The 104969-nt window shown below is 35.5% G+C and overlaps 1 protein-coding gene across 8 annotated transcripts; it reads right to left on the reverse strand.

The window, feature by feature from the left end:
* Nucleotides 1–620: 620 nt before the first annotated feature.
* On the reverse strand, nucleotides 621–55698 carry LOC311210771 (sodium channel protein type 2 subunit alpha; the record flags this gene model as incomplete). 8 transcript variants are annotated; one of them, XM_084288944.1, is made up of 26 exons in its annotated part: nucleotides 621–1816; nucleotides 3075–3345; nucleotides 4381–4505; nucleotides 5591–5732; nucleotides 7511–7564; nucleotides 9150–9431; nucleotides 14004–14126; nucleotides 16230–16403; nucleotides 17457–17611; nucleotides 17928–18048; nucleotides 28080–28559; nucleotides 29757–30113; nucleotides 31593–31766; nucleotides 32680–32918; nucleotides 33838–33970; nucleotides 34953–35333; nucleotides 38512–38799; nucleotides 40155–40361; nucleotides 41173–41314; nucleotides 41889–41952; nucleotides 45871–46143; nucleotides 47228–47319; nucleotides 47807–47935; nucleotides 49703–49783; nucleotides 52064–52212; nucleotides 55424–55690. In XM_084288944.1, 26 exons carry the CDS (start codon nucleotides 55688–55690, stop codon nucleotides 621–623), a joined length of 6099 nt encoding a protein of 2032 aa, XP_084145070.1. The 8 variants fall into 8 exon arrangements, with proteins under 8 accessions (XP_084145070.1, XP_084145074.1, XP_084145073.1 ...); XM_084288948.1 differs by having other exon boundaries at nucleotides 35133–35333; nucleotides 38512–38802; XM_084288947.1 differs by having other exon boundaries at nucleotides 35037–35333; nucleotides 38512–38802.
* Between the last annotated feature and the right edge of the window lie 49271 nt (nucleotides 55699–104969).

The raw sequence follows: 104969 nt of genomic DNA on the forward strand, positions 1-104969 counted from the left end.
TGCTGCTTTGTGCGACGTCATGTTTTTCCATGCATGAACTACAAGTGCAGCATGCCTTCATGCAAATCACTTCTGTCTGTACATTATAGAGAATCCGAGAGTAGAACACCTGGTTCTCATAACCCCTTCCCCAACATAAAACCCATTTACAAAAATAGTCACATATAATAGTAAACAACCTGTGAATTAAAAAATGATAAGTTCACCAACACTGATTTTTGTAAAAATATGGCAAATGTGGCTGTTGAAATGCAAACAGTGGATACAATTTTTATACCGAGTGTTTCATGTTAAACACAGAGATTCATAGGTTCGCACCTTTTTTTTTTTTTAACCGATCCCTACAGTCTGATTGGCCATTTTATCTTCTCTTCAGCAGTGTCAGCTGGTAATAAAAACAACAACCTCCTGTCAAGATGTTACCCTGTTTTACAGAGTTGCAGTTTGATGACGAGGGGTCACTGTCTTGTTATAGGCACTGACCTTTTATATATATATATAATTATATATATATTTATATATGTAAAAACTGACAGTTTGGCATGTACCTCCTACAGGAGTCCTGTTGACACAAATACATACTTTCTCAGGCTGTAAACAGTTTATCACATAATTCTGTGTTACTTTTTACTTTCCCTGCTGTCTTTACCTTTATCTTCTTTTTCTGATTTGTCTTTTTCATATTTATCCTTGTCTGGCTTTGTTACACTGTCATAGGATGGTGGGGAGGTTGTGGATGGGGTCATATCTGTTTTCTCTGGAGTGGAGTTCTCATTTAGTTTATCCATAATCATATCTTCTTTTGTGGGCAGATCATCCTCATCTTTACCTTTATCCTGATTAAATATACATGAAACTTTTTTGACTTTTTGCCTTAAAAGGTGACGCCTAAAAGCACGTTGAATAACGACAGCAGATACCTCCTCCTGTTTCCGCTTTAATGTGGTTGTGATTGGTTCATAGGAGACTTTAGAAGGATTGGCTGCCATAAAACGATCTTCCATCTGGATTCTGAGGGCATCCATCTCCCCACTTTCCCCCAGGACACGCTTTGTGAAAGCAAACAAGATGTCAAGGCAGTGAATTCTGTCACCGCTTACCATGGGCAGATCCATTGCAATAAGCTGGACTTTGTTTGGTTTTGCTATGAGAAGAGGAGGATCTAATGAAGCTGCAAAATCTGATAGTTTACTGAACTCTATGAATTGTGTTGCATCTGGATCAAACTTCTCCCAGACTTCATAGAACATCTCAAAGTCATCCTCACTCAGAGGCTCAGCACTTTCCTCAGTAGCAACACTGAAATTCTCCAGAATCACAGCAATGTACATGTTCACCACTACCAGAAAGGATATGATGATGTAGCTGACAAAGAAGAAAATCCCAACGGAAGGGTTGCCGCAGTCTCCTTTAACAGAGCTCCCCGGATGATCTTTGTGAGGGTCACAGTCCGGCTCCCCACTGTTCAGAATTGGGGCTAACAAACCATCCCAGCCAGCAGATGTGGTGATTTGAAATAGGCAGATCATGCTGTTGCCAAATGTTTCAAAGTTGAACATGTCATCAATCCCAACTTCCCTCTTAACATAGGCAAAGTTGGACATGCCAAATATCGCATAGATAAACATGACCAGGAACAGCAGCAGGCCAATGTTGAACAAAGCAGGAAGAGACATCATCAAAGCAAAGAGCAGAGTGCGGATTCCCTTAGCGCCTTTAATGAGACGCAGGATTCGACCTATTCTGGCAAGTCGGATGACTCGGAACAAAGTGGGGGACACAAAATATTTCTCAATCATCTCAGCTAAGAACATACCTGTTGAAAAACAAGTTAAATTAGTAAATAATATTATTACATTTAAAAGCTGCTGCTAAAGATTTATCCTACAAACACTGTAGAATGTTAAGAATAGGAAAATTGTAGAGTCTTCAGAAATTCAGCTTCTAGCCACTCAGTTGGTTTTGCAAAACCTTTAGCATCTATTATGCTACTGAAATCCATAAATCCCAACAGAAAGTCTGAAGTAATTTGCAGAATAAGGAAAAACTGTGTCAATGACATTTCTAAGCATTAACTGTATAAATGCATATGCAAACAGACACAAAATGGCAATCTTTTTTAGTACAAACTGGTAACTGCTGCATGTAGAGTTGCAAATAGTGAGATCAGAACAGCTTTCTGTTTAACAAAAATAATGCCAGTTAATATGAAAGATCATATTTATAGCAGTATTCAAATGATGTAATCAAGTTATGGAATTCAAATAAAATAAGTTCAAAGAGAACTGTAACTTCCTAGTCACATATGAAATAACGTGATCACAAGTCTAGCATTAATGACACAGCAATTCAAAACATAAATAAGCTGATAATATAACGGCTTCCTAGAACCCATTGAAGAGCATTATATCATGGGCCTCAGTGAAGCAGAAAAATACTAAATAAATCCTGTTTCCATACAAAATGACAAAATGATAAATTAAAGTTCTGACAATTAAAATGGAACAACTTTTGCTGAAGTTCTTTCAGGTTTTCTGCTCTAGATAAAAGATCAGTAGAACCATATATTTATTACAATGTCTGCTTCAGTTCTGCTTCTTCTTTGCTCACATTAGCTCTGGTGTAAAACCTCTTAGGATCAAACAAAACTCTGAAAAAGCTTAGGATTTTACATTGCTGTCTGAGTTGCTTGCATGCTAGCCTACCCAGAGTCCCACACAGATTTTACTTTTGGATTGAAGGACTCTGTTTTCTCCTGCAACTGCCACTGTCATTTTGTATCAGAATTGCCTTTGATTTATTGATTTCTTTCCATGCTGAGGAATTTCTACTGAATTCAGTATAAGGGTCTAATTTAAACCAATGTAAAAATAAGAGTGTACGAAGCACACTGATAAAAATTTCTTACCATAATGTTCAGTTATTTTTGGGGTAATAAGATATCAGAAGACAGAAAAACAGGAGTCAGAGTTTCTAATCACAATGATGAACCCAAATGCAAACAGACTTTACATTCCAAAATTAATTTTCAGTTTCCCCAGAATAGCCATTTCATGAAAATGAATTGTTCTTACCTACTATGGAGAGAATGACAACCACGAAATCAAAAATATTCCAGCCTATAGTAAAGTAGTAATGGCGAAGTGAAATCAATTTCAGTACACATTCTCCAGTGAACAGTACAATAAACACCAGGTTAATCCAATATAAAATGTTTTCCATGTCTTCACTTTGATCATCTGTTTCTACCATCATTGTGACCATGTTAAGGCAGATAAGTATCATGATACTGATATCAAATGCTTGTTTTGTTACAAAATCAAATACCATGCCTTGGAATTTGTTCTGGAGGAAAAAAATAAGATTCATTATAGTAAGCATTGGGCAAAATTTCTTTTTTTCAATTGCTACAGATTAACTAAATCTAGTATGAAGGGGATTTTTTGTCTTCTATGAAGTCTTTCACTTGTATGAATTTTTCCATTTGTACATGTAAACACAAATCAAATAGAAATGCAATTACTATGTTCATAAGCATTAAAGGGGAGATTTCAAAATACGCATGGTGCATTTTTTAAAATTGCAAAGGTGACTTTGCCACCTCAAACCAGCTCACTGTAAGCTTCGGTCACAAAGACTACTGATTGAATGCTTAACTTGACAAAATTTGAAAAAAACAAAGGCAAGGTGGTATGGTAAAGAGTCTAAGAGTTAATAGTGCTTCAATTGTCAGAAAACTTTGGGAAACTTACAAAGTTTTCAAGCACAGAGTTCAGTGTTCTTCATGCCACCAAGGTGACCTTTAAAACAATGTGTTGCATTTCTCAGCTACAGAGAACTTACTGATAGCTGAGTGGGCCATTCAGTAGGTTCCACAATCCAAAGTGGAACTGCAGAGCTGGAATCACTGCCCCAGCCAAACCCTGCTCTGTAGCACCAGGGGAGAGCAGGAGGACAAACCATTGTATGGATTGTGCAACAGGAATGTGAGAGGCAAAAGGACTTTTTTTTCAGGCAATGATATGGTAACTTGCCCCCAGTTTCAGAGTCTTACTTGGTGACTGAAAAAGCCTGTGCCCTGAGGCTATCACGTAGCTTGACAAATACACTGTCACAGTTCATTGTTTTAGTCAAACCAGTGTTTTGAAAAAATGCCACATAAAATGTCATTGCCACCAGCAGATAGAAAATGAGGGGGGAAAATGGAAAGAGAAGAGAGAATCCTTCATGTTTAGAATGCAAAGGACAAATAATTTGGATTTCAGATGACTAAGCCTTTTCTTATATCACTTGTATTTTTAGCTTACAACTTCATTTAGCCTAAGGCATAACTGAAACACTTCTTAAATAGATGTAAAAAGACAAAATTTTTATTCTTACTGCTGGTCGTGGTATAGGCTTTTGTGGTTTCTTTGAACCCAACTTTTTCATTGCATTGTAGTATTTCTTCTGTTCTTCTGTCATAAAAATATCTTGACCTCCAAAGTAAAGCAAAGAGAGAAAAACTGGTTACAATCACATATTCCCATTGGTTACTTATAAACAGGAATATAGAATAGTAATAATCACTCTTGTTCACATTCTCATCTGTGTGAAAAATTAAGACAGACATGGAAATCCTGTTCTATAAGTTTATATCAATTATAAGTATATGGGTAACAAAATAAATGCTTTACATATTCCACTTTTGATATTTAGGATATTTTTTGAAAGGATCTTGAACTTCAAATGTTTGTGGTAGATCTCTGGTTTCCATTGGGGAGGTAGAGAGGATGGGAGTCTTCAGGAAGGAGAGGTGCTTTTTCTTTGAATTCCTAAATTTCATCGGACACAAGCTAATAAAACATTCCAATCCCCTTCTCTTGTTTTTCCTCTCAAGCACATTTTGGCAAAATTTCAGAGTTGCCATCTATGATACCAAAGGAGAATTAGCAGTTGGTCATATAACCATATTTCACAACCTCTTCCTCTCCCTACACTGAGGCAGGACTTGAAGCAGGAGATCCTACAACCGCTACATGGACTTAGCAGGAAAAAAAAAAAGCTCTCCATCTCAATCAATTTCATTACTTGTCCAACAGCACTTCAACCAGTCAATAACATTTTGTCTTCCAGTTACTTAAGTTCTGCTGCTGAAACACTGATACCTTTTGAGGCAGTGTTGATAAAATATGAAGTGTTGATAAAATATGAAGACTAAAGAGCATACAAAGAAAGATACTACAATATTAGGGTTGAGCTCTGAGATATGACAATAATGTAGCTAAGAGTTTTTATAGCTATGTTTAGCTATTTCAATGTTTAGCCTTCTTATGATCTTGTTAGACTCCAGACCCATATCTACACCTTTACAAAGATGACATTGAGTATTTCACTAACTGTGGACAGACTTGTGCTGTCAGTTGTCTGTCAAAACACTCATCAAGTGAAATTGTACTCCTGTAATAATTGAATGTATTTAATATGCAAAGCATGTTAATTTATCATAAAATAGAAAAAAAAATAAAATAAAATAAAAAGGAGAAAGTCATTGTGTGTGGACCAAAAAGATGCATTTTTTGGCTTTTGTTTCTGAATAATGATGAAGTACTTATCTTCTTTTTCTGCTGGTTGAAATTGTCTATGATGACACCAATGAAAAGGTTCAAGGTAAAGAATGATCCAAAGATGATAAAGATGACAAAGTAAAGATACATGTACAGGTTATCTTCATATTTAGGCTGATCCAAAACCTGCAAAAAGGCATAGACACTAAGCCTTAGTTTAACTGTGGACACAGAACCAAATAGCTGCTTAAAAGAATTTAGGGCTCTGCCACTCTGATCTTTACTTCTTATGGTCAAGTTCCCTTGATCCTATTGATCTGCAATTTATGAAATAACATTCTTGACAAAGGACTTTGGTATTGAACTTGCTATTTATTTTTTTAAAAAAATGCTATATGACTTTAGAATAAATATTGAAGGCACAATTGGTTTATATTAGTATAGCGCATCTGCCTCAGTCTACAGATAACCAGAAACACCAGCTTTTAAAGCTATGAACATTTCACTTTATCATGTTGGAAACTCCCAGCTTGTGGAGCTTTCAGTGCTACAGACACTAAGTAAGTTGCCCTGGATTTCAGTATTTGGAGCATGAACTGTCATTTTTGAAAAACTTCTTCATTTATTGTTTTATTATTCACTGCTTTGTCTGACTTTCCCTGCAGCGTATCCTTGTTTTTACCTGAGTTTTAACTCAAAGGATACATTGGTCAGGTTACAGCACTTTGTAGCTTAATGGGCCTAAGTAGGCTAAAGAGAGTCATCCAAGCAATATTTAGAGTAAGCGTATTTTCTTGCTAGAGCTATGCATATTTATTATACTACACCAGAACTGCTGCTGTGACTGTAGCTTACAAAAAAGTTGGGGCTTTAGCAGTATAGTTTATTCAGTTATCTACTTAGAGCTATAGCACAACTAGCACCAAGAGTGCAAGGGAAAGACAAAAGGATACAAAAATGCACCCGTCAAATTAAGAATAGGAACAAATGAGGAAAGAACCCAGGCTGTCTGCTGAGCATAGTGAATGTCTCAACTTCAGAAAAATTAAATATAATAAAATTAAAAAACAGAGGTACAAACCATCATCTCTAAACTTAAAAATCTTACCAAAAAAATCTTAAACTAAAGTTAAAAATCTTACCAAAGGGACTTAAAAAAAAATCAAAAAAATCACCCTTACCACATGCACCATAAAGCAGAGCAGGGCAGGGCACCTTGTGGCTGACACTCCCCTTCAGCCCACATATACAAGAAAGCCAGTTATCTTTCAACCTTCATCACCCTTCTCTGTGGAAGACAGCACAGCTGCTGCATACAGCCAGGAATGGCAGCCACAACGTCAAACAAGGGTTTCCTACATAGCTACCCAGACTGGTGCAAACTCTTCCCTGCTTCAGTCTCAGAAGACTCCCCACAGTTCAACTCCTGGAGCAATGATTGGGAAAGCTGCAGCATTTGGTTTAAGTACAGCAGGAAGAGAGCTCAAAAAGAGGTGTTCTTTGAGGTTAATATAGGAAACCGATTTCAGGGGAGAGTGTTTTAGAAAGAAGTTAATCACAGCTCCTGTCCTTCTCACTGGAGTTATAGCCCACTCAGTCTTACGTTTTCTTCTTTAGCTCCTAAAATCTCCAAGAAATGCCTGTCTCCAAATTTAAGTAATGCCTCCATACACATATAATGAGAGGAGGAAAAAAGCATTTCATGACAATAATTCAGTCTGCTGTACAACTTGAGGAATTTTGGTCCAACTGTACCATAGAGAACAAGGAATCATTTAGGACTGCTCCTCTGCTTTCTTCATGTCTTGTATTTTTCTGATGGTTTCCATTTTCACTAACAATAAAACTGTAATAACTCTTTGTTCTCTCATTTTTACTGTTATTTCTGAAAGATGTTAAGATTATGGTCTTAACACTTGGAGCTCCCACAGTCAGAACAGATGAAATCATGGGAGTATACTCACATTGCGAGAATCCACAGCTGCATACATGATATCCATCCATCCTTTAAATGTAGCCTATAAACAGAACACTGGTGTTTATCACATGCTTTTCCAGGAAAATGAGTTGTCAGAAACATTTAAGAGCTGAGGACTAAGCATCTTGAACATCATATCTAAGTATCATAAACATCAGCACATTGTAAAATTAATAGGCAAATTTTGCCTTATATTTTATGTTTATCCATATATGAGGATCACAAGCAACTTCTAATATCTGACCTAGACACAAAACACCTATTAAATTAAGAATTTTTACCTCTTATGAGTAATGCCTAAAATAAAAGTTAGTTTCTGTCTATGAGAAAAGAAGGTGTACTTGATATAGATTCAACACAGATAGTGTGAGTTAGATTTGAATTGCTTACATTTTTTATGAGTCAGTATAGCCTCTACATTTTGTATTGTTTCAGTGGAGTTGTAGAATTATCTACACTAATACCAGCTTTTGGGTCTAATGGATAACACTTTTCAACAGTCACAGTGATGCTCCACAGTTTTTGAGCAAGAGTGCAAGTTTATTTACCTTTGTAAATCACAGGAATTAACTGCACTCTGGTCCAGGAATTACTAATTTCTCCATGCCCATGACAACAGATTTGTCACAATTAACTAACACTAATTAGAAATGATACATACATGAAGAATGAGCTTATCACTTATGAATACCTCCCTAAAATACAGTCTTGCGGATGTTAGCACAGGTGATCCCAAATCAAAAGGACATATCATAGCCCTAAAAGTTAGAAAGGTAAGGGAAATATCTCCAGTTTGAATTCTCAGGACTCTTAGAATCACTGGCAAAGAAAAAGTATCTTGCATGTGGGAAGCATGTTTGCATATAGCGGTTTTAAGTTGGAATCTTGTAAAATATATTAAGGAATTGACTAATACACAAGTTAAATTTTATAAAATTTTTGTAAACTGGAATATAAATATCAACAAAAGTATGGAAACTCACAAAGTAAAAGATTTGATCTCATCTGAAAGCACCAAACCTCCCCAGGTGCCCCAGACAGTTCAGCTCTTTTGAACTAAACTCTTAAATTGAGCTCCTTCCAGCTTCAGAGGAATCCCATAGTGTTGATATTCATCTGCTCGATTTATTTCTAGAGTTCATTTTTGCTTTTTATTTGACTTATTGGTATATTATTTTGACTACTTATTTTTTCACAATTTTCCTGCTTATCAAACTTGCCTTCCAACAAGTAGATGCATAAAATATACAGTATAATCAGCTGAACTGAGATGCAAGACTGATGTATATTTGAAGAAAGGTTAAAAAATACACCTTATATATTTTAAACATCCATTTCTGCATACATGTCCCTTAGATACATATACATGTGTATATATATATATATATGTATATATATGTATGTTTGGGTATATATATATATATATATATTTTTTTTTAAACACATACTCCCACATACTCCACAGTTTATTTAAGGCTTTTTATAAGTATACCAAACAAACTAGTGAAGAACAAGATCTCTAAATGAAAGAAACAGAAATAACTTTGACTGTTACAATTAAAAACAGATATATTATAAAAAAAAGAAATAGAAATAAAAAGAGAAATTAAGGAGCGGTGTCTTACCACTTGAAGCAGAGAAAGATAACCAAGGCCTACATTATCAAAGTTAACCTTCACATTTTTCCATCTGGCAGTTTCATTGTTTTTTATGAGTTCTTCACATTGGCTGTAATTGTTGATTTGGCTGATATCAAATCTCTCATCAGTTGTAGTGTTAACACAGTAATAAAATTTTCCAGCAAATAGATTTACTCCCATGATACTGAATATCAGCCAGAATATAAGGCAAACAAGAAGCACATTCATAATGGATGGAATGGCTCCTAAGAGGGCATTCACAACCACCTAGTGTACAAATAAAACGAGAGACATTATAAGAACACAAGCACCACTATCTTCATCAGACTTCCTTAAATGTAACACCTTGTTATAATCCTGTATTAAACTGCATTATATTTTTTGGATTGTAACAAATAATAAGAAAGATAAAATGTCAACACAGAGGAAAAAACACAGCAGTACTAGGAAATGTTGTAGCAAATGGTAGCTTGAAATAATGGAAAGAAAAATAGATAAAATGAAACTCTAAAAAATAAGAGCATTAATTATTTTAAAAATATTTACTTTATATCTGCAAAACAGTAGAAGTAATATTTCTGATGACTGCATCAAGCACAAAAATCTTTTTTGCTATTAAGTATTTACTGGATAAACATTCCAAATCAATATTATTGAGCATTTTTTAATTGAAAGTAATGTAGAGACTTCTTTTAAATAAAAGACAACTAAGGGACGTCTCTCCATAATCATTTAGATGACTATATATAAAAGCAGAAGACCGGATATTTTCAAAGCAGGAGAATAGCTGACTATCACAGAAAAGCTGGTAGCGTTCAAGTAAGCAGCAATTAAGACTTGAACAAGGGGGAGACTTAATTTAATTTCCTAATGAATTTTGGGAAAAATAAGGCTTCAGGAAAGAAAAGTATGAAAAAGAGTTAATGTATGATGATGAATGACAATTAAAAGCATGACAAAATCAAAAACTAAAAAAAAGTTAGGCAGAAAGTAGGTCCATTATGAATGAGAATGATTTATTTAATGATGAAATTGATTAACTCCTAAATTAGTTAATTCCTATTTTGAATCTATTTATAAGTAAGTAAGTAATAATATAAATTACATAAATTCAATAACTATGGAACACCTCTGCTCATTTTTCCAAAACAACTGAATAATCTCCATAGAACCTAACAAAGATTTTCTTTTAAAAAATTCACTTATATGATATAGGTACTCCAACAGATCTAACATACTACACTGTTTCTGTTTGTAAAATATTTTGGCGTTATGTTTATATTTACATTTCATGGGTTCCATAGAATCAATTACTTGAAAAACTAAGTAGATCACTTTAGTAGATCACATCTAAGTAGATCACTTTTCATTCATTGTTATTTTACTTGACAGAAAATAAAACCTTTGAAGGCTACAGTAGGTATACACGATCATGTATACCATATAGTAAACAAGCTGAAGTAAAGGAGAAATACTTGCACTTTCAGGTTTTAATTCCTCTCAAAATAATATATCTTTGTAGTGATACATAATTTGAAAAACATTATAGATCCCATACAACTTCAATGTATTTTTTTATTTTATTAAATTTAGAAGCTGGAACAAATTAGGTTCTATATAAATTATTCTATAACTGTATAGAATGGTAGATGAACTCTCCCATGCTTCAAGCTGACCTGTTTTTGTTTGTTTGTTTTTGTTTTTTTTTTTGTTTTTGCCACATACCTTAATCACATACCATAATAAACATTATTTCTAAAAGAAAAATCTATTAGTTTAGAAAATATTCTTATTTAAAGGTATCTCAATTCTTCTAATAAAAAATAGAACTAGATTCCTTAGCTGTAATAATATTATTCAATCATTGAGATATGAAGTTATTGAAGATATTTGTCCTCTAGTTTTCAGTCTTATTACACCTGAGAATTCTGTTCCTCTTTCTACTACAGCTGCAGGTCCAGTTATGTTATTCTTTCTACAACTGTTGAATTTCTACATCTGATTTACTTTCCCTGGTTTTAGTGTGCATCCTGAAGCTATAGCAGGATCAGCTTGAAATATGAATCATTTGAAAATACCAAAAATGTAATGTTGAGCATCACGGAAAACACCAATTGGTCACCTCCTGGCTTCCACTGGAAGTAGGGGTAGTACAAAAAAACAATGCATGTGAAAGAACGGAAAGCATTCCAGAGAGATTAAACAGTGTCCTTTACTTGCTAGAAGGAAAAAGTTAGTACGTGCCTATCACAACAGGGCAGTGAGTAATAGCATTTGGAGCACAGCATAGCCATGTCTTAGCATAAGCATGCATGTCTTGTCAGCATGGTATGTCTTAGATCATGTCTTAGCATAATTCTTAATTATATATACACAAGCTAGTTTTATGAAGTCTCACATGCAAATTAAAGTTTACTTCCTTTAGCAATAGTCATGATAGAAAGATACAGGAGAAACACCATATGTTTTCCACTGGGGGAATGCTTTCTATTAATTATTAGTTTGGGTAGGTACAACAAACCCTGATCCTAGGGTATCCAACAGTATGGAGGATTAAAAATTTTAGATGTGTAAAATGGAATTTCTTGCATGTATGTAAAAAATACAAGGGTCACTGGAAGTAATTCTAAGTACCCATGCAAATATGTACACCATACTATATCGTCATCGTTTCACTTCATGGATAATAAATACCAAAGAAACAACTTTTTTATGATGAAACATCATCAATTTCCATGTATCAGACCTTAAAATCTTGTTGTAACTATTTTTTTCACCAACTTGAGCTACTGTATCTTTAGACATTGTCTGAAATTTCTTTAAATAAACAAAAGGTGTCTATATCCATAGAAATGTTATTCCAATGTTAATTGCCTAACTGACAAAGATATCTCATTTTTAGTCTGAAGTTAACTAATTTCATATACTACTTCTTATGTCTTTTGCTAAGGTCATAAATCTCCTCATTATCTGTATGATTTACAGAAAGATACAGTTAGCAGATCTGGATTAAAACAGTAGGCAAAGTTTATATCAACATGGAAATTACAGTATTAAAAAGTACCCTTAAACCTTCATGAGAAAAAGTGTTTTTTTGTTTTTGTTTTTGTTTTTTCTACCTTACTTCATTAAATTGCCACTTCAGAAATTTACTGCACAAAGTTTTTTTCTTTTTTTTTTTTTTTTTCCTCTAATTATTCTAATTAAAAAGTAACAAGTAATGTGCTTTTAGCAAGATATTACTAATGTTTTAGACAGGCCTTATATTTGATATAAGTATTCCAAATTTTGACATTTTTCTCAGCATAGTTCAGAAGGATTTTTTTTTTCTCTTTTAACTGAAAAGAGGTGTCCTTTTTAGCCAATTTAAACACAGGTGACAATGAATTACAAAAGCTTTGCTCTCTCTGCAACTGTGAACTCTTCTCTTTTCTCTGTTGTGAACTCTTTTCTCTTCTCTCAGAAGAGAAAAAAGTAAATGTAGTCACTTAGAACCCAGACATTCTAACTTATTCAAAAAATGCTGTAGGAAAAATATGTTATGTTGAGGAAACTATGAGAATTCATATTCTCATGAAGGGCTCTCTTTCCACACATACATAGCATCATATGTTCTTTGGAATCTCACCAAATCACGGTTGACTTATAAATTTACTAATAAGCTTGTAAACTGGGGTGTCAAAGATCAGTGGTTGCAGTAGGGAGCTCACACAAGGATCTCTTTTAATTACAGCTATAGTTTATTTTTTCAGCTCATGTGCATTTGCTAATTAGACTAATAGCAATATGCCCCAAGGAGACAGATGGGCCCTGAAGGTACAAGCCACAAACACCTTCTGGCAGGAGCCAGAAATGTCTTCTATAGTAGTTGTTGACCACTGACCATAGGAGAAACATTTCTAGAGTTTTCATGTCATAGCAGAATATGTAAGGTTTTCGTTCATTTCAGTGCACTAAAGACGTGATTTAAACTAATCAATCTGACTTTGCACTGAAATAGAGAGCCTAGCTGGGCAAATCAGGGTCTCAGCTGTGGTAACTGATAAGGTGATAACAGCTGTGGACAGTAACTTCTCAAATATATCCAACTGTATCAGCAACAGAAAGTCTCCTCATATGTTTTCAGGCTTCTTAGTGCTCTGTAGATTATAATCAACATTTTAAAATCAACATAGAAAGCAATAAGCAACCACTTTAAGCCAGAAATCATAAAAACAGAACACTAGCACCTTCTTTGAAATACACAAGAAATGTCTCAAATGAACGCAAGCTTAATTTGAATGAGAGAAGACATTTATAACGGCCAATTTTCTTAATATATTGATTCATTAAAAATAAATAGATTTGTAACAGAAATTGCCAATCAATATTTATATAAGAGTATGCTAAAAGATTTTTGACGGACAATGGATGATATTCTATACTTGTATGAAATACACATATGCATATATGTGTGTGTATGTGCACACACTTTTATTACACACTTTTTTTTAGTTTCGTTTTTTAAAACTGTTTTGACTATAACAGGATTTAATCATATGGGATAAACTCAGTCTTGTAGTAAAATCCCATAGATCCATGCAGTTGATAAATCTTTGGTACCTTCAGGAAAATATGAAATTGGCTGAAAGGCCAGTGGATCTAAATAAAATTAACAATGTGTGCAATAACACATGAATTCATATAAGCAGATGAAGCCTTTTGCTTATATGTTAGTGATAAATGTAAAATATATAAGATGATAGTGTAGCATCTCTGCATGGATTTATCATTGATTATTCTGCATGCATTGTTTCTGTGTATGCATGCATTATTTTGAATTCTTTCATTTTTTCTTACCCTCATCCCTTCAAATCGCGACAAGGCTCTTAGAGGTCTCAAAGCTCTTAGTGTCCTAAGGGATTTAATCGCACCAAGTTCTGAGTAGCCCAAGGCATTAGCTGTTAAGCTAACCAAAGAGACCTACACAAAAACAGAAAGGCAATAGTGCTCATTCATCTTGTATATCCTTTGATACATATGGTGGGGATGATGTGTGCCTTGAACTTCCCAAGAAGATTCAAGGGTGAACCTCTTTCTCCAGGAATTCCTCTATAATGCAAAAAGATTTTTGAAGTCAGACAAAGTAGAATAAAAGTGTATTCTAGGTACCTGTTGATGAAATCATGTTGGCAGAATGGTATAAAAATGCCTTCTAAAATCACATAAACCAGTCAACATTTCGTGGTATTTAAAGAAAACTGAAGTCACATGCAAAAAGAAAACTCCCAGAAGCTGGGTGAATTGGAACGCTCAATTTAGGACAGGACTTCCCATGGTATCTTCAGAACTTGAAAATGTAATAGCTCTCAAAAAACACATTCAGACCTGGTCTTTGGTCAAATGTAACTTTTTAGTGTCCATAAAATCTTATTCAACAGCCATAGCTACCAGTGCTGTTCAGATTTAACCAGACTAATCAAAACTGATAACCAACTGTTAGACAATGGTAGGAGCTTCATTGTTAGGCATATCCACACTTCATTACATTCCCTGTGACTCCTTTAACCACTTCATCAATTCTGGCTTGTATAACGCTGGTCTGGTCTGCAGGCAGATGAGTAAATAAAATAGAAAAGCTGTAAAATAAATAATACAATTATCTTTCATCAATAATCCTTAGAAATGCATTTATAGTAGACCACTGGGAAGAGATGGCCCTAGTAAAGAAAATTAACAACTTCTATCACTCTCCATTTAATGTCCTCTTCCAGCCTTCCTGTTCTCTCATTTCTTTCATTTCCAAATTTAATCTCTTTGCTTGGTTATATCATTCCTCTGACTAAACACTTAAAAAATACTTCAGAAATTACTACTTTTTTCATGCAAACAACTGCACTAGAAAAAGGTTGAAAAAAAAAATCAGAAAGATATTTATAAAGTTCACAGAAGCAACTAAGCCACAAATTATCAAATAAGACTTAAATATTTGTTGATAAATACAACAAACATATAAAGACAGTGTAAAGTATTATTCACGAAGTCTCTGTAGAATTCTACTGATCAAGATCATTTACACAATCTGATGACTGAGTCATTAAATGTTTTACAGAGGTACAGGCTCAATCACAGAACAATAACGTGGCACATAGCCACATTTTATCATAGGATCTGCAATGCTGGTATGGATATAAAAATTAGAATTTTGTCAAGCTCTGTGTAGTAAAGACATCATGGTCTATCCATTGCAATCTTACACAGAAACATAGCTGTTTCCAAAAGATTCTGCTGCTGATCAGAATGAGTGAACACAGGACTCAAGACAAACTCTTACCATGCATTCCATGGGAATTACATATGCAGAACTGAGAGAGACCATATGTAGTCAGGCTATTGGGGATGGATGGGAAATGAATGTCTGCTGTGTGGTAAACTTCCATTTTTTGCTTCCCAGAACTATTGTTTGTCACTTAGACTTGGAATTATGACACTCCTCCTACTTCGGACAATGTGTATCTGCTTCTTGGTGGTGCAGCCTTTTTGAAAATCATTTGAGTACCCTTTCCAAGGGGGCTGATCTATAAGTGCCTCTTTAAGGTTGCACATGCAATGCAAGAATACTGAGTAGTAAAATGGAATTGAGTTCCCATCAGTTTTTTTCTTTCCTTTCACTGAGTAAGTGATAGGACATTTACAGTAATTGATTAGAGTGTTAGAAATGTTTTAAAAAATTGCTGTGAAATACTTAAATTCCCTGTATAGTAAAAACTAATGAGGATCACAGCAGCATATTTTCCACATGGAAAAAAAATACCAAAAAATCATCATTTCAATAAAGCTCTACAACTTCATAAAACTGCAGAGTATCAACAAACCATCTCTAGAGTAATACATATATCTACATAATTTTCCTTTTCTGAACATAATTATAAACTGTACCACATGAAAAACAAACAAACAAAAACAATAAAACTGTGAACAGTTTTAAAATAGAGCTTCCATTGGATAGAACAGAAAGTTTCTCTTAAACACATGGTATTCTGATTTTTAGAGCCTGTGATACATAATATGAAAAAGAATACATACATCAACAATCAGGAAGTCCAACCAGCACCATGCATTAGTGAAATAGGTTTGAAAGCCATAAGCCACCCATTTTAAAAGCATTTCCAGAATGAAGATGTAAGTAAAAACTTTGTCAGCATATTCCAGCATGGTCTTGATAGTTTTACGCTGTTCTATGTATATATCTTCAAATGCCTGTGAAAAAGATTTTTGAGGATATATTAATTCCCAATTTGCAATGCAGGATAGAGTAACCAAGAAAGTATTTGAATTGAAAAGATATCTGTGGTGCTAAGCCGCATATCCTTCCCTCAACCACAACTTTCTCTTTTACTCCATAATGTAGTCTTCATAATGGTGGGTCGAAACATAATATTTATCTCTCAGCTGAGCTGCATTATGGCCCACAAAACTTACTATAATGTAATTTTCAAAATCTTTTCTTCATTCATTTCAATGAATAGAAATGGCTTACTGACATAAGGATTTCCTTTGTGATAGTTACAACTTTATATCAAAATTATCAAAATTGTATTAGAGATTTAATAATGGTTGTGACACATAGTTTTTGAGAAACTAACAACTGAAACCAAAGTATACACACTAGCCTGCAAAGAAATTCTGAACAGAGATTTCAAAAGAGAAGGTCTATGTTGACAGTGAATCCCTTGTGCCTTGAAACCCAAGTATGACAAGTGCGCTATATTTTGCTTCTGATGTGAGGAACTAATTCTGTACTGACTCAGCATACCTGATTCAGCATCAATTTGGCCAAATAACTGACAGGATCACTTTTTCACCTTACATCTTGGTTTGTCAACTCAAGTTGTTCTTGATATCTTCCTAGCTCAGCTGTGGTTCATTACAAATGTGTATAAGTCAAAAGAAGCTACTAAATCATATTGTATCTCTGAACAGGAAAACAATCAAGGAAATCAAGGAAAACAACAACAAAAAAATGCTAACATATAAAAATAATATAGAAACATGTGAGTACCAGTTTGATATAACTAATTTCTTATTTCCATGAACACTACATTTTGATCACACCAACCAATTCCTTTCATAGCCTGTGAGAAAAGTTACATGTATAATACAATACATGCCAAATACTTGTTGAAATATGTTGGCACTAGAACATTTATTAATTGGATATTAAATTCTGATGTTACCTGTAGCTAGATAATTAACTGTAATTCTAAATGCTTGCTGCTTAAAATAGACACAATTGTTCCACATTGATATTACCAGAGCACCACTGCTGAGAAGAATCATGAAGACAATGAAGGTCTCAAACCAGTTGTGTTCAACTATCTTATAGCAGGTTTTCCTCAGATTCCACCAGATTTTCCCTTTCCCATCTTCTACACTGACTTGACAGCACTTGAATCTCCGCACACAGCCTAAGTGTGAATCACAAATGAACAGAAGTCATTTATTTTATTTCAGTAGTACTACAATAGATGGTTGTAAATAAGTATCTGAGGATTTCAGGGCTTTCGTTTCAATATTTGAAACAAAAACTTTCTAACTCCTACAATCCATATGAAGAAGAAAGAGAGCACCAGAAAAGTATGGCACTACCTCTGAGAGATACTCACAGAAAAATCAAATACAATCATAATAACATAGCAGCTTTTTTCTTTTGACTAAGAATAGAACACAGTCCAAAGCAACATAATTAGGTCTAATTCCCTTAGTATATTGTACTTCACCCACCTTCTGTGAAACAAGCCTCTGGCTCCAGAGCTTCTTCAGGTTCTACTTCTGGCTGCTCTCCTTCTGGAGGTAGTCCAATATCAACTGTGCTGCCTTCTGATGAACTAGACGCATTTAATTTCTGTGAATGAAACCCCACATATATATATATATTTCAATTTTTAATTATTTTGAATAATGTTCATGTTTGAAATGCATACCAAAATCTTTTGCATGTATTTCGTGCTCTGACATTAAAAGAAGAGTATCTTATCTACAATCTAATGCCAAATTGCTCTACTACAGGTGAGGTCACAAGATTAGAAACAGTATGTGTATTTTCTCTATGGAAAATATTTTGATATTTTCATAGAAGGAATTGCTGAAATTACTAGCCACATATAAGAATTGTGAAATTAAATTTCTGTAAATTAGGAATTAATGCCTTCTACACTTTGTACTGTTTTAGTTATTCCAATCATGTGGCTTCATTTGAGATTACACTTCATATAGCATGTGTTAATACAAATCATTTTTCCAACATCATGACCAAACCAACAGCAAGCTGCAAAGATGTATTTTCATGTCTCAAGTAAATGTTGTTCTATCAAGTCTGTAAAATCTAAAAAGCTTGAATATAAACTTTTCATTACCATTGACATGAAAACACATATTATAAGTTGTACAGGACAGTTTAAGTTTCATTATTTCTAAAAGAGCATCACATTATTTTAATAGCAGTAGCTGCTATCTTGCATTCTCAATTGCCAATGCATTTTCTGATTTTATTGTGCATTTTGAACTACTTATTACTTTGTTACAGTACACATACATGTCCAATAACTATAAAAACAAACAAACAAAAAACATAATTTTTGGAGAACTGAAGTGAAAACAAATGTTTTAAAAACAATATTGTGATAAAACAATATGGAACCAATTAGTCAAACTGATAATGTATTCCAAATCTTCTATTTCATACCATCATACTCTGTTGGCAACAGACAAATATGAGTACTATAGTAAGTAAAAGCAGTTTGATCATGGCATTCTATGACTCTTCTAATGTTATCACTATGTGGAGTATAACATCAGTAAAATGGCTGCATTGATAAGTAGCTAATTTTATAAAGGGAATGATGTAAGCAGTGTTAAAACACAGTCTTTGGGGAATTAATATTAAATAGAGGGATGATCCATGGAAACATTAAAGATATAACTTTGCTGACAATTAAAACTTAAGTTAGAGGCATTATTCCTTTAAAACATGTTCAAGAAGCTCCAACTTCTATAAGTGTTTTTTTTTAAAAGGAAATGTAAACAATATTTATATGTGAATACAGAAAGTACCATAAAACTTCAAGGTAATTTTCCACTGTTGACAAGATTCAGTAAGTTCTTCAAACAAAGATAAAATTAATTTGTTTCTTTCCCACTCTGATTTTATCAAATGACAGTGACAATATATTGTCATTTTGACATAGGCTTAATTTTGATTTCTGTGTACCATGGTACACTATAGTCCACATTTTAGAGGAAGATGAAGCAAACAGAAACATTTATTGTATGGTATATTATGCATGTAATTTCAGTGATATCCACACCCCTATATGTTTCTTTGAAAATCCCAGTTTGCATATTCATGTTTTAAATCTGTGCATGAGCTTTAGCATCTCTGAAGTTAGGTCCAATGTACACACATGGATGCATACTCTTCTGCAGATTAGTTATTTATAAATCTCCCATTACAACATATTCAAAATTGTAGATGGTGCATGGCAGTTTTGTCATTGTGGAATACTGCCTCTACAATGGTGAAGCTGGAAAGTATGGGATAAATACTGCAGTCCTAAAGTAAGGACCACAGCATATAAACATGAGTGGAAAACAATCACCAGTTTGAAAAAAGACCAGAAATACTACAAACATAAGGTACATTTCAAAGAAATTTATGTATAGTGTCAAACTTAATGTTTACCAATACTATACAGTAAATAACTTTTAAACTGAGAAGTGACTATCTGTTCGTTAACTTTTCTTAAAATGTTGCTTGCATCATTCCAATCTGGACAGCATTTCTAGCCGAATGCTGTAGTAGCAGAGCAAAAAAAAACAAAAAAAATGAACTAGTTAAAATATAAGCTTGAAAGACATACTGTCCATTCTGTTACAGAAAAAAATGAAGAATTCAGTAACTCAGATATTACACAGAGAGTTTAATCAGCACATGTTAATTTGAAGAAGGACTAATAATTCCTATTACTGAAATTGCATATGACTAACAGGTAATTCAAGATGGAAGATTAGAGATAATCACTATAAAGAGATCAAAATGATCAGGTAGAAAAGCTAGAAAATGATACAGGAGAACAGTCAATTATCAGGAACATCAGAAATTCATCTTTATTTATGTGGGCCAGTATGTATGGTGAGTTGTATCTTACAATAATCTTCTCATTGAATATCTGGTATGCTTCTTGTAAAGAGCTGTAATAATAATCACAGGAGTTAGGCTAAACAGATAAATTATAAATTTGAATCATCAGGTGATATTTGAAACGCAGCAATAAAATGCCTTATCCTACTGAGAATTCAGTTAGTCTTCTGTTATCGGTGTAACAGAGTATTTCCTTAGCATGCTGTTCTTGTATACTTGAAATTAGCTCCAAACAGGTTACTCTATAAATAATCATATTACAAACATTATTCAACAAATTAAATCTGTAATAACTAAGTATCATTTGGGGAAGAAAAAAAAAATAAGAGAAATAATTATTAGCTATCTTTTTGTTTCTCTGTTCAACACTGAATTTATTGTATGGCATTCTACATAATATTTATTATAGAAACTAGCATGCATTACAAACAGGTAGGAAGGTTCTATGATATATCTTAAGATGTCACCAAATCAATAAAGTTCAGTGTAGCAGGAATTTTTTTTCAGTAACAATCACATATTTCCACAGCAAACTTCTGTTCTAGTATAAAGCAAATGACCCAGGGATATTGTACTAATTTCTACATATTCAACACAAAATCACCTGGGATCATGTCATGGCTGATTATGTTTTATCCATATGCTTTAATACATATGAAGACTTGTTCTGTCACCGAACTGGAATTGCCTGTGTTCACACATACAGAATCCAGCTGGATGGGTAGACTATCCCCAGCTGCAGACCCTGAAATGTTGGGTATATAGCTTATGTCCCAGTTCTTCACCTGAACGTATCTTGAAATTACTTTTGCACCTGATAAATTCTTCTCTGCTCACCAGCATTACACAAACTGGATCTAGGCAATGCTGTCTACTAAACATGTATATGGCTTTTTAAAAGAATGAACCTGTAGGAACAAAATCATCACCTGTAGGAACAAAATCATCAAAACCAAACTTTATCTTTGCTATGCTAGCAAGTCCTTTTTCAACCTTTTTTGATATCATGTTTCTAGATTTCAAAAGCATTCAGTCATTCAGATTACAAGAGTTTACAGATTACATTATTAAGGTCAACTGTTAGACAATCTGCAAGAATTATGACGCTAGATAATAAAAAAGAAAGGTTTTCTGAACGGTATGCTAAGGAAATTATTCTCAGAGGAATCTACTTTAAAAAACTCAGAACATACATTGTGCTTTCATAGAAGACACTAACTTACATGGTTCAAAAGCAGCAATATACTGATTATCATAGGTATGTATCTTTTATGGCGTATTTACCAACAGCATTGCCAGTCATGCTTTAGTCAGCAATACAGTACAGTATACAGAGATACAGTTTTTAGTTTAGCTTTCAAGAAAGAAACTGAAAGCGGAAAGCAGCTTGCCTATCAGAGAAGCATTGCAAAAAGCAGCAGCCAAGTTTAGGTCAGGAAGTTTTTGAAATACACTACTTTCTGAACCTTCACAACATCTCATAGATTCAGACAATTCTGCTTCACTTACAGCCAGGCCACTTTGAGCTTCTAACATTTCTTTCTTTCTTTGTTTCTACGATGATTATCAGAGTAGCTAAACAGCTCATAATTTAATATTTTTAATGAAGCCTGACGTTTCATGATTGGTCAGGATGCAACTAAGAACTCTCAAAATCAAAATTTAAGGGACTGAAGGAGCAAAGAGCAGTAAGATAGCGCCAAGAGAAACCACCATTTTCATTTTGCTTTAATTTCCATTCCTCGCAATACCTGTGAAAACATCAAATAATGGAAAATATATTTTTCTTTTTCTCAGTGCTGTCTGGATGTCTGTATGAAAAGGAGTTTAACTCTGATTTTGGTACTGATGTTAACTCCAAACTTACACAGTCTGTTCCAGTTCAGCTATATAACCTATAAAAACAACCAAGTGGCTAAATATCATTGTAGTTCCACTAGTACAGCTAAGTGGCATGTGGATGTCACTCTTTCTAGTGCTTATACAGTCAGGCATAATAACTCTACCAGGTCAAAAAACCAGAACATTGTAAATCAAGGCAAAACTATTTTGTGTTATTGTTTGCAAAGAATGCAAAATCCCAGAGTCCTTAAATTTCAGTCCACTCTGTACTTTACTGATATTCATAATTACTTTAATCTACTTATTCATAAGCATTTGATAATTGAAAATATTTGCAAGAATGCTTGATGAAAGCAAAAGCATTGTAAGTAGCAGTGCAAATATTTGCGAAAGCACTCCCATTATAAGCCACTTTAAAAGGCTCTTTAATTCACACAAATAGCAAAAGGATATTTCTGAAACAACATGGGCCTACTGTTTGTAAAGATTAACAAAGTTATCTGCAAGGTGAAACAATGTCTCACTAGTTAATATCATACACATCTGACAATGTGGTGTGACCATTTCATAAACAAATCAAAGCCTGAATTTTTCAGAGCAGCAAAGAATTTTGAATATCTGTAGATCAAAATATGACTCATCAGAAAAATTATTCGTTACAAATAGAGGATAAAAAGCTATGTAATAAGTGTATATTAGTTCACTTATTTACCAAACCGAAAGCAGCATCATATTGCACTATGATGTTGTAAATATTATGGTAATTTTTAATAGGTGAGATGCAAATTATTCTGAATCTGGGAACCTTTTGGTCCTAAATCAATAATTTATTTACTGGATTGCTGAGTTGCATTTATTACCCATAATGTGACAATAAGTTTAAGTTTCTCAGGGCAGACAATTTTAGATGTTTAGGGAGGTAGTCAGTTTGTGAGCATAAATTAAAGAGCTATGGAAAGACTGAATTGGGTCAGATTTTGTCATCAGTTTTCTCTTTGCACCTCTACACTTAAAAGTGTGGGTGTAAGTAAGAGCAGAACTGATCTCTGAATGTTTGACCAGCCAAACACCCATTTTCTATAAGCTTTTGTAACCAAATAATTGTCACATGCTTTGACTGTAGAAATTAAATGCATTTCATGCTTAATGGTGCTTCAATTAATGCATATTAATAACCCAAATAACTAAATGCTTATATGAGTAAAGAAACACATTTCTACAGGAAATTGTAGAAAAACAAATATGGTTATCGTGAGTTTGCAATCTATCTTCATTACAACCTAAAATAGCATGGAAGTTTTCAAAAACAGCTAGCAGCCTTCCACTATCAACACAATTTATAGATGGACTTCTTAAAATTCTGATGAGAAAGATTTAGGTGTTACATATCCTGTGTTCTTACAAAAGGAAAGAAAATCTTTCAACACTAGAATCCTGAAAATTTTAACATCAAGACTGGGAAAGGTACATAGCATGCACTGCCAAATACTGTTAGAATATCATGAAAAGTATAGCATCTGAGCTGTAGAAATACTGGGGCTGCCGATCTCGCCTGACCATGCCGTGATGCAAGTCCCGTGGCTCAGCAGAGAGCAGCTGTGCATGTTTGTACTTTATTGCAATGAATGGGACGGGAGCTGAATAGCATGCATGCTAGTCAATATCCATTAAAAAGTGATTATATATAATATATATATGTACAATTCGCTTAGGTAACCTGTGACACGATGCTCTGCCTCCCTAAAAGGCACCAGAGCTGCACTCTTGTCTGATCCAGCTTGGTTCTACTCCTGTGAGAAGTAAGAATGGTAGGAAGTGAAGTTCAGGACACAGCACCTTGGCTTTTTTGCGCTCCAAATTCTTATAAAAAATATTGGCTGAGTAAAGATTTCAAACATTTACTTTTCATTAATTCAGAATAATATGAAGATATGTGAGAACACAAGACAATAAGTATCTTTCAGATTGCTGAATACCGCCTAAATTAAAATATACATTAAGATGCCTGCAGCAGTATTAGGAGATCCCACATACATTAAAAATAAAAAAATATATTGTAACTTTGTATATCTTGGTTTATACTAGCCTAGAAGTTACACTTAAAATAAAAATCTAGTTATTGCACAGATATACACACACTACAAAATTTTCTATATACACCATCCCCATAGTACTAGAGGACCTAAAAAGGAAAATATATTTTACAACTTCTGTGCTGGATAGCAGCACCACAGTTCAGGTCTTCAGACCTGCATAGACAACAGACTCAGCATAGTGGCTCCACATGCGTTAATGGCCCTACTTTCATGGTAACATTTTATTTAGGATATATTCCCTGATTTCCTTATTGCATTCAACTTCCCCAGTACCATTCTTATGGACACAACATCTCCATAATTATTTCTTTTATTTTAGGCCTCAAAGGCAATCTTCTAGAAAAGAGCTTTTCATTATGTATGCTCATATACCTACTAGCACGTATGATATTGTATGTTTTGTTTCTAGAAGGGCAGAATTGAGTTAGTATTTCCATCAGAATGCTGGAAAAGATGCATGTTATAATGAAGAATTCACCAAACATTAATATACTTAAATAAAACTTGCTAATAAATTATAATTACTATGTAAGTATTCATCTTATTGCCCTATGCCACAATGAATACATGCATCCATGTATGTAGAGAGACAAAACAACAACAAACAACAATAACAACAACAACAAAACAGACACACACTCATCAGGATCTGGCTATTTTCTGCAGTGATCTCACAGTACATTACGCTGGTGTCTAAGCTGTCTTTCATTTCAGATTCTGCTAAATAAATGTGTTTTGGTGGCAATTTCTAATTTGAGCACTTTTAATTTGCGTTTGTAAGCAATAAAGTGACTGCGGATCAATGCTCAGCAACATCAGAATTATATAAATGGAAAAATATGAGAAAGCAGAAATGTAAGCCATGGTACAGCATAAAAAGAAAAAAAAAAAAAGTCTTGAACAAAAAGCCATTTGTAGTCACTTTTCAATTTTAAAAATATCTTATTTCACTAATTTCATGACCAGACTGTTGGTCCTGTGACTAGTATGCTCTATATCAAAAACCACAGCAGATAAGAATTCTCTAGTGAAAAGTAGGAACCAGGATTAAGATAAAGAACTCTACTTTTGTGATTAAAATATATTTGAATTTTAGGCAATTAAATCCAAAAAAATACTCATAATCATCATTGCTTAACTATTTTGTCTCTCTTTAAGATGTCTGAATTTTGTAAATGTTTTCTTTCATTTTTTTACCTTAAATTTCTGCAAAAGCAAATAATTTTGGTCCTAAGTATGTTCACAAGTGGAGGAGTTCACATATTTTAGCCATCAACTATTGAATGTTAAAAAATTATAAACAGAATCTGTAGTAGGGAAAGATTTATTTTGCAAAACGGATAGCGTAATCTTTAGGCACTACCAAAATGCATGTTCCTTCTTGCTGTCACTGTTCAGTGAATCACAAATTGTTTTCTGCATAATAGTTGCAACTTCAGCATGAGAAACCGAAAATACTCCATTACATTTTCTAAAACAGATTTCAGCATCGAATTAAATAATCACTAGTGAAAATGTTTAAAGTCCTTCTTTCTGTAACATAAAACATAAAATAAATCTAATATTTGCATAGCTTCATAACCATTAAAAACAAAAAACAAACAAACAAACAAAAAACAACCAACCACAGGAAAAGTTTACAGCACATCTTAAAACATGGTTTACTACTACCAGGAATTAACCTGCAGACAGGATCTCAGAATAAGCAGTGAAGAGAGGAGAGTTTAGAGTAACGCTTTTCTGAGTGCATACTTTTGATCCTAACAGGACTTAATAGTCAACATCTCAGACTATATCTGCCAGAAAATTTTCTTTCAGTACCACTCATATAGTAATACCATCTGAAGCATCATTGCCAGTAACCTGCAGCATAAACTAACAGTATCTTCTTCACACTTTCTAATTGAAGTATTTAGAATATTTTATTAAAAATCATAGGCCTACGCTGACAGCATCTTTGAAATCGATAGGAATACTGTACTAATATTAACTTTACAGACAAATGCAGAATGACAGATTGCTACTCAACAGAGATAGCAATAAATATTTTGTGATGAAGAACTCCAAAGTATTTGGTTTCCTAGTATTGGAATGTAATTTTCCCAAATTACACTTTATTCCCAAACTTTTAGTACACCTTCTGGATATCACTAGTTGCTAAGCAAGGAAAAGACTGAAAATTATGGATGTGCTTGAAGATGACTAGCAGGACCATAAAGAAAAAACCCAGAAGGTCCAGGCCTATATCAAGAAACAACACAATTTACAGTAAGACAGAAAAATGACCTGTGACATTATTGTGATATGCAAATGTTATGGATAATCTCACTGTTAGGTGGAAATTCATCAGATTAGCAGTAGAATTTTCTGGTCATTAGTCAGCAGTAAACTTTGAAACAGTTAACAATGGAGCAATAGAACAACAGAATGATAGAACAATGCCCTGTGTGTTGTAAGGTGCCTGAAGAAGATTCCTTGTCTCATCTTAAGCACAAAGATAGAATGGAATCAATCAGCGTCCTACATTCAAGACCAATAAATTTTCATATCATCACCCTCTTCTTTACACAGAACAATTAAAGAGCTAATTAATAGAACTTCTGCTTTGTTGTAGACCCCCCCCATGGTCATGAAAAGTAAGAGAAACACTAGTAGAAACAATATCAAAACAAAACAAAACCCTACCCACAACAATGTATTTCTGAAAGAAAAGTGAAGAAATTTCTGGAGAGACAAGAAAATGTGACTAAAAGTGTGATGCAGACAGTGCAAGAAAGGATCTAGGGGTAAGAATTATTAGAATCTTATCCATATTTATATCCTCAGATTCAAGTGTGAGAAAATCATTTATGAACTTCTTTATGTTAGTTTATGTCTACACCACAGCATGCAGTACTGCTCAAAAATGCCCATGCTAATTCTGAATGAACTAGCATTGCTACTGAACATAGCACAGACTTACTGCATGAGGCAGTGTTCCTCTATCATGTACAATTGCACAGGCTTAACACAGTAAGAATAGCTTTGGCATCCACTGTTACTCACTAACTGCTAGCTTGGAGTCATCCACTTGGCACCACATTTTGCCAGACAGAGGTGCGTTTTACTATTTTTCACAGTAGGTATCATATTCAAACATCTTAAAGCTTTAAAAATGACAGTGGGTAACCATATGATCTTATACTGAGGTATAAAGCCTCATAACATTTTTTGAGACATAAAGCTTTGTAATTTTTTATTTTTTACCGCCAGATCACTACTTCACTTCTTCAGCAGTTCTACTACCATCAGATGGTTGACAGTGATTGAGATGAAATCATCTAGTGATGCTAGTCCAATATTCAAATATACTTATGACGTATACAGACGTTTTTTGACTATGTCAAAATAGTTAAAAGCATCAGAATGAACAATTTATTTGACAGGAGGCCCTTCAGAAAGCAGACAAAAGAATAGATAACTAAACTGATGAAGTAAGTATCAAGATACTTGCACAACTCACCCCCCACATTTTATAAGAGTTTTGGTATCCAAGGCTATTAAATTAGTTCATTTTCTTGTAAGTGAATTAACTAAATAAAATGGGAAAAAAAAAAAAAAAAGAATATTAATTTACTTTAAAATTGTTTTATACTATCTGATTTTTAAGGTAAGTAGAATCGTTTACTACCATCTCATTCAAAACTTGCAATCTTATGTCAATTTATCTTAAATACAAGTTTGTACACTGTGTTATACACTAGTATGTTTAGAAGAGTAAAAAGGATTGGATTATTTTTAACATAGAAATAGTCCTACCTCTTTGCTTTCTTCCAGGTCTGACTCGCTGCTAAACTCTTCTGTATTTAAGTTTTCGAAATCAGATTCGCCGACAGCAATTGGCACTGTCACAGTGAGACTTGGGTTGTTTATGAATGACATGTAATCGCTTTCATCAACAACATATTTTTCCACGCTGCTGCCTATGCCACTCGTAGTTCCATTCCCTTCTTTAAGATAGGCAAGGTTTTTACCTATTTCTACTATCGTGTGATTGGAAATACAGCTGTCTTTTTTGTTGTTTAGGTCTTCAAGAGGTTTGATTTCATCTAAAACTTTTTGCTTTCTAACAAAGGCTTTTTGGATGAATTCACGCACTTTTCTCTTCACATAGTCTATGCCCTTCTGAATCCTTGCCACAGCAATCTGTAGATTGTTCATTTCATTATCATCATCTGTAGCAGCAAGGTTGTCTGAACTAAAGGAGCTCAGCAGCAAGGCCAGAAAGAGGTTGAGTACCTAAAAGACAGTAAAGAGAAAATAACCTGGATCTCTTATTTTAAACTCATACAAGTAATTCCATTATGGGTTGTTTGATATGACATATTTTTTATATCACAGCTAGCACTTTATTTCAAACCACTTTCTTTCTGTTATTTCCAATCCACTTACTATCCCCTTTTATTATAATTTGACAAAAACTTAATTATTAAATTAGCTTCCAGAACTTGACTAATATAGGTGAAAATCTAAACTCTTCCATGATTTTTTCCTCCACACTGGAAGTCTTGCAGGTCTGCTTCTCAAAATGGAGAATGACACAGGGAAACAGGACACAACACGGTATGTAGTATGCAAGCCATGTAAGTCATTTCCTCGGTAGTGTTCATAGGCAAGGGGAATGCAGGTAGACTTCAGTTTTCTACAATTCAGAAGACCATAATTTCAGTGTGTCTAATTCAGAATATAATAAATTATATATTTGTCCAGAATACCTCAGTCTGGTTTTGTTTTGTGCTTGAAAACTAGCTAATAGAGAAAAAATCAACAGATGTGATATATTTTGGTTTTAGGAATCTGTTTCACACATTCAGTCACATTCTCAGGAGAGCAATGCTGGTACAGAAATTTGGTATGTAATTTGGGGATGTATAAATAGGAATGGTATGTGTAAGACATGGAGTATAATTATTCCAAATTATTCAACACTTGTGCCTCTACCCAGAAAATGGCATTTGGGAGGAATTCAAAGGCCCGCAATAACAGGATTAAGCAGTTTAGAAAGCATCACTTATGAGAAAAGGTTTAACATCTAGGCTTATTTTGTTTCAGAAGTAAAAGACTGAAAGTGGAATTTTTATTACTTTAGGTAATAAAAATGTTGTCATGAAGACCAATTGTTTTGCATGATTATAGATACCAGGCAGTCTAATTGGCTGCAAAGGTGATTTAAGCTAGATTTTTTCAAAGGCATCTTTATGACAATATTTTATGAAAATAATTTAGCACTGATCTTACCAAAGATGTTACTAACTCAGTGAAGACTTAAAAGAGGTAGACAAACTGATCAAGGTATATTTGAACTTTGTGTAGAGAAAGGGCAAATGAATTAAACAATTTCCTAAAGTTCTTCAGTCTCCATCTCTCTTATTTCTAAACTGTGAAAAATAGGAAAAACATTCTAAAACTTTTTAAAAACTCCCATTGATTACATACCACTAGGTTTCCAATCACCATGACCATCATAAAGACAGTAAGGCACATAGTTTGGCCTGCAACCTCCATGCAGTCCCACATTGTTTCTATCCATTCTCCACACAGCACTCGGAACACAATCAAGAAAGAGTGGAAAAAGTCATGCATGTGCCAGCGTGGAAGTTCACAATCACTGGAGATCTTGCAGACACATTCCTTGTAGCTTTTCCCAAACAGCTGCATTCCAACCACAGCGAAAATGAACACAATGATGGCCAGCACAAGGGTCAAGTTCCCCAAAGCCCCCACTGAGTTGCCAATAATCTTAATGAGCATATTTAGAGTTGGCCAAGATTTTGCCAACTTGAAAACTCGAAGCTGCAAAACAGAAGAAAGGTACACAGTTATTTATGTTATTAATTGTAATAAATAAAATGTAACTGTAAAGTCTCCAATTCAGCCTTTGCCTCCTTTGATAACTGTAGATATCTACAGACAAATTGGTCAAAACTGTCTTTTCTCCTTCAGTCAATTCTAAGAGAATACTACAAAAAATAAATCAGTGCTTGTGGAATGTGATCAGCTTAACAAGATTATTAGTGTTCAGACACTTTCAGATCCCGTTCTTGTTCATTAGCAGAGAGATGGAAGAAATGGTTTTCCTAAAAGGAGAAACAAGCTAGAGTTTTTAATGACAGGCATAGAAGTTACTTACAAGTATCTCTTACACCACCTTTTCCGTCGTGAAAAATAAGCATCATGTGTGTCTTATAAAGTTTACCATGCAACATTGAGAAAAGCGGACAAAAAAATATGGTATATTAAAGTACAAATTAAAACAGACAAAAATTGACGCAATTGGAAAAATATAGCAAGTGTTACAATCAAAGGAATTTAAATGTAAATGTTATTTAATGGAATGAGACATAATTAAAATACATGTAGATGCAAAGGAAAATACAAAACTCTATTACTGAGGGAGAAGTCAATCCAGACAGATACTAGACTTAGGGAAAAAGACAATAGAATGCTATATGGAGAACCAGCAAATAGATTAAAAAAAAAAAAAAAAACTTTTTCAGAGGGGATTTATTTAATTATTTTTGGGAGGGTTGCTTTATTTAAGGCAGGAGTTGATGACCAGGAACTCTAGTTTAATTTCTCTTATTGTTTATGTCTTTTTAAAAAGGATTTGAATATCAAATTGCATCCTTGCCCAGTCTTCAGCAAGACCAAGTCTTTTCAAGTTCCTATTCATGTCAGAGGTATCTAACAACAGACAGAGATACTCTAGTGATTTCAGAACAGAAAATATATATTTTCTATCCAAAGAAAATTCTTAACACTGCTTTCTTCTAAAACTAACCATGTAAGCAAACTGGATGCTTATGGTAAGCAAACTGGTAATGGAAGCTTATCAGCTAAATAGTTGATAAACTTTTATTAATTAATTAGTTATTTACTAAGTGGTTTACTTATCTTCTTCAGTCACAGGTTGTGATGGTCTGTGGCTCTTGCATTCTTTATTCCCTCATTTATGAAAAAAAAAAAAAAAAAAAGACTCTAAAAGATACCACTATTTAAAAGGTTAATTCCTAAAGCACACCCCTGCTGCAAACAAAATTGATCATGACAATGTTTTGAAGGAGAAATAGGTATTATCAAGATAATGTATAAAACAAACTTGACATAATAAATATTTGCCATTAAGTGGTATGGAATTCCGTATTTTGTAAGTTCTTATGCAAGGAACTTCTGACTCAGCAAAATATATAACGTACGAATGAAAAATGCATGACATAAATGCACAAATATATAAAAAAAAATATAGAAACGTATTTTATTTAGTATATTTACCAATCGGAATGATCGAAGGACAGATAATCCTTCTACATTTGCAAGGCCAAGCTCCATTAAACTAAGACTCACAATAAAACCATCAAAAATATTCCAGCCCTCTTGGAAATAATAGTAAGGATCCATGGCAATTATCTTGAGAAACATTTCTGCTGTGAAAATTCCAGTAAACACCTGCAAGGAAAATACAGTTTCTTAGTCCATTTTAATGAGAAAATACTATAATGTTTATATCTTATATATAAAATATTATATAATAAAACTGTCAGATTCAACCTTTGTTAGGTTTGCTCAGCGAGCAATCCATGATGAATCTGAATACCTTCCCCATATTGCAATAGATTTGGTTAGGAATTAAATTCAGATTTGAAGCTTACATATGCATCTCAGTGTGTGGTTGCCAAAGAAGAAAGGGGAAAAATGTTTTCATGCAGTTAATACACATGCATAAATACTGATACATAGAATCTCTTCTGATTTTAATACTCATTTTTTTCTTCTCAAATATCATCTTTGTCCTTGTGACATCTCATCTTTTTGCTTCTAGGGGTAAAGATAACTTTGTAAGAGGGACAATTATTTTATTAAGAAAAAAAGTTAATAGCACTGTCATCCTATTTCATCACCTATTTCATTCTGTGAAGTCAGAGAATATATGCTGTGCTCGCTGGGTTTTTCCCCTCTACAGACAGGACATTAGAAGGTGCTAGTGAGGAGCAGAAAAGGTGTGGGATTGGATCCAAAGATTCTTTCAATTTGTAAGTGTTCATTCCGGAGAAAACATTACATAAATTTCTGTAACTAGCTTCAATGACAGAAGATGAGGGTTCTAAAAATCAAAATGTATATTGATTCAATAAATCTTACCACCTTTTACAAAAGGAAGAGAATTAAATTCCTTAAAGCAAGAATGGATAAATCCACAAATGTCAACAAAGAGGCACTTTACAGCTTAAATTTAAATTCAATAATCCCAAGCCTATTAATACCTAGTTAACATTTTCTTTTAAACATACGTACATAGGTTACATGAGAATTATTTAAGAAAAATGTATTTGACATACATTGTACATCATGAAAGACTTACAAGGTTTCCTACTGAAAGCACACCACTGAACTGTTCTGTCATTGGATAGTGTTCCATGGCCATGAACAGGGTATTAAGAACAATGCAGATAGTAATGGCCAGATCAACAAATGGGTCCATCACAATCAAATTTACAATATGTTTGACTTTCAGCCAGGGAGTGCAACAGTCCCAAATCAAGCAAGTGTTAGCAAATTTGTACCAGCATGGTGGGCATTTCTGTCTTGATTCTTCAAGTTCTAGAGAGAAAAAGGTAAATAACATTTTAAACATATTTCTCTATTTAAACATATTACCAGTCCTGCTTATTAGACCTACGTATTTTCTTTTGAAACCAAGGCTAACGTCCAGTCAAAAATAAATAAATAAATAAATAAATAAATAAATAAAAATTAAAAATAGTCTGTTCCACTATATTTTAGATTTGATGTGAAATGAATACCAAATATTCAATATATAAAATAATCACTTACAAATAAATGCTGCATAGGATGCAAAGTAAAAATTTGCCTTAGGAATCTGGCATGTATAGAATGAATAAAATATACCAAATTTTACTCAGGAAGGATAAACTCTTAGAAAGAGTCTAAAGTGAGACAACCATTTAGACAAAATTATGGCCCAAATGTGCAAACGTGCCCATTTGCTATCTTGGGCATAGTCATATAAGCCTCAGAACAACATTTTGCCCTTTGTTGCATATAGTTTTTTAATTCCATGTTTTGGAATCATTGTATTTAGTCTTACAGAAAGAGCAATGTTATCTTTCCTTTGTGAAACAGCATGTCTGGTGAACTGGTAGAAGGGGATTGTTCTACTGCAAGAAGCATAGCCATTTCAGTAATCTAAATAGAACTTTTACCCTAAAACACAACTCCTCTAGAGAAACACTGCATTGATCAATTGCTTTCTGCTTGCATTTTTCTTGGAAGCTTGCTGCTTCCATGTCAAACCTATACTGAAAGCTTGATTTCTTTTCCAAATATATCAGTCCATATTAAAAAATAAACAAACAAACAAAATAACTACCCCTATATACAAACCTCACCTTGTCTTTACCTCTAGGTTCACATAGCTACCTTTAAACACCACTAACACTTAGTGTGTCATACATTTAATAGTAATTGTATCATAATACAAAAATTCTATTTTACATACCTTCCATTGTATTTGTAAGCATGCTGGCTATACTCATTGCTCTTTGCCTTGCACTAGGATCTGTTAGGTAGTCCATAGGAACATGGTAAGAACTAGACCGTCTCTTTCTTAAGTCAGTTTCTGTAGTAGTGCCCTGAAAATAAAACACTGATAAACTAGCCTATCAATTTTTCATTTCATAACACTGTAAATTATTATAAAAGTAAAATGTTTCAAACACTCTGGTGTCCTGCCTCATGCTCCATTTACATTGTTGTTTTGCAAGAAAATAATGTAATGCCTATCTTTGTATACAGCAAATGGTCAAATGCATCTGTAGGACTGCTCTTGTGCTCAGAGAATGTGCTTTTAACTATTTTGCTGAAACAGGGCTGAGACTTTAAAACAGATTCATGCATTTTTTACTTTTAAAAGTTCCATAATGCTTGTCAGTGAACTCTGCCATATATATCCTTCATATTAGGCAGTGAAGTATTTTTCTAAACATGAAAATGCACAGCCCACGCAGCTAGCTGTAAGAGCACAAAGTATAAGTGTATTTTATTAAGATAACTTTGAAGTTATTAACTTCCTAGCACACATTTCAAAACAAATAAGACAAAAATATTTTTTAATGTTGACATCACCAAAAAAAAATCACTAGGAAAATTATCAATTCAATAGGAACACTAACTAGCATAAGTTGTCCTATCAGATATTATATTAAAAGTTTCAGGTATGGTCAGTGGGAGGTTAAATGCTCATTTAATATATTCCATTAATATAATTCACATATACATATATAAATTTTGATATCCTGTCTGATATGCAAATACATAACCTCTTCAGTTAGTATAATGAACACATGGGTTATTAGATGACATGTGCTACATTTATTCAATGGTTTCCTATGCTATTTTGTTGATTCTAGTGAACTAACATATATTTTCACTTATCTAGTTAATGAGAGCTAGACAACTTCAGTTTCTTCTTCAGCTTATAACTGGAATATATAAAAGGAGCATTCACATCTTGGCCAAAAAGGGAATTTTTCTCAAGTGACTAAATTTCATAGAAACAGTAGTTGGTTACACAGGGAGAGGACATAATGCCTGAGCTACTGCAGACTTCCTTACATTGCTAGCAGTGGCTGCTTTATCAATCATCACCTCTGGCAGAAGCTGTCCAGTAGGTGATGTCAGAGCTGGAGGCCCACCGACTAAAGAAACTACTCCATTGCAATCCACAGTGCTGTGCATCTTCCCGTTCACTGGAAGCGGAGGTACTGTCCTGGATGACCTACTGGCCTGACTAATGTTACTGTTGCGCCGTTCACCATGTCTATGAGGAACAAAGAGAGAATCTCTTCTGCTCTCATTGTCTTCAAAAGTGCTGTGCTCATCATCAGCAAAGTCATTTTCTGATCCTACATCCTTTGCTCGACCTCTGAAGCTGAAAAGACTTGTTCTGCTATTGCGCCTTGGGGAAAACAGGGAGCCGCGAATGCTCAGCAAAGACTGTAGGCAAATAAAAACAGCGATTATCAGATGAAAATTATGTTAAATACAACACTTTCATACAGGGGAAAAAAACACAGTGTTAATATGTCTTAAAGGGTAAGGTCATCTACAAGGAAATGAACAACCCTAATATACAACCTCCCCCAGTACACTCCCTTTTGGGTAGTAAACAAAGAGCACATAAGTGACAGACAAAGACTAGTTATTTTACTACTTTGGCTATATGAAAACAACCAGTTTAATTACAGTAAAAGAAACTGCTTGACAGAATTGCTTCCTCTGCCATTCTGCCTGCTTTATTACCAACTGTTCATAAACTGAGTAAGCACATCTAGACACTATTTATCCAGGTTGGGATTAGTCTGACAGGCTGAGTAAATAATTTTTTGGCATATTTCCTGTGACTCAGTCTGTGCACAGAAGTAGCTCCCAAATACTGCCCAGTTTAATTTTTTTTTTTTTTCAGGTATTGTTCAAGTAGGCCCCAATAAGATTTTTATTTATTTTCAAAATTGTTAGTTATTCTGAATACGCAAAGATATGTATGCATATTTCTATGAACAGTCTCACTAATCCTCATCAGATTACTCATATGAGTAAATGTTCTGCTATGGGTGGATCTTTTCAGGATCAGTCAAAATAAAGCTCCAATCTTGCAATTATACATGTGCTTAACTTTAATTCATGTTAGTGATTCTCTTGACTTGAATGACCGGCATTAGTACCTGATTTCACCCAAGACCACTATGAACAGCAGAGAGGATACATAACAAAGCAGTGTCTGTTTCTCTTCTGCAACTTATTTTTATGGACCTGAGTCCCATTGTTCTAGGCATTGCAAAATGCAGAACAAAAAGGCACTCTGCAAATAAATTATCTAAGTGTAACACAACAGATGGATACAAAAAGAGAGGGAATATGAAGAGGCAAAATTGATGGGTATGATAAACAGTGGTCTTAGCTCACCTGAAGTCACTTCCCTGTTAAGCTTTCTGTAGGCAGCATGGTAAAAGAGAGTTTTAAAGAGGGATTTGAGGAAAGCAATGAAGTGTTCTGTGGAAACTCATGGAAGATTCTTCCAAGCATGGGGGGCAGCACACCAGAAAGAGCTCAAAAAAACTAGTTTGAAAATTTAACAGGAGGTTATGGATGCTGGCATGGGTCAGTCAAAGCTGTGACTTGATTTGCTTACCGTAAGTAGACAAGGTAGGTTGGGATGAGCTTTAAGCACAGTATGTTTTACAGTATTGAAAATATCTATAGGTAGGTATGTTAACTAGCAGATTAGGTAAAAGCAATGAGATAGGTTAGTGTTCTGTGTAACAACATTCTTGATGAATACAGCAGTAACTGGGACACAGAAAGAGGTCCAAGTTAAAAATTGTTCACAGCTGTGGGTCCAGAGTAGAGTTAAAAATAAAATAAATAAATAAATAAATAAATAAATAAGAGAGAGTAGGGAAATAGCAACAGGGCCTTGTGGAAATCCCTTAGAAAACTGTCAGAAGGTAAAGGAATCTTCTAAAGCACAACTAAACCAGAACCGAGAGGAGACAAAATAATGAATGTTAGGAAGAATAAGTTTTCAAGAAGAACATAATGGTCAGTTACATTGAAAGCACGTGAAATGTCAAGGAAGATGTCAAAAATGAGATATAAACCTGAGTTTTGTCTAGGAAAAGGTTATTAAAAACTGTGGTGAGTGGAATTTCTGTTAAGTGTGGTAGCTAGAACCCAGAGTGGGAAGGAACTGGGGTTGGAAAACCAGAGGAGAGGGAAGCACTAGACTATTATAGTAAACAGCTGTATATGAACTTAGAGATGAAAAGGTAAGAGAAGCAAGTTGGATGATGTATGCTTCATTTCTTAAAGTATGGATGAATTGAGCTGCAGCTGAATAAGGCTGCAGTTTGAATGAAGACATGAGTAAGAATAAGGACCTACGGGATCAGATGGGTCTTCAACATGAAGTTGAAGTCAATGGATACAGATGAGAAGATTTGTATAAGGAATAGAATAAATCATGAATTAAATTCAGAAATGAAGTCTTACAAAGTTAGACAGTTAAAACATAAAACAATATCAGACCAAGAAAAAATAATGGATGCAGCGCTATGAAAAAAAATAAAAAGTATGTTAGGGAGGAAGTGCAAGGAGTAGACTTGGTAGATATGGGAAGCTAGAAACATTACAGTCCCACCGCAGTCTGATCAAAGGAGGAAAGTCCTTAATAAGAGAGTAACAGATGAAGAGGTTTGATATTCTCTGAGAATGGGAGCTGGAGAAGGTGATATATGAAAAGAACATGGATGCACATGTTATATTTAGTGATGAAACAGGCTTTCCAGAGACAGGAATAGAAGAGGATAAAAAGGGAAGGAATTTAGAAATAGTTACTAAAAAGAAGGGGAAAGCAATTCATAAAGACCAGGGAGAATCAAGAATGTGGGGTTAAAAGGAAGAGACATATTGAGGCAAAAGTCACACAAAGGGGCAGAAAAAGAACGGAATGGATGTGAGATCTAGACCCGAACAGCTGAGGGGACAGTCTGAGGTGGGCGAATGAAGCGGAGTTTCTGATAACTGTAGAATGGATGACATAACAAAGCTATCAGATGAAATAAATGTCTCAATGGGAGATGCAGATGGCACTCTTCTTGAGTCACTGATGTATCAATGTAGGAGAACACATGCAAGGCCACTTTGCCACAGATATTTCCACCTTTAAGATAACACTATTAAGGGTTTCACATCAATTAATTTGCCAAATTTTACTTGAACATTTATGATACATTTAACATTTTTTGCACCCCAAATTTAACACTCTTCTCATCGAAAACATGAAATTCCTTCATATGTATGCACCAAATTTTAAAGCCACTGATCATTCTGAATACATCCACCTTGTCGTGCTCTTTTTCATGAAGAAACTTGCAAATACAACTCATTCTAACTAATACACATTACTTTGATTTTTCAGACATTAATTCAACAAAATCTCTCAAATTCTTACAGTTTCATCTTTGATTGCAATTATTAGCTTGGTTATATTTTGACTTAAGATACTTAGAGTCTGTGGTATCTTTTGCAAAAACAGACCAAACTGCATTACAGGGGGTTTGTTTCTACGATGACTAGACTACAAAGATGTTAAGAGGTAAAAATACTGTGGTACCTGGTGTGGGGAAGAGAATCTTTTTTCATATGTCAGTCTATTCCCCTCAATGGAAAATCGGAAGCCTTTCCTTTTGATGCTGTCCTCTGATTCGGATTTGCGAAATTCTTCCTCATCCTTTTCCTCGCCTTCAGACTGTTCTTTTTGCTTTTTTTTCTTTCTTCTATTCCTCCTCTCTTTAGCACTCTTTGAGCTCAGTTTTGATGCCTCAGAAGAACTTTCAGAGAATCCACCTATTCCACCTACTCCACTATAATCTCTTGAGTCAGCTGCTGCAGCTGCTGCTGCCGCCTATATGTACAAGCACATATGCAATTTACTACATTTATACAAATACACACCACTCAGTATTTTAAATTTATTGCTACTCTTAAAAAAATAATAAATTTGAAATAAAAGCAGCGATCCCGCTTCATTGAACCCGGTGTATCATAAGAAGTATAATTTGTGAAATACCACAGGAACCATAATTTGCCACTGCTCCATAAACCAGCAGTTAAAGCAGCCCAAGGGAGAAATGTGCTGTCAGTAGAACCAGGTTAACAAGCACCTCTTTCAGATTGGAGCAATATGTCACAGTGAGTTTTTCACCTGAAAAACTATGTAAAATTAAGGAAAAAAGACTGAAGCAACAGGAAAATCCCTGTTAATGGGAAGCAAAGTTTTCTTGCACCATTTTGCTGGATTTGCAATACTCTCTAGTCTACTAAATAGTTGGTGTGACATTATTAATTTCAGTGTTGAAAACAATCACCGGAGATTTGAGTTTAACTGCAGGCTATTAGTGATCTGTTGCTGCTTGAAGTCAAACATTTGGGAAGCATTTGATTAATATTTATTTGCAATCTGTAGTAAAAACAAACAAACAAACCCCTATTGCTGGCTTTAGTCATTTGATCACACGGAAGACATAGTTCAACTTCTGTTCTGTGTGGCCACATGCCAAGCAGACATAATCTATTATCCTATTAAAGATTTCAGAGTTTTCAAACAAAGAAAAGAAGTTTCAAATCAGTATGTAATCATGACATCTGTAGAAGAAGCATTTTCTCCATTTTCTCCACTTTTTCCAGTTTTATTTAAAACTTGAACACTACTTACGCTGTGAGAGCTGCAGAAGAGAAAAAGCCAAATGTTGCTGAAACAAAATATTGCTCCCACAGCAACGACAGTAGTTTTGTTTCTGTCACTTAAATAAGAATTCCTGTTTGTTGGTTTATTTTTCCACATCTCCACCTCAATTTCCAGAATCACAGAGTGGTTGAGGTTGGAAGGGACCTCTTGAGGTCATTTTGTCCAACTCCCCAGTGCAGACGGGATCACCAAAAGCAGAAAACAAGTTGCCCAGGACCATGTCCAGACAGCTTTTGATTATCACCAAGCATGCAGATCGCACAACATCTCTAGATAACTTGTTCAAGTGCTTGGTCACCCTCACAGTAAAAAAATATTTTCAATCTCTTGTTTGAAATTTTAGTTTGCTGGTTGTCTCTCTCTCTCTCTTTTTTTTTTTTTTTTTTTTTTTTTTTTTTTAATTTATGAGAGAGGAGGTAATATTCAGAAGTAGGGGACTGAAACTATTCTCAGGTGTGAACATTCAATCACAATCATGAATGGCAAAAGCAATTCTACTTTACAATTACCTGAGCTTCTTCCTGTTGCTTTTTCAGTTGTTCCAGCATTTGCTGAAATTCTGCTTCTTTCTGTTCTGCTTCTTCCATGGTTGCTTGATTCTGTTCTTCATAGGCCATGGCAACCACAGCCAGGATCAAGTTAATCAGGTAGAAAGAGCCCAGGAAAATGACCAAAACAAAAAAGATCATATATGTTTTCCCAGCAGCACGCAGTGTCTGGAGAAAAAGGAAATAATACACATTTTTAGCAGACTTTTACATACTATTGCATCTGTGTTATATTTTAGAAATACATTGTAAGATTGCTCTATGTTAGCACAAGATGATTTAGCTATTTTTTCCACATACAAGTAGCTAGTATTACATCCTGGCTACATGTGCAAAAACACAAGTTTTATGTCTGCTATGGTCAAGGTGAATAACATTCTGCAGCTTGAGTACTTCAGAATTTCTACTAATGATAAACATGTTACAGAAGTTGCTGCCACAATTACACCTTTGTATTATAACCTTTAAATCTAACAGTAGTGGGGCCACTAGCCAGCATCTTACCTTCTTCTCTCATCAGTCCCAAACTACAGTGCCACAAAGACAATGCAGTATACAAAATGTCATGCTGCACAACATCACTGTCCTTCAGGGTAAGGATCTGTATAGTTCAGGGACAAGATGTAACCTTCTCAAAGATAACATATTTGTACTAGACTGCAAATCAATTTAACTAGCATCTATTTACACCACGTTTGGGCAAGAAGCATTAACAAATTCATTTACTCATTTGTGAAAAGGAAACAATAATTCTTAACCACCTTCATAAAGTAACAGCTATTTCTTACTATGTATTTGAATAGCACATGGAAACCTAAATCATGGACAAGGCCCCTGTTGTTTTAGATAGCTTACATATATGAAATAGAAGATGATTTGTGTCCCAAAGGCCTTAGGGACACGTGAATGAAAATAACTATGCAAGTACTATGTAGTAATGGTATTGGTGATGGTGCTGTTTATTTTAGTAAGTCCTCACCAGCTGGTAAAGATTCTCCCAAAAGTCCTGAGTCATCAATCGAAACAGTGACAAGAATGCCCAACTGAATGTATCAAAACTTGTGTAGCCATAGTTGGGGTTTCTACCAGCTTTCACACATATATATCCTTCTGGACATTGACTACAAAAGAAGAGGAAATGCTATTTTTAACAACTACTCTAAATTACGATATTCTATAGAAAATCACAAAATTGTTCAGGAGTACCAGTTGCTAATGAAATTATGAACAAGTAAAATTTTACTCTACATACCTAGGATAAAAATATGTATCTTAATCAGTTTTTAGTTTTTAATTCCATTTCCTATTGATATTTCAGTACTTTAATAATATAACTAACAGCAATCAACCCTTCCCCACAATTTTTCTTATCAACAAATTTCCATCAAGAAAGCAAGAGAAGAATGTCAACTAGAACGGCTGACGATAAACAGTCGTCAGCCAAATGGCAGTAACATTTATGCACTTAGGATCCATGGGATTACCTTTACAAAATTAGCCTAAAATTCTGAAGAAAGTGCCTGTGTAAACTCAAATCACATAGATGGTTATATTTAGGTATGGCTTCATATCCCCAAACATTGGTAATTTGAAACTCTAAGGTACAGTTGATGCTTTAGTTAGCTACCTAAGCTATTCTAAGTAGCTAATTATTCTTTCTTGATGCACTATGAAAAATGACGACCGTTTTCTTACCCTGCATCTGAGCTATTGCCACACAGCAGAGCATCATTTTGTCCTTCCAAGAAATAGAAATGATCTGTTTAAAAAAAATAATGAATAGGATGATGAGAAAGACATAATTTATACCCTAAGGGAAATTGAACTATGACAAAAACTTTTACATTTTGAAGAAATAAGCAGAGCTAACTGTTTAACTGCAATATACAATGATCAGAGATTAAAAAAAAAAAAAAAAAAAGGAAAATACTGTTTTGATAGCAAAATTATATAGTCTTCAAGTTGGTCTTTCTTTAGAGAATAGAAAGGTAGTCATATGATTTATTCTGTGTTTAACCTACACAACTGAGAAAGAATACAAATGATGGATTAACAAATTGTTTATGTCAGCAAATGAGTGAATGAATACCAGGAAAACAGGACAAATAAGGAGAGCAATTCCCTGCATTTTTCAAGCATTTTTGCATATACCATTTAGAGTTACTCATTTAAAACTATTGATTCCATACTAGTTTATCCAAATATTACTGGAAAAAGTACTGAAGTTTTTGCAGCATGAAAACACATCACAACATGCATGAGGTATTTTTAAGTGGATCTTGACTTGAGCAGTGGAAGGCAAAACAAAGCTTTTATTATACATGACCAAAAAAAAAAAAAAAAACTACACAAAATTCTATAGCAGAGAAATGTACCTGAAGTATCTATATGCATTTTGTTAATAGGCTAACAAATAAAATGAGGTTAAAATTAATTTAAAGAGATGAAAGTTTAAAAAGCCCCTGCAACAATCTTCCTTTTTCTTTCTTTTTCTGTCTCATTCTCTTTCCTGTTTTTTTCTTTCCTTCTTTCCCTCTTTCTCTATCCTCCCTCTTTCTCTTTTTCTCTTTCTTTTCTCCTCTTTCTCCTTGTCCTTCTTCTGCTCCTGCTCCTCTCCCAGCCACTCCCACCTTTCCTTTCTCTGTTTTGATGCAGAAAATTAAAACCAATTTGCCATCAATTGCTTGTTTGGAGCTCTTATAGCAAAATGGGAATCTCTAGTGGTGATTTTTGGATCAGGTGGCATATTAAACTAAAGTTGCCAAAATTAGGTATGCTCTGGCTGTTCTCAGGAAACAGATGGTTCCTTCCTTGAGATCTACTGCCAGCTGGCATGGACTGACTTAGCTGGCATGAACAAGCTGAGGGCTAATGCTAAAGAGACAAGCAGGGAATTGCAACCAGTTCCTATTGACTGCTTCTACTCTGTCACAACCAGTATATGATGGAGACAGCATAAAATCTGCTTATTTTAATGAGAAAGAGATTGTGCACATCACTTCTGCGTCTGCCTTCTATTCTCCGACATAAGATGAGAAGACAATGGGTTTTTAGATATTTAGGTGCTTGCACAGTCATACCCTGTGAGAGATCTACTCCTACTTAAAAAGCTTAAAATGTATAAAGATTAAGATAGGCACCAAGCTGAATTTTCAAAATTGCCTGTGTGCCCAATTCACATTTCTGCACAGCACAGCTCCTCCTCTGGTAAACAGAGTATCCAGATAAACTGTCAAGTCAGCTCAATTCTCAGCCCAGTATTTTGAAATAAATAAATAAATAAATAAATGATCGATTTCTCAATATAAAGATGATATTGATAAAGTAAAAAAAAAAAAAAAAGTCAATACGAGCTTATTAAAAATTAGCTGTACATAAAACTATTCCTGTATCCTCCTTTGTCAACGTCAGGACAGTAGTCACAGGTACAAGTCCTACATGACACTTTCATAAGCAAGTAAGGGAGATATGTTCCAGCTGGAATCATCAGAAAATGCTTGAAAAATGATTCTGATTCTGATAAAACAGTTGCCAGTGACCCACTGTCAATTCAGAAGGGCATTTTCTGAAGATCTTCAAAGGATCTGCACTATACACAGTTTTTATAACAAGTTTCATTAACAGCTCAAGATGAGACCTAATACAAAAAAAAAAAAAAAAAAAAAAAAAAAAGCATCAAATATGTTGAAGACATAAAGCTAGGAGAGGAGATGACTGAAATTTAGAATGACTTTTGCAAACTAACAAGCTGGTCTAAAAGCAGTTGGATTTATTTCAACAGAGACAAGTGGAGAACACTACAGTTGACAAGACAAAATGGAATACATACATGCAAAACAGACAGGACCTGGCCACAGCCGTTGCTGTACAAAAAGATGCAGTGACTGTCATGAACCACAAGTTGACTGTGAATCAACAATACATCACATTACAAAAATGGTGTAATTTTGAGATGTATTAATAGGAATGTCAGATCTGTGGCATGAGCTAATTACTTCTCACTACGTTGTACCTTTACTAGAGGAGTAAGTACCAGATTTGAGCACCTTACTTAAAACAAACAAATGAAAACCATAATAAAACAGACTAATTGGAAACAGTCCAGAAAAGCAAAGATTGTCAAAGAGATACAGAGAACATGAAACAGAGAAAATAGGTTTGCTTAGTTTAGAAAACACCAGAGAAAAGATTACAGTTTTAAAATGTTGTAAAGATTAATATAAAGTAGACTATTATTATCTTATTCTTAAGATCACAGAAGAAGTAGTATTTGAAATTCAGAAAACTTAGGTCAGAAAAACTTTCTATTTGTGTGATGTAGTACTAGAAGCAGCTCAAGAGGGAATGGAATGGAAAGAAATTGAATGAGATAGAATAGAATTGAATAGATTAGAATAGCAATAGAATTTATTTTTCGGAGGTTTTTAAGAACAGGTTATCATCCAAAATCTTCTCAAAGCCTGCATTTTTATGAGACTACTAGCATGCTGAAATGATAAGTATATTAAAAAGCATACATAAATATATTAAAGTATAAGTATATTAAAAAGTCTATTAAGAAGTATAAGCATAAGTATATTAAAAAGTATATAAAGCAACCAGACTTGGATCCAAAATCATTTAGCTGTTAAAATGAGGGATCCTAACTTTCAGTGATGTATTCATCAGTTACAACATTTATGAAGACTTTATAAAAATTAAAAAAAAAAAAAAATATTTTTTTTATATAAAATTAAAAAAAAAGATTGTGCCTAATTACAAAGTTAAAACTCTAAATACATTAACTATATATAAATAGGAGAGACTGAAGCTATTTTCCATTATGAAAGACAGAATAGCAATGCACTAGGGATACTTTCAGAGCTGTTCTGAGTTTTAAGACTTTCCTGTTAACAGAGCAGATATATTATAGATGTCACTGTTAACACAGTGACATTAACTAAACTACCTTAATTCTCAGGTGAAAACACTGTATTATGTGGTACAACAGAGAAAAAAAATACTAGTTTCTTGATTTTCAACAGATTAGAAACAAATGAAAAGATACATAACATGTAATGTGGTTTTTATTTTGCTATGTTTAGATGCATAGGACCAGTATACTCATAAAGACATGTTTGTGCTGTGCAAGGGAGTATGGTGCAGAGACGTTCTCAACCAAGTTCCAGAACAAACAGTGCAGCTTCATTTACATGCTGCGGTAGGATTAGTGAGATAACTGATGTCCAAATGTGGATTTATGATTTGGGGCATTATCTTGCTATTATATCTAGCTATACAGATTTCAGATCCCATATTAGAACTGTTACACTATTTCAGGAGGATATTTCTGCATTGTGCTCCAATGTGGGTTTACTCTAAAAGTCCTACACACCACTTGGATTTACTCTAAAGTCCTACACAGTAGAAGGTTAAAAACAACAAAAAAAAAGTTTTGTTGGTACCCAGTACAATATCATGAATATATTAAACTACATTTTGACTGTTGCTTTATTTACAACACAAAGTGTTTATTTTTTAAATGAAAATTAAAACTATAATCTGCAAAAACTGTAAGTGCTTTTATGTTTCTTGACTAGGAATCAACATTTTAATTGCAGTGAAAAGATACTGATATGCTTTTGTAACTTTTAAAAAGTTTCAGAAAAAATAATACAGTAAATGGTATCATTCTTACTTCTATCTTCGATGTACTCATCCCAGTTAAATGTTGTCATTGTTGTATTAATAAATGTGCCATTTTCACCTATAGAGCTATTAAAGTAGGAAATAACAGTTGTTTCAAAAGTAGAATTGTCCGGAGGCCACTGCAGGCATTTATTCCTCAAGTTGCCCATGAACAGCTGCAGCCCTATTAGTGCAAATACACTCAGACAAAACACAGTCAGGATCATAACATCTGAGAGCTTCTTCACAGACTGAATTAGGGCTCCCACGATAGTCTTCAAGCCTGCAAAGAGAAAAGATTTTTATGATGATGTTAAACATACTAAACACACAAAAAATCATGTGATTTTTTTCTAGATTTCATGCAGAATGACAACTAAATGAGTCTAATGTTTGTGATACAATAATACCCATGAGAAGACTGGTTACTTGTGAAGATGAGTGAAAAGCTGTAAATTTATGCTTATTCTAGAGTGTACAGAAATAAAAAGTAGCTATTACCAAACACATTGTTTATGCCAAAACAAGTGATTTTATTACTCATGCTATATCTCAACCTTACATAGGAAAGTACTGTTTGCTTTTGCTGATGCTTCTTGCCCAAACCTTTCTTATATGAACTTTTCAAAAATTATTCTGCATTTATAAACCTATTACAAAGACATAATAAATTCTTATTTTAAAGGTAACCTAATAATAATGTTCTTACGATATGAGAGGGATGATGGTTTGGAGAAGAAAGACATCTTTAAAACAATTCCCCATGCATGGCCCATGCTATCCTTTAGAGATTAATTTTTTATATATGACATTTGAAACTGAGTTAAAGTTGATATATCAAGTGCCTGTAATAAATGATAAAATTTGCATCAATATGAAAGCTTAAAATTAATTTATATTTAAAACATATAAAGGAAAGCTTGATGTCATAAGATGCAAATCACATAGGCTGTTTACTGCAAATATCTCATGCAAGAATTTGTTAAACTCAAAGGCTGATTTTTTGAAAAGAAAACACAGCTAATAAAAAAAGCAAAAATCAATCTAAATAAAATTGTATCTTGATTCCTGCTTTTTTATTTTGTTAACAATGTGTAGCAAACAAGGCTTATGTTTTAAAAACGTGAGTACAGCCTCTGCAGAACAAAAGTCAGCCTCAGTGTTTAACCTTGCTCTCACCTGGAATGACTGATATTGTTTTCAAAGCTCGGAGAACTCTGAATGTTCTCAACGCTGAGACATTGCCCAGGTCCACAAACTCTGTCACATATCTGTAATAGGGGAGTTCACACACAAACACAATGACAGCACACAAATAACAATTGGAGAAACGAGGGGCCTAACACCTTACACCAACTACATCTTACCTGGGATTACAGAAATAGTTTTCAAAGCTCTCAATACTCTGAAAGTTCGAAGAGCTGAAACATTGCCTAGGTTTACAAATTCTGTTACATACCTGTAGGATTAAATCACAGTTACTCAGAATTGAGGCAGATTTTATTCTATTTGCTTGGGTCTTTGATTAAGACCTTTTCAGCGTTCACTGTATTTTGCCTGCGTTATAAATATCCTTCTGACCATAAAATTAAATTAAATTTTGTCAAAGTAAACCACATTCACTTGTTTTTTGCAACCTAATTTGGTCAGCTTCTAGCAGGAAGTCAGAATGATTCCTTTAATTCTGGTATGCAGAAAGGAGACAGGATATGAACAGTTCAGGCTTGATGGCATTCACAATTCTAACAGGCTGACACACCATGCTGGCCTCTGCAGCACATGCTCAGTTAGAAATACTAAAATGTGTAAAAGAGGTAGAAGAAACATATTGAAACCGCAGGAAGTCCAGGCTCCAAATGTTCTGGCTGACAAAATATGAGGCAATTTTTAGTCACTAATTTCATGCTATCAGAAAGATATTTTTTTTTTAAAAAAAGGAGACTTACGCAAATGTAATGACAGTGAAATCTAGCCAATTCCACGGGTCTCGAAGAAATGTAAAATCTTCTAAGCAGAAGCCCCTTGCAAGAATTTTAATAAGTGATTCAAAGGTATAAATTCCAGTGAATGTGTATCTAAGAAAAATATGCAAGACAGAGTTTATAGAAACACATTTATGCTTTCTGTACACAGTATGCTCTTTAGTCCTATCTTCTTCTGTTTGAGTGGCATTAAAAATTTAATGCAAAATACAACCAACTTTAAACATCTGCACAATTTATTACTTAAGGGAGAAGTAGGAATCAAATTACAATTGTAAGACTACATCACAATCCGTAGGCCAAAGATCAGATTCTATAATCTACACCAATGAATCAGATGTAAAATTCCCTGTTACTTCATTGGTGCATGTTTATGTCCAATCTAAATCAATGTTGTAAGAAAATACATGTAAATACATAGTGATTTCAAAAGTTGCTTCCAGTCTAAAAGTGTATTTCTTCAATATTGTTTTTATACTGAAATACTGGACAGTACCATGATCTCACAACCTGTTAACCTCTCTGCATCACTCATTGACTTTGTTACAGAGTAGTTGTACCCAGTACTGCACCTTCAGCAAGGCAGGCATAGTACTGAAACAAACCCAGTGTTTTCAGATGCAAAATCCTGTGCAAGAACAACCAAAAATATTTACCAATTTCAATAAAATTCAGCTACTAAAAAAAAAAATGTGGCTGAAACATAAAAGGCTAAAATGTTTAATTCTGTCATTCTGAGCCACTTAAATTTTCTATCTCCAAATGATGTCATTTTGAAATTTACTTTCATTTGTATCTTTAATGGAAAAAACGATAAAACAGACTTTTTCAAATTAAACCATTTAAAAGGTTTGAACTGCTTTTCAGACTTGACTCAACCTGAAACCAATTTTCCAGTATGAACTTTCTTCAGTTCAATCACTATAAAAAATGTTTTTTTCCTGCACAACTTTACTCAACCGATGACAGGACTTCCATTATATATATAAATGGCATAATATAATGACATGAAGAAATATTCAAGCTAGCTATCTTTATTCATAAATACTTACAAAATGCCAGACATCCTGAATGCATGTAGTTCATATTGAACTCAAAATGAGAATGCCTACACTGTCTTTAATAGCCCTATGATTAGCCCTGTTGATTACCACGGATTAAACTGGTACTTATCATCCAAAGCAGTTAGGAGGGAAGAAGCAGCAGAAGCATAAAATGCTATTACAAAAATGAAGCACCATCAAGAGCAGTGTTTCACACTGCAGCCTTGGAACCATAAAAAATTTTGAGCCAATTGTATATGGGGACCAAAGTGTTGATACCATATTGGAACTTTTCTTTTTCTAGCTGTTACTTACTATGGGAGGATTAGCCAATGCCTTAAATACTTTTGTAATAGCTTATTTTTCATACTAACATTTCATTATTGGTCTGTCTTTGGTAAATGAAAGATGTACAATGCTAAACACACCATCCAGTGGACTCTTTATCTGTAATGGCTGCTGCAAGAGATAGGAGGGTGCATTTCCCCAGGTTCTTGCAAAGACGCAACACAGAATGCAGTGTAAAATATTTATCATCCACTTTTTTGCATGGTCATAAGACTAGCTTCATCTTCTTATATTACCCATCTAATGTTGCAAATGGAGAATTGAAATTTAACAATCTGTAATGAGGGAAGTGTTAGAAAATATATTGATTTACACAGAAGAAACTGGCAACTGAATGGCTGTTTAAAGCATATGCCACAAAGTAGTTGTTGTCAGTAAATGTCATCCTTATTAATATAACATGATAAACAGTAGTTTATTTCAAATTACTGAATTCAAAGAAATGTCAAAGAAAATCCATTTAACTTACTCTACATTCTTTGTCCAGTCTGGAGGGTTACTCATGGTCATAAATACACAGTTGGTCAAAATAGTGCACATGATAAGCATGCTGAATAACGTAGGTTAAGAGTTAAGGAATGTAAGCCAGAAAATCTTATTAAAAGAATATCAAACAACACCATGGCCTGGCAGATATCCAGTATCAGGAGCTATTTATCCCTCCACTGCTATACTGATGCTCAGGAAATATGAGTATGTTATCCATAGTCACTGCTTTTTAGTTAAAAGAGAACAACCACACACTAAAAATTAAAAGAAAGCTAGACATATATATACGCAAAAAAATCACTTAACTTACATGAGTTCTTTCTTTTGAAACAAAAATTTGAACATTTAAAGTAGTGGCTTCTAATCTAGTGGAGTAATACAAAAAATTAATTTTGTTGGATGACGTAGACAAAACAGGCTGACCTGTTTTCTCTATGTATGTTTTTTGTTGTTGTTTTTGCTTCAATGCAAATTCTAGAAAAATTCCAAGTCACAAATAATTTAACTGATTGTGACAGAACGACTCTGGATTTACAAACCTTCACTCACAGGACTTACACATTCTTAGAAATGAAAATAGGAACACAGAAATGAAATCCGCACAATGATACACAAAATGTCCACACGATGGCACCATTACCTAAAATTAAGAGAGAGCAAAACTCGACTTTAAGAGCTTTAGTTTATTTAACTAAAATGTAGGTTGACATGGTGCTCCACTCTAGGAATCTGAGTATTATAGTGTGGGAAGTACTGTAATATTCTCCTCACACATCCCTTTATATGTCTACATTAACCAAACAAAACCTTCAAGCAACAGTAAATACCTCTGCCTTCTGATGTGTCAAACTAACAACATTACAGCCAGCAATTCTCCAGGTCTTTCATCTCATTAAACAGATTTCAAACCTTTTACTTGGAACGTAGCTTCTTGCTGTATAATTAATAAGTGAAAGGAGCAGAAGAGAAAAGACAGTATTCTAAAACATAATAAATAATGTATTATGACTACTTCACAAGTGCATAACGTAGATAGGCAATCCCTTTTTGAAGAAGTATCTTCTCACGGTTGAAAATCCTCACTATTCTTTCATCAGGTGAGAAATAACTGGAATGTACCTTCCCAAAATGTTAAACAATGATTTTTAATATTCTGACTTTGGTCACTACATGTGTTTACTACCATCTTACTTCCATGATCTTCCATTACTCCATGTAATTGAATAATGCTCTGTTACATGCTACAGAATGTCATATAACTCTCAAATAGTTATTTGTAGTGGCGCTTTTAGCAAGCAAATATAAAGCAGACTATGCAGTGTTATGACTGATTCTGAAGTCATTTGTAGGCTAGCCATTGATAACAACATCCAACACATATTAGGTAATCATAATTATCAGACTTCCATTATATTAAAATTATTACAAAATCCTTCCAAAGTTTATTCTACATGATCTTAGGATACCTCTATGTAACACTACAGAAAACTGCTTTCAATGTGGTTATGGTAGACTCCTCTGAAATATAAGTGTGCAAACATTTGTATGTGCTCCTTAAGTAAAAAACTTTTTGAAGTCAAAGCCCTCAATGACTTTGTATCAGTATTTGGGATCAGACCAGTGGGATGCCCATTGTAGTCATACATCAAAACACTGAGAAAGACAAAATGAGAGACGACCATTTACCTTTGCAAATCTCTACCTATAATGTGGAAATATCAGGACCTACTCGAAGACTGAAATTACAGTATCTACAGAATTACAAATTCATAAGGTAATAATGATCAAGAAATAAATGTGACAGGCTGGATACATACGGGACTTAGAATGTGTAAGACAAGAAACCTAAGCAGTTCTATCAAACTAGCCTTCTGCAAGTGGGATCTGAATACAAAAATGAAAAGGAATAATGAAACTATTTTCACTAAATATTCATGTGAGCACATAACTGGGATAAAAGATTTGGTTTTAACACAGCGTCAGTGAAGAACTAAAAGTATTTTGAGCAATATGTCTGTTATTTGTGAAAAAAATGTGGTGAGATGGGAAAATATGAAAGAAGATGTGAGGATTACATGAAAAATAAGAGGGAAGGAAAAAAATAAATAGGTGGGGGAAGAAGAAAGACACGGGAAAAAATGTAAAGGAAGATGATTGGTTATCTGGCTTCTGATATCTGGCTTCCACCAATGACAAACAAACAACACTAAAAAGGGGAAAAGAAAAAAAAAAAAAAAGGGAGAAATAGTACAGAGAAGAAGGACAAGGCACTATAGATCTGTTGATCTTGGAACATGCATCAGAGAATGATTTAAAAACTAAGTAACATCTCATTGACTACAATTTTAGACTAACCACTTGAAAAGGATATGAATGTACCAAAATCTTAATAGCTATTTTTCTAAGAGGATTGAAAGGAGTTAACATGTATAGGGCAGAGGTGGCACTGAATCGGAATATTGCCTTCCCTTTATTCAATACTATAAAGGTCTGGAAAAAAAGAAACACAGAATGTAAAATAACATTTAAAAGATACTAACAAGTAACAAACAATGTACAAGTTCAAACCCTGAATAATTTTCATTTCATCATTGAAATGAAATGTATTTGGTCAGACTTTTCTTCTATTTGCACCTCCCCACCCCACCCCACCCGCCACAGAATCACAATCCCCTTGTCCAGTTCACATATAGCAGACTCCGTTCAAATTACTATCAATAGATTTGCATGAACACATTTTGAGCATTTATTTACAAATCATAAGCAATCCTGCTATTGCTAGCTAGAAAACAAAGACAGGTACATAAGGTGCAAAGGTAGTAGGTAAAAGTACTAATATCTGATGTATTGGTATACTTTCTACAGCTTATAACAAAAATACGGATGTACACAACTTTCAAAAACTTTAAGGAACCATTTAATTGCCAACATTCCAAATAACCAGCATTAATTATCATACCATGAAAGTACTAAGACAATAGTGCATGGAGTGATATAATTTTCAAAGGAGAAATTGCAAAGAAGGAAATTGCAGTTTTTGGACATAACATTAATGCAGTGGATAGTTTTCACAGTACTCTCTGAAAAGAATAACATATTGCTTCTCTTTTGAGAGTTTCATACCTGCAATTCTGTCTATTTTTCTTATGCCATGCTTTACTTTTACCTAATATAGAATTCAATAATCCATGTATTTTCACTGTCTCTCCATGGTTTCACCAATAACTCATGCATACTGCCAACACTAAAAAAGCTTTTATAAATGTAGTATTTTTTTCCTTAAAACCTGGGAAATAAAGAAGGATAAAGCCTTTATTTAATATGCAGTATGTTGTCTGTTTGTTTGTTTGTTTGTTTTTAATTATTATTATTTAGATTACCATGCATTTGGATAAATTCCTATTTCTATTATCTCTTCTTTCCAAACATGGGTGAAAGTTCATGTTCACTGAAGGTAAGAGGATCTAGTTAGCATTGTGGCAGCCCTAAAAAGCCCAAAGGGAACATAAACCATGCAAATCTGGAGCACTGCCAGGAACCATGATCTACCACAGCTGGAATCAGAGGGCAGCATTTGCAAAGATTATGCTCTGCCTTCTAAGCTGGTGTGCCAAATACAGCAGCTGAAATCCTGGAAACATGAGGCCTCCCCCTGCTTGAAATCATAAACTTTAGCTCTTCCAAACTGAACACATTTCCATTCTCAGATACATGCTGATTCTCAAGCCATACTTTGGTACTTAATTGTAGAGGAGAAAGAATTAGTCTCTAATGTGCTATGTTTTTTTATCATTGCTTTTCAACTCCATTAATATTCCTTTCAAGAAACTCTACCCGAAAATCAGAGTTTCTCACATGTCTTCTGTTCCCTTTATTCTGACAAAACATCTGTTGAAGCATCATTTCTGCACTGCTGGCCTACCAAGACATATTGAAAAATTAAAATGGAACCTGACCTAAATACACAAACAAGGATGTTCAAAAAGATACAAAGAACACTAAGAAAAATATCAGGAGAAATATGATTGCAATGTGTGTAGTTTGAAATCTTACATCTCAAGCTAGAAACCACAATGCTTTTGGAAAAAATCAAGGCAATTGCTACTTATGTCTCTCACTCTAGAGCAAGCAACTCAGAAGGTATATACTTCATTTTCACAATAAATTGCAGAATTACTTTTCTGGTTTCCAAACCATGATAATACATGTGTTAATTTAAGGATTTCCAGCACCATTTTTTTTATTTTTTTTTTTAGATTTTTATTACTGCAGAACTGGAAAGGAAGGAAGGAAAGAAACCAGAACTTTGACCCAAATCTCATTTGCTGTACTTCCTGACTTCAACAGCATTAACCACTTGAGTAAAGGGAGCAGAACACAGTATTTAACTTAAAATGTAAATTGAAAATTGAAGTCACAATTCTCCATAGAATGAATTGAGATTTGGAAATTCTGCAATGAAAATTTAAGGTAGAGCTTAGTTTTTAAAGCTGTTGTCTCTGTTTAGGTTGTCTCTAAGGTCCATACTAGTGATAAGGTAAATCCCTAATTCCTGCAGGAAATATCTTTTTTTTTTTTTTTTTTAATTAGTTCAAGTTTGACTCCTAACATTTCTTGAGGGTTTTCTTCCATTTTCTTCAGTCATTTTTTGCTTTCATGTTTTTTTGTTTGTTTGTTTTTAATTCACTTGTTTTCACTCACTTGATAAATTCCACAAGAAAAACAAAAGAAAGAACAAGAAAAAATGAGGGAGACAAAATTCATCAGTCATGTCTTCTTCTCTGGTAAAATAATGCTGATGCAATACATATGATGCCAAATCCTAAAGGAATGGAGTTCTGGAGGAAACCTAATTCCATCCAGCCAAAAGTCTAAAGCTTAGCACTACTTCGTTTGGCCCCACAGTTGTTATAGTTTTTTTTTGTTGTTGGTGTTTTGTTTTTTTTTTTAAAGAGAGAGAGAGAGAGAATACATGTTCTTATTAAAAAATAAAAGTCTATAAAATATTTTTTAAATTAGTTCTGCAGAAACTCCAAGAGGAATTTCTACATTCTCATTATTTGCCTCTCTTTTTTGCCACCTCCTCTTTAATAACAATCAGAGCAATACGAACCTGGATGTGAAAAACTTTTAACACGGAGTATGTAAGTTGGATGTATGATTCCTCTATAGAGTGAATGAAGAGGAAAGAGGAAGATCTTCAGCATATCCTGAGAAATTACCTTTGCATACTTCCCTATCCTTACGAGCAAGAGAAAGCAGTCTAGGCTTTCTGTGTGATAGTGATGAAAGCTAGTCATGTGTCTAGCTACCTTTCAGATGGGTTTCAGGATGAAGATCTGCTCCTCTCACTTCCAAAACAGAACAATTAATGAAATAATAGCATTCTAAAGATATCCCTTGTGCTACTTTTTCAAGATTTTTCCTGCATATGAAACAATGAAAGCTACATATTTTAGTAACATGCCAAGTACATCAAAATAAACATAAATGCATCGCTACCTGCAGACTAGGTTCCACAAACTTGCATTACTAACTTCTGTTCTTACAACTGAGATTTCTGCCAATTAAATCAGCTGTCAGGGGAATGTAATTTTAAATAAAGACTGGATCCAAAACAGTGTAAAGCCAAAGAGACTGCGAGAGAATATGCTCTATTTTCATCTTCTTAAGGTTTCATAGACATATACAACACACTCACTTTTTTATTGATATAATATGGGTCCATGTCTTCCAAGGGCTCGGACACCATTCCTGGAGGTATGTCACCATAAATAAATGGCAGTGTTTTTCCTGCTTCCAAGTCACTGTTTGGCTTTGGGCCATCTTCTTCATCATCATCTTTGCGTTCTTGTTTGGATTTCTTAGCTTTTTCTTCATTGATACGCTGTTCAATCGCTGCAAGTGATTCTCTTGTGAAATAGCGGAAGCTGTCAGGTCCTGGTGGTACCAGCACTGATTGTGCCATCTTTTCATCCTGCACCTCTTAATTACTGCTTAGCCTCTCTCATAAAAAAGTGCTAAATATATATTTAAAAAAAAAAAAAAGAAAAGAAAAAAAACATTTTAGAGCAACACAAATAGCCATAGACAACGTAAAGGAATATACCTTCATAGAATTTTCTGTGGGACATCTTTATTAAAGACAGTAATTATCACCCAAGAGGAGATTGTTGTGAATTTTTTTTTTTTTTTCTAGACAAAATATTTTCTTTTGTGGCTAACCTCTTGGAGGTAAAAGCATCAATTCTTGTGACATTTAATTTAAAAAATTCTTAGTCCTTGTGAAGGTAGATTGTCAAAAAAAAAAAAAAAAAAGATTGTATAAAAATGTCACATATAACACACATATAACACAACAACATCATCTTGCTTTTTTCAAGGGTAATCCTATGATCAATCCATTGAATAAAGTAGGAGATACTTTCCAGCACATTCAGTGTGAGGCAACAGCAGTTCAGAATTGTTTATGGTTCAGTTTTGAGGAGTGAAACTCCAGTCAGTACACCTTTTAATTATCCTGAAAGCTGTAACTTCAACCAACCATCCCTACAGCAAGATGGACCAGTAATTGCTCTCAGAATCCACTACTGCCACATAAAGCCAGAAGGATCACTTGAAAGCAATGTGAGATGCTCCTTCTGCTCAGGTACAAATATGCTGCCTTTGCAGAGCTGCCAGCTCAGGAAACAAGGGATCAGGCATAAGCACCTGTATTCAGATCCCCTGCCTGGCAACACACTGTGCACTGGAAGAATTGCTGAATTAAACAAAAATTATATTTAATCATTAGATAATGCACTTGTTGACCTTTTAGTATCGATACCATATAAATTATATTTTATATATATATTTATATATTATATATAATATATATTTTAAACAATTTTCAGTGAAAAGAGCAGAACTATTTTTTCTTGATGTCTCCAAACAGTTTGGTTAAAAAGAACAAACAGAAAATATTTTTAATGCAAATACTTTAATATGAAATCATAAACACGATCTCTGCCATGCATTTTTCTTGAGAGTCCTTATCCTGAGTAAGCACATTAAAAATACAGCAAATGCAGTAAAAAATAACTTCTGTGTAAGTAAATAAACCCAAGAAACAATTATCAAATTAAAATGATACAATAGTTAGAATACAATCAGTATGATCCTATTTTACTGTCTCACTAAATATACATACTCCAGCACAGCTGCAACAAATTCCTATTTTGGAAGCCTGCTAAATAAACTGCGGCATGATACTTTCTCCTCCTTTTCATCCATATGCATATAGCCATTTACACCTACATAGACATCCCCACACATCCCAACTCCTGTAGGTCTCCCTGCAAACATCCTCTTCCACTGCGGGCAAATGCACCTGGTGCAATCTGTCATGGACGGTCTGTAGCAAGCTGCTGCTGGAACACATGCACAGACCAGTAGCAGCAGAAGGGTTAATTAGGAAAATGCAAGTGGTCCTACTGCAGAATCCTGTCAGATTTTATAGTCAATTACAGGAAAAAAAAAAGCATAATCTTGTCTTAATACTGCAGAAAGCAATTAAAAATTGATTACCAGTGTAGAATCTTGCACTTATGTAGGTTTGGAATGGCACCAGGGAAGACTGCAGCTAAAATTCCATCATGTCTTTTCCTTCTTCTTCTTTTTTTTTTTTTTCCTTTTTTTTTTTCTTTTTCTTTTCTTTTTTTTTTTTTTTTTTTTTTTTTTTAAATTCTCCTTCTACAGACCACACCTAACTTCCTGCTGAAGGATCCTGGTTATTGAAGTCAACTCTGGCATTTCCTGTGAGAGACTACTAGGTGTTGTAACTGTTATTGCCACTAGATGGTACTGATATATATCCATAAATTTCTGTCAGAAATGGTAAAGAATTTTTGCATGCTCGAACACTTGCTTAAGCTGAGATTCTGGGACTAAAATATACAATTTTATATAACCAGCCAGGTCTCTGTATTCTCAAAAATTCTTTTGAATATATAGCAGCTACTGCTGTTGAGACCATAGCTGTTAAAACTGGAAGGTGACACAGAAAAGAAAGTAGGAGGGATAGCAAAGTAAGAGAAATAGAAAAATGGTGGTTGCACAGACAAGTATACAACCAAAGCAGTTGCTGAGCCTCCCAGCAGTCTGGTTTATTTTCAACCAAAGCTTGTCTCTGTTTTCTAATATACATACATAGAACATTTGATGTATATTATTTCTAAATCTAGGAAACCCAGCAACGCAGAGGAAGGGTGGCAGTTTGTAAAGTTCACTGCAGTAGAGAATTGCTGTACAGTAATCACCCACTATCAGTAGGGCACAAGACAAGACCAGCAGGAGCACTACAAGCCCTTCCCATGTGGCAAGTCAATCAGCTTTGGGCTACACACAACCTAAATGTCATCTTACTTCTTTTCTCTCTCCTGCTTAATCTGTATTTTCTATGCTTACTGATTTTCATTCTTTCTCCCGCTGCATTGATATCACTATTTTATCCCCTCTCTTTCATGACCAGAAATATTCCGTCCTTCCCTCCTACTCTCACACATACCCTAATATCTTCAAACTTTTCAAGCAACACATTTCTGTACCTAGAGATTCAGACCTTCAGGTAGTCATTTATTTTGGTCCCTCTGCCATCTCCTTTCCTTGAGCTGAGAAAGGGATTAAAGAAGCTGTGGAAAGTAATAAAAAGTAAAGGGTCACTATAAAGTGAGAAAGGTTGGAGAAGCCAAGAATACAAAAGCAGAAGAAAAGCCACTTCTGTGGCATTTAAAAAAGGACAGTGAAAAAAAGGACAAATACTGATAATTTGGTTCTTTGGCAATTGTGGCAAGAGAAAGAACAGTTTGATTGGATCAAAAGAGAGTTTTCAAAACTTTTAGGCAATTAAGAACAAGTGTGTCACAGCAAATATAATTTAATCACATCAGAAGTAGTGAATTGGTTCTAAATCATTTAAACACTACAGAATATTTTAAGATTATAGTAAAAGCAGTGTTAGAATGAAAAGTCTTTTCATGTGGCTTTCTACTTTTACAAATGATTGAATGAAATCCATAAAAATTTTGCAAACAGTTCTATGTGATCATGTTTTTTTGGTTAAAAAGCTTTGGATGACAACTTCTGGCTGCCTCTGTTTAGGACTGTGGTTTACTTGGAGCTGCTCTGCAGCCTCAAAATAAGAGGATTATGAGACAGCACAAAATTCACAGAAGGGGTAAAGCAGCTTCTGACTACAAAAGGATGTTGATTATTAATAAATGCAGATGTGTGTATGTGTTTATGCAGCTGCTTATGAAAGATAAAATAAGGCACGTACCCAACAAGCTTGGGTAATCCACACAATATGGAAAAGGGGCTTCCCTCTGCCACTACTGTTATACTACATTAAACTGTATGATTAGTCTGATCATTTATTACTTATGATATGGGTCAGTAATTACCTGAGACCTCAATTTGATTTCCACCTATGCTATACAACCTACAGGCACTGAACTAGGATAAACAGTGAACAGTAAAGACGAAAAGAAAACAGCCAGTGGGACACTAGCCTTAGATACTTGGGTCTGTGATCTTGCTAGACTGTAAGGTGAAAAGAACAAGCACTTTAGAGACACAGATGGGAGGGAAATGCAACATAGTCTTTGCAATCTAAAAGAGAAATATATATATGCCTAAAGAGGAGACCACAGTAGTACAGGCAGAGAAACTAGTAACAATTGTTAAAAAGTATTAAGTGGATGCTACATAGCTATATTAAATGTGATAGATAAAATTAACAGAGATAGGAAGAGATTATGATTAAATCGATCAGTATCAATCAAAAAACAATCAAATGTAATTTACATTTGAAAATTATTGTTCACATCAAAAACTACCTAAAATATAAATATGGAATAATATGAATTCTGATAATAGTTGACATTCGAGTGTTGTCTACTTTCCTACCCACAGCCATGGATAAACTTTATGACTAGTTCGATCACCAGTGGCATCCACGTTCCCACTATTATGGCATGTCTGAAAGCGTGACATGGACTTTGTCCTATTTTCTATTCATACAGTGAAGAAGCACTCATGGTCCATATAAAAGGCAGAGTGGAAGAAGCGTGGAGGAATGGTTAAGTGAAATAGGACATGTGGATGTTGGGCAGTTAGGAGGCAATGGGCTAGGGAAGTACCGTACTCAACTCACATGAGTCTGGCACGTACGCAGCTGGCTGAGAGCCAATCAGGCTCAAGGACACGATGCCCTTGAGCGATGGGGAAAGTCCCTAAGGCGGGACGGTGGCTAAAAGAAGGAGGAACTACCTGAAAAGAGCGGGAAATGTTAGCCAATCCTGAGCTTAGTTTTTGCAATATGTATGAGTTGATTATGTTCGAACTAGATAAAAGGCGACTGAGCTATCCATTAAAGTTGAAGTTCACTGTTCACTCATATTGAGTGTCTGTGTCTTCCTTCAGTCGACAACAAAGAAGTGTTCTCTGTCACATGTAAAGAAATTCTACATGACAATGAATGACTTTTTGACTGGACAGAGCTGAGAAACTTCTGAGTCATTTCCAGGATGTCTAGGAGCCCTTAACCTATAGATAACCCTGATTAATAAAATAATTTATTTATTTATTTATTTTAAAGAAAATAGAAAAAAGTGCTTCTTCTCAAAACTCTGTAAAAATTAAACCGTGTGTTAAATATTAAGGTTGAGCATTAAAATGTACAAGTGGCAACTTGCCATCACTCTGTGGTTCTGTGATCCTTTCACTCTCAGTTATTCCCAGCTGTGTTCCTGCACTCTAACAGAATTGTCCCTAAGTGCATGCCTTTTCATTTATAGTTCTGAATTTCATCTCCTTCCAGTAATGCTAGTAATCAAGCTCATCTAGTCTTTTCTGCAGAATAGCTTGCTCTTTCTTTGACAATGCTTCCTAAATTTGTGACTGGAGTAAATTACGTTGGCGTATTTCTACTTTCATTGCTGAAACAATTAATACAAATTTCAAATAAAATTTGTCCCCAAAATATAATGGTAATTAGCAACTATGACCAAAGTGTAGGTTACTTTGGAATTTGATGTAGCTTTCAAAATACTACTCTAAGAAAATTAAACTTAAAAATAATAATAAAAAAAAGTTTATGCTCTAAAATAAAATAGTAATTTTTGTTTTTAAAGAGCAAAGGGAAGGAGAAGAGGAGCGAAATTGGGAAGAGAGCTCTGTCTTCTAAATAATACACATTTAGTCCCATACATTGAATCTAAAGAAATTCTTGTCGCCTCTTCCCTACATGCTAGTTAAAATATTTACTGTAACTACTGAATTACTTGTTTGCCAGCTTTGCAGATTATGTGGAACTGGGAGGACTACAAGTCCTGACAAAGAATAAATAGGTCTCAAAAAATTACGCAATTCAAGAGCTGTTAAGTTTTATATTTAAGCAAGAATAATCACTGGAAAATTACAGGGCAAGGTAGAAAAACTTATCAATAGTTCTGCAGAAAAATATATGGAATAGTTCTGCAGAAAAATAGATGGAGTACTCACTGTATCAGAAACTAAGTATGACTGAAAAACGTGTCTTGAAAAAAAAAAAAAAGTACTTGATTTATAAACTTGTGAAATGATCTTCTACTCTTCTGAGCATTGCAAAGTCTAGTCGGAACACCATATCCAACTTGGGTACTACTCTTCTAATTGATGGGGGCCTTCTGGAGAAAATTCAGACTGCAGCAATAAAAACATAACTAACAAGAAAACATCAAAGCATTATTCCTTTGCCTCAAGGAAGCAAAAGCTTATTGCTTACGTGCTACACAAACAGAAAAGAAATGGGTTTTGACTGCAGTCACTTTTGGTCGAGAAAGTTTGCTAAAAGTCAGTGGGGTACAGGGCAAAGGTCCCATCACAAGCAGGAAAAGTCTTACAGGATTCTTCACAGAGGAAGAGAAGATAGTGCCTAAAGAAGTATTGGTGTGGAATAGGAGAGATCTGCCCCAAGATTTAATTTACTCACCTCTTTCTCCTTCCAACTATTTTTATTTTCCCCTAGTCCAACACAAAGAAATTAAACCAACCAAATTAAAAATAACCATTCTCTAGTCCATTCTCTTACTTGCACCTTCCACTACCACTATTCCTACACATAGATAAAATAAATTCTGGAAAAATACCATTCTATCTCAAAGAAGCATTCTATCTCTTCAGCATCCTATGGCACTGCATGAAAGACTGTATAACACGACTACTCTGTCTGAAGGGAGAAGATTTACAGTTCATGTAGTATCTCTGCTAAGATTTATGGTCTCACTACTTCACTCCTGAAATCAGTAGACAGCTGATAAAAATCATTTTTCCTGTGCTTGAGGTTTGTGTTTGATACTGTACTGCATTACATGTTCAGTAATCCAAGCTCTGACAGAGGTCTCTTCGTGCAGTATCTGTGTGCTGAATGGTGAGATACAAACAGTAGGTGTTTCTACACAACACATTCTTCCAAATGGCTCTTAGAAGAGCTATGTAAAAATATAGCTTCCTACACATTGTCCAACATTTAAAATGGACGGGTAACTAGCAAGTCACCTTTGAAACTGCAGTTTCAGAAAAACCTTAGGCCAATATGAGACAGTGCTGTCAGAAGGGACAGTCCCATTCTCCATTCATTCTTAGTCTGGTCATTTCCCACTGTGCTGGCTTTAGTCAGCTAAACTTTAGTCAGATCAGTTCACTGCCCTGTCTGAAAACTACAAGTAATTGACTGGATTTCAGCCAGAGCAAACAGCTGATCCATCACACTTTGGAAAAGTAGTTAAGAGACTTAATTTTCCCTTACTTTCAGAGTGGAAGGGACTAGCTGACTATCAACAGCATCTTCCAAATTTTAGTGTTTCTAACTTCAAAGCTCAATACAGCTTAACATTCTTGAGTATAAGTAAGAGGGTCTACAGTGCTTGAATTCTGGAGCTGAACAGAACTCTAACATGATGCAGTCAACAAATGTAAACATAGATCCCGCACATGGTGTACAACACAGTATAGCTAAGATAGACAAGCAAAAAGGCTCACTGAAGTGCCTAGATACAACTAAATCTAGAGATTGCATTGGGCCAGCATGCCTGTGCAGAAGCCTTAGGACTGCTATTCATAGATCGGGAGGTGACCAGCATCACCCTCTGCCTCTCAACATGGACTATATGTCAGGACCGCGTTTTATGCAAAATGTGTGGCAAGGATCATCTAATATGAAATAGATAAAGATCGATATTGGGAAAGTTTGGAGGTTCCTTCAAATCAATTTTCTCACCATCGTTAAAAGCTAGTTCAGGGCACTGCTCATAGGCCTACGACAAGATGTACTTCTGGAAGTATGAAAATTACATTGATAAAAATTGGTTGACTGGTATCTTTACTGCTTACTGGCTTACTTACTGTTTGGTTGTAGTTACGCACAAGATTTTGCTCCCTTATCAGAAATGGTTTCTGAACAACTCCTGATTTTCAACCAAGTCAGTGAATGAAGAAAAAAGTTCATTGTTTTTCCAGATAGGAGGCTCTTAAGTCTTTCTTTCTAGCGTTAGACTATTGGTATCTTTCTTCACTAGATGAAAATACCACTTTATTTATTGGATACAGTGAAATAAGCTTCATGCCAGATTCAGATGAGCTGCTCTACTGTTCTAGTATGACCAGAGGAACAAATAAAGGGCAATTTGTACCTAAGATTCAAAACAGTTTATCTTCAAAAATTGAAAAGAGTTCAAGTTTCCCTTTTGTCTTCCATCAATGAGGGAGACAAAGTGATGCGAGAAGAGCACTCACCACATCCCTAATGCAGCTGGTTAAGTGACTGAGGCCTTTTGGCCATCTAGCTGAGGCGGGCCTTCCATCACATCAATCTTTGCCCTGTTGTCTGTTGTGAGGAACATGTTCCCATAAGTACATTCTTGTATAAGTAAGTGTCAGGCTAGAGATATATCCATTTTTAGTGTGTTTGTGTGGGGAGAGTGACTACACAATTTGAAGATGTAATGATAACAGAAGTGCCATATGTATGAGATGAGCTAGATATTTCCAGATGCCTGAATAGGGGAATGTGCTGACTGCTTATGCTGTTAATAAAACATGCTGTGATTTCTTCCTTGACAAACCACAACCCCTACTTTAACATTCCCAGTATGGGCATTATGTAAAGATTTTTAGAATGAAATCTTCATTAATCTTAACTACATCATGGCTACAGAAAATTTAATCATATATAATTTACATCCTTTTGGATAGAAGCCACCAGTTAGGAGAGTTTAATGTTCCTGTAAGAACTACCTAGCAATTTCGGACAAGCAACATAAATCATGATTCGGAACTTACTGACGAGTGATGGCAGTAAACACAATGCATTACCGCCTTTATCATCTCTGACTGCCTTCTAACGCAAACACGGCATTTAGGCACCAAAACGGCCCTTTTCGCTTGTCACAGGCCATGCCAGGCTGTGCCGGTGAAGCTGCGCCAACGCCGCCCCGCTGAGGGGCGGGGGGCTCAGGACCCCAAACTCGGGGAGGCGCCCGCAGGGCCCCCCGAGGAGCCGCGGCCCCGCAATGGCGGCGCGGGCAGCGAGCGGGGGCCGCGGACATGGAGCGGCGCTGAGGGGAGGGGTTGCCTAGCAACCGGCCCGGCGGCTGCGGCACCAGCGCTGCGGCCCGGCAGCGGCGGCACCGCCCAAGAGGGGCCGGGGTGGCTCCCGCTAAAACCCCTCCTGCAGCCCTGGGGGGCGGCCGGGGACTGGCCTGGGCCCCCCAAGGCCTGAGGGGTCCCCCGCGGTGCGTGAGGGTTGTTTGCCTGGCGCTGCGGGGAGGATAGTGCCGGCCAGCCCCGCTGGTTGCTCCGCCATCAGCTGGCTCCCCTTGCACCATCTGGGTGCTTTTTTTTGAGGAGGAAATGGAGACCGTAAAACTCTAGATAACGGCATAGGGAGCTGGGTGCCACGCCAGTTGTTATGTGATCTCCTTATTTAAAAGATGGTAGCTGTGTTTCGAGCTGTTGGTTTGTTTGGATAAGAAAAAAAAAAATCACCTCCGCCAAACAACCCTGAGCATAGATTTTGTTATGTGAGAGCATTGGGAGGTACATGTCTCCACGAAAGTCTGCAATGTAAACTAGGTGGATCTGAATAAATGGTGCCTTCTCTAAACAGACCCTCAACTGCAAGGGCAGTTTATTAGTAACAAGCACAGTTGCTCCTCGACCTTATTTATAAACCAATACGCAGTAGCCACCAAAAAAACATGAGGCCAGTTCCACATGGGGGGGACACATAACTTCATGGATAGCACATGAGAACTTCCCCTTGGGAACCGTGCTGCCGCTGATGGGCTCCCTGCAGCTGCATGGCACCAGCTGCTGCAGGGATCCTGCAGGAGTTAATGCAGCTTGAAAGAAGCATTAACTCCCCACATATCCATCAGCCACAGAGAACAGGATGCCACAGACGGTTTTCCTCGTCAGCACTCTCATGCCCCTACCTGAATGCCCTAGTATGTACCTGCACTTGGAAGCATATCAAGGTCTCTGAAGCAAGCAGAAGCAGCAAAAAGCACAACTCCCTTCCCAGCTTCCCTTTGCAACTAGAATGGAAGAGCTGGCTTTGTTTCACGGAAGTGCCAGTTCAAATAAGCTAGAAGCAAACTGGTTTCAGTGATTTACAAAATTAAGACAAGGTCTCATATTTACATGTTAATATTCCTTTAGTCTCATGATGGTTTATGGGTTAGCAGTTGTTACTATATCCTTAGGGATATATAGTGCAGATGGGCCCAAGCCAGCCAGCTACTAGTTACAGGTTGTCGTGTTTCCTGATAATTGCAGACAGGGCTGGCAATACCGTGTATTAAAGAGACCTGACCAGTCCCATTTTCCTTTTTTGACCCCTCTTCTAGTCATTGCTTGATTACATCAAACTTTAAACACTTAGACTAAAAATTTCAGTTTTTGTCTCAGGACAATTTTTTGAGGGACGCTTCAACTTAAATCATGATACTATTTCCAATAAAAAGTTTCTCTTTTAAATTTTACAGCTGCCAACTTTCAAAGCACAAATATGAAGTTTCGCAGAAATTATTTTTGCAGAACAGAATTATGAATTTTGGACTTTTCTGTTGGAGCAGTATCTCTGTAATGCTTATCCAGATTTGAAAACATTTGAATAATTAGTTTGCATATATTTGAAATAACACCTTAGAGGTTTGAAGCTATGAATTCCAGAGGTGCTATTTCTTCTGTTATATCTCTGTCTCCAGATGGGATTTTTCTGCAGATGTGGGCTGCAGCTATAGGCTGTGCTGGTTTTGGACTCTTGACCTACAAGTAGGAATGCTTTCATCTTTGTGTTCTCAATGATCCTATACATTGGTTATTAAAAATACAAAGGGAAATACAGAAGGAAAAGGGGGGAGGTTGGGGAGAAAGGGAGATATATCTGGGATTGAAGACTGGAAGCAGAAAAAACCTCCAGGGAAATCATATCTGGAAGAACTGTCTGCAGGGATAAAGAGACTGTTTCAAAATTAGCTGTAGTAGTCCTTGAGGCTGGTTAAAGAGAGACAAAAAGTTCAAAGACTTGTAGATTATTATGACCAAGAAAATCATGTTGATTTTCTGAGTCTGAGCTCACAGAAGAGCAGGCTGGGAATAAGTGAAGGAAAAGGAGGAACGGGAGGTGAGAGCCACTATCATGAGCCAAGCTGAGGCAGGACAAAGCAAATAAAGCTTGCACTGAACAGGCAAGAGAGGGAATAAAGAGATGAGATAACTGGCCTAAGATTAATTGGAAGAATGGACAATGAAATAAGAAAGTGAATTTACAGAGAACAATAAAGATAAAAAGCTTAGAGCCCTGTAAAGTATATGTAAACATACATTGAGTAACTGCAAATTGTTCTTATGGGTATTGATAGGCCGTCCCTAAAATTATATATAAAAACTCTGATAAAAGACTTTTTGGAGGAAGAAGGACTGAAATGTTAGGATATGCTACAATGGAGATTTGCCTTACTTTTGGTGTATTTGTCAGTAGATACTATAAGGCAACATTCAATTAAATAGTTTATATATCTTATTTTATGCAGTATCCAACAGACAAGCTCTTAAAAGCAGTGAGATTATTTTTGAAGATGAATCCATCACTTCCTTGATGGATTGTGAAAAATGCATTGTGGGAAGGGAAAAGAGGATGACCACATGGGCAAAAAGTACAGTCCTTTGCCTAAGGTCTGCTTGTTGCCCTGGAGAACTGCCTATTGCCCCTGCCTCTGTGACGACGAGTAGGACAGCTCCCCTCCCTTCAGATGTCTCTGTCTACAGACATCTAAATCTGAGACAATCTGAACTGCTTTCATAGTCACTGGAGAAGAATGGGTTCTTTAAAAGGCAATTCTGGTGACCTGTTTTAGACAGACCTTAAAATAAGGGAAGTAGTGCCCTGGAAGTCCCTGTTTCTCTGCTGACTGTAAAGGGAAAGAGATGAATTCTACTCAGTACTGCGATACAATGGCAGGCAGTTCACTCAAAGCACTTTCCATAGGTGACTACAAATTGTATGTCTAATTTCCTCAATGTAAAGACAGCCTTTATTCAATGTCCCACAGCTTGACTTTGCCACTTATTAATGTTCTTTTAATTAGATTTTTTAAATATGGAGTATTTAGATTGAACCTTGTACTTCCACACCTCTTAATTAAATATCAGCCACTTGTTCTGCACCTTTTAACATTATTCCCACTTTACATTTTCAGAAACAGAACCACTTCTGATTTGGGAGACCGAATGACATACAAAAACATACTCGATTTGCCTACTGATGCACTATAACAAAGGCAGGGTGAGAACTGAGTATTCCTGTTGTAGCACTTAGCATTTAAACTAATTACAATAATTGTAAGAGTTAGATTTATCACAGCTCTGCCAGCTGTCCAAAACTTCTCTACAGCTGAGTAAGTATGTATTTTAAATGAAGATGTCACCAGCATGAGGCGTGTAATGGTGGATGTACATTCAAAGTTTGGCAACCTAAAATGAAAAAAGACACCAAACAGCATGAAATCAGATCCCATGATGAATAATATGGCTGGTGGCTTGTGCAGAACACAGCTGGGTGGTTATATTAGCATTTCCCAGACCGGGATACAGGAACCAGTAGAAAAACTTGGGGCTATAGATTCATTCCCCTCTGCCTCCCATGCAAAGGAAGAGAGCAGGCATCACCACTACTCCCTGGTGAGCTGACCAGCATGTTTGTTTCTCTGTGTAATGAAAAGCTCAGTCAGATATACAACATTAGGAAGCATTAAACAACTCTCTATTAAATTTAGAGGATTTTTTTTTTTTTATCTGAAAGGAAACTGAGTGGTTAATTGGCCCACAATTAAATAGAAATGCCATTAAAAAAAAATGAAACAGCTTGCCAGGACTAGTTTCTGCTTGCCTTTTATATTGTCATGATAAGCTAACTGTCATATCAAGACATTAATTGAGAATATTATGAACACTATAAAAACATTTTTATGGATAAAGCTATCCTGGGGGACAAAGTGCATATGGCATACATGTGCAGTGAAGTAAGATCAGAAAGGTGATATCACTGTGCCATCAAGAAACTTGAAGGACCTGAGGGAGCTACACAGCTTCATAAATGTGGGATCAGAGATCATTATGGGTGTTTATGCTGACATTCTGCATAGGATGGTTTATAGCAGTCCCCTGATTTAACGTCAGCCTCTGCTGCAACATAACTTTTTAGAATGATAAATTCACAAGAATCCCTCTGTAAGTTATCTGATAGCAAAGTATTGCAATAAAATGCACACCTTATTTCAAATCTGGATTCCAATCTTCTGATTAATATCTGAAATAATACAAAGACACATGTTTTAATATTGCTTCAGATTGCGTGCTAAGCTACTTTTACATTTCATATTCACTGGAGAATTTGGCAGGTTTTAATGTGTTATGTAAAAAACAAAACAAACAAAACAAAAAACCCTACAAACTTAGATAACAATGTCTTGGGGTAGTGAAGTTAAACAAATTTCTGTGCCACTTCTGCTTTTAAGTATAAGAATGTGCCAGGAATTGAAAGATGAACAGTTACAATATGTATCTGCCCCAAACTAATGTATTTTTGCTCCCGAGCTTTTTCATGAGGGGGAAAACTCATGGAGGAGAAAAAAAAAAAAAAGAAAGAAAAGTAGGGATTCAACATCTGTAAAGTTCTGGTCACTGTTTATGAAAAAGCAGATTCAGTTTCAAGGTATCTAAAAGGGGAGGGGAGGGGAAGGAAGGGAAGACTCCCCTTTATAATTTTTAAGAAGTTATGTAAGTCTCTCTTCATGAGAAAAAGAAGGACTGCACAGGATAATCTACAAAACTTGTTGACTACAATACAACTGCCCATTGTAGCTGGGTAACCTGGAACTGAGATTTGTTCATTTCATTGGAGTTTAGACAGTTTAATCCAGAATCATTTTTTATCTGTAAATTTTTCTTATCCACTTTGTATTTGTTGGTACATTTGAATAAAGCCAGGGAGCAGATGTTGAAAATCTCCTCGGGAGACTTCTTCCTTTTCTACTATATTTAAGCCAGCAAAACTGGTTCTGATTACAGGCAATACAACAGTTCCCCAAAGAGTTCTCACATGTGCTCCTTCCTCACAGTATCACCTGCTGCCTGGAGGTGTACCACTGCCAAGAGATCTTCCCACTGGAGCCATGCACATGCACTGCCCACCTCCATACAGGAAAATGAATACACATTTCAATGTTTGCTTTATAGTAGATTGTTGTTTTTCCTCATATGTACTGAATTTCCCTTCCTGATTTTTTTTTTTTTTTTACATTATCTTTCCCCCAAACATTTGATTTCTTTTCTCCTCTTGTCCTCAGATTCCCAGGGGATATTTCATTTCCTTATCACAGTTTCAGAGCTGTTCACCCATCTTCACAATATTTGTATCAGCTCACTCAATTTCTGCATCATACCCATCATCTTCTCACTAAGGACAGATTATTCTGAGAATGTGTGAATCCTTTAACTAATTTGGAAGCAAGGTCAATACCGAGAAAAGCAATATAATTCCTTTCCCAGCAGTGGAGAATGCTTCTGGGTTCCCAGCCTCTGCCATTCTACAGAACCAGATACCAGCATGAGTAATAGCACCTAAGTGTCCTATATAATATTAGACATCATTATTTTCATGCCCTTAGGCTTACTTTTTTTTTTTTTTTCACTGAAGGTGAGCGTGGAGTGGAGTAACATCCCCTCTGTGTGAAGGCTAACCTGCCTTCAGCTTGGCTTAGAAGGCCAAAGCTTTGCTTCACATCAATGATCATTCAACTTGTAAACACTAAAGCTGGAAAAAGTACAAATATCTTTTTACCGTCACAAGTGTTGTAAAAGAACTCCACAAGCTTTTAATGTTAACTCTATTAAACAATCCAGTGTTGTAAAAACAAAATTTAAAACAGTAATTCTTGAAAATGTTCTGTGACTGTTGCATATGTTTATCCTAGAAAAATAAAAAAGCAAACTGGTTGCAAGATAGAAAATGTTATTCTATGGAAAAGTGACTCTCGTACTTGTGGACCAGTAACACTTAGAGTCTATTGCTTCCTAATCAAATTGATTTCCCCAATAACTTTAAGGTTTCCATCTTGCCATTGCTACTGACAGTAAAACTGTGTGCTTTCCATTTTGTTACTATTAGAAATTTCACAAACCAAATCATAGTAAGTTGGCAGCTCATCCTGCATCCCAGTATTTTCAAAGAATGTTCTCATTGCTTCATTAGAAGGATTTTTCAGTAGTAGTATTTTGGTACCAAGGAGGCTGTCTACCATCAGCACTTCTGTGGTACTGGCCATTCTACAAAATGAAAACCTGCACCTGCACCACAAAGTCTAACCTGTGTGAAGGCATTTGCCAGTAGGATGTCTGTGCAGGCACAGATTGGAAACAATCGATCTGGAAACAATCATGCAGTGTTTGTCCCATGTCTGCTTTCAGGTTAACACAACTACAGATGGAAGACTTTTTCATTCTGCCTGTACCAGTACTTATCTTTTAGTTTCCATGGTTTCATTATTGACACTCAGTAAATAGAAAACATACGGAGCTCACATACTCTACAGATACACCTGTTATGCTCTTATAATATGACCTTGTGTGCCACAGTCCTTGTTAGAACAACCTCTCCAGAGAGATCCAGTGAGGAAAACTGATCTTACAAAGCTTTCCTTGGGGCCTGGGAAGTAGGATCTTCCACTGTTTTGAACTAGCTACAAGTATTTAGCATCAAATGAGTATACAGTCCTCCTAAACAATTTTCATTTCATTAGAGACAGTCTAAATTATAAATATCCTGGGTAGAATTCTCTTTACATATTAGTTGTGGTTGTAGGGAAATTTGCCATAATTTTCCCTGTAAGCACAAAGCGTGTTTAGATATTTAGGTGCTTTTTCAACCTTCTTTTTGTTGGCACCTGTTTATGGAACTCATTTTCCAAGAGAAAATTCAGATCACAGTGTCTATGGAAAGCACTGTTCACACTTCTGACTTTGTTCTATCTATATGCAGTTCATAATGTATTAAACTCTGGCCACTGTTCTTCTCAAGATCAAAGATAGTCAAATTTGTCTGCATGTGCATGTGTCTGGTGCCATTTTGTATACATACATGGAATCTGGCTCCTAATATATCTGTGATCCTACCAAGACAAATGAGTAAATCTAGAACACATTGTATTGCTTTAGAGAACTTGACTCATTTCAGAATGAGTCATTTAGATTTATCATCAAACAAAACCACATTGGGGTCAAAGTCTGCAAAGGATTTTGCATTTACACTGAGGAGAGTGAGAAACTGTGAGGATGGGATAGAAAAAAAGTACATATTAGTAACATCCATTTAGACGTGAAGCTTCTGCTCCTCTCTAAAAGCCTGCTGATAATTTAAAGCAAAATTTGCATTGATGTCTAAGGAATGACAACAGTACAATATGGAAATACTGTAGCTTTAATTTAGTTAACTCAGCACCAGCAGAATGAAAGCTACGATATGATAATCTAGGAGGGCAAATAAGTAATCAAAACAATCAAGCATGTTCGTACAGTTCCATAAAGCACATGTACTGCACTTGAAACCAAAGGATTAAACTGAGAACTGGCTCATGTATGTCTAAACTTACTGTAGTCATAATTTTTACTGCAGGGTTGAAGAATATCCAATTTTATTTTATTTTATTTTGGCTGGAATGGGCTATTTGACATCTTCTAAATATATTCAAGTGCTGTTCCTTACAACTCCATTTAAGACCAGACAAGCAGCACCATATGGCATAAAAAGTAAGCATCTCCCATCGTATGACAGGGTCCATGGTAGACCTTGCTGTACATACGAAACCCATACATCCATCACCCTAAAATGTGTGTCTGGTAATGTGATATGTCATCAGTTTGTTCAAGTAAAGTAGCTGTACGCTACAAGGAGCAATCATTTTATTATTGAACATTATCCTGTTTCTTGGTAGGGAAAGTCTGCATTTTCACTAGATAATGGGAAGGAGCTGTGTGGATCTCCAAAGACACGAAGGAGAATTTGCCAGCATTAGCAGGTCAAAAGAACAATTTATCTGGCCAAAATCAGATTCTGCCCTTGTTTAAGGGAAGCTGAGCTAAGAATTACGAAGCAACTGTGATAGCAATTACACAAAACCTGAGAAAACTTCATATACAGACAATTACTAGACTTCAGATAGAGAGGCTTACAAAAATGTTATTGGTGAATTTTTTTAAGCTTTATATATATATATATATATATATATATATACACACACACGTATATACGTATAGATACAGACGCACACTATGAACTGAGCTGACAGAGGCCTATTTGCTTAGTATTTTTTTCAAGCATGAGAATGTCTTTCCAATGCCTTCAGTTTTGCCAAACCTTAATTGTTCAGATTGAATATGTTTATGCTGTAAGGCCTCAGTCTAATCTCTTTCCTTAATGATACTATAAATGGTGAAAATTTTCTTTCAATGAAGTTAGAAAAGCTAAGTTTTACAATGCAGATATGTTACCTCATGATCTTTCTTGTTTATTTCAAGTCGAATGCTTAAAACAAAAAACAAAAAACAAAACCTGCACCATTAAATAGAAAAAGTACATTTTTTTTAGCTTATTTGTTGGAAAGTTTGATAGTTTTACTGATCTACAAGTCAAGAACAATGAATCTATGGTGTTTTTCCATTTCTTTTTTTGTTTTAAATAGGAAGATTAAAAAGTATTTTCATTATTATTTGTAAGTATGTTTGGTAATACTGCAGCCTGAAATATTTTTGAGCTATTTTACTGAGAATTTCTGCTAGTCTCTTTGCTTTGAATTTTGTCAAGTCAGTTGTTCAGGGAGTATAAAAGTTTGCATTTTGTTGCTACTGTTCAAATCTATTGAAATCTGGCCATTCAGAACTTCTCTAAAATAATTTCTAGACACGCTCTGAAAAAGCTTCTTAGCGGCTTGAAATAAATACTTATAGAGCTTCTGTGTGTTGACTGTGTTTTTGCCTAGCATTAGGAGTCCCTTCAGTGCAATTGGTAATCTCATCGCTGCTGAGACATCAAATGCTGAAAATATGAGCCGAGCAAAGGCCTTCTGCTGGGATCACACCAGTAAAGAGCAGGAAGAGGAAGCAGCCTAACTTAAATAGGGGAGGGGAAAAAGGTACAATAATAGGTTCAGGAGCAGAAATAAAAGAGGTAAAGTTGTGAGCTGGGAAACAATAGGAATTTGAACTGAATAATATGAATATAGTTATATAAAGTTTCTTTAAATCATCCTCTTTCAGTATTTTGTTCCCAAACCTTTACTGCATATCTTCCTAAAAATGCACTTATTACAAAATTATGAACTTCCTCCTTAGCTTTTGTTATGATTATTATCTTTATGGTATTTAGTGATTCTCAGCACCACTTGCCTCCCCTACATTAACACCTTTTTGAGATCAGATACATTATTGTCTTTGCAAGACAAACAACAGAAGAACAGGAGATTAAGGCGACCATTGACAGAAATGTTTTTTAAGCCAGCGTTTCTCGGGCTGGAAGGTGTCAGTGAGAGTAGAGGAGGTACAAGAAACAGATTCTTTCGAGTTGCTTCAGGAAGCCTCTAGAAAGGAGGCATGCAGGCTCCCTGATACCTTCTTAGTAAGCTGGGCCTGTGAGCAGAGGGAGTGGGATGGGTGGGCTCTGGTGGATGGAAGGCTGCCCCCATGTCATGGGAACACAGGACCTGGGTCTGCCACTGCAAATGCCAGGAAGGAGGCTAACTCCTCTGGAGAAGTTGGTGCAAGTGTGTGGCTGGCCTTAAAACAATGGAGGTAACACAATCTTGCTAGTGATTTTCAGGCTTCAGCTGAGAGCTGCATGCGTAAGAAGGTGTTATGGTTGCAATCATCGGTGTCTAGCATGATTCAAGCTATACTGGATTCCACGTCATCCCTGTCCCTTTAGGAGGGGAGCTGAGGGGCTTCTCAGGGGTGGAGCAGAGCAGCAGGTAAGCGACCTGTCAGATCCACTAATCAAGGCCTGTAATGAAAGAATCGAGCAAGCAGAACTGGCAGCGTCACTGCTGCTGGGCTTTTGCTGTGGCTGCAGCATGGGTCTGCTGTGCTGAAGAGATCTGCTGTTACGTGGTGCAGAGAACAGCACGATTACAGGAATTTGAATGAAAGAAAAAAAAAACACTAAGCTGTCTTGTTATTTAAATTCCCTACAGAGGGTAGAGAAGGCCAACTTTTTCTCAGGGTCAGCTTTCTCTTGAACTCCTCATTTAAACACCTAACTTGAGCCATCACTACTGAAAGATAACTGAATCGTGCTTTGCCATGATATGTCCATCTCTGGGTTTGTGTTTGCCAAAGACCGATGTTCATAGTGTTCGTAATCTGTAAGAATTTAGCTTCAATATTTTCTTCCAAGGCTTGTAACAACTCACTATATTTTTAATTTTATATGTAAACCTAGAGCTTATCTTTGAAGCTATATGCTAGTTTGGCCTACTAACTGAATTTATGAACTCTGCATAATTTCTGTCATAAAGAAAGTAATTCAATCCCTGAACATTGGTATAATAATAATAATTAAAAAAAAAATCAACAGAACAGATCCAGGTACTTATCCACCTGCCTAATATTAAGAATGTGAGTCATCCCATTGACATACCTGTTTGTTGCTGAATTGGGGCCTATAGACATAAGAGAGCATTATTTTTTTAATGCATTTGTTGCTGGAGGAAATTGCAGATCATTTGGGTGTGATTATTCATCTTTTCTCCAGACCTTTTCAGGAATGGATGATCATTTACCATCTAATGAAGATATCTACAGCCAATACAATGGCTGAACCATACCCATCTATACATAATGTAAACATTGCTCACAAAAATGTAACTAAGCAGGCAACATGCATAGATTGGAAGAATTCGTGAACCTTTTAATATTCCACGTATACCTTAAGGATCATCTAAAGCCAAGGCAGCATCTAACATTAAGATCCCAACAGTCAAATTTCCGTTGCTTCACCAATCGCTAAAATACATTTATCTTTACACAGATAAGTGAAAATTTCCTACTTACCTCCAAATAATAGAAAGCAAAATGCAATTTATTTAATCACACATTCTGTTTTTCTCACATATGGTCTAGCAAGCCCTTTTTTGATCTGCGACTATGTAGATTAATGCATTTCTATGTTGTTTTTTTCTTGTCTAAATAAGTGATTACTGCAAATAAGTGAATTTCAGAAAAGAAAAAAAGAAAAAACCCACAAGGCTTGAAAGAAAAGTAAGGGGGTACTGCATAAGCTTCCCACCTCCTGAGTCATTCTGCTGTCTCTCCCAGTGTGTATTATGCATCTAAAAAATAATGGAAGAAAAATATTTCTCATGCAATATGGACTGAAGTTTTTGCAGTTAACACTTCATTCCTATATAGAAAGCATTTCACAAAACACATATATGTCTCATACGATATTTGCAGCACTGCAAAACCATGTTTATTTACAGACAAATCCTCCATTCTGTCTTCCATCCAGGAGAGGCTGTTCTGGGAGACAAGGGAGGGGAGAATCCCGTAAATCTCTTATGCCTCACAAAATCAAAATGTTGAATTTAGAAAGTAAAGAAAGCCACTGCCTGAAGATGGTATAAAGAAGCAACAGTAAATTTCCGCATTAAAACAGGGAGGGTAATTTTAAAACCGGGCAATCCCAGGGATATATTAATATGCTTTAGAATACCACTCCAATTTGTATCCTGGATACAGCATGAATATAACCTCCAGTAGAAAATGAAAACACTTGTAGGTAATCACATCAAAACAACAATAAATTACCACAGTTAGGATGAAAAATAAAAATTCAGAAGTAATTGTAATTATAAATATACAATCTTAATAAAATGTAGGACGAGAGAACTCCAAAGAACATTTTTTTTTTTTTTTTGGTGTAATAAAACCTAATTAAGTACTATGAAAAAATACAGGCAGTTGAAAAGATGTCTATTTTTGCCTCTCCTCTTGCTGGATTAATATTAATCGAAAACTAGGTGTGGCACCACAAGAGAAGACTCTTGGTACAAAATGACTGGAATTTATTGCCTAGGCATTTTAATCAAATATCGTGTTGTCTTACCTGATAAAAAGAGAATTACAAATCATGGCATAAGAAATATCCATACGCTTGTAGATGATAAGGTTCCTTATACTGCAGGTTCAGGTTTCTTGGCAAAGAAGCTTGTAAACTCTTAATTTCACTGAAATGAAAAAGGAAAGAAATGAAGAAAGGACCTCCCCATCAAAACAACAAAGGAGCCTCTGCAGTATTCTGTAGTCTCTTCTCTTGCTTCCTGTTCTGAGATTCACTCTATGAATCCCAGCATCGATCAGAAAATTGGTTGTGGGGAAAAAAAAGGGGAGGGGGAGACGAGAGGGAGGAAAAAATGAGGCAGCATGTTACGTGCTGGCTCCACCTACTGGCAAGGAAATGAGCTCAGCTGGATTTTTAACACCCTATCAAAAACAAGTATATTTTAGTTTTAAAGCACATATTAGGCCTTAATTATACAGCTGGAAAATAAAGTAACTAGGTTAAAACTAATGAATTCTTGCGTATTTTTTAATAGTTTGATATTTAGACGGGGCTGCTTTTTTATTTTTATTTTTTTTATTATTTTTATTTTTATTATGTTACTGGAGTATGTACTTGGATACATCTGTATACAACTAGTTCCAGAGAACTCAAGATTCTGCCAGGTATCTTTATTTTACTTTGTGTTAATGCATGAGAAAAAGTAATTCTTCAATCAGAACCTCTGCAAAGTAATAGCAAATGAGACTCCCTGCTTTTTACTTCTCCTTGTTTATTGATTTTTCAAAATAGAAATTACATTTATATCTTTACTGAAAGCCAGAGAAGAAATTTTTTTTATGTAGTACAAAATGAATGGATGCTTGTATTTGGCCAGGAATAATACATTATTGCTCAATAAAAGTTATTATGTCAATCTGTCTTATCAATTTTGGTGTAAGGCTCTCTTCTCTATTTCACAGCTCTGTAGTACTCTGGATACTATCAGTTACAAAAATCCAGTGTGTAAATTGTCTGCCCCACCCCAGTTGTTTCTAGCCATGTTCCCCGTGACAGCAATGTTGGATATGCTATTACTAAAGGGTACTGTATGATGGGGTGCTATATAGATGAATGTATCTGCTCTTGTAGCAATACAAATAAAAAACTGTCAAATAAAATTATTGTATTATACTATTTTCTCAATATTGCCTTCAAAGTTTTCCATCATTTTCACCTGCTCATCAAATGGCTACCAGCATGCAGAGCTGGCTCAACCGTTCTTAGCTTTGGAGGAAAATTTTATCTCATCAAAACATGAAATCTGGGGGGAGAAAAGACTGCAAGAAGACTTACATAAGTTATATCATGGAGTCTAATTAAACATTCCATGTTTTCCATTCTTATCACAAAAGTTGTTAACATCGACAAAGGGAGGCTGCTGGAGAGACCGTCCTTTTCAGTAGCAACTTGTATCAGCATAGAGCATTCATCAGAAAACCCTTGGAGTCATCAAAAACCCTTGGAGTGTCAGTTCTACAGGAAAGAGATCTATTCCTATGCTTGTTCAATCTCTACAACAGGACTGTGGGCCATCACAGAATCCAAAGTACTGAAATAGTTCATGTAAAGATAATAATATGTCAAAACACCTATTGCGTGAGAATGGACTGGGAGTTTGTCACAAAAAAATACACTCTCTTTTGACCTTGTGTTAAAGCAATTTGCCTTAAAGTACTATTTCATATAAAACCAATATGCTTAAAAAAAATCTGGGATTTCGCTGAAAAGTACTGATAGTTTTTACTTTTATAGTTGTATTTAAATGAGCGGAGGCATGAGTGTTGTCCATGGTGCTGAACTGCAGCTTTTCGTTTAAGGAAGACAGCACATCAGAAGGTCCAGAGCCCCAAAAGTATGCAACGTTAAATACTTTTGAATATACTTTGACAACTTTCTATAAATATGGAAATGCACCATGAATAAATATAGGCCTACTATGGGCCTAAATTGGTCAAGTTGATGTTCTAAAGCCTACTTTCAAGTATTAATTTAAAATATTAATCAAATGTCATAAACTAGACAAGAGTTTTTATGATTTTTTTAAAAAAAAAGAACACATAATTTGAGTTATTAAAATCTAAATTATTTTTTTAAATTATATAAAGGAGAGATGTTTGGAGATTGTATGAATCTTTATTACTTACAATATTACTTACAATATATATATATAATATATATAGCTGTAGAGTAACCATTTAGTAAAAGGATTTCTGGGAAGAAACATGCGTTTCAGAACAATTATAAGCACTACTTTCTCTCTAGGAGACTCATTGAAACTTTTACTCTTTATTATTGTTATTATGCAATTATTAGCCTTCTACAGGCTATCCCACTCTTACTTTTTTTAATCTGTAGATATATCACATTTGCATCTTAATGGTAAAGCTCATCAACAAAGCTGGTTTTGCTTTTTTGTATTGTCTGTGAAGAGCACAATGAAAATGAGATATAAAAATATCTCACATATACCACAATAAAATATGACAATACATCAAAGACAATTAAAAAGTAATTTCTGAAATTCACAGAAATTTTTAAAGCTTACATTTGTGTGTAACAACTGCAGTTGTCAGTGGCATAAACTTGCCTAGTTACAAGTGTGTGCGAAAATAAACAGTTTTTCTATGAAAAATTCAGAAAGCACTCTGAGAATCAACAAATTACAGTAACTCTCAGAACTGATTCTAAATCTATGAGCGCTCTCCAAGAACACATACAAGTATGGTTTACTAATGGTTTAACTTATCATATTAGTGGTAATTATATAGGAATTAAAACAAATATCTATTGAACAAGTCTCATTTTCTGACATTTTTATTTAAGTGTCTTAAAACTAGGATAGCTAGAAGAATCTTTCTGCTTATTCAACCATGCTGATAGAGCTAGTTTCTACCAGAAATTTCTCTTTCCCTCTTAGAGCTTAACAGTCATCTGCATTAAAAAGTAATAATAATAAAAAATCTATTAGATCATGCAAAAACATTTACCCAGAAGAGATGGAGCAAAAGTCAAACTCCAGTTTCCATAGCACATAGGATGTTAAGCCTACGGACCAATGCCAGTAGATGTTCAGGCCAACAGACGCCTATGCCTGGTCTTTAGATGCCTCAAATAGCTATTTTAGAATACTTACTTTTTTTTTTTTTTGTAATTTTTATTCATACATCTCTTAAACTCTGAAACTCTAGACCTATTTCGTAAGCTTCTAAGGCACAAGACAGGTCTGCAGAGTGAGCAGGTTCATGGTTTCTTGATGTATCATCTTCTCAAAAGACATAAATTAACCTTGATCAAAAGTTATTTGCCTTTGTTATTTAGTTCTGATTAATCATAAAGTCTACCATTCTTGACTTTAAAGTTTGAGAATCATCATTGCCAATGATTCATTGAAGTGAACCTGAAATTTAGGATGATTCTAGGTATGAAGCAGATTTTTTTTCACTGTTCCAGAGTTACTTTAACAGAAATTACCCCCGTGATTACTAAATAACAGTGTTATTTAATTTTACTACATTTCTTTCACATATAAAATAATTGCATCTGAGGTATATGCAGGGTGCCATTTTACCTCCACCTAAGAAGAAATTAAGACTAACTTCGGAATTTAAAAGATTTCTGAATATTTTCTTTGCAATGAAATCTATTTAGTCTTGACAATTACTTCTGAAAAATGGATTATTTTAAATTAGATTCGTAATATTTTCAAAATGTAAAGCCAGTCACTTCTAGTCTGCCTGTGGCAAACACTCAAGTCATGTTTAATGACCAATTGTGAAGACAGATTTGAAACAGAGTGTGTACAGCAGTATTCAAAAGTATGTATCAATTCCATCTTTGCTTCAAGACATTAGCATGCCTACAGTCATAACCATCAGGGCATTAATTTGTGTTTACTTCACAATTCAGTGTACCAAATAGTTTGTATGTTCTGTATCTTTATCATTCTTGGCTGAACACAGATCAAGGTAAACTTATTTTTCTTTAACTTATCAGAGTCAATTGTTGGCAATTTTTTACCATCTCTCTCAGTGTAATATGTTTTAATGGTTTAATTATAAAGGTACTATTTTCAGTACAGATAACTACTAGGCATACTGTAAGATGCAAAGAATCTTTCTAATGTAAAATCAACTTGGCAAGCAAATGTTATTAAACAGTATAATTCTTCTAGGCATTCCAGCTTTGAAAGACTAGCAAATAAATAATTCATAACTTGAGGTTTACTTAACATAACCTCCCCTCTCTCCAAGTGATGATTACCTTTCATCTGACCAATTAAACCACATGACTCAGTAGCAATAAATGGAATGAAAACAGATGAATGCAATCTCTCTGTTTATAGGTGTCCTGGGAGAGCATTATTAGATTTTGTTACTAGCTCTGAGAGCACTACTGCACTTGTTGCTGAGGTATCATTTAATTCATTTGTCCATCTCTTAAAATCTGTCTGTCTGAAATTGTATTTGTTCACTTTGAAATAATTTGCTTGCATTTTGTCTTTTTTAAAAAAATTATTATTATTTTTCTTGTCATATGTATTTTTTATATATATATATATATATGAATGAAATTCTTATGAACAGGAGCTATCCTGTGAATATATAGTGCCTAAAATAATGATTTCCCAGGCCTGGCTGGTCTCTTTGGACAATACACAGAATATTAAAATACTTCTTCAGTCTTGTTCTCTATATCATGGCAGGCTAACAAAATTAATTTATCCTATAGCCTCATCTAAAGCCAAGAATTATTAACCCCATTCCATAGATGAGGAAGTGAGATACAAACATACTTTATTTTCTGGAAGTTATACAAGAAGTTTGCAAGCGTTAGACACTGAAACCTTATTATCCAAGTAAGCGCCTTCTCCCTGTTCTTCTTACATAAAAACATTACTCACATAAATAGCAGATGTTTTTCAGAATCTTTCTGAGCTGAAGGCCTGTAAGTCCTACAGGTGTATTATATAAATATTAATAATATTAAATATTAATAAATAATAATAAATAATTTTAAATATTAATAAATAAATAAAAATATTTTATTTTTATTTATGAATTTATTACCTTCTTTGACTCTCCTGTGCTTTGCCAAGATAATATAGCTGTAATTGTTGTGTACATTGTGTTTATCTAACAATAATTTTGTTATTATGATCATAGTTCATCTGAATGACAGGAAAAGATATAACAAGAGGACAAGAGGTCAGTATTTTGGAAGCACTTAGGCATTTCTGGAAGGTGGTTGTGGTGGTTATTCTAGGCTAAGTTTATTCTTTGAGACTTATTTTTAATTTATTTTATTTTTTTACAAAAACAAAAGAATTATTGGGACTGCATTGATTGAGGCCATTTGGGTATGGCTTTGTATTATTTTTTCTACAAGAACAGGAGGGCTCTAACTGTTATATAGTAATGTTAATGTTGATATAATTTTGTATTATTATTAAAAGCTATAACCATTAATAGTGCAGATTGCTGATCACATACCTTTACTATGACATTATTATGAATATCTTAAAGCAAATTATTTTTCAAGTCGTACACTCTGTGGTCTGTTAAAATATTCGACTAGTTGAAGGCTTATGTTACTGTGAAGTCCTTAAATGAAGTCCTTTCATGGCATGGGAGTTAAGAAACTAGATGATTTTCAAAGTCCTTTCCAACACAAACCGTTCTATGATTCCATATTGATAAGTGATTCTATACAGCCACTATGAAATGTTATTACTGGTGATACAGAGAGGATATAGAGTATATCTTCCACTTCCTCTTTACCCCAAAATCTGGAGATATGTTTTACAGTATTCAACTGGATCGCCACATTTTGAATTTTCTTTCACAGTTTTTAAATTCCAAATATGCAATCTACATGGTCTTAAATAAAAAGAAATAGTAGAATTTCCTTTGTAAGTCTATCACTACCATCCTTAAATATTAGACCAAATTCTTCCACTGCAGCTAAGTGTATTACCTTCCCTAAATTGTACTTACCACCCTCAGCAGGAGTCAAATAAATACATAGAATCACAAATAAAGTTCAGATTATTGGCTTTAATGCTAATCTCAGGTCCATGGCATGGAAATTTTCATTAGTAAATCTGATACAAAATTCACTAAAATCAGTCTCTTTGACTCTCCACTCCTGAGGGGGAAAAAAAAAAAAGAAAGAAAGAAAAAGAAAAAAGAGACTGAAGGTAGAAAAGTGTGTTTAATGTGTTTTAAGTGTTTATCTTAAATTCAGATGGATCACAGTTGGCCATATACTGCAATTTAGTTCACTTTCAAACACAGGTGAGTAGTCAGAGGAATAGATAAAGCATATACATTATGTCTTTTAGTCTTTTAGAACATTTTAATTTGACAAATTACGAGTAGTGTGTGAGATGTATAGTGTTCATAAAAGTGCCTGAGAATTACAAATGAAAACTATTGTCCAAAAATAATAGTATTAATAAGACAAAGTATTTAATGTTAAAACGATGATTGCATTGCTGAGAAGTTACATGTGATCTATATACAGTGCTTGGCCAAGGTATGAGATCTCATGAGGGGTCACAGGGGCTGTTTAATTCATGTTTAATACTTCAAAGTTATTTTTCTCTTTGCAGCTAAGTTATTTCAACATTTCTATTTCAGCTGTTTAGTTAAAAGTGACTGAAGAGCTTCGAATTTATTCACTCATTACTGAGAGTATAACTGCACCTGGGGCAGGATTCCCAAACAAACGAATTATTTAAAATGTCATAGCTTTTCGAGTTATATTTTTAATGTAATTTCTGAAATGAACTTTCAGTGATGATTCATTAACATTGTACTAATAATTTAAACTGAAACAAGTGCCAGGCTGGCACTGTTATAAATTGGTTTTGTCAAAGTAGTCTATTTGTTGTTGTCTTTCAAATGACAACTTTTCATTTTCAGATCTGGCAGTCTAGTTTAGACTGTTCTACTGTTGAGTGGGATCTAGTGAAGAAAAGGAAAGGTGGAAGAGGAAGATTTGGTATGCAGAGTATGCGTACATTCTATATATGTAGTAAGCGTGGCATGTATGCACTTATTTACAGTGGAAGAGCATTTTTAAAAATGAAATTTTCATGTTTAAAAATTCGTGTTTTATTTTATTTGTTTGTTTGTTTGTTCTTGTTCATGGTGGTGCTCCAAATAGATAGTTTGATGTACTTATACTATAAATGTATATTTATGCATATGTCATAATTATTTATTTCTGCCCTGTTGTTCCACTGTTCCACTAATTAAAAAAAGTGTTATGGAATTCTTCAGAACATGGTTTAAATCCTGTTTCAGTAAGTCAAAGACAGATCAGTTTCAATGAATTTGAATCAGGCAATATACAAGCAGTCCACTACATTGGGTCAATAAGAATATATTATGTATGGCTATACACAAGCCATATTCACAAAAAAATACTTATCATGACTTCGTGAGGCGTCATCATTTCCATAAATAAATCGCCACTTGCCGAGGCGATCGGCTCTGGGGCAGACACGTCCTGCAGCAGAGCAGGGGATCGGACAGGCAGCGCTAATTTTTCCAGCTACGAGCCCACTCGAGGGAGCCGCCAGGACCTGGCAGCCCTCACGAGGGAGGTGAATGAGGCGAGAAGGAGGTGTAGGTGGAGCCAGCAGCACCCCCTCCCCAGCCGTTTGAAAGCTGCCCCTGGGGAGCGCGAGCGACCAGGACGGGCAAACAGGGCGTGGTGCGGCAGTTAGGGTGTGGCACCGCAGTTGGCGCGGCAGTTTGCACAGGCAGGGCGAGCAGGAAGGGCAGAGCGTTCCCCCCCGCCTATACAAACACCTCCTCTAATGGCGGTCTACCGCTAGCTCAGCTGCAATGGTGTACACCAGGCACAGCACTCTCCAGGAAGTCTGTACACACCCAGACTGACTGCCTGCTGAAAACTGCAGCAGTTCAGGTCTCCGGGTGCAGGGAGTGCCTGAGCCTGTTGCTACCACCTGCGGGGGACAAAGAGACTGTGTGCGTGAGGTGCAAGCAGGTGGATGACCTGGTCCACCTCGTGGCGGAACTCAAAGGAGGAGGTCGAGAGGTTGAGGGATATCAGGGAGTGTGAGTGGGAGATAGACTTGTGGAGCGACTCCCTGTGCGGCCTGAAGGACAGGCACCGGGGTGAGACACCCCAAATGGGGGTGGACCCCCTGCGCTGTTGCTGTCGGGCAGAGACAGGGGACCCAGGAGCTGAGGAGGAATGGAGACAGGTCCCTGATCAACATCGCAGGCAATGCCACCCCCCACCGGCCCCACTGGCCCAGGTGCCCTTACGCAACAGGTTTGAGACCCTGGAGCTTGAGAGACCGGTAGCTGAGGAAGAGGTAGAAAGTCTACCCAGGAGGATGCCTAGGGCGAGGAAGTCAACTCCACACCTCAGGACTGCCTCCACCAGGACAGAAAGAAGGGTGATTGTTGTGGGCGACTCCCTTCTCAGGGGAACAGAGGGACCTATTTGTCGGCCTGACCCTACCTGTAGGGAAGTCTGCTGCCTCCCTGGGGCCAGGGTCAGGGACATTGCCAGAAAGCTTCCCAACCTGGTTTGCCCCTCTGACTATTATCCTCTTTTAATAGTCCAGGCTGGCAGTGATGACATTGAAGAGAGAAGCCTGAAGACCATCAAACGGGACTTTAGGGGACTGGGACGGTTAGTGGATGGAGCAGGAGTACAGGTGGTGTTTTCGTCCATCCCTACGGTGGCAGGGAGAGGTACAGAGAGGTCACAGAAAGCCCACCTGATAAACACGTGGCTCAGAGGCTGGTGCCAACACAGAAATTTTGTTTTTTTTTTGACAATGGGGCGCTTTACTCAGCACCCGGCCGGATGGCCACAGATGGGTCCCTATCTCTAAGGGGAAAACGGATCCTGGGCCAGGAGCTGGCAGGACTCATTGAGAGGGCTTTAAACTAGGTGAGAAGGGGGACCGGGCTGAAACAAGGCTTGTTAGAGCTGTGCCAGGGGGAACAATGGCAAGGCTGGGAGAGAAGGCAATGACCCAACTGAAGTGCATCTACACTAATGCACACAGCATGGGTAACAAACAGGAAGAGCTGGAAGCCATCATGCAGCAGGCAGGCTATGACTTGGTTGCCATCACGGAAACGTAGTGGGACCACTCTCATGACTGGAGTGCTGCAATGTCTGGCTATAGGCTCTTCAGAAGGAACAGGCAGCAAGAAAGGGGTGGCTCTCTATATCAGAGGGAGTTTTGATGTCGCAGAACTTGAGGCTGGGAATGATAAGGTTGAGTCCCTATGGGTTAGGATCAGCAGGAAGGCCAACAAGGGAAGCATCCTGGTGGGGGTCTGTTATAGACCGCCGAACCAGGATGAGGAGACTGATGAGGAGTTCTACAGGCAGCTGACAAAAGTTGCGAAATCGTCAGTGCTTGTTCTTGTGGGGGACTTCAACTTCCCAGATATATCCTGGAAGCACAACACAGCCCAGAGAAAGCAGTCTAAGAGGTTTCTGGAGAGCGTGGAAGATAGCTTCCTGACACAGCTGGTTAGTGAACCTACCAGGGGAGATGCCCTGCTAGACCTTCTCTTCACAAACAGAGAAGGACTGGTGGGAGATGTGGTGGTTTGAAACTGTCTTGGGCAGAATGACCATGAAATGGTGGAGTTCTCCATTCTTGGAGAAGCCAGAAAGGGGACCAGTAAAACCGCTGTATTGGACTTCCGGAGGGCTGACTTTGAACTGTTCAGGACACTGGTTGGTAGAGTCCCTTGGGAAGTGGTTCTGAAGGGCAGAGAAGTCCAGGAAGGCTGGGCGCTCTTCAAGAAGGAAATCTTAATGGCACAGGAGCAGTCTGTCCCCACGTGCCCAAAGACGAGCCAGCGGGGAAGAAGACCGGTCTGGCTGAACAGAGAATTGTGGCTTGAGCTTAGCTTGAAAAAGAGAGTTTACAATCTTTGGAAAAGAGGGCGAGCCACTCGGGAGGACTATAAGGATGTTGTGAGGCAGTGCAGGGACAAAATTAGAAAGGCCAAAGCTCATCTGGAGCTCAATCTGGCTACTGCTGTCAAAGAGAACAAAAATGTTTTTAAAAATACAGTAATGCAAAACAGAGGACTAAGGAGAATCTCCAGCCTTTACTGGATGCGGGGAGGAACTTAGTTACGAAAGATGAGAAAAAGGCGGAGGTGCTTAATGCCTTCTTTGCCTCAGTCTTTAGTGGCAAAACCAGTTGCTCTCTGGATACCCAGTACCCTGAGCTGGTGGAAGGGGATGGGGAGCAGAATGTGGCCCTCACTATCCATGAAGAAATGGTTGGTGACCTGCTACGACACTTGGATGTACGCAAGTCGATGGGGCCAAATGAGATTCACCCAAGGATACTGAGAGAACTGGTGGTGGAGCAGCTGGCCAAGCTGCTTACCATCATTATTCAGCAGTCCTGGCTATTGGGGGAGGTCCGTGTCGGCTGGCGGCTAGCAGATGTGACGCACATCTACAAGAAGGGCCGGAGGGCAGACCCAGGAAACTATAGGCCTGTCAGTTTGACCTCAGTGCCAGGGAAACTCATGGAGCAGATTATCTTGAGTGTCATCACGCGGCACTTACAGGGCAACCAGGTGATCAGGCCCAGTCGGCATGGGTTTATGAAACACAGGTTCTGCTTGACGAACCTGATCTCCTTCTATGACAAAGTGACGCGCTTGGTGGATGAAGAAAGGCTGTGGATGTGGTCTACCTTGACTACAGCAAGGATTTTGACACCGTCTCCCACAGCATTCTCCTCAAGAAACTGGCTGCTCGTGGCTTGGACTGGCATGTGCTTTTTTGGGTTAAAAACTGGCTGGATAGCTGGGCCCAAACAGTTGTGGTGAATGGAGTCAAGTCCAGCTGGAGGCCGGTCACTAGTGGTGTTCCCCAGGGCTCGGTACTGGAGCTGGTCCTCTTTATTATCTTTATCGATGATCTGGATGAGGGGATCAAGTGCACCCTCAGTAAGTTCACAGATGACACCAAGTTAGGTGCATGTGTCAATCTGCTCGAGGGTAGGAAGGCTCTGCAGGAGGATCTGGATAGGCTGCACCGATGGGCTGAGGTCAACTGCATGAAGTTCAACAAGGCCAAGTACCGGGTCCTGCACCTGGGGCGCAATAACCCCAAGCAGAGCTACGGGCTGGGAGATGAGTGGTTGGAGAGCTGCCAGGCAGAGAAGGACCTGGGAGTGATGGTGGATAGTCGGCTGAATATGAGCCAGCAGTGTGCTCAGGTGGCCAAGAAGGCCAACGGCATCCTGGCTTGTATCAGGAACAGTGTGACCAGCAGGGCTAGGGAGGTGATCATCTCCCTGTACTCAGTTCTGGTGAGGCCGCACCTCAAGTACTGTGTTCAGCTTTGGGCCCCTCGCTACGAGAAGGACATCGAGGTGCTCGAAAGAGGCCAGAGAAGGGCGACGAAGCTGGTGAGGGGTCTGGAGAACAAGTCCTACGAGGAGTGGCTGCGGGAGCTGGGATTGTTCAGCCTGGAGAAAAGGAGGCTCAGGGGCGACCTTATCGCTCTCTATGGGTACCTCAAGGGAGGCTGTAGCGAGGTGGGGGTTGGCCTGTTCTCCCACGTGCCTGGTGACAGGACGAGGGGGAATGGGCTTAAGTTGCGCCAGGGGAGTTTTAGGTTGGATGTTAGGAAGAACTTCTTTACTGAGAGGGTTGTGAGGCATTGGAATGGGCTGCCCAGGGAAGTGGTGGAGTCACCATCCCTGGAGTTCTTTAAAAGACGTTTGGATGTTGAACTCAGTGATATGGTTTAGTGGAGGACTGGTTAGTGTTAGGTCAGAGGTTGGACTTGATGATCTTGAGGTCTCTTCCAACCTAGACAATTCTGTGATTCTGTGATTTTCTTTTTTGAATTTTCTTTTAGTGATGAGGATTGATCACTGTTTTTTTTTATTTATTTTTTTTAAGGCAGTGACACAGCATGTCTCTAAGAGCAGATCTACACCTAAGAGAAGGTTATCTTGGTACAGAATACATTATACATAGTCATATACATACTATACATAGACGAATATATATACATGTACATAACAATCACAGAAGATTGCTATCAGTATAAGGGCACTACCACACACACACACACACCCCCAAACAAACAAACAAAAAAAAAAACAGGACTGTGGGCTCTTCGGTAATACAATGCTAGTCTAACCATCTTTTGGAAAACTAGGACACCAATATTAGTTATTCTAAGGATATGCTGTTATTAAACTTAGCAGAGAAATCAAATATCTGAACCAGACCAGGATCAAAACTACTTTTAATACATCTTTTTCTGTCGCTGCCAGAATTAAGGTCTGTTTGCTACTTTTTATAAGGTTTAAATAGTTTATTATGTATGTTAAAATTTCTTAACTTTTCCAGGAGAGAAAGATTCAATATGTACAATCCGCTCTTAACTATGATGTTACCAGATGATTGCATCTGGAGTATGATGCAGATCATAGATGACTTTCTAAAGATGTGTAAAGACCACGACATTTATTTTTTTTTAAGTTGAAAATAGTAAATACAAGAAATGCAGCATATAAGGAAAGTAAAGTCCCATTGAAGGACAAGTTTGCCTTTGAAAACACGATACTGTCAGAAAGCAATATTCCTAACAAGTTTAAAATCAAGACACCAACTTCTGCACATTCATGGGTTTGCTAAAGTAGCATAATTCTATGAGAGCAAAACCCATATTTTAGAGATAATGGACTTTTAGTTGTTGTTAAAAAAAACATTCCTTCATAATTTCTAAAAGTTTAAAAATGTAAATATTAAAGGAAGAGCTATTTTTAATATATATATATATATTTAATAAAACTGTGGTATATGTTCACAGAACATTTGAAACAGACAGGATTTGCCTGAGTGGTGTGATCAGGAGTGGTCCCTTGTGCCTCAGTTTTACAAAAGTAGACCAGGAAAGTAGTGCACCTGCATTTGCAAACTAGAGGCACATTTCTTTCACTTATTATACTGAAAGTATTCTTTTTCTGTTTTGGGATTACTCTCTGAACATGTATTTCTGTGAATGGCTTTTGTAAGCCATTCAGGAATTAGGAATTTATATGTCAAGAACACACAAAGTTTAACAGTAATTGACAGGTCTATTCACAAATTGAGACAAATGCTTAAGGACTGTGGTTTAAATATGCTAATTGACATAGGAATATATTGATAATATTACAGATAAATGGTAATAGTTGCAGGCAGTTTTTACTGGAACTGCTGCTTTGTGCAGTTGTGCTTCTGTAGCAGCCATCATGCTGGCTGCCCTTGGGTCACCCTTTTCCAAACATGTATGTGACCACTGGGACAGAGAACTGAGTCACCTCTGTCCACAGCTGAAGAAAATACAGGGGCTACAGTAATACAGATAGCAAAGTAATAATTGTCTCTTATGCTCTCTTTCCTTGTTTTGTGGAATAGCATTTGTTTGTTAAATCCCACATGAGTGAACAAAGCTGGTAGCTTGATATTAAATTAGCTAATTCTCTAACCCAAGGCTGTTAGTTTACATATTGAACACACTTCCTGACACTGCTTAGTGTTTCTGCATCTTGCTTTCCACAGACACAATATTCTTCAAATTGACATATAGGACAAAGGACAACGTTGCCTGAAGCACAATATTCACTCAACACTGTTGCCCATGGACCAGGAGATGTTGGAGCCACTCCCCTAATAATTCTTTCCAGGATGGCCAAAGGAGTCCTAGAAAAGCAAATATAAATCTGCGCATTCCCAGGAATCCCATATAAGGGAAAGACTTCGAGATTTTACATATTTTACACACATAAAAAAGAAAAATGATGTCAAAGATGAATAGGGCAGTATCAAGATAATCATCAAGTTCAGCACCAGTTAGGGTAACAGTGTCTGTGATGTCTTACTTATACAGTCCTCTCTTTTCATGGATTTTTATAAGAAACAACAGATTTACAGCTAAAGGCTCTGTTAAATGTGTACAAACAACTGGTTTTAAATTTAATTATTAATTTTGTAAGAAAAAGTCTTTAAAACGTCTGTTCAATGATCAGTGTGGCTTTGTTGGTCTGTTTTGCTTCTTGCCTCGAGGAACTTACTACACAGGAGGTGTTTCAAGTATAGGTCAGGATAAACAGGGGTAAAGATGCTTTATAAACTGATGCTTTGTACGTATTCGTTATCTTTACCAGTAGGTGGAGCTGCTATGTTAGGTGCTGCTTTTTTTTTTTCCAGTTCTTCTCTCCCTCCATTCCCCCACCCTTCACCCCCCTCTTCCTAATAAGCTGTTTTCTGATATATGTTGGGTACCATAGAGTGAGACTGAGAACAGGAAGCGGAGGCAGAATCAGAGAGGATTCTGGAAAGGTCTCTGTGTTTTCTTTTCCACTGAGAATACAGAAATTATAATTAATTAATAAAGCTTTGTGGACGGAAATCTGGACAATTTCAGAAGGAGATATATATTATCATATTTTTTTTTGGATGCTGGGCTTTGCATTGATTTGTCATTCTCTTTCAATCAGGTAAGCTGGCAAAACATTTAATCATACCCATAATAAATGTTATCAATATGATCTCCACATTTCGGAATCAGATTGTACTCTCTGGTTTGCTGTTAAGGCAGAGCCAAAGATGAAATGGGGAATTCAAAGCCATTTTGTACTGACTGATTGTGATGATGGTGTGATTTTTTCATTTTAACCTAGTTAAATCTGATATGTGGCCTCTTACTCTTAATATGATGTTCTGATGCAGTAGTCTTACTTGCAAAATCAGATCTTCTTATAATCAAGGTGTATTATATTAATTCCTGGCATTTTATAGAAATGACCTTGTTACCTAAGAAGAAGAAAAATGTGGTGATATCCAGGCTTAGGAATAGCAGATCTCATAAGATTCTGAGCACCTCGGATTCTGATGATCCAGGAATAAAATCTATGTGGTTTGTTAATGCCATTTTCAATATTTATATGTTATTGAAGAAATTCCCTTATTGGCTAATTGTTTGAAAAGATGTATAAAGGAAATTTTTCTATGCCTTTTTTTTTTTTTTTCTATGGAATACAGGTTGTGTGTCTGTATGTACAGAGAATGGGCTCACAAACTGTTAATTAACCAGAGGTCCACACCAATGATACTGTTCACATTTTGTTTGTAACATCACTGTCTACCTTAATATATGCTTTTTGATAGGGAAATTTGGATAGATCATTACAAGAATTATTATATTTCTTCATGTTAATCTCCATTTATCTATTGCCTTATTCATTGTTATCAGTAGTAATTATAGCAGCCAGTTATTAAAGGTAAAAGAAAAATATCTATTAAAGCTCATCCTGATTGATATATATATATATATATATATATATATTTCTTTTTCAGTAGTGTTTCCACAGACACACATTCACATCAAAATTATCATATAATATACAAAAGTATCATAGTATTAATTTGGAAATAATTTTCAATAGAAAAAATAGAAATACAAAGATGCCAAAAAACATACAACATAATAATGAGATCACTGTTTACAAAACATTGTGTCAGTCTACATAAAAGCAGGATTGGGTCTCTGGTATTACTCAGAACAGCAAGTGAGGCCTATACCTGAAGCAGTGATATGAAAGAATGAAGTTTATGATTTGTATTTTTATGGTGGCAAATCAATGTGTCTGTGACTTCCTTGTGTAACTTCAACATAAGTAATAATAATAATGATGTTTGCTTTAAAGACATACCATGTTTGTATATTCATAACATATTTTTCAAGAAAACAATTTCAAAAGACTTTTTAATTCTAACAAATTAACATTTTATTTTATTCTCACACATCTCCATTTTGTGAGGAAAGATTGTGTTAAAGACTAGAATGTGAGCTGGTGCAGTAATTTGAAGCTTCATAGCACCTGTTAAAACAGATATGTTATTTATTACGCCTTGGTATTTATAGAAATTATGCTCATGTTGTTAGCTCATGATTTTTTCCCTTTAAAGAAGCTGAAGTTAAGAGCTCACACTGATTTTCTTAGCTGTACTAATTAAACTCAATCTTTTAAAGTTCTGTTTAGATAGTAATAGATGCTAGCAGAGGTAGAGACTGCCACTTTTTCACTGGAGAATATTAAACAATTCCCCTGTGCCCTTCTATATTCTGTCAGCATTGTAATTTGGTCATTTCCCTTTATTATCAGGTAATTAGGGTGCTGGGGGTGTCAAGGGAAAGAAGAAAATATCGAAAGTATGCTTCTTAAAGTCAATATGTTGATGACACATTTTGTATTTTCACCTCTTTCTTCATCAGATAGCACTATATGAGTTAACTTGTACCTCTTGAAGATTAGGCATGATGACAGGTCTGTTCACCCTCAGCAAACAATTTTAGATGCAAAAAGGATGGTGAGATGTGAGACAGAACTTTGTGACTGACAGTATCCTTTTGCTGCTCACATTCTCAGCCCCATATATATATACACACCCTATGTATTACATTGCTGGAGTCCCACAACTTTTAATGGATCAGGTAACAGTAGATGCTGAGAGAGTTCTTTGCAACAGGCTAGCAAGTTGTGACTTTGTTCCCTAAAATGAAAATCCTGGCCCTTTTTAACCCAATATTGTTTGTGACATAAGGTGACAAATGAAAAAATTGCTTGAACCCTGCTTGAGTTAAATGTAAGGGGAAACAAATACAAGTTTCTGATATTTGGTACTTTTTTTTTTTTTTTTTGGTTAAGATTTGTTGACCTCTGAAAATTACTGAAAATAAGCTTCAGGAAGTTTAATTTCCTCTGTTTTTTATCAGAAAATTCTAAGAAAAGGATAGAAACTTAACTTTTAAAAGTGTAATCGGCTCATTTGCCACTCATTGTAACTCTCTAGTCTGTATTTTTTAACATTATCATATCAATCAGTAGTATATACTTTTGCCAATTGCAGGGAATATTGTTTTTTTAGTGTAACGTTGAATTCATAAAAACTTTAAAATACCATAATAAAATTGACGCTCATTCAGACTGCTTACAGAACAGATGTACACACTGAGACCTAGGGCTTCAGTAAGTCCATCACACGAAGTGTCAACCTCCATAAAATCCATCTATATGAAATTGCATCCTCTTAGTGGAAAGATGCTGTTACTCATTACAGCTACCAATCCTGATTAAAAGCTCTGAAGCACATTGCCAATAGCACTCTAATCTCAGTATTGACTGCCCTCCCACAGGATCTAGATATTAGAGCTGATATCTTACACTGAGTTCATCTGCTTTCATCATTTCTTCCTTATGGACAACTGGAATCCCTGCTATGCTATTCTGATAGAATTATTGCTTGATTTTCCTTGTCTTGTAACTAGGTAAAGAGCAGGATAAGAGCAACTCAGGCAAGGACTGCATTACTTCAAAACGTAAATATAGAGTAGGAGCACCATATGCTCTTGAATAACCATAAAGTGAGTACCATCACTGTGATCCCAAAAAGAAACAACCAAGTTAAATTCTAGGTCACAAAAGTATCTGGTTTCTCCTTTGATCCTTATCTATTCCAAAAGAATAGATAATCTATTCTCATCTATTCTGTTACCAAACAAACATTTAAAAACAAAACAAAACACAAAAGCACCAGCCAGCCAAACCCCAAACTGTCATTTCAAATTGCTACTAAACTTGAAAGTGGTTACCCGTCTTTGCAAGGTCTTCCTTCAAAAAATGACTGTTCACTTATTCTACCAATTAAGACAGATCAAGGAATGTGTTTTATAATAATAATAATAATAAAAAGTTAAAGTCAAATTAAAGAACTTAAGATTTTATGAGGCTCTTTTGCATGTAAAAACCTTAAAGAAAAAGCTATTTCTACTCAGATTAATATTTGTCTAGTCTTCTAAACAAATTCTTTATTGTTACTGATCTTTCCTTACTGAACAGTTTTACTTAGGCAAATATAAATCATAGCACTACTGTATGTACAGGTCCCCTTTTCAACCTGGAATTGTTTTCCCTGCAACTTCTCTGGACTCCTGACTTGATCTGTCAAGTTGGTGGGTGTCATAAATCCTGATCAACAGAAAAATTTTGAATATGTGTACATTGACTGTGTAGTGCATATGCAGTAAGTCTGGCAGATATATCAAATAAGAGGATATCTTATATCAAATGCATACATGCTGCACTGTTGAACTACCTACTGTGCAAAGCTGACATCTATCACATGTGATGTTGCTACTGAATGTGTATAGACCAGTTGAACATAATATGAATAACACATACAGCTGACTCCCTATATAGGCACTGCATCAGGCAGATCCTCATATTTCTTTGCAGGATTTCCTGACTGAAAACGTGAAGGGCACTAGTAAATCTGAAAGGATTTCACAGGTGTCAGTATGGAAAAAGAAGAGTATCAGTACTATTGTCTCTATGATCCCGGTATAACCGCTCAACAAGATCCTTGATGATTTATGTTTGAATTAGACATTGTTTATTAAAAATTTGGTTCTCCTTAAAGGCCAGTATTTGTACAAAAAGGTCTGACCCAAGTTCTGACCAAAAGCAATACAAAAATATTTCAGAAGGAATCCTCCTGAAAGGCTTTCACTAATACCAGTTTGAGTTAACTGCCTTATATTTTCTATATATCAAATTGTGTTAGTTTGTGTTATAACAGGAAGAATGCTAAAATTCTATTACCTTCTATAAAACTTTGGCCATGATTCTGTAGAGTGTATTACGTAAACCACAGGCCTCTAATTAGTACAAATATTGAGCTGATGTACTTAATTTCAACATTACAAGAAAAGATACTTTTTAAAGAAGTGGTATAACTTGTATCTCATGAGCTTTGCGGCTTTGGAGTTCTTATATACATGTAGTGACTAGGTCAAAATTGTATTTCCATAATCCATTCAGAAAACATTCCAAATTTAGAGCTTAATTAAGTTCTATTAGGCAGTTCCATACTAATGGAAATAGAATAAATCCATGCAGAATTTTTCATTGTCTGTTTTAAACCACAGATATAAAGCACTCTATTTTCATGTTGCCTTTCTGTGCTTTCTCATCCTTGTGTAGCAACGACCACGTTCAGCTGAGAATTCTGTATATGCCTCTCAGTCAGAAGTTCAATTTTTTTCCTTTCAGTTCCCTAGACAACTGCCAAAGTCTAAATACAATCCATTAATCTTGTGCTGTGCAAGTTTTATTCTTTCATATTTTATATTGATTAGTTTCTGGGGCTTAGTAATGCTAGGAAAATAAGTGTTCCAATTGCATGGTTCTTAGTGATTTAGTTAATTTTCCAAGTTTGGATTGATATTTCTTCTGAGGTTCACAAGCAACATTTTGTGTTGCAAATGCACTTTCACAAGTTTCTCTAGAAAATTTTTGTAAAGATTATTACTTTACAAACAGAGCTTTTTTTTTTTTTTTTTAAGAAAGCAAAAGTCATTGTGATTTATTTTGATATTGCTAATTGAGGTTTTACTGTGAATTCTTTAAAACTACAACAGTGGATTGTGGTGTATGTTCAAGTGCTTCACTTCTCAGTATATTTCAATTTTAATTTGAGTACAAAAAAAATTAAAAAGATTAGGAATTAGTTGGATAAGGGATTTGGGGAACAGGCAACAAATTATTCTGAATCAGGACTGTTAGTTTTGTGGATAACTGTTTCTTGTCAATATATAATTGGGTTAACTTTTTTTTAATCACTTAACGCTTCAAATATTCATATAGTTACGAAGGATTTTTCCTCACTGTCTTGTATTTGTCACTAACTAGATTTTACTTAGCAGAAACCATCATTGGCAGATTGTCCTAAAATAATCTTGATAGGAGTGTCTAATTTTGAATAACCCCATTTATCTTCTAAATTACATTTCAGAGGAATCAACACATTTAGCCACAGGAAAATGTGACAACAATATGCAACTATCTTTTCCAGCTCATAATTACATTGAAAGGGAGCTGAAGTGCATGAGCATATAGTTTGAAACATTTTATATAATATGATGTTTTATAATATAATATTTTTAATATTATAGCTCACAATTTGAAGGACATTCCAGCCATCCTTAAAAGAAATGCTGATGCCATATAGGCAGAAGAGTTCAGGAAATAGTCCCACAGCTAGGAAAGAATATATGTAGAGTTTTTCCATCAGCAATCACTTCTCATTATGCCTGAGATTTTACCTGTGATTCATTCTTGGAAGTTGAAGCAGGATAATCTGCTCCAAATAAAACAATTTTGGTCAATTTCATATCAACCAAAATAATTCTCTATAGCCACTTTCAGCTACAGTAAAAATGTATAATTTAGATCTGCATATGCAAGTTTATAGCCTTGTGTTGAAATCCAAAGACGTTAGATTAAAATGCTACAAAAAGCAAAATACTAAGAAAGCATTGTAATTTTGTTCAGTGAGTTACAAATACCTACCTTATGCAGAAGGAAGATATTTACAACTATATGAAATGATATATGAATTGATATTTTTTTAATGGAATTACCCTGACATGGCCTAGGCCTACTACAAATTCAGGACAAAGGGCTCACAATTCTGCCAGCCTCATTTCTTCAGTTTTTGCTGTGAGTACCAGCAACGCTATCACTGTGACTTATAGTATTAGTAGGTACAAAGCTATATTCCTCATCTACTGGACATACAGCCAATAAAACATATATGAAATATAATAAATAGGGAGATGAAGGCTAGACCATGGAGTTACATGTGAAAAACTGTTCTCTATGACTGCCTTTTGCTCTAATTCAAAATAAGGATTTATTGAAATTACCTGCACTTCTAGTGGTATTAAAGTTGTTCATGTTTAATATGAATGCCTCCACTTTTTACACACTAGCAAATATTTTAACAACTGACTAGAAGTTAAATTCCTTCTTTTGACAATTAGTGTCATATACTTAGCATTAGTGATTACTCCCGTTAGGAAACTACAGTATCTCCTTCATGTTATTTTAAAGCCTGCAAGCAACAGCACTTAACCTTTTTAGTCGTCGTTATTTGCCCTGTATCTGACCATGAGATTAGATTTCAGCACAATGCTACTTCAGAGGCAGAATCCAGATGCACCCAATAGGCAAGGGGATGGGGAATTCCCCTATGTACCTCCAGGGAAAGCTGCATTCAGTAGAAAATTTGCATTGGTGGATAAGTATCATTGGTGGCAGTCTCAGAGTCAAGATCCCCTGAGGGCAGTAGTGGAGACACAGCTTTCAGATGTCTTCAGTGGAGCCTCTTCAGTAGTGACTCACCACAGCAAGATATGCTGAATCAGTGCCTTACTCAAAATGACCAGGGCACTAAAAGAGTTTGCTGTGAGCAATCTTCTGAATGACTTTATGTTATATTGTTAAACAAACAGAAGCTACAATTGTGGTACCACTTACATCTTTTGGAAAATGTCATTCTAGATTAATAGTAACTAGTACTAGGCAAATTCTAGATTAGTATTTTGAACATATTTTCTGTAGGAGTTTTTGGAGATCTGTCTTTGCAAGAGAAGCAGTGGTCTAGTAGAAGGCTTTCACTTTCTGTTTTCCCAGGTTCTGTGTTCTCTTTGAGCAGATCTGTGTCTACACAAATTTTCTTTATCTATAGACATTACAATGGCTGCTCATTCTCACTGTATTTGGAGAAAAGTAATATAAGGTCTGCTTTGGCAGATGCAAAGACCTAAAGGAGAAGATTGTCTTATTTCTTTTCTTCTCTAGGAATAAGAAACAAAATAACGACAACAGAAAAAAAGTAAGGAAAGAGCCAAAAATAAAAGTAGTTCAAATGAGAATAAATGTCTCAAAGACATCTCATCTCAATCTCAATGGCTGAAGACCAAAGTTTTCAAGATGTAAGTAGACCATTTAAATTTAATGAACTATATACTCAGATTATTAAAGCTTTAAAGCCTGAGAAAGCCACAGCTAACCTGTGGTCAGCAGTTGTAATAACGCAATCTGAAGACTGAAGAATCTGGAGATGAAACTGTCCCTTGTGTTTCTTGAGGTGGAAGAAAAATTTTGTTGCGCACACACACACACAAAACACTTATACAAACATGCTCTAAGATAAATAGTTTGCAGGACTATCTACGTTTTCCTCCAAATTTAGATTGAATGAACTTTTTATTCCTGGTTAAAGACAGTAAATCCAGTGGGGAGTAATTATAATCTTCACAGTTTCCTAAGCAACAGATAAGAACTGTGCCTGTAAGTTTGGGCACAGTTATCACATGTCTACCAAAGAAAGTACTAATCATATAGTAATCTTAACAAAACATTTTTTTTCCCTTTCAGTTTAAACATGTAAAAGAATAAATGGAATTTAAAAAAATTCACACCACTTAAAGGATATTTTGAAGTGTATTTTAGGTCTGTGTTAAGTTTTGTACATTAGCCCATGCTCAATGCTGCTTTTCCCTAGTATCCTTTTTCTTAGGTTGAAAGAAATTTGTATATATATAATGTAACATAGAAACTTATTTTCATCTATTGCAACTCATTTTGAGAAGCTCTGGACACAAGGATAAAGAATAATAGAGCCTTGAAGAAACTTCAGTCTTGAAGAAGCTTCAGCTCCTGAGGAGGAACTTTTTAAAATATATATATTTTCAGCTAGAAATGCAGCTTTTATGTTTTCATGATAGCAAAAGATCCAGTTGCTAAATTCTGACCTGGCATATCTTAGAAAAATAAAGGTAAGACTATCCTTTCTTCTCAGCCAGACATTGTGTTTCTCTTCATATGATGCCCATTTAATATGGTGCTTTGTATCTTCTGTAAAATATCAGCTGGAAAATGAACTGAACATCTTTAATAACGTCCACCTGTAGAAATTTGTGTGTTATGTTTACTGTGGTTATTTCCATTAGAACTCAAGGATTTTTAACATTGGAAAGTATTTGCAAAAAAGTAAGTATTGTATTCCGGTTAGGCTGATGGGTTAAGAAAGAGACACCTCCTCTTCCTCTTAAATTGAATAAGGTTATTTGTCCTTCTTCAGATTTCTTCTCAAATACTTTAGGCACATGTGATCTCTTTTCACACCTTCTCAGACACAACTTTAACACAAGTGTTAAAGAAAATTTAAGTCAGACCTACATTTAAAAAATTCATGGAGGTTTTGGCCCATTTTTATAAATAAATAGGTCAAAACATTTATTCTGGAGGTTCTACAACTTGCATGTACATATCTGTGGAATCCATGTTAATTTCTCTACAAAACCTACTTATTTTTGCTTACTCCAGCTTACCAGATACAGCATACATTGGCATGGATGTAAGAACCATAAGATACTATTTGCAGTCCTAGGTAGAAGGAGACAAGGTAGATGAACAAAGGAATTCAAAAGTGACTGTTGCAGTGAGGCAGAAGGTGGAAAGAAAAGAGCTGAGTGTGTGACACCAGTGGGCACAAAGAAAATAAGAATAACCATAATGATGTCTCCTGCTGAGAGAGCAGTGGCCAAAGATATCCCAAAGAGCAGCTTCTGAATTTTTCAGATAGGTCTGAAGTTGCTTTCCAGTCTCTGATCAAATCAGTTTTGAGTGTTTGTCTATCTGCCAAATCTTTTGTTGGTCAGACTGAACCTCATAAATTGTATTCTGCCCAGAATTCCAAACTTTTTTTTTTTTTTTTTGAGGTTGGGATTCTTTAAATGTAGTTACCATGCTTTCACATCTTGTGTAAGACCATGTTATTAGTTAGTATCTCCTTTATTTACTGTTCTTTAGTAAGGTTTCAGTCAATGTGACCAACTAATCCACATTCAGCCAATTACCACTGCCCTGTTTTAAATAATTTTCAAAATAAGATTTTATTATACAAATATTATTTCTGCTAGATTTCTTTATTAGTTGATTTTGTATTCTCATAAAAAAGTATTTTTTGTATTCCATTATTTATTACCACTATTAATTTTATTAATAAGTACCTGATGGTGACTTCATTATTTTTATTTTGTGTAGTTGTGAAATACTAATGCCTACAGGCTACCGAGGCTGACCGTCCAAATCCATACAAAAATTATAGTCATTGCTATAGGTAAATTATAGTCTAAGGAAAATGACACAATAGATGGGTGATAAACGTTGGAAAGAATGGAAGAAGGAAAAACAAATCCTACATGTAGTCAGGAACTACAAACACAAATGATCGTAGTTTAAATCAGTAGATTACCATTTAAAGAGGCAGGTTGAGAGCAGGTGCTAAATTCTGGAGGCTGTTTTCAGCTTTCAGGAAGTCACTCTTTACCTTGAAAATACCTGCTTCTGTGGAACCAACATTCATAGACTCCTGGGGCTCCTTGTCTTAGGATCCACAGGTAGCTTTGTGTGGATATCTTTTTACATACCTCAATTAACTCCGAATTGTATTGCATTCATGCATTGCTCTTTGAATTACAGCAGTAACATTTTGGGTGTTTTTTTGTTTGTTTGTTTGTTTGTTTTGTGTGTGTGTGTGTGGTGGTGGTGTGTTTTGTTTTTGTTTTTGCTTTGTTTTTTGATATATATATAGAGAGAGGTATATCTTACTCAAATATTTTTAAAGCAGTACTTCAAAATAGTAAAAAATCATTCAAAGATGCCAGGAAAAAATAAGGTAAATGTTAATTACAGAAAGCTGATAATCTATAACTGTAAAAAAATACTTTGAAGCTTTTCATCAGATAAGGGGATAGGTTTTTCTCTGTGAAATTATCCTCCACGGATAGATGTCGTGAGAAATTTCAGTAAGAGTATTTCTTACTACATAATCTTTGCACCAAACTAACATTTACCTATCACTTTGTCTTTTGTTTTTATGCTAAATTGAATGCAATTATTACCCAATTTGGAATTGGATCAGAACATAACTGAAAGATAACTTATCTTCACTTCCTGAAAAATAATGCCTGAACTTAGCAAAACAACTTTCCAAATAGTAAGAGAGGAAGTTATTATGACTCATTCCTTTAGACCCTGTTTGCATATAGTCCCTGTGTACTCCACTTGTTAGGACAGCAGTATTTAGAATTGAGGTAACTTTCTGACAACATCAGCACACTTCTACACTTTTAAAGCAGTGGAAAATAATCTCTATCTGATGCTGAAGTGATGCCACTAACCCTGTTGTTTCTGTATCTCCTACAGTGGGAGCCCCATCTTTTTTATTTGGACTAATGTCTTTACTGGCCTAATGCGAGACATCTACTCTCATGAATGTTTGTCATTTAAAGCAAATTTTTTTAACCCATGTTTTAGCATCTGAGAGGCTACTGTTCTGCCTGACACATAGGAAGATGTTGTTCCTAAATTACAGCCTCTCAAATTAAAGATTAGAATAAGAAAATTATTGTATATGGCCATTTTAGATTCCATTCACTAGTCTTGCACTTATGCCAATACATGTTTGTGTGCCAGTGTTTCAATTTTAATGGAATGAAAGTCTCATAGTCAGCTTTTCCAAGGTTAAAAAAAAAAAAAAAAAAAAAAAAAAAAGCAGGAAAATAATTCTAATGCCAGTGTTCTAAACAAAAAAAACAGCCCATAAGACATTGCAAGATTTGCTATTTTTACACTTTAAAAATTTTGAAGAGCATATGTGAATTGTTTCATGCAAAATGCAAATAACCTGTTAGATAACCTAGTGATTTTAATAAATAATCATACTATCCACCTAATTCTTACAGTGACACTTTCAATTTTACCACTTGCCTGATTTAAGATATCATAAATATATGGCCTTCAGGCCACTTCCTTTGCCTTTTTCAGAGAGACACAAAAATTAATTTGACATTGTTAGCACAGATATTTCATTTATTTTCTGAGTCATTTTCTGTGTAAATTATGAGAATATAATTATATTCAAAAATAAAATTTAACAAGTTATCCATGGGCATAATATAATTAACTGAAAAATGCATAAAATTATGAACGTATGTGGATAACTTGTCTTGCTCAGTCTTTGTAGTTAAAGGAAGACACTGAAGGAAAACTAGAAAGGGATTTGTAGAATGAAATGTTCAGACACAACTAAATGGATTTATTTGACATAAGGATGTTTTTAATAATAACCTGGAGCTCATTTTTTCTTGCCAAATCTATTGAATCATAGGCCTGTACACATACAGGATCTAGGCCCAACTTGTATTTCAAATACTTGAAATTCATTTTGCTGAGCAGTGCCAGGTAATGAGGGGCCTTGAGAGAGCTGAGGTTTCAGTAGAGCGTTGTATTAACTTTCTAAACTACTGAGATCTTACACGTATTTTTGAGACTGTTCCTTAAAGATACCTTTTTAATGAAAGCTATTCTGAAATGATTAGCTAGGCAGAAATCTTTCCTTGTCTGAATTCTGCCCAGTATCATTCCTGTCCTGGCAGTTTAGTCACAGGATATAAGCAATTACAGAATCACTGAAGGAAGAAGAGAGAATCTGTCAACGGTTTATAGCTCAAAGACTGCTAAGAGCTTGCTCAGGGCTCCATGCAGGGAATAGAATTACTTTTGTTTAATTGCTTTGTTAAACTATGCCATGTACAGAGACAGTAATCAAATACATATTTGTGTGTTCTTCTACTAAGCAATGTTATCTAAATCAGGTATTTGGCATAAATATTGGGCATAGTAGAGGAAGAAACTTCTTGTGTAATAGAAGCAGCCAGGAGAGATGTCAGTAGTACAGATGTCTACACTAGTCAGTAATAGAGGCAAGACTTAAATAATGTTTCCACCTTGTCAAGAAAACTATTTAAAGCATGTTTTATAATAGTCTGACAAATATGGTGAAACCCCAAGTACACTAATGTTACTTTCCCCAGTCATTTCTTGACCACTTTGTGGACATCTGGCAGTACAGATAAATGCATTTCTAGTGAAGTCGCTCAAAAAGGGAATCATTATTTCCTAAGATCATTACTATAGCACTTCATGGGAGATTGTGCATCTGTTTGCAATTTGTACAAACTTCTCCAGACAGGCAAGGAACTTCAGGCAAAAGATTACTGAATGAATGCAAATGAATACAATATTACATCTCAAATCCAGACTTGGCAACTCCAGCACATAGGTGTTGTGGATTCATGAGGTAATGTAGGGAAGGTTGAATGGCTTTGTACAGAAAACACAATTAAAACAATTCATTTCAGGCACTGAAACTCACTAACTCTAGAAAAAAAAATAGTTTTCATAATTTTTAAAATATATAAAAACATTGTTTTATATATTATTTATATGCCTCATACTCTTGCAAAGTAGACACCAAATAAGGCTATCATGTCCTGCTTGGTTGCATTGCTCCTTAGCTGCTTAACCAGATCTGCCTTCTGCCATTCCTCCCTCCATCCATTCTAACCTCACTGTTGTGCTGTGTGCTGCATCAGTTTGAGCAACAGGTCCCACTGCAGAATGACTTTGAAGAATGTTACTTTCAGCTGATGTGCTGCATGACATGCACATGCATAAGGAAACCTGTGCTACAGTAGAGAGTTTGGTGAAGACAGAAGGAAAAAGCAGCAGAAACTACATAAGCTGGCACTGGCACTGAAGTCATTCATAGGGAACTACGATCTTAGATTTCTAGTTAGTTTTAGTCTGAAATAATATTATGATCCTTGCCTCGCAAGAAATCAGGACAACATTAATTTCCCACACAGTCTTGATTGCACACCTTCTTTCATTTTACCTAAAAGTCTTGAGGTTTTGATTCACATCTCACAGACAATCACAATAAGTGGAGCCTAACCTGCTTTGGTATCTAAAATTAACTTTTAGCACAATAAACTGCCAGTAAGAACAAATTATATTTGTTCCTCTCATAATTCAAGTGCTGTAATTTAAATGAATTTAAATTACATTAACCATATAAAAACTTCATTTTGGTTTAATTAAATAATTTAAGTTTGTAAAGTTAGATTACTGATACTTGAAAAAAAAAAATATGAGAAGATAAATATAACTAGAAAAATACCAGTTTATAAATTTTATGTATCTACTTCATAATATACTTTATAGTATATACTTCATAGTATACTATATTATATGAAGTATAAAATATACTTCATACAATATACTATATTACTATAGATATACGAGTATATACTTCACATAGTATAGCACTCTGTATATACACGTACTATAGTATATACATGTAGTGTACTACACTACACTATATGAAGTAAATACTTCATAGTATAATGAATAATACATAATACAATATATATTCTAATATATTATAATACTATTAGTATTATATTAGAATATAATACTAAAAAGCTAATGGTAATAAACTAAAAATAGTAATAATTAAACTAAACTAATAGTAATAAATTATAAACCATAATACTATATTATATTCTTCATAGTACTTCATAGACTATGCATTTATACTTACTGTTAAAAAGAAATACACAATTAAAACGAAACATATCAGTATTTTTCTGTAATTATGATAGTCTAAGGACATACAAAAAGCAGTGTTAGCAGACAGAAATTGTGTCATTTTATAGACCAACA

The sequence above is a fragment of the Netta rufina genome (assembly GCF_964035555.1).
Source record: "Netta rufina genome assembly, chromosome: 6".
NCBI lineage: Eukaryota > Metazoa > Chordata > Aves > Anseriformes > Anatidae > Netta > Netta rufina.